We start from the raw sequence: 144,179 nt of genomic DNA on the forward strand, positions 1-144,179 counted from the left end.
CCTTTGATTCCAGCTCCAGGCCTTTGTGAAGATTGCCAACTTCGGTTGTTATTGGTTCAGGTTAGTTCAAGGTAAGGGCCGCCCATTCCGGTAGCCACGGCGCTGCTTATGAAGGAACGTCAAAGTAGACTGTGCCTTCCAGAAGGAGTCCTAAGAGGAAAAAACCCCGAAAAGAAAAACCTCAGTGTAGACTGGAACTCCTGAGAAGAAGAGAGGCCTTGGTTGGAATTTAAGGAGTAACTGAGGGAGAACTGCTAGATGGAGAAGGCAGGAACAGGTCACCTTGAAGACTCAAGAGAATCTCGGAAGAAGAACAAGCCAACAGGAATGTAAATACACCTGCCAGGAGCCAGATGCACCAACGGAGTGAGGACACCTCAACCTGAAGTGAAGAATGTCGCAAGGCAAGGAAAATGAAGAGCTCAGCCCCTTATATTCCCATAGAAAGGAAATGACATACACAGGAAGTAGAAAGTCATCCATGTTGGGTAGGGAAAGAGCAGTAGGACACAAGGAAGTTGCCATGTTGGAAAGGAGATTATGACTATGTTCCCCAGGCATTCTGGGAACAAGAAGGAGGAAGGAACAGAATATGGCCCCAAAAAGGAGGATATGAGAATATGGCCTCAAGAAAAGGGTAAAAAACAAAATGTAAATAAACAAATAAAGGAATTGTGGCTCCATTGCCAATTTAATTTAATATGGGCCACCATATCATCCTGTGGTGTGCCAGACATAGATTTAATACAGGTGGTGTGGAGTCCCTACACAGAACCAAAATAGCTATAGCGGGCTACCGCCTGAACCCAGGACTCTCCCGGGCAGAAGAGGGAAGCACTGTGGGCAGCCCCACGTTCCACAATGGCAAGCCAGATTGCATCATGGCCTGAGTCGGGGCCTGTGGCATGACAAAATATTCCCTCTGACTGACATTAAATAGCATAACTTTATGCTGATGCCACAATTACTTTAAAAAAATACAGTAGAGACAATCGGCCTGTGTGGCCTACTTCTTCAAACAATGGGATTTCCTGTAGGAAGTTTGAGCTGTTGCAGGAAATTGCATCTGTCTTATTGTTCAGAGTAACTGACAACTTGATACTATTAGGATTTGGTTAACAGGCATTCAGTTGTTTGAATGATCTTGCCTTGATGCTGTTGGCCTAAGATTGCATGGTGCTTTGTGCTTCCCAAATTAAGGGGCATTTGGTTTCGAGCTTGACTGCACTTTGACAGATTGCACTAACTTCAAACTATTTTCATTTGGCTAAAAATAAATTACCATTTGCTCTTGTTTTGTAAAATGAATGGAAGCAGTATACGGAAGCCCAGCTGGGTGTTGCAGTTTTGGGACTTTACAAGGCCGACCAGCTGTTATAAAGTAAGAATGCATGAAGTCAGCAATCTGAGGCAGAAAGATGAGCTGAAGAGTGAGATGCGGATGAGAGCAACTCAATAATCCTGTTGACATGAAACACACCAGAAAGTTGCAAACAAGACAGAGAAGCAAGAAGGTGCTGAGGATGTTGCTACAGCAACAAATAAGTGAAGAATAACATAAGAGGCATTAACTCACTGTGGAAGTAGGATCAATTGGAAAAGCATATGGAAGCAAATGTATGCAAATCTGACAATACCCGTGAGAGAAGAATAGGATTTCAGTGTATGGCAAAATCTTTTGAAGGTGATTCATTGAGTACATGTCACAATACGTGTCACATTTCTTCTATTTAGTGAGACCTTAGCACCATGCTTCAAACATAAGATATTGTTCTAGGCCATATGCAGCTCGGCTTCCATTTCTAAGATTTCTATTTGATGATTCCTGGCAGCAGACCTCCCATTAGGAGTCAAGGTAAACCTTACCTTGGATGCCATAACTGATATACTGCTTCTGGCAAAAGATAACTTTATTCAAATTGCTCAGAAAGAGCACACACGTGAGAGAAGCACAAAGATCGCAGTTGGGTGAGGCTACGAAATTGGGTTACTGGTTGAGGGAGTGAAACCCTGTTCAAGCTTGGTCAGGGTGAAGTCACAAGCAAATTTACAAACTGACCTGTGCTTAATCATTGGGGAGCTTAGCACACAGCAGACAGGCTTAACTTAGAGGCAATTTGTATTTATGTAAGACTTGAAACAGTAATAAAGTAAAAACACAACACAAGATAAATCCCAAACAAATTTAAAAAATAGAGTAAAATTTCAGAAATTATTTGACAAAAAAACAATCACTTGAACCAGAAATGTGCAATTTCACACATTCAAGTGAAAATAGCCCCTAAAAGTACAAACTGCCATTTGTGTTTATCTGGTCACATTGGGCTGGGACAAAGTCACAAGTTCAGGCTGACCACAATAGAGTGTGGGTCAGATCAAGAGATCAGGGTAAGCAAGCTGAACAAAGTACCTTAAAAAATCCTAGTTACAAAGCGTTGCAAGATCCCATGTTGAGGAAACAGCTGTGAGGCAACTATTCATAGAAGCTATGAGGAAGTGAGGGGAAGGCCTGCATCATTGTCGAGGATGCTGCCAATGAGTTGCTTGTGATGCAAAGTCTTGTGTAGAAGATTTGTCATGCACTGATGTTTCCAAGGAAGCGCCAGTGCTGCAATGGGAAGTCTTGTGTTGTCATCAAAGACGTGTTAACAAGTTGCTTGTGATGCAAAGGCCTGTGTCAAGGATGCATCACACATCAGCAGTTCCAATAATACTGTGGGCTGAGATGCACAGTCCTGGTTCAGGGATGTGCCACGCATCAGTAATTCCAAAGAGGAGCTGCAAAGAGATACATTGCACTCCATCAGCTCTGCCCACATGACCACAGCTGGGCTGGCAGAGCACCATCAGGGCCACATTCAAGGGTCCAGGACTGGGGTGGCATCACTTGGAGTAACACTCACAGCAGACAGAGTCCAGGTGCTACACTCAAGGGGGGGTGGAGCCTTTTCTGTTCCTGAAGCTCGGATTGGGAGGCCAGCTGACTAGCTGGTGGCCCTAGGTTCAAGGTGCAGATCCAGTCTTCAAGCAGCAGGGCACCGGGCACGAGGACAACAGGGTGGCAGTCCTTCTTGCAGATCATCACAGCAGTCCTTCTGAGTCTTTCACATGTCAGGAGGTGTACTAAAGAGTTGGGTCTGAAGGTTGAATATTTATATCTGGTACCAACTTTGGAGTAGAAGAAGGTTCTGAAGGTTTCTACTTCCAGAGATGCTTGGAATTTCCTGCCTCCCTTCCCTGGCCCCCGCTTGCCTGGGGTCACAATATACTAGTGTCAAACCCTTTGTGTGTGTGCTCAGCCAGAACCTTTGTGATGTGCAAGTGTGGTTGATGACAGCACTTCCACCTCATCAAGTCAGATTTGACTCACCCCGCCAATAACTATGCTCCTTTGCCTCACCATCTTGCAGCAAAATACAAAGACAAACTGCTAGCTACATCTAGTCATGTGCCCCAGGAAACAGGTTGCAGGCACCAAATGGTTATTGTGACTTAAAATCTGATTTTACCATTAAAAAGAGTTTCAAATTACAATTACTTAGATTCAAACTTTCTACCTGCTCCCATTTGAAAGGTATCTCTTAATAAATATAATAAGTTATTGGAGAGGGGAGTCTTGCCTTGCACATGTTCAACTTTTTACATACACTGCACCCTGCCCTATTAAATACTTAGTTCCTCACCTAGGGGCTACCTACATGTATGAAAAAGGAAAGTTTAAGCCTGGCAAAAGGTTTATTTTGCCATTTCAAAATGGCATTTTGAAACTGCACACATTGTTGCAATGACAGGCCTGAGACATGTTTGAAGGGATAATTAAGTGGTTGGCACAACAAGTACTGCGGGTTCACTACTTGTATTTAATTTACATGCTGGGGGTATGTGTAGTACCACTTTACTGGGGACTTAGAAGTAAATTAAATATGACAACTGGGTGGACACCAATGTTAGCATGTTTAAAGAAGAAATCACAAGCGCTTTAGCACTTTAGTCTTAACAATAGTGAAAATAATGCAAGCAAAAACATGATGCTGGAAGGCAAAATGTAGGGGGAAAACCATGCCAAGGATATCAGGTCCAACAGTAAGCATCAGGGAGCTGTAATAAAATCCTTTTTGAACAAGTAACAGATCTGGAGTTCTTCACACTGGCATGTTGTCAAGCATCAGTTGTATGTTTCATGCATAAAATTTAAGGAGACATAATAACCATGGCGGGTAACAGACTACCACAGCAAAACAAATTTCCTTGAGGTCAGATTTTCAGTCAGAGTGAATGCAGGTAGTCTAGGACACCCCTGATACTGATGTCATTTTTTTGAAATGGCTATACCAGGCTCAGTACAGGCAGAATGAGTAGGCATGACATACACCAGCTATGCTAAAAATAAATTTGAATATTATTGGGTAAATCAAGCATTCCTCAGGACCAACAGCTTCTTTTTTGAGTTGTTGTGCAGTAGGCCATCACTGCCCACAGGTTAAAACCACCAAACACCAAAAATGGACTATTTAAAAACAATGACAGCCGTACACACCCAACTATAGCACTTCAAAAGTGGCTTTCGGGTAGCAGATATTAATGTTAGAACTGTGGTGCAGTTCATTAATCATGCCAAAGAGATATCTAGGCAAATGTATCCATTGTACTGATCACATGAGTCTCTGGCTGCCAATTAATATGTGTTATTGTCAAAACTCCTGCAAAACAATTATTATAAATTAGTCAGTTTATAGGAGTGATCAATCTTCATTTAAAAAATTTATTTTGATAACGGTATTAACCAAATATTTGTAAATGTTAAGTAGATTGATGCAGACAAAAGGACAACTTTAATGTACTTTGAATGGTTAGTAAATTATCTAGCAAACTAGCAGTGATGCATTGTGTTGGCAAAATTAAGATTGTCAGTTGATTCAGTGAATACAAATGTATTGCAATTACCTCATACTTTCATTACTGAATGCTTTCTCGTTGTTAATGTCTGAATGATATAACAACAAAATGTCTGATTGATTTTATTCATCATATTCTTCAAAATGGCTGCTCAAGTCAGTGCCATCGCCACCTCATACTCACATTACTTCGAGATTTTAAGAAAAAAAATTAAATGGCTCACAGTCAGCACCTGGAAAACCATAACACATGCCCTGGTCACAAGCAAGGTGGACTATGGCAACATCAAATCCAGGATCAACAAACAACTCATGCTAGATCCCTCTTTTATTGCATATGAGATGCCCATAAAGTAGGCTTTAGGTAATCCACAGGGTAGAGTACATTGTAATTAAAAGTTTGGTCATGTAGTTTTACATTTTACATGTCCTGGTGTTGAAACACCCCTAAATTTGTTTTCACTACTGTGAGGCCTACCTCTCCTATAGAATAACATTGGATTGCATTATTACATTTAATAAGTGCTACTTTCTGATTGTGAATATTAAAACATTTCATGTTTGATGTCTGAGAAATTATAATTACAATTCTTTTTAACGATAAAGTTAGATTTTAAGTTACAATTTGAAAATGTCCTTTTAGAAAGTTGGATTTTTCCTGCTCTAACTATTTTGTGCCTGAAGCCTGTTCCTGGGTCGCATGACTAGGTATAGTTGGCAGTTGGACTTTTTTAATTTCTTCCAGACAGCCACACAATGGAGTGTTTAGATGTGCATGGATGGGCCATCAACTGGCAGGATGGGGGAGGTAACTGTGTTACAACTGAAATAGGTTGTGCTCTACCTTCACACAAAGGACATGTCATCACTGCATGAAATTTCAACAACGTCAAAGGGGTAACCAGGTATAAAAATATGACCCTCAAACTCACTCTGTAGTTCACTTTCTGAACCTGTGGAAGGACTCTCCGAGGTCTGCCTTCTGCTGTGTACTTCACAAGACTGTATGCTGAACCTGAAAGTGCTGCTTTGCTGCCTGGACCCTGCCTTGAACCCTCAGAGGCCTGTCCTACTGCTTGAACCCTGATCCATTGCTTGAACCTGGGACTACATATTGGCTACAAGGGCTAGTTGGCTGGCCACCTGATTAGAGCCTCAGGGATAGAAAAGGTCCCCACCATATTTACCTTGCTCCTGGACACAACCTGAGTGAGTCTTAACCCCCCAAGTCATGAGCCTCCAGTCCTGGACCCTTGGAAGTGGTGATAAAGGTGGAGAGATAGCCAAAATGTGGGACTAAGAACATTTTTGCATAAAAAGTGCACTGAGAACAGAGAGAAGGCCGGAACCAACCTGTTTGTTTATCCACGCAAGGTGCATCACTGATTGGCCTGATTTTGCATCAGCCCTGCTAAGTCCTTTTCTGCAGCAGCGGTCTTCACCAAAGTGGTAGCCAGGTCCTGGAACTCTCATTGGCTACAGCTGCCTGACTCGTCCCTCTTGAGATTTTCAACTTCCAAAAATGAAATCAAGTCAAAACGTAGAATCTGCACTTTGCCTTTGTCCAGTGGCTCCCCGATGATGCCAGACCAGTGGCCTTACCTTGCTGAACTAAACCTTCTCAACACACTTTTTACCAAAATTTCTTTTAAGTCCAAAGTTAAGGGCAGACCAGGCCCAATCTACTTTTTGCATCCTTCTTAGGCTATTCTTGTTTTCTTAAAACCCAAATTCTCACAACTCATCAAAAGGCTGTAGACCATTCATAACTCAGCAGCCAGAATCATTCTCAACCTCCCACACTACACTCACATCAGCTCACACCTGAAGGAGCTCCACTGGCTCCCCATCCACAAGCAAGCACAATTCTAACATCCCACCCACACTTTCAAATCACTCTATAACATTTGGCCAGCATATCTCAACAATAACATCTGTTTTCACAAACCTTCCAGAGAACTTTGCTTGTGGACTCCTACTTGCATACATCCCATGCATACAAAAAAACAGATTCAGAGGTCTGGACTTCCTCTACATCACTTCTAAAACATGGAGCAACAAGCCACTACACATGCAACCCTACTCCTCACTTCTTGAATTCCACAAGAAGCTGAACATCTGGCTTTTTGAGTAGCCCCAGTAGGCCACAAGTGCCAAGATACCTCTTTCAGGTGATAGTGCACTTTACAAATCTGCATAATATAGCAAAACATAAGATAACATTACATAGCATGACATGACATGACATAACATAATAACTGCGTATTTTCTCAATGAGTTGTAATGTAATTAAACTAGTGAGTGTGTATTTCCAGAAAACTAAAGCTGTATTTATACAAGGTTTCAAGTATAAGACGGAGAGCTAATTTAAAGCATACTATTGAAGGAAGAGGCATGAAAGTAAGTATTCTACTGTTACTTAAACCCAACAGTGTACCTAAAATACAAGAATTCTCTGCTGCCTAACTGCAATGGTGAGAAGCACCATAAACTTCTCATTGGCCTGAATCTTTTTTCCACTTTCGTGTGTCCTGTCTTTTCTCATTTACTTGATCTCATTTTTAGTTCTCAAATGCTTGCAAAATGATCTGACAGTCATTTTTTTTAAATTGGAGGAGACTCATTATCAAGAAAAATGTTGAACCCCCCAGAATCAAATATGAGGTACCTGCCTTGCAGCTAACTACGTTTTGGAATGCCACATCATGCTGGAAATTCTAGATTTCTACCATCAGTTGTTTTTGGAGGGCCCGTTCAATTTTTTGCTAGCAATCATTTTCAGGTGTCAAATGACTGTAGCTTACTTATAATTTACTTATAATTTTTGTTATTTTGTATAGAATTGTTTTCTTTATTTACTTGCTTTTTTAAAACGTATTGCTTGTTTTCTCCAGATCATTTCAGAATACTACAACATTGTGACAATACACAATCGACTTTGTGCCATAGTAAGGTGCATGAGAGGCTACTCAGAAAGAACCTTGTCTGATGTTCTACAAATGTGGCACATGCATCCTCTCAATATTTAACCAATAGGTTATTAAATAGTTTTATTGGCACATCAAGCTCACACAAAACACTAACACTGAAATAGTGAACTACCTCACAAGGTGCACTTAATAACAGTTTAAACAATACCCTCCAGTCATGGGCAGACGTGTTCATGAAGGATCTTCTATCACAGTAAGAAAGGCTGCCTAGCTTCACTTTCACTAGCGAGTCAGACCTATGTTTTTCTAAATGCATGATATGTGCTTAATACGCATAGAAAGTCAGGAACACGTGAGTACCAGTTATTTTGACCAACATCTAATCCCACATCCTCATATCTCAAAACGATATGTGAGACTTTGAGCGGACTTTAGATTTTGCTGAGGTCACTCTGCTGTAAATGTAGCTTTAATTAATTTGGGGACAATTTATGATTTGTGCGTTTATGTTTAAAAAGTGCACCAACTTAAACATAATATTCACCTTACAGTGCCTTCCTGGAAACGACTGAACTTTGTAGATGTCCCGAAACCTGAACATGCTTAACGATTAATTACAGAAAATGCTGGTTGTGACTAAATCCAAAGTTGTGTCACCCAGCTCCCAAACATACATTTTGCACCAATATCACCTTTAAATACAGCTCCACAATGATTGTGCTGCTGATATACCAACTGTGCACAAGTTTAGTTTGGCTGAATAGATGTGAGGAACCAGACACTACAGTAGAATTGAGCACCCCTTTAAGGTTGCAGGAAGATTTAACTTCAGCATCATAGCTGAATTCGCTCAGGCCCATTAACCTCAAAAGCCAATGGCAGGTCTCAGTTTTAAAACAGAGTGCCAATCTCTGACGCTGATGTGCCAGCATGCACAAATGAAAGCCTGACACATCACTAGCACCATCTACACGTATAACTGACTTATCCACTGTGCCGACCAGCCTCTTTGACACCGAGTGGAAAGCTGAGGCCCTCTTTTCAAAATGCCTGGGGCTACACAAGAGATGATACATAATGATAAAATAATTTTTTTGCTGAATATTTCTGTTCTTTCATCTTAAAGCTGCGTAGTAACTGGTATGATCTCAGTGTAAATGCATTTATTGAGTCTTTGGACATGTGTTTCTTTAAGTGGAAATTATTTTGAGTCATACAGTTTAGTCACACATCAAATAGCATTTTCTCGTATTTCCCTATGTTGTTTTTTCTAACTGTTTATGGTAAGCGATTATATCAACTTTCATAGAAATGTGATTTGTAGTCCACATTCTGTATTTGCTTAATGGTCTTTTCTGTGAACTGGTGTATCCTTGTGCTCTTTTAAGAAACCATTAAACCTTGGCCCGTGTTACGAGGAGGTGATACATTTGTGTGGGAGTTTCGTAATCAGCACAAACGTTATGTGGCTGCTGTTCGTCTAACCCTGTCTGATGGATGTCGTACTTCCAACATGGTTTCCTTGGTGTGGTTGATGGGCAACTACAATGAAATATGATGAGAGTTTTTATGACTCGCCTAAATGAGCCACACAATTTCCTTTGTCGAGTAATTCTGTACCATTTCACAGAGAACAAATCGGAAAAAGATTTTAAGAAACAGAATAATATTTTATTAGAGGTAATTTTTTCAAACTTCAAATATTAAATATGGTTCGGGGACAAACTTATTACCTATGTCAAATATTTATTCAACCTGAATGAAACCACATTTATTCGGTCAGTCTAGTATTGGTAATTTAGCTGAATCCTGTCTGATGGACGTCATGTCTAGCTGAATAGGCTCTCTCCCAATCACATTCTGATACTGGAGTGCTTTAGAGGTTGGTGAAGAAAGAATCCAGCCTCAATAAAAAATTACTATCTCTGTTTATGTACTCCTCTGTACGTGTGCCTGACCATGGCTGTCAATCCAATCCAGTCATTCATAATTATGCCTGTACATTTAGCCTGCACTCCTGGCTTCCTACCAGTCTCTGTGCTTGCTTATCTGTTTGTCTCTCACTCACTATGCTTTTGCAGGATATTTTACTGTCACAAGTGATCGAAGATATATATTTCACATGATTAACAACATTCTCCACAGGACCCTATTTGCCCTTTTAGGAAACACCTACCATCACTCCATTCTTGTGAGATTGGATGAAATATGTCATAAAGCTCTCCCTTGGTGATAGCTTTTGGATTAATAAAAACATACTCCACGCCATATTCATCCATGAAACCTTTGGCTACTAACTGTTGAAGAGCTCCCGCAAGAACCCTCAATACTGAAGTCTAAAGGTCAGATGTACAAAGCTTTTTTGCTGTGCAAAAACAGCCTGATTCACAGAATCGGGCCCTTTGCGCACACAAAAAATCATTTTGCTATGTACAAATGCTATTTTGAGTTTCAGTAATCTATTTGCCAAATGGCAAAATAGGTGTGCCAGTCGCAATTAGAAAGAGGCATACCAAAAGCTTCCCTTCCTAATTGTGAGTTGCAGAGAAATGTATGATTGTTTTGCGAGCGTGAATGCAGTCACTAAACAATCACAGATACCACCAACTTCAAGCTGGTGGAAACCATTCACAAATGGGAAGAGGTCCCCAAGGAACCCCTTTGTAAATGGGGGTGCAAATATTTCTAAGAGCAGGCAGTGGTTCCACGGACCACTAACTACACTTTAAAAATGAAAAGACAGCTTTTCAGTTTTCTTTTTGTAGTGCGTCCTGTTTTCACTGTGGAAAATGGGTTGCATTACAAAAAAAGGCTTTATTTAAAAAGTAGTCACAGAGATGGTGGTCTGCTGACCCCAGCAGGCCACCATCCCTGTGATAGTAGCCATTCACAGTAGGATGCAAATTGTGACCTGACTCATGAATATTGATGAGGCAGGTCCCTTTGCGAATTCACGAATTGCGAGTCACAATACCAAATGGTTGTACATCTGGCCTTTACTCCCTGGCGGGTTTCCACCCAACATGAAACTACGTTGGACACGTAGCATTCTGTAGATTTATCAGACACAAAAAGTAAAAACAATTTCTAATATTCAAATGAATGCATTTCTAATATACAGTTCTCACCTTGCCATTAAATTTAATTTTCAATGGATCAGCTTTCATAATTTCACAACTAGTGTTGTTTACCAAAAAGGAAATAATGTACTTTTCTTCTGTACAGGTCCTGTGTTTTGTTACGAAAAGAAGTGCTGACAGCATTGTGAAATATGGCAAACTGATGTATCAAAATGTGTTACCCAAGCTGTATTTATGGGGAAATATGTTGATACATAAGGGCAGTAGTTGTCAGTTACTAAGCATGACAATATAACATGTGTAGCACCATTTCATCTTAATTGTTTTGAGACCTAATTGGCTTATAGCACTGTTGTTCCAAAGACCAAAATAGACAGTCGCCTCCCATACTCTGGGGGTCATTACAACCCTGGCGGACGGTGTTAAAGTGGCGGTAAGACCGCCAACAGGCCGGCGGTAAAAAAATTGCAATTACGACCGTGGCGGAAACGGCCAACAAAGACAGCCACTTTAACACTCTGACCGCCACAGCGGTACAAACAAACAGCGCGGCGGTCACTGCCAACAGACAGGCGGGAGACAATGTACCTCCCACACTATTATGACAGGCCAATCCGCCACCTTTTCCGGGGCGGATTCAACGCGGATAAAAAAACATGGCGGAAACAGGAATTCCGAAGGGAAAACGCTCACCTCTACACACCCCACGAGGAACGAGGACACCATGGAACCGGAACTCCAAATTCTACCTGCGATAGTCTTCCTGCTCCTCTACCAGGAGCACGAACACCGGCGGTGAAGACCACGGTGAGTACTGCACCTACGACACAGGGGAGGGGGGAGGCAAAAAACAGGGACACACACACGCAACACCCCCACCCCCACCCTCACCCACTACAACACACACACTAATACATGTTTATACATTACAGTTACACCCCCCAAACCCCCCCGGAAGAATGCAAAGATAAAAGGAAATGAGTGTAACCATTGTAATCTATTAAAATCCAGTACTCAAAAATACATATACACTATAAACAAATATATACACCAATAATACAAGTCCAGGTATTGCACCATTTATAGTCCGTGGACCACTGGGCCCAAAATGCATGGGCGAGGCCCACACTCGATACAGAGAGAACACTGCAGGGGCATCAGATAGAAATACAACAGGCACCTCAGGGGGGAGGGAAGGGGGGGCACCTCAGCCGGATGAGTGCACAACGCCAGATCCACAAGGGGGCTCAATGCCCACTGTTCATCCTGGGGAGTGCAAAGCCACAGTCTCTCAAGTCTCTACAGTGGGTGGGTTGCCCACTGCATTATCCTGGGGAGTGCAAAGCCACAGTCTCTCAAGTCTCTCCAGTGGGTGGTTTGCCAACAGCATTATCCTGGGGAGTGCAATGCCACAGTCTATCAAGTCTCTACAGTGGGTGGGTTGCCCACTGTTCAATCCTGGGGAGTCCAAAGCCACAGTCTCTCAAGTGGATAACATTCTCCACTGGTTCTGGAGGGGGCTTTGTGCCCAGAGTGCTTCATCCTGTGAAGGACAGAGGTAGTGGATGGATGTCTCCACTGGTTCTGGAGGGGGACTGGTGCCCAGAGTGCTTCATCCTGTGAAGATCAGAGGTAGTGGATGGATCTCTCCACTGGTTCTGGAGGGGGACTGGTGCCCAGAGTGCTTCATCCTGTGAAGGACAGAGGTAGTGGATGGATCTCTCCACTGGTTCTGGAGGGGGCTCTGTGCCCAGAGTGCTTCATCCTGTGAAGGACAGAGGTAGTGGATGGAGCTCTCCACTGGTTCTGGAGGGGAACTGGTGCCCAGAGTGCATCACTCACCCCTTGACAGACCCAGTTGCGCCAGTGCCCCTGCCGCTCATGGGCTAGCGGTGCTTGAGTTGGCGGTGCGCTGTTCAGCGGTGCTTGAGTTGGTGGTGCCCTGTTCAGCGGTGCTTAATTTGGCGGTGCCCTGTTCAGCGGTGCTTGAGTTGGCGGTGCCCGGCCCAGCGGTGCTTGAGTTGGCGGTGCCCTGTTCAGCGGTGCTTGAGTTGGCGGTGCCCTGTTCAGCGGTGCTTGAGTTGGCGTGCCCGGCCCAGCGGTGCTTGAGTTGGCGGTGCCCTGTTCAGCGGTGCTTGAGTTGGCAGTGCCCTGTTCAGCGGTGCTTGAGTTGGCGGTGCCCTGCTCAGCGGAGCTTGAGTTGGCGGTGCCCAGCCCAGCGGTGCTTGAGTTGGCGGTGCCCTGTTCAGCGGTGCGTGTGTTGGCGGTGCCCTGTTCAGCGGTGCTTGATTTGGCGGTGCCCTGTTCAGCGGTGCTTGAGCTGGCGGTGCCCGGCCCAGAGGTGTTTGAGTTGGCAGTGCCCTGTTCAGCTGGGCTTGAGTTGGCGGTGCCCGGCCCAGCGGTGCTTGAGCTGGCGGTGCCCAGTTCAGCGGTGCTTGAGTTGGCAGTGCCCTGTTCAGCGGTGCTTGAGTTGGCGGTGCCCGGCCTAGCGGTGCTTGAGTTGGCGGTGCCCTGTTCAGCGGTGCGTGAGTTGGCGGTGTACTGTTCAGCGGTGCTTGATTTGGCGGTGCCCTGTTCAGCGGTGCTTGAGTTGGCGGTGCCCGGACCAGCGGTGCACTGTTCAACGGTGCTTGGCGGTGGCCTGTTCAGCGGTGCTTGATTTGGCGGTGCCCTGTTCAGCGGTGCTTGATTTGGCGGTGCCCTGTTCAGCGGTGCTTGATTTGGCGGTGCCCGGCCCAGCGGTGCCTGTGCTGGCGGTCCTTCATGGCCCAGCGGGGCTTGTGCTGGCGGTGGCCTCCTGGACAGCTGGGCTGGGGCTGGCGGTGGCCTCTGGGGCAGCTGGGCTGGGGCTGGCGGTGGCCTCCTGGGCAGCTGGGCTGGGGCTGCCGGTGGCCTCCTGGGCAGCTGGGCTGGGTCTGGTGGGGCCCTCCTGGGCAGCTGGGCTGGGGCTGGCGGGGCCCTCCTGGGCAGCTGGGCTGGGGCTGGCGGAGGCCTCCTGGGCAGATGGGCTGGTGGTGGCCTCCTAGGCAGCTGGGCTGGGGCTGGCGGGGCCCTCCTGGGCAGCTGGGCTGGGGCTGGCGGTGGCCTCCTGGACAGCGGGGATGATGGCGGTCTTCTCCGCTGTGCAGCTCTTCCCAGACTTGCCGGGTTTCTTGTGGCCCTTCCCCACCTTGGGAGGTGAAACAGCTGACTCCACACTCCCACCGGGACCCCTGGGAGCGGCTTTGGTGGCTGGAGGCTTCCCCCTCTTTCGCCGGGCACTGGCCAACTTCTGATGCTTCACAGGAGGGGGACTGGCTGTGCTGTGGCTCCATGCCACACTGCTGTCCTGGTGGCCGGTGCACTCCGCATACCTGTGACAACAGGCACCACTGGTCCCGTAGATGTTGTGGCTAAGGTGCTACTTCGGGACCTATGAGATGGACGGGGTGGGGGAGGTGTGGGAAAAAGGTCAAGGCTGGACAGGAAAATTCTTTTGGACACACTGGGATGGGTAGCTGGAGGGGGTTTGGGAGTGGAGGAAGAGGTGGTGGTAGTAGGAGGTGTACGTTTGGTGACTTTGGGTGCAGGTGCATGCGCTGGAGGCTTTCGTGAGGTGGATGGCTGTTGGGTGGGTGTGTGCCTGCGTTTGTGTATCTTCGGAGGGGGCGTCACAGACACACTGGGAGAGGACACAGGGAACGTGTGAATGGTAGTGGGGGTGGTGACTGCACGTGAGCGGGGTGTGCTGGTAGGTGTGCTGGTGAGGGATGTAGTGGCTGTAGAGGTAGTGCATGCAGATGTGAGTGTAGACGAGACTGGGAGGGAGGAGGGAGACGACGAGGAGGGGGACACAGTGGAAGCAGTGGATGTTGGTGTGTCTGCATGTGTGTGGTGCTTGCGTGAGTGCCAGTGGGATGTGTGGTGCTTATGTTTGCCTGAGCTTCCCTTGTGTGGTGAGGTGTGTGCAGGCTGGTCTGATGGTGTGCTTGGGATAGGCAGAGGTACAGGGGATTGGGTCTGGGTGGAGGAAGTTGGAGGGGGGAGGCTAGAGACGGGGACAATGGCTGCCATCAGTGCTGAGGCCAGAGTTTGAAAAGCTCGGTGAAGGGCCGCCTGACCAGAATGAATGCCCTCCAGGAATGCATTAGTTTGTTGCAACTGCCTTTCTACACCCTGGATGGCATTCAAAATGGTAGACTGCCCAACAGTGAGTGACCTGAGGAGGTCAATGGCCTCCTCACTGAGGGCAGCAGGGGTGACTGGGGCAGGGCCTGAGGTGCCTGGGGCGAAGGTGATGCCCACCCTCCTGGGTGAGTGGGCACGGGCAAAGGCTGAGGGCCTGCTGGGAGGGCGGTGCTGGTGGGGGGGGTGGCGGCTGTACCTGTAGATTTGGGGGTGCACAGATGTTGCCGCCACCACAAGGGAGCTCCCATCAGATGACGAGTCTGTGTCGCTGGTGTCAGCTCCTGTCCCCGCCGTGGAGCTCCCCTCACCCTCCGTCCCACTGGTGAATTCTGAGTCCGTAGTCTCGCCCTCCAGGGCCATGTGGGATGCAGCTGCTGCTCCTCTGCCTGATGATGCTAATGCACACAAGAACAGGAAGACCAAAAAAAGGGGGGGGAGACAGAAGAAAGACATGTTGAGTTCATGGATTACCGCTACCGTTGGCGGACAAGACAGACACAGAGGCCCCCTGCACTACGCCGCGCTCTTGGGCTCCACAGTACAATTCCTGGAAAATGGCCTACAAGGCTATGGACGACATCTGCACACATAGATGACACAGGGGCATGAATAACTGTACTTGGCACTCTAAAGAGGTGGGGTGGGGGGCCACAGGGCCATGCCTTACGGAGGGGCCTAGCCTACGGAACTCGCCCTGGCCTAGGGAAACCCACAGCCCGCCTCCCCCACCCAGACAACTCCACTGCGCGCAAAGTCAGCTGAATGAGAGTATACTCACCCCCTTGTGTCTGCTGTGATGCCCTCAAGCGCCCAACCAACTCCGGGTAGGCCACCGCCAGGATCCTGAACATCAGAGTGGGCATGGTTCGACGGGCACCCCTCCCACATTGGGAGGCCATCCCCAGCTGAGCCTCCGCCGTCTTCTTGCTCCAGCAGCGAATGTCCTCCCATCTTTTCCGGCAGTGGGTGCTCCGTCTGTTGTAGACCCCCAGGGTCCGGACGTCCTTGGCGATGGCACGCCAAATATCTTTCTTCTGGTGGGTGCTGACCTACATGAAATGTACAGGGGAAGAAGAGAAGTCATTACCAACTGCACCGTCAAAGTGAGTGGTCCCCATCTCTACCCTTGCCATGTGGCACATTCACTCACTGTCTTACATGCACGCAGCACTCTGCCCCCTTCCTTCTTACATCCAGCCCTCTCCACACAGGCGTAGCCCATACAACATGCTCCCTGTGTACTTACCTGTTTGTCTGGTGGACCGTAGAGTAGCGTGTACTAGGGGAGGACCCCATCAATGAGCTTCTCCAACTCCTTCGATGTGAAGGCAGGGGCCCTTTCCCCAGACGCACGAGCCATTGTCTCTTCCAGACTGAGGTCACAGCAGCACTTGCAGTGTAGGTCCTCTCCTGTCGAAGATCAGGTATTGAGTGATTGAAGTGATAGAAAATGGCGGTCACGTCCGCGGCGGTCACGTCCGCGGCGGTGCGTACCATCACTGCCGGCGTACATCGTCATTGGCTCCTGGGACCCATAGGGTCCAATGTTAACCAATGCAGCATTGCGTTGTGGTCTTCGACCGCCTACCGCGACGGTGTACAACGCCAGCGCAGTTACCTCATATCCCATTGTCTCACTTTAGAGGTCAGGCAGCCGCCATTTCAGGGGCCCACATGGCCTCATTTTCAACTGCGGCACACATACCTAGCCCTAGTCTCAACACACATACAGGTCACCTTTTGTGTTTGATTGGTGTTCTGTGTAAACTGTGGGTACGTACCTCTGAGTTGTTTGACTCTGTGCTCGCTGTTGTCCTTCATAGGCACCGTCCGCTGGGACATGTGAGGAGATGGCTGCATCCTCCGGTGTACAGACCGTTGGTGGACCTGTTGACAATGGAGGAGCGACATTTGATAATCACCTACAGGTTTGACTGTGCCACAATCCAGGAACTGTGTACCCAGTTGGAGCCAGACCTGATGTCAGCAATCTGCCATCCCACAGGAATCCCCCCTCAAGGGCAGGTGCTGTCAGTGCTCCATTTCCTTGCAAGTGGGTCATTTCAAACAACTGTGGCCAGGGCATCAGGGATGTCCCAGCCTATGTTTTCCAACGTATTGTCCAGAGTGTTGTCTGCCCTTCTGAAACACATGCAGAGCCACATCGTTTTCCCTCAGGTGGAGGATTTGCCTACAGTGAAAGGTGATTTCTATGCCCTTGGACATATCCCCAACATCATAGGTGCCATTGATGGGACCCATGTGGCTTTGGTCCCCCCGCCACAGGAGTGAACAGGTGTACAGAAACCAGAAGAGTTATCATTCTATGAATGTACAGATGGTATGTTTGGCAGACCAGTACATCTCCCATGTGAATGCCATGTTCCCTGGCTCAGTGCATGACGCCTACATCCTGCGGAATAGCAGCATCCCTTATGTGATAAGTCAACTCCAGAGGCAAAGTGTGTGGCTATTACGTGAGCCCCTGGAAGCAAGACAGTGGGAATGGTTGTCTGGGGTTATCCCTACAGGTTAGTGTGTGTCTAACAGTTGTCTCTCGCCATTTGCAGGTGACTCTGGGTACCCCAACCTGTCATGGCTACTGACCCCAGTGAGGAATCCCAGGACAAGGGCAGAGGAACGCTACAATGAGGCCCATGGGCGAACTAGGAGGGTGATCGAGTGGACCTTCGGGCTCCTGAAGGCCAGGTTCAGGTGCCTCCATATGACAGGTGGATTCCTATTCTACTCACCAAAGAAGGTGTGCCAGATCATCGTGGCCTGCTGTATGCTTCACAACTTGGCTTTGCGACGACAGGTGCCTTTTCTGCAGGAGGATGGTCCAGATGGCGGTGTTGTGGCAGCTGTGGAGCCTGTGAACAGTGGTGAGGATGAAGCAGAGGAAAAAGACATGCAGAACAGGGACTCAGTGATCCAGCAATATTTCCAGTGAAACACAGGTGAGAATACCATCCTGCCTACTACATGTACTTTTACACTACTACCTCTATCCTGTCTGTCGTTTTCACCCAGTGTATGGTCACTGAGTTGTCACTTTCCCTTATGGTTTCACAGATGTGGGTCCCACTGTGTGTTATCTGCTTAAATTCCTCATGGACTAGAGCTGTGTGACATAGGTATGTTGACATTACTATTTCAAAAACATGTTGTCACTGTAATTGCAAATACACTATTTCGAAATCACAGACAGACTCCAGATCATTTTGTGTTTTAGGTGTGTTTTTTTAAATGCAAAATATTGGAGGGGGAAGTTAAATGGTGAGGGGTGAGGGCAGAGGAGTGTCCATGGCAGAGTCCAGTCTATTAGTCTCACAGGTGCATTGCCCATATGGGCCTAGGAAGTGGAGCTGGGGCAGTTTAATTATGGACAGGGTGACGAAGTGGGACAGTAGGATGACAATCAGGGTGGTCTAATTTCTTGGCGGGGTCTTGGCATCGTTCTCTGTCTTGTTCCTGGATCTCAGGGACCGTTTGCGGGGTGGTTCTCCGTCTGCAGGGGGTGGGGCGCTGGTGTGGTGGTCCTGTGTCGGGGCGTCCTGTCCACTAGCGCCGGCGGAGGTGGTGGGCAGTCCATCGTCCATGATAGCGTCAGGGGCCCCTTTTAGTGCCACAGTGTCCCTCCTGGTGTTGAGTACTTCCTTCAGCACCCCTACGATGGTGCCCAGGGTGGAGCTGATGGTTCTGAGTTCCTCCCTGAAGCCCAAATACTGTTCCTTCTGCATGCGCCGGGTCTCCTGAAACTTGGCCAGTACCTTTGCCATCGTCTCCTGAGAGTGGTGGTATGCTCCCATGATGGAGGAGAGGGCCTCGTGGAGAGTGGGTTCCCTTGGCCTGTCCTCCCCCTGTCGCACGGCAGCCCTCCCAGTTCCCCTGTGTTCCTGGGCCTCCATCCCCTGGACCGTGTGCCCACTGCCACTGCCCCCAGGTCCCTGTTGTTGTTGGGGTGGTGGGTTATCCTGGGTTCCCTGTAGTGGTGGACACACAGCTGATTGACGTGTCCTGGGGACGGAGGTATTGGCCCGCTGGGTGGGTGCTGTGCTGGTGTTTCCAGAGGGGGGAAGGTCTGTGGTGGCCTGTGCCTGTGTGAGGGGAACCGACTGTCCCGAGGTCCCCGATGGTCCGGGCTGGTCATCTAGATCCAGTTGGACAGAGCTGCTGTCATCACTGTGGGCCTCTTCTGTGGGTGGAGTGGACATGTCTGGACCCCCCTGCCTGGTGACGTTGGGTAGGGGTTCTGCAGGGGTGGAAAGGCATGATTATTGCATCTGTGTGTGCCATGGTGTGCAATGGGTGGGTGACCGTGTACCCCAGTGCTGGCATTCCTGTGTGGGAGCTTGTGTGATGATGGTTTAGGGGGGTGTATGGCTATGTGCATTGTGCATGCTTTAGTGATGGTAGTCCATGCTTTGTTGTTGCATGCAGGGCTTGGTGTTGGGATGGGTGGTTTGTGATATTGGTACATTTGTGAGAAGTTGGTGTGATGGGGGTGAGGGCGAGGGTGGGGGTATGTGATGGCATGTAGGTAGGGTGGGAGATGTAATAGTAAAGCTTTGACTTACCAGAGTCCATTCCTCCAGCTACTCCTGTGAGGCCCTCAGGATGCAGAATCGCCAATACCTGCTCCTCCCATGTTGTTAGTTGTGGGGGAGGAGGTGGGGGTCCGCCGCCAGTCCGCTGAACCGCCAGGTGGTGTCTTGAGACCACGGAACGCACCTTCCCCGTAGGTCATTCCACCTTTTCCTGATGTCCTCCCGATTTCTTGGGTGTTGCTTCACTGCGTTGACCCTGTCCACTATTCTTCGCCATAGCTCCATCTTCCTTGCAATTGAGGTGTGCTGCACCTGTGATCCGAATAGCTGTGGCTCTACCCGGACGATTTCCTCCACCATGACCCTGAGCTCCTCCTCCGAGAACCTGGGGTGTCTTTGCCATGCCATGGGGTAGTGTAGGTGATGTGTGGGGTGGAGTGTGTGGTGATAAGTGTAGTGATATGTAGTGGTGTGTTGTGGAAGGTGCATGGAAGTTGTGTGGGTAATGGTGTTATGTGCCATGGATGCTGTTGTACTTGCTGGTGGTGTCTCTCTCTGGCCTTCTTTCTGTATTTTTTGTCGTGGGGGTTTGTGGGTGATGTGGGTGTGTGTTTTATATTGTAGTGGGTGTGTGGGAGTGGTGTGTGTATGTGTCTCAGGTGTGTGTATTTTGAATTATCCAATGTGGGGATGTTTTGTAGAAGTGTGTGTATTTTGAGCGCGGCGATGTGTACCGCCAATGGAATACCGTGGTTGAAAGACCGCCGCGTTGATTCGTGTGTCGTGATAGTGTGGGCGTATTTCTGTTGGCGTGACGGTGGAGGTTTTGTTATTGCCAGTTTATCACTGACCTTTGGTGTGGCGGACTAGTGTGGGTGTCTGAATTTTGGCGGATTCCGAGATGTGGGTCATAATAGCTGTGCCGGAATTCCGCTGCAGTGTGTTGCCGGTCTTCTGCACGGCGGTAAGCGGCTTTTACCGCCAATGTTGTAATGAGGGCCTCTGTCAGAGCACGTCGTGAAAAATGATTAAGCAATATTGCCCTCTGATGGAGGTGGTAACAATGGCAAATGCACTGTGTGGATGTTGTTAGCCACTGTTGGCAACCACCCCACAAATGTGGTTTGATAGTGCATAGTGAAGTCAATGTCAGTTAACAGCTGTTACCAGCCTACACGATAATGACATTAAAGCTCTTGGCACCCAACATATAATAACATCCATCCAAAGCAAATAAACACACCTACTGTCCCTCTCCATTCCCTAACATCACCTCCCGAACCTAGAAAGCATACAAAGGAGAGTAGTTAGTTCAAGCATTCTAAACAAAGGGTAACCATTTACTTTTTATATCGAATCCACTAGCCATAGGGATTTCTTGGCTTCCTTCTAATACCACTGAGACACTTGGGGCCTGGGAGGCTGGGCTACATAAGAAGCTTGCATTAACATAATCAATAATTCGCAGGGTGCAAATCATCTTATATTTAGGTCAGTGTGTCAGTCATTAGAGCTAAGAGAACCTTAAATCAGCTCGCTGTTTGTAATGTTGCTGGAACAAGCCTTCTTGAAGCTTGAGGAGAGACCTCTCAGCTCACAGTGACTGCAGTGACTGGCTGTTTGCACTGGTCTGTGCATGAAAATTCCACACAACCCTAGCCTGCCTTAACAAAACAAAACACTCACACTGCAGTCAAAGAGCAGACAAATAGATACCTGAAGAACACTGAGCTTGAGAGAGTGAGAGAGATAGAAACGTTTTTTTCAGAGAGGCAGAGAATTTGGAGTAATAGCAGCGACTAATGCATACATGTAAATGAGATAAGGATATATCAGTGAAACAGCAAGGCATTTTTAAATAATTACATTTCAGTGAAAACATGGAGAACGGAAAGAAAAATGGAAGGAAAAAGGACATGCATTATTGAAGGAGAGTTGCTGGTGAAGGAGCCAAATGAACAGCATTCCAATTTAGGCCAGGCGTAGAGCACACAATACAATACAGAGGTGAAAAGTATTGAAAGATAACAACACTCAGGTAAGATTGCAAGATTTGTTGCAGTAGTACTCTACATAACTGGCAGGAATGGTAAGAGCGGGAAACTGCCTTTCTCTTTCAAAACATCACTCCTTCACACTCCATGGGCATTGTCACAGTTGTCACGGAGGCACTATATATGATTTTAAATTTAAAATCCACACATCTTTTCCATTGTGAACCAACACAATTAACAAAAAAATAAAAGGAACTCCCACACAAAGCAAACACCCAAAAACAAAAGAAACAGAAAAAGAAAAATATGCAAAAATAAACGTACATGCACAGTAGACAAGTGTTGGCCCACTAACTTGTACATAATATGACACTCTCTAAAATCCAACATACTTAATCATAACTAAGCAGCCTTAGTTGTGTGAAAGCACTTTTACTAATTAAAGACTGTCATAATTATCTTGTACGATATGTCATGTAGGCCTAAAATGAATGCTGCTTAAAATTAGGCTTTGCGCACAGTTTTTCTCATGAAGACGAGTATTCAGCTTAAAACAATGAACAGTGCAGTTTTCTATTTCTTTCCTATCTATTTTTTTTTTTGCTTTGACTTTTACCATGGTCATAAGTGTCTATCTTTTAATGACACCAATGCATTCTTGTAACAGCAGGAGGAATGGGGATTGCATTGGGATTTAGCTTGCTTATCCATTTGACCTACATCAATCAATCAATCAATCAATGCATTTATAGAGTGCGCTACTCACCAGAGAGGGTCTCAAGGCGCTGGGGGGTGGGGGGGTGGATTACTGCTGCTCGAAAAGCCATGTCTTGAGGCGCTTCCTGAAGGCGAGATGGTCCTGGGTAGTTCTTAGGTGTGCGGGGAGGGAGTTCCATGCTTTTGCTGCCAGGTAGGTGAAGGATTTTCCTCCTGCGGTGGTTCTGCGGATACGTGGGATGGTGGCGAGGGCAAGGCTGGCTGAGCGAAGCTGACGGGTGGGCGTGTAGAACGAGAGGCGGCTGTTGAGGTATTCGGGGCCCATGTTGTGGAGAGCTTTGTGTGCGTGGGTGAGGAGCCTGAAGGTGATCCTTTTGTTGACAGGGAGCCAGTGCAGGTGTCTCAGGTGGGCAGATATGTGGCTGTGGCGGGGGATGTCGAGGATGAGGCGTGCGGAAGCGTTCTGTATGCGTTGAAGACGTTTCTGTAGCTTTGCGGTGGTCCCTGCGTATAGGGTGTTTCCGTAGTCCAGACGGCTTGTGACGAGGGCATGGGTAACTGTCTTTCTGGTTTCGGCGGGGATCCATCGGAAGATTTTTCGGAGCATGCGTAGGGTGTTGAAGCATGATGACGAGACGGCGTTGACTTGCTTGGTCCTAGTGAGGAGGGGTCCAGGATGAATCCGAGGTTGCGTGCGTGGTCTGAGGGGGTTGGTGCGGTGCCCAGATCCGTGGGCCACCAGGAATCGTCCCAGGCGGAAGGGGATTATCCGAGGATGAGGACCTCCGTATTGTCTGAGTTCAGCTTTAGGCGGCTGAGCTTCATCCATTCCGCGACATCTTTCATTCCTTCCTGTAGGTTGATTTTGGCAGTGGTTGGGTCTTTGGTGAGGGAGAGTATCAGCTGGGTGTGGTCGGCGTAGGAGATGATGTTGATGTTGTGTTTGCGTGCGATGTCGGCGAGGGGGCTCATGTAGATATTGAAGAGGGTTGGGCTGAGTGAGGAACCTTGGGGTACACCGCAGATGATCTCGGTGGGTTCTGAGCGGAAGGGCGGGAGGTAGACTCTTTGGGTTCTGTCGGAGAGGAACGAGATGATCCAGTCAAGGGCCTGTCCTAGGATTCCAGTGGAGCAGAGGTGGGTTATTAGGGTGCGATGGCACACAGTGTCGAAGGCAGCCGAGAGGTCCAGGAGGATGAGGTAGGTTGTTTCTCCGTTGTCCATCAGAGTTCTGATGTCGTTAGTGACTACGATGAGGGCGGTTTCTGTGCTGTGGTTGGCCCGAAATCCTGATTGGGAAGGGTCGAGCAAGTTGTTAGCTTCAAGAAAATTGGTCAGCTGCTTGTTGACGGTCTTCTCGATGACTTTGGCCGGGAAGGGGAGAGGAGAGATGGGGCGGAAGTTCTTCAAGTCATTGGGGTCAGCCCTGGGTTTTTTCAGGAGGGCGTTGACTTCCGCGTGTTTCCAGCTCTCGGGGAAGGTGGCAGATGAGAACGAGATGTTGATGATGCTCCGGAGATAGGGGGCGATGATGGAGTCAGCTTTGTTGAAGATGTGATGGGGGCACGGGTCCGAGGGGGAGCCAGAGTGGATGATGTTCATGGTGATTCTGGTCTCCTCAGAGCTGATGGGGGTCCAGGCGTTGAGTGTAGTGGTTGGGGCTGTTGGTTCGGTGGTGGGCGGCGGGGTCTGGGGTACGAAGCTGTCGTGTAGGTCTGCGATCTTTCGGTGGAAGAACGTAGCGAGGGAGTTGCAGAGTTCTTGTGAGGGCTTGATGACGTTGGAGCTGGCGCTAGGGTTGGAGAGCTCTTTGACGATGTTGAAGAGTTATTTGCTGTTGTGGGTGTTGTTGTCTAGTCGCTCTTTGAATTATGTCCTTTTGGTAGAGCGGATCAGCTGGTGGTGTTCACGGGTGGCGATCTTGAGGGCTGACATGTTTTCTGTGGTGCGTTCTCTGCGCCAGATTTTTTCGAGGGTACGGCAGGATTTCTTGGATTCTTTGAGGGCGTCCGTGAACCACAGGGGTTTCCTGATGCTGGTCCCGCTTGGGTGGCTTTTAAGTGGAGCGAGGTTTTTGGCACAGTTGGTGATCCACTGTGTGAGGCTGAGGGCTGCCTTGTTGGCGTCAGTGGTGATGGCTGGTGGGTTTTGGTTCAGTGTTGAGAGGAGCTGCTCTGTGGAGATTTTGCTCCAGTGTCTGCGGGGAATTTGTTGTGTGCGATGGTGGTGGGTCTCCCGTTGAAGGTGAAGTGGACGCATCTGTGGTCGGTCCAGTGTAGTTCAGAGGAGTGGCTGAAGGATATGTGGTTGCTGGCGGAGAAGATGCGGTCGAGGGTGTGGCCAGCGGTGTGGGTGGGGGTGTTCACCAGTTGCTTGAGTCCGAGGTTGGCGAGGTTGTCGAGCAGGGTGGCGGTGTTGTTGTCGTTGTTTTTCTCCAGGTAGAAGTTCAGGTCCCCAACGAGGATGTAGTCTGGTGAGGCTAGGGCGTGCGGGCTGATGAAATCTGTGATGGTTTCGCTGAATTGGGCACGTGGGCCCAGGGGCCTGTAGACGAGAGTTCCTCTGAGGGTGGTTCTGGGGTCGGTGTGGATCTGGAAGTGTACGTGTTCGGCGGCGAGGGGGGTGTCTACGGTGGTGGTCGTGATGTTGATGGAGTTCCTGTAGATGATGGCGATTCCTCCACCGGTTTGGTTGATGCGGTCCTTCCTGGCGATCTAGTAGCCGTCAGGGATGGCTATGGCGATGTCAGGAGCCGAGGAGGCGTTCATCCATGTTTCTGTGATGAAGGCGACGTCTGGTGCTTTTGTGTCCAGGAGGTCCCATAGTTCGATGGCATGCTTGTGGACGGAGCGTGTGTTGAGGAGGATGCACTTGAGGTGGTTGTTGGTCTGCAGGCTCGGTGGAATGTGTACTTGCAGGCTTGACAGGTGAAGGGTCCATGAGTATGTTTAGGGCTGGCTTGGTAGCAGGTGCCTGTTTGTCCGGGGTTGAGGGCATTGAGGGAGGCGGCGTCGTATCTTAGTCAGGTGTTTTGAGCGCGGTGGGGGCCAGGGGTTCTGGCGCTGGGCGCGGTCCTGGCGCGGACGGGCGCAGACGGGCTCGCCTTTGGCGCGGCGCGTCCGCGGCCACACAGCGGCCGCCATAAGAGGGAGGGGGGGAGGAGGGGTCAGTTGGGAGGCGGTAGGCGGGAGGGAGGACAGCGAATGGGAGCAGGGGCGGGGCCGCACGGGTGGCAGCGGCGGGAAAAGCGGGAAAAAGCAGGAAAGCGCACAGCAAGAGAAAAAGAAACAGTGGAAAGGAAAGAGCAAAAGAGAAATGGCAGGAAACAGTGGAAAGCAAAGAGCAAAAGAGAAATGGCAAGGAACAGTGGAAAGCAAAGAGCAAAAGAGAAATGGCAGGAAACAGTGGATTGCAAAGAGCAAAAGAGAAAAGGCAAGAAACAGTCGAAGGTCAATAGAAGAACCTGAAATACCTGAACACCCTAGCAAGGCGTGGCAGGGGCCTGGACAGGCGGAGCTGCAGCGGCGGGGAAGCGACCTACCCGAGGGTCAAGGGTCATAAAATATGATACTGTAACAAAATGATTAGTTTAATTTATAAAATATTTTTGTTATATATACAGCCCGTCAAAAGAAGCATGAGAACAGAAGTAATCTCATGGAGTTATGTGCTGTAATTACCTTAACTTGTTTTGTCTTATAGAAGGAAGCACTGCAAGCATGAGACTAAGGGCCAGATGTACGAAGCATTATTCAAGTTGCAAAGGGGCTGATTCGCGGAATCAGCCCGTTCGCGACTTGAAAAATGCTTTTTGGGTTTTGAGGATTCGGTATTGGGAAGGGGTGTGCCAAGGGCGTCCCTTCCTAATACCGAATCCAAATGGTATGTATGATTGTTTTGTGACCACAAATGTGGTCGAAAAACACTTGCAGTTAGCACAAGCTTCAAACTGGTGCTAACCCATTCGCAAACGGGAAGGGGTCCCCATGGAACCCCTTCCCCTTTGTGAATGGCAGCGAAAATATTTTTTCAGAGCAGGCAGTGGTCCCACGGGAAAACGGGCTGCATCTAAAAAAAAAAAAGCTTTATTTAAAAGCACTCACAGACATGGTGGTCTACTGTCTCCAGCAGGCCACCATCCCTGTGAGGGCGGCCGTTCCCATTGGGGTCGCAAATTGCCCCATTGCGAATCGCAAACAGTGTTAAGTACACTGTTGTACATCCAGTTTTGAGACTTGCAAACTGCAAGTCACTAAGACTCGCATTTTGCGAGTCACAAAACCAGATCTTTGTACATGTGCTCCCAAATTGCTTATTGTTTTGCGAGTTGTAGTTAAATGTGTCATGTGGTTTAAGGCATTCTTTGTTAAACTTGCTAACTAGACAGAAGCTGACCTGTTCCCATGAAGGCTTTGTCATCAGATTGGTCCAGAGGCACTGCTATATTTGTGAAAGATTACAAATGGTGCATTTTTCAGAAGATTTATTGTTGTATAAATGCGTGTTCTCAGATGAGAGAGGAGACACTTTTCAAGGACCGCTTCAGAGTCCCCTTCACAGACTTACTTGAGAGCACATTCTGCTCAGACTTTTTGCTGATGCTTCTCGGACATTCTTTTAATCCAAGTTTTGAATTTGTGTTACTCTGAGACTCTACTTTATGTGAAGTTCTAATACAGCTTTTATGCTTTTAATTCCGTAGCATTGAACTCTTTATGGTTTCTGCTGATGCTCTATTTCTCTTTATCTAGCTTAGAATAGGGATAATTATATGTACTAGCTTCATGCTTTGTTCTGTAATTGCATTGCAAATCTCATGATATGCTAACAAAGATTATCGCTACTAAAAAGATTTACATAAAAAGTTGAAAACTGTATGAACAATCTTATTATTGACTCCTACCAAACTGAATGATAATTAAAAGTATTGACAGCCTGTTGATTAAATTGCAGCTCTCACCAATCTTCTCACTTCCAAGGTACCGCCTCTTGGGCCCAGTGGGGTGCAGGAACTTTATGTTTCAAGTTACATTAATCCTCTAACTAATTAGAGTCCCTTATAGTCCCCTCATTGTCAAAGGCAGTGGCAGGTAGGTCATTTTACGTGAGGCAAAGAAAGAGAGGAATAAATTCCAAAGTGCTCAACGGTAGGTAAATGCCTATGTCCAATGCCCATCGAGCCCAACCCTGAAGAAGGATGGTGTATGTTTTTCTGAAGCTGTTGCAGATTTGCAGGTGTGAGTATCAATAGGGTGATGCATCAAAACTGACTGTTGATTATTGATCATTGTGGTTATGTTCAGAGGATCTGTATTGTGAGGTATGGGTACTGAAAATGTTATCAAAGCTTATGAAACGGTGCTTATGAATTTATGAATTGCTGATTCTTATATGCCTCAGAAAAAAAAAACAAAGAGGTTATCGGACTAAGAAGTAGTCCAAGATCCAGGGATAGGTAAACATGAGTTGATTTATGGTATTTAAGTCTGCCAATGAGTTGTGGTGTAGGTCATGAGAAGTCGTCGACTGCACCTTTAATGATAGGGACAGTAATATATTGTTGTCAATGTACTAATATTGGTCATAGTGGTGAAACCTGGTGTGCAAAGCTGACTGCATTGATTAGGTGATTTCCCACTGGTAGAGATGTCATTGGTATGTGTGTTAAACTCTTTTTTATCGAAAAGTCAGAAGGTGTGAAAACCTGTAAATTCCAGTTATTGAGACACTTTTTTGTTTCGTTATAAGAGGCAGGCAAATATTGTTATTTTATGTTGCTTTGTTTAGTAGAATCAATGCTTATTTGAATAGGAAGAAATTGTGAAGGAGGGTGAGCCGCTGCAAGGAGCGAGTTAATGTGTCATACTGTGCTGTGCTCATATTGGTCGGTTGATGTTGAACACCACATTGAGATTGGTTGATTTATGTAGTGATTTGTGCACTGTTCATTTGTGCACTGATTCGTTGTTGGTACACTGAGCCACACTGGATTGGAACACCGGCTTACTGAAATTTGACATTACAGAACAGAAACAAAACATTGAAAATTTACATTTTATTTGTTTGCCTTGTTGAATTAAGTTTGAAATCATTACATTTTTCTAAGCTATTAGTAGTTGAATGAGAGGTGATGTAACTATTGCTGTTCTGGGAGGTAAAGAGGCACCTCCTGCAGGTATGCCAGCTTATCATATGATGATTGAAGAAGGGTTATACACATGTGTATGGCTTCGCCAGTGGTGCAAGAACACTGAGTAAGAGGGTCCACTGAGATTTCCAAGATGGGGTTCATTTAATTTGTGAAATATTGACATTTGTGAAATGAAGCCTCCTCTTAGAACAACACAAGTTAAAGCACTAAGGGCCAGATGTAGGAAGCCGTTTGCATGGTGCAAACTGCGAAAATCGCAGTTTGCGCCATGCAAACAGCCTTACGCAATGCTCATTCACAAATTGCGAGTCGGTACCGACTCGCAATTTGTGAATGCGACTCGCAAATAGGAAGGGGTGTTCCCTTCCTATTTGCGACTCGCATCACAATGTAGAATTGCTTTGTGACCGCAAATGCGGTCGCAAAGCAACTCGCAGTTACCACCAGTGTCACACTGGTGGTAACTCATTCGCAAAAGGGAAGGGGTCCCTATGGGTGAATGTGGGCATAAAGGTTTTTTCAGAGCAGGCAGTGGTCATGGGAGATAATGATCCACAGCAGAGATAGAGAAATTATACAGATGTGATTCGGGATAATTAACAACAGAGATGGAGAAAAAATTTGGTAAATAAGCTACACTATATCCTACAGTTAAAAAGAAGAAATGCAAACAATCAGAAAAACATGAAAAACAAAAAGGAAGAAGTTAAAGGGGGGAAAAGAAATAAAATCAGATACTGATTCGGATGATGATATTTTACATGAATTATTGTCTGCATGTCCACAACCTTATGTGGGTCTGGGAATGGATGTAGCTGGGACGAGCACTGATGGGACCACAGCTGTTTATGCAACAGTAGCTACTGCTCTTTTTGTTCTAAACCCAAATCAAATTGAGAGACCATTGCAAATAACATAGCCTGTTGTAGCTCAACCCACTGTCACACAACCTGTTATGACACAGTCTGCTACACAACTGGTTTCCCAAATAATATGACTGTTTGAGTTGACAGGGCGCAAGCAGTAATGCCTGCTAATGTGACTGCATCTATTATGACTGCAACGGCACCTGTTGCTAGGGTTGTGACAGTACAACCAGTAGAGGTGTGCACTTCTGTTGCCACAAATGTAGTACCTCAAGGAGTTGCTGAAAGAGCAACAGTGGCCAGATGTATTCCAACTTCACAGAACTCAAAATTTTTGTCTGGACATCGCCACATACTATTCAGGTACTTGGGGAAGGAGGGAGAATTGTGTATATAATACAACCAATACAAAGCAGGACAAACGTGTTCAAAGGTTGAATTGTGTTCCCTGATCCTAATGAGCCGGCCAGAAAAAATGCCAAAGTTGAAAGAGCAGCAAGCCTAGGCACTAGTCGAGGTGCAGAAAGGGAGAAACCAATAAATATTACAAAATTAAAAGTAGGTTTGGAAAAAATAATGAGAGAATGTTTGATTCTAGAACATGCAAATCAGTATCAAGAAAAATAATTTATTTGTGCAAAGAAATTGCAAGACGGGCTGCAAATATACATAATTGATTATCTGAACTGGTGAATAAACATGATGTTGAAATTTCAAGAAGTATCCCATTGCAGAAAAAGGTAGATTATGAATCAAATGAAAAGATGTGTTCAGGAATGCAATTACATATTATGAAGTTAGTGAAATGTCTGAAGATGGGATGATATGAAACATTTGAAAGTAAGTGCCCATTGAAAATGAAACCAGAAAGGGTGACTGAACTAAAGAGAAAGATACACTCAGAAACCTGAGATGATGAACAAGCTTTGGTTTTTCCATTAAGAGACATATCAGGCGGAGGGTATGCCCATGTACCTTGGAGAAGGAGTGACCTTGCATCATATAAGGACAATTTCCCTAAATTAAGGGAACATACCATGCAGTGTGTTAGAAATGGGGTCTTTGGTTGGCAGTCAGGTTACCCCCTGTCCAAGCAAGGACCCTCACTCTAGTCAGGGTAAGTCACACACAATCCAAATTATCCTGTGCACACCCTCTGGTAGCTTGGCACTAAGCAGTCAGGCTTAACTTAGAAGGCAATGTGTAAAGTATTTGTGCAATAAATCGTGCAAAAACACAGTATAACACCACAGAAATACACCACACAGTGTTTAGAAAAATATATTATATTTATCTAGTTAAATGCAGGTCAAAACGATCAAGATTTGATAAGTACACTTTGAGTTATCACTGTAGGAAATGATAAATGAAGTCTTTAGTCTTCAAAAAGCAACAATTGTCTCTTGCAAGCACAAAGTACCTGCTTTGCATTCAAATTCTCCGCAAGGGGCCGCAGAGGAGGAGATGGGTGGAAAACGGCGAGGTGTGTGTCAATTTTTCTAGCGCACAAAGATGATGCATCATTGAGTTTTCACACAGGGAAGGCTTTGTGTCGATTTCTGGTGCACTGACCTGGATCCTCTCTGGGTTGGGGGCTTTTTGGACGCTTTGGGGACGATGCGCTGAAATCCTGGATGTTTCAGGATGAAGTCGCAGTAGCTGCGTCAATCTGGTGGGTGATGTGTGGAAATTTCTGCTGCAAGGCTGGCGCTTGCGTCGATTCCTCTCAGGAAGTCAGGTTGCGTCATTCCAGCTCGGCTTTGCATCGATTCCGTGGGGTGTGCTCCGAAGTTCCAGTCCCATCACTGGCGCTATGTTGATCTCCACTTCGGCAAGCCGGGCTGTGTCATTCCGGATCAGCGTGCAGTGATTTTCTCACTGCGATGCAGGCTATGTGTTGTTTCTTGCAGGCTGTGCATCGAATTTTCACCGCACAAGGAGTTCTTTTGCAAGATGAAGTCTTTTTGGCCCTGAGACTTCAAGGATCAGGAGGCAAGCTCTATCCAAACCCTTGGAGAGAACTTCTCAGCAGAGCCAGAGGGCAGCAAGGCAGCAGGGCAACAACAGGGCAGCAGTCCTTTGCAGAAAAGCAGTCTACCCTTTGGGTAGCCAGGCAGTTCCTCTTGGCAGGTTGCAGGTTTTGGTTCAGGGATCCAGTGGTATCTTGTCCAGAAGTGTCTAAGTTGGTAGGGTCAGAGACCCTGCTTAAATACCCAAATGTACCTTTGAAGTGGGGGAGACTCCAAAGAGTGGCTTAAAAGTGCACAAGGTCCCCTTTCAGTTCTATCCTGTCTGCCAGGGTCCCAGTAGGGGGTGTGGCAGTCCTTTGTGTGAGGGCAGGCTACTGTCCTTTGACATGTAAGTGTCAGGCCCTCCACCCTCCCAGCCCAGGAAGACCCATTCAATATGCAGATGTGTGCAAGTGTGACTGAGCATCCTGTGTTTGGGGTTGTCTGAGTAAATGCACAAGGGAGCTGTCAACTAAACCTAGACAGACGTGGATTGTAAGGCACAGAAGTATTTAAGTGCAGAGAAATACTCACTTTAAAAAAGTGGCATTTCTTAAACAGTACTATTAAATCCAACTTCACCAGTCTGCAGGATGTTGTATCACCATTCTGGCCATACTAAATATGACCTTGTTACTCCTTTCAGATCAGAATCTACCACTCAAACAATATATGAGGGTAGCACTAATGTGAGCCTATGGAAGGAGCAGGACTCACAGCAGTGTAAAACGAATTTAGGAGTTTTACACTACCAAGACATACATAGGTACATAGGTACATGTTCAGCCTTTTCTTTACATAACACCCTGCCCTGTGGGTTACCTAGGGCCTACTGCAGGGGTGACTTATACGCAGAAAAAGGTGAGTTTAAGGCTTGGCAAGTACTTCTAAATGCCAAGTCGAAGTGGCAGTTATAATGCACACACAGGCCTTGCAATGGCAGGCCTGAGGCATTGTTAAGGGGCTACGTAGGTGGGTGGCACAATCAGTGCTGCAGGCCCACAAGTAGCATTTAATCTCCAGGCCGTGGGCACATGTAGTGCACTCTACTGAGGACTTAGAAGTAGATTAAATGAGCCAATTGGGTATAAACCAATGTCAACATGTTTTAAGGGAGAGAGCATATGCAATTTAGCACTGATTAGCACCTAAAACCAGCACAAACAGTGTCCAAAAAGTGGAGGGAGGCAGGCAAAAAGTTAGGAGTGACCACCCTAAGGCTGTCAGTTCTAACACAGAGGTACACACAAGTTGAAAGTTTTGTTAAAATATCAAAGGTGTTGTGGATTGATTTGAATACCTTATTTGACATTGTGGTCCTGAACGATTTGTGGTACAAGTGTAAAATTGTGGTTCAACCACCAGATAAAGAACCAACAAGAAAGTCATGTACTGGTGCACTATCAGCGATTATGATGGACAAATACAATGAGGTGATTACCTTCCTGAAAGGAAGAGTTCCTTCAAAGGGTTTGGATTATGTGAGGGTGAACAGGATTCAGCAAAGGGTGAAGGAATCTGTACATCAATATCATGAGAGACTGTTGAAAGCATTTCAGCAGCATACTGGTCAAACTCATCTTGAGCGGAACAAAATTGTATTTTTCATTTCACAGTTTGTTTTTGGCCTGAGACCTTATATTAGTCAGCATATACAGCAGAATGTGATTTGTTGGCTGACAAAGTCACTGGATGAGAGCCTGAAGTGTGCGAAATATTGTTGTGATCAGCAGGAACTGAAACAGAGAAAGCTTAAAAAGAAGTTTATGCTGGCACAAATTAAGCTGACACAGAAAGGCTTTCAGAATCAGTTGTTTTCAGGAAATGGTGGTGCAGTGCAAGATTGCGATTTTGAAAATAACATGCAAGGTGTTCAAGGATGTGTGGTTTCACAGAGTAGAGGTCGAGGGGTTCTGGCTGATCACAGTATAGGTATTGATGCTGCAATGTTGAAGAAAATGACTCCTTGTCATCTTTGTAACAAGATGGGCCATTGGAAGCTCAAATATAGGCTCAATCCCGACAGAATAAATACTAATCAAATGCAGATTGATGCAGAGGCAGTGTGCATTTGTGTAGTAGATGCAGGTGCCAGTGCAAAACAAAGTTCAAATGATGCCAATTCCACAAGCTCCTATTGTCCAACAGACTATGGGTTATCTTCAATTAAATCAGGATCAGATGCCACAAGTCAATAAGAATGCATTGCAAGTTTTGAATCAAAATGTGATTCAACAATTTCCTGTGTCAGATAACGAGAGCTTGGACGCAGACACATCACAATGACGGTGCCTGAGATGGGAGGATGATTGCATGCTTGGAGCAGTCTTAGAGGTATACCACAAAAGACCAGTTGTTGAAGGTGAGGTAAATGGCCACCAAGTTCCATTCCTTCTTGACATCAGAGCTACCCATTTCACTGCTAAAACAGCAGAAGTTCCAGACCTATCCATCTCCGTAAAGAAGATCTAAGCGGTAGGAGTCACAAAGAAGCAGATTACCAATTTGGTTTCAAAAGAAGTCCCTTTAAAAATAGGTTCCTTTAAAGAACATTACCAGTTGGTTGTTTGTGACTCAAGTCCTGTAACCCTTTTCAGGACATGATCTGTTGTGCAAGTTAATTTGCACAATTTATTGTAATACAAATGGGATTGAATTTCAGACCCATGATGATGATGTTGAGTTCAAACTAGCTCAGCAAGATGTGGTAAGGCTCTAGTCAATGAAAACAGCAGAGGAACTATCCTCAGATTTTAAAGAGACTGTAAATTCAGAGGTATGGGATTTCCCTGGAAAGAATAACAGACAAATTAAATGTGTAGAACCGGTCTGAATTAGTTAAACCTAATTTACTTAATGTGATCTCCAAGAACACCACCATATCACATGACTCCAGAGATAATAGCAGGAAAAACACCAATAATTGAGTATATGTGACAAATAGGAATACTAAGAGAGATAATCGGGAGTCCATGCAACTCACCGATTATTGGATTAAAAAGCCCAATGTGAAATTTAGGCAAGTGAAGGACTTGTGGAAAGTGAATATTATTGTAATCGCATGTTGTCCTGTGGTATCAAATCCAGATGCCATTCTTTATCGAATTCCATACACAGCAGAATGGTTCACTGTCATGGATCTTTGTCAAGCTTTCTTCTCAATTCCATTACATGAGGATAGGCAATTCCTATTTTTCTTTGAGTGATGAAAGAGGGTCTTATCATGGTGTGGCGTCCTAAAAGGGTATACTGGGAGTCTTTCAATGTTTAATCAGATTCCAAAGAAAATCTGGAGACATTGCCTAGGCCTTGTAATTCAGGCCTCCTTCAGTATATTGAAGCCTATTAGTGGCATCAAGCCCCAAAGAATCTTGTAAATAAGATACCATTACTTTGTTGAACCATCTGGCTGAGAATGGACATAAAGGGCCATATTTATACTTTTTGACGCAAAACTGCGCTAACGCAGTTTTGCGCCAAAAAAATTGCGCCGGCTAACGCCATTCTGAAGCGCCATGCGGGCGCCGTATTTATTGAATGGCGTTAGCCGGCGCTAGCCGACCGGCGCTGCCAGGTGTGCGTGACAAAAAACGACGTACACCAGGCAGCGCCGGCGTAGGGGAAAATGGCGTTTGGGCGTCCCAAAATGGGGCAAGTCAGGTTGAGGCAAAAAAATCGTCTTAACCCGATTTGTGCAATTTTTTTCAGGCGCCCAGACGCCATTAACATGACTCCTGTCTTAGCAAAGACATGAGTCATGGCCCCTTGCCCAATGGCCATGCCCAGGGGACTTCTGTCCCCTGGGCATGGTCATTGGGCATAGTGGCATGTAGGGGGGCACAAATCAGGCCCCCCTATGCCACAAAAAAAAAAAAAAAAAACTTACCACAACTTACCTTTTCTTCCCTGGGATGGGTCCCTCCATCCTTGGGTGTCCTCCTGGGGTGGGCAAGGGTGGCAGGGGGTGTCCCTGGGGGCTTGGGAGGGCACCTCTGGGCTCCTTCAGAGCCCACAGGTCCCTTAACGCCTGCCCTGACCCAGGCGTTAAAATCCGGCGCTAATGCAGGTTTTTTAGTCCCGCCCACTCCCGGGCGTCATTTTTGCCCGGGAGTATAAATACGACGCAATAGCATTGCAGTCATTTTTTTAGACGGGAACGCCTACCTTGCATCTCATTAACGCAAGGAAGGTGTTCACGCAAAAAAATTACGCTAACTCCATAAACTTTGGCGCTAGACGCGTCTAGTAGTATAAATATGGCGTTAGTTTTGCGTCAAATTTGCGTCGAAAAAAACGACGCAGATTCGGCGCAAACGGAGTATAAATATGCCCCAAAGTGCCCCCCAAGCAAATTGTAGTACTGTCAAAAAGAAGTCCAATACTTGGGACATATCACTGAAAAGGGAATGCGAAAAGTGTAATGAGAAAGAGTGGAGGCTGTTTTATGGATGGGTCTTCCAAAAATGCAAAGGAATGATTTTCAGAATCGTTGGCTACTGTAGACAGTGGATACCAAACGTTTCCTTGGTGACGAAGCCTTTACTAAGGCTGACACACATAGATGTCCCTGATCCAATTCCATGGAATTCCAATTCCATGGAATAATGAACGCATGAAAGCATTCCTAGAGCTGAGAGAAAGTCTATGCCATGCCCCGGCACTGGGAATGCCTGATTATTCAAATAGCTTTACAATGTTTTGCAGTGAGAGGGAGGGCTGAGCTCTCTCAATGCTTACTCAGTTACATGGAGATGGAAGAAGACATGTAGCCTTTTTTTTTAATCACCTTAGACCCTGTTGCCACAGGACTGCTTAGCTGTCTAAAATCAGTAGCAGCTGTTAGCATCAGCCTCAAGAGGTGTGAAAGCATAGTGATGGGGCATCCTTTAACTTTTATGGTCACTCACTTGGTAGAGTTTTGCTTCCCAGAACCAAAACCTAATATATAACCAGTTCAAGGCTGACTAAATATGAGCAACAGATTTTGGCATCTGAAAATGTGATGCTTAAAAGATGTCAGGTTTGGAATACAAGAACTTTGCTACCATTGCCTGAAAGTAAGATATTTGACAAATTTGAACATGACTGCATTGATGTCATGGATTTGTGAACCAAGCCAATACCTAATACCTTGATAGGTCCTGATCATGTTCTTTCTGTAGATGGCACATGTTTGCAAACAAATGATGGCTCCCTGAGAGCAGTTTATGTTATTTGCACAATTCAAGAGATTGTAGAAGCTTCATGGCATCAAAGATTTTCTTCCTCACAAGTTGCAGAGTCAATCGCTCTTACTAGAGCTTGCAGCTTGGCAGCAAAATGAGAGGGACTTCTTTTACAGAGTCAATATGGCTTTGGTGTGGTCCATGACTTTGGTCTTTTGTGGTGACAGAGAGGTTTCACTACTTCGTCAGCATCTCCCGTACTTAATGGTGAGCACATGAGAAAGCTCCTGGAGACTTTACAACATCCAACTGAAATTCCTATTATAAAATTTGCAGCACACATGAGCAACAATGGTTATGTTACTGTCGGCAACTGATATGCAGGTAAAGTGGCATGCAATAGTGCAATTGTGGCTTATATATTTAATGGAACACTTACATATGAATCTGAAGAAGACACTATGGCCCTCATTACAACCCTGGCGGTCAAAGACCGCCAGGGCTGTTTTGACGGAAGCACCGCCAACAGGCTGGCGGTGCTTCACATGGGATTACGACCGTGGCAGAAGCGCCGCGGTTGCACCACTGGGACCGGCGGTTTCCCATCACATTGGTCCCGGCGGTTGTAATCCCCCAGGGCAGCGCTGCCCAGGGGATTACGAGTCCCCCCTCCCGCCAGCCTTTTCATGGCGGTATGAACCGCCATGAAAAGGCTGTCAGAAAGGAAAGTCGAAGGACCCCTGTGGGCCCCTGCTACTGCCCCATGGAGCTTTTTACTGTCTGCATAGCAGACAGTGAAAAGTGCGACGGGTGCAACTGCACCCGTCGCCCCGTCGCAACACCGTTGGCTCCATTTGGAGCTGGCTCCTGTGTTGCGGCCCAGCCCGGATCTCCAAATAGACACCGCGGGAGTGCGGCCACATTGGCAGCCACGCGGCGGTTTCAACTTTGCGGGCGGCGCTTGCCGCCCGCCAAAGTTGAAATGAGGGCCTATATTTTCAATTTTGATGTCTATGGTTGACACAAAGAAAGAACTCAAAAGTTTGCAACAAAATGTCACTGAAGCAAAACAACAGGGTTGGATCGGATCAGGATGTGGAAAGAATGCAAATGGCATTTGCGTTTCAGCAGATAGAAGACCAGTATTACCAGATAGACCCCTATCTGATAAGATACAACTTTTCTATTTTCCTGCATATGTAGGCAGGGGTGCGATGATCAGGTCCTTTAGACAGACCTGGTTGGGGTTTTTGCAAAAGATCTTTTGCTATCATTGTGTTACATGCCAGCAGATGAATGTAGGGAAACAAATACCAGTTGAGTCACGTAGGGAGATCAGGAGGTTCCTTTAACAGAATGCAAATGGATTTTATCAAAATACATGTTTGTGACAGGCTGGGATATGTCCTGCGTAGAGTGTGCATTTTCAGGTGGAATCCTACCCAACAAGGATACATGACAGTCTCATTGTAACGAAACAGCAGCTAAGGGAATTGGTACTCAGGTACGACATACAATTTCTTCTAGAGTCAGATTCAGGAACTCACTGTAACAGTAAGATCAACAAGATGTATGCAGCATTGCTAGTGGAACAGAAATTGCATTGCAGCTACAGACCTGAAGCTTCTAGTATTGTGGAACAGATCAATGGTGCACTTAAATCCCAATTGGCAAAGGCCTGCTCATCTACTTCATCAAAATGGCATGATCCTTTGCCCCTGGTGCTGACAAGTCTACTAAGTACACCTGATAGAAAGACTGGATCATCCCTTCATGAGATCCTTTTGGGGGAGAGCCATGAGACTGCCAGCTGTACCTGCAAATGCACATCTGAACATAACAGGTGATATGGGACTTAATTACTGCAAAGGATTGGCTGATGTGGTGTGTTCTGTCTCTCTACAGCTCAAAGCTGTCACTGAAAAACGACATCAAGATCAGTGCCATGGCTTAAACTCAGAGGACTGTGTACTCATTTAGAAGCACGAGGGAAAGTCCTGACTGGAGCCAAGGTGGAAAGGTGTCTACCAGGTGATTTCGATCATAAACACTGCTGTTAAATGTGCTGGATTGCTTCACATACCCAGAGGACATTTTAAAGAAATAGTATTCTATGAGCCAGAACAAAGAACAATGGTGAATATACCATAGTAAGTTGTGCAAGTTACACAGGTTTGAGGTGCACAACAGCAAGAAAAAAGGGGTGAAAATCCACAGACAGTTGAGGAAATCTAATTGTTGTATATCTTACAAAGTGGCATGAGAGCCCTTGGTGTAGAAGCTGGAAACGCAAGAACTCAAGCTGAAGTAACAGTTGGAATGCTTTCAGAGGGACAAAGAAATGCAGAAGGAGCAATCAGTTATTCAAGATCAAAAAGAGATGTCCACAAAGCTAATTGGCCAAAAGCTTACAGTCAAAAGAAATTGAAATTGAGTGTATCAATTGATTGAATACCAGCAATAATTACAGAGGAGACAGAATCAAGCAGTGCTAGTGACAAAGAAGAAGATCAACAAGCACTCAGAAGACACAAAAGAGCTACAGTACCTTGTTGAAGATACTCAGCACCTCAATGGACTTATTACGTGAGCCAAGTGTTAAACATCCCATTATCAGATTTGCTCAAATGGAATATAGAATTACCTGAACCACCTTGAGGTTGTCCTGGTCATAGTTGAGATAGTCACTGAAAATTGATCAAATAAACTGGGCTAATAAACTATATTTGATCACAAGAATTAAGAAGTTTATCTGGGTCCCAGGCAGGAGAAGAAGAGTATGGATAACATTTTGGAAGAACACAAAGTAGAGTTAAGGAAACTTTTTTACTAAGATTGCTGTAAATAAAGCTGCAAGAAACTAAAACAAATCCCAGGGTCCAAAGCAGCAGAAGAAAAGTAAGGATAACATTTTGGAAGAACACAAAGTAGGGTTAAGGAAAACTTTACTAAGATTGCTGTAAATAAAGCTGCAAGAAACTAACATATATCACAGGAAGAAAAGAAGATAATCAAGAATTGTTGCATACTGAAATAAAGACATTGATTTTGCCGTTACACTCATCACCTTTGAAATAACTGACTCTGGATAAACATGTGTATTCTATCCAAAAACAGACAAGAATATTTTAGATCTTATTTTTTACTAATAGTTTTATTAGCTGTACCAATATTGTTGTTGACACACTTTACACCACAGACAGGGAAATCTATATCTACAATCACTAGTACAACATCTAAACCTATAGAGATGAGAATGTGTTAAAAGCCTCATTTGTAGATTACATGAAGAAAGTTACTTAACTAATGTTTACTCTAGTTTGTATTAGAATATACAGAAGCTATTGATGTGAAGGACTGTTATGTGTGTGCACACGTACCTTTTTCGGCTAATGGGGAGAAGGCATACAATCTCATTCCCCTCTCTTATGCTATATCATGCAGTATTTTGATTACCTTAGTATATAGGTAGAGACAGTTTGAATATTATTATTCCAACTTTGACATGATTCTTTCAAAAGTACCATTAACGAAAAGCATTAATTCACACCCACAGGCAAAAGAAATGGAGACAGCTTGCCATTATTTCAGACCTTTTCTTCCTATAGACACTGTTAAGGTTTATGAAAATAACTTGACTTGCTCAAGGAATCCATTAGAGAAACCTTTTACCATGATGTTAGAAGAGCAGAGAACACATTTTGTACATACTGCTAATAAAAAATATGTTTTGTAGAATGTGTGGAGAAAAGAAGATGAGTCTAGAAAGAAAATTTCCATTCCCAGATTAATGCTAGATAAGAGATACAAGGGAAAGTTGTGTGTGTTCTAAAGATGAATTCAAGATAGAAAAAGACCTATAGGAATATGAATTGTGAGTATTGTTTTGAAATATCAGGAGGAACGTGGCCATTTTTTCAAGAAGATGATCCGACTATATCTGGAGCTTCTTTTATTTGTGGAGAGCATGCTTATTTCAGGCTACCTGATGATTGGGAGGGAATTTTGCAATTTAAGTTTGTTTTTCCAAAACTGCATCCCATCCAAAGGGTATTCAGACAAAAACATTTGAGTAAAAAATATTGAGGCATACATATATCGAGTTTTTAATATTGTAGTACTTAATATCATGATGTAGGTATATTGTTGACAAAAACATTGATTCCCTAAGGTAAGTAATATTAATGTTAAAAATATCTCTGTTTTTCAAAAATATTGTGGTACAGAATGTGATTTTTTATTATCTTTATGTATTTTAGTATATGTTTTAATTGTATATATTATAAATTGTTTGTATATTTATTGCTAATGTTTTTAAAATAGCTTGAAGGTTTTTAGTTCTTTTTAAATTTAATTTATTTAATAAATAATTGTAATTTTTAGTGTTGTAGCGGGTTGTGGGGTTTGTAGGGGTACAGGGGTGGAGTAAGTCATTTATACTTCATTATTAATTGTAGAATATTATTAATTCCATAATTGATAATTAAGTAAATTGTGTAATTAATTTCATTTTTAAGTTATGTTTTAGGTGCGGGTTGTGGGATTTTTAAGGGGTAAAGAGTGGGAAGTTAATCATGAAATAATTTATTGATATTTAATTATTAATGCATTATTAATTATTTGTTTTATAATTGTTAATTGTGAAATTATCAACTTTCTTAAGTTATATTTTCTGTATGTGTTGTTTACTTTGTAGGGTGGAAGTTATAAAAAATGAGTTATTCATTCCTTAAAAATGGCTTTTTACTTATGTTAAATGTGCTATACTTTTTTATTATTTATTGCATTATATTAATCAGATTTTGTTAATTGATGTGTATTAAACATTGTAATAATTATGTAATTTGCTTTATTTTTGTTACTGTTGCACTGACTGTAGTGGAAATAGTAACTTCACCCCTTCTGAGTTCACTGTTTTCCCTACTGTTGCACATAATGGAGTGGAAATAGTAAATTTTACCTTTCCTGTGTCCAACGTTTTCCCTACTATTGCACCCACTGGAGTGAGAATAGTACATTTTACCCCCATGGTGTCCAATGCTTTCCCTACTGTTACACACACCAGAGAAGAGATTAGCAAATTTCTGCCCTCTGGTGAGCAACACGTTCCCTAATGTTGCACCAACTGGAGTGGGAATAGTACATTTTACCCCTCTTAAGTCCAACGTTTCCCCTATTGTTTCCCACACTGGAGTGGGAATAGTAAATGTTACCCCTCTTGAGTTCTACACTGTCTCTACTGTTGCAAAGACTGGCGTGGGAATAGTAAATTTTACCTCTTCTGAGTCCAACCCTTTCCCTACCATTGCACACACCGGAGTAGGAATAGTACATTTTTACCCTTTCTGCATCCAATGATTTCCTTACTGTTGCAGATTCTGAAGTGGGAAAAGTATATTTATCATTCCTATAGTTTAATAGTTTTGTTTAAATTATTAATTTTTTTTTTGTGTATTTAATTTTATATTTATATATATATTTATATATATATACTTGAAATAAAATCCAGAATGCGGAAGCTGTAACACAGCAGTCCCAGCCAGGCTCCGGAGCTTCCATACATATATCTAATTTTCCTCTTAGTTAAAGGAAAGCCGGGACACATCCAAGCTGCTGACAATATAAATAAAAGTTTATTTGGAAAAAAGACTCCCCTCCAATGCGTTTCGGCCGTAGAAAGGCTACTTCTACAGGAGGGGTGAGGCAGGGCAGCTGACCAGAGTCATGTTGCAAGCTGCACACTACAATCCATGAACCACACTCTGATGCAGAAGGGCTTTAGGCAGCCCATGTTCCTTGGTGGGGTGGCATGCCATCTGTCGGGTAGCATACATCTGTCAGTGTGCCTAGGTACCACCACCAGTTAGCAGCCAATAAGCATCACCTAGCAAATCAATCTTTACATGGTAGTGCCGCAGGACTGGTTAACATACTCTCTTAGTTGCCCACAATTGCTCACCTCAATAAACTGTCAGAAAACTGCCCTCTCATTTGTTTTAGTGAATACAAGTGTGCTTATGGGATTCACAAAGTGACAGTGTAAATAAAGATCCCGATGGGGAACCACAGCAAGAATGAGGACATACTGCACCATATCTGCCCAATTACAACCTCACCAACAACCCCATAAGCCAACCAAAAGGTAAAAGGACAAGTTACTATACACTAGTAAAGGGGACTTGGGAAAACCCTGACATCACTCACCATTAAAAAATATTACAGCCAAGACTCTTTAAAAGGAGTCCCCCCTCAGGACCAGGATCATAATAAGGATGGTGGCACCCCAGGAGTGCACAAGTATGCAGGAGTGATATTAGAGAATACATAGGTGAAAAGTATGCCACCACTGGCAACGTCACACATAGAGCAAAAAAAACAGATGGGCAAAAAGGCAGGGGTGCCTAGAATGAGTGTAAATCATTGAACACCCGAAACCCTTATGGGCCAAAAAGAGTGCTTCTCGCACAGGCCCCTCTTCCAGCACAATACCAGCCTCTAGGTGGGTGAGCGAAGAGTCCACTGAGGAAACCCACAATCATCCAATCGGCAGAGCAGTACCTCTCTGTCCAAAGATTTTAATAGTAGGAAAGAGATGACACACATAGCCAATGTATCAAAAACCTCCCCGGGTAGACTGGCCCATATCACCATAAATGATGAACAAAGGCTTCACTGCAACATCACCAGTTATCCCAATCAGCCACATCCTCTGCTCAACAACCATGAAAGAAAAATCAAGGAGATGAGAGATGTAGTGGAGGTGAAAGATGGGCTGTGGGGTCAAGATAACCAATCTATGGCTAGCTGGCCACCTCAAGACAGTGAAAGGACTGTAGACTTGGCTCAAGAGGAGCCAAATCCCACCAGTTGCCTTTCCCGGGTCACCGACCCTCATAGAGGCTCTCAAGGAGGTCACTTGCATAGATCAACAGGATGAAAGATGCTCATTGGCTAGTTGGTGCTCAATCTTTTCCAATTCATGATTCATACATCAATAAGAACCAAACCCGAGCCCAGAATTGGCGGAACATTGGCCTGCCATGCTGCTGTAAACAGAGGTGTTAACAAATATCAATAAAACATTGACCACCATGGCTAACGCGCACTGCTCTATGCAGATAAAGTAGAGGTGCACATTTTTAGCGTACAGACTATCACCACCTTATTCACAAGAAATTACGGTAAGCTGTACTGCCTCAGTAATCTAATTGTCAGAGCGCAAGACTCAGTATAAATGGAGCTAAAACAAAATTCATGTACATGCAGACCTTTATTAGGAAAGTTATTAACCATGCCTGAAATGATGACATCCATGATTAAGGACTTGGAAAGGGAAGCCAGGGACCCAGACATTGGAAACACGCCACCCAACGGCAAGGTCATCAAGCCTAACAAATTGTAGACCACCCAGAGACTGTTTTAATTTCAGCAGTAGAGTCAAATCCAAGGTCTCCTCCTCAGGAAACAAGTGGGGCTGCAAACAGACTTCTGGGCCCTAACCCCACAAATCAATCAGACAGCCTGACCACCACAGGCATTTCCCAGCATCAGCAGGGCGCAGAAGAATGCAACTATGCAAAACAGACCCCAAGTTACAGGACATTGCAGGTGCCTCCCCGCTGAGGAAAAATAAGAAAAAATTGAATACATGCAATAATAGAAGCTCAAACCTTCTGCATTGACTCCAACTAGATAAACAAGAGAGCAAGGGAGTAACTAACCCACCCAATGTAGAAATTAACAGGGTCCCTGAATCCAGTCAAAAAGAAACAGCAAGCAACGATGCAGAAGTCAGTGTAATAGATGCACCAACCCAGGAACTTGCCGTAGAACTATACTGCCCCCACAAATGGATCCCCAAACCCTTATAGCACATGGAACTCAATTAAATGATAACAGACCACTAGCCCCAGAAAGAACTTCAGCAAGATCACAAACAACGGCAATGCTCGCAAAATCAGGAAGAGTAGTTGAAAAACACAGCCAAGGCATGGGACAAAAAAAAGAACAACAGAAGCACTTAGTACCGCAACATGGAATATGGACAACTGAATGATACAAACACCACAACGTGGCCCTCCCAAGAGCTCCATCCCAGGATTCTAAGAGGCAAAACAGCTTTGAATGGATACTCAATGAGGGTAACACCAGAAAGATCCCTAGCCCATAAAATAGCAAGGGCAAAGTGCAATGCAATGGTCCAATCAATAAAAAGTGAACCAGACTACAGAAATGTACTCTAACCAGAGTGCGCTTCAAGAGAAAAGTGGGATGTCCTCAACTGAGGGAACATCATGAAACTCTGTGCCAATATACCATGTCTTCCTGCAACATTGATGGTGTGGCATTCCTCCCACTAGAGATTGGAGAGATAAACAAGTGCACCAAAATCAGCTTCACTAGCTCCACGCTAGCAAATGCTCTGAGGAGGAATAAGATGCAGCTCAAAAATGGTGAATAAAAGTAGTAATCCCCAGAGTGCCAAAATACCCTGCCTTTAGTATGGAGACTGATGTAATCAACAACAAAGGAACAGGTCAGAGGATAGGATAGAAGGCCAAAATAAACAAAGGAATACTACAGACTCAGGCTTAAGGGGCATTGAAAAGGGAATCCAACCCCCAGAAATTGCAGAAGGGGAGTTATTAATAACAAAAAAAGGGACAGCCACCCTTGTACAGCATGAGAAATAAAATCCACGGAATAGGCATTTCTACCGAATATTCTTAAATAAAACTACTAGTATACAGACCATTAGTAAAGCTAACCAGACAATAAGAACCTCTCTGAAAATTAGCTGATGGGATATAAAAGGCCTGAAAGAACCTAAAATAAGTAATGAAGCCATTAATGAGCAGAGGAAATATGGCATCATTTAGCTCTGTGGGAAACTTGATCACTTATCCCCTTGGCATGTCTTCACAGCATATGAAGCTTCACTCCAGCAACAGCCTTACAGGTAGGGGCCCATGCCTCTGGAGATGCTTTACTGGGGGAATGGGGGTTATATTATCCAGAAGATATTCTTGGCCAATAGCAGTAGAGCAAGACCAATGCTCTCCCTTATTGTAGGTAGCGTCTACCTTCACCACACCAAGATAAGAAGGGAGGCTACCTTGGCATTGTTGCTCCTAATTTTGAAGAACTTAACAACTCCATACCCAAGTGACATGTGGGTCATTATATGAGACTTCAACGCACACCTAATGTGTGCAGAACCAAACAACAGGCTCATTGACCTTGACAATGAACTCTTGCCATACCAACAAGTGAAATGCAGTTCCAAAAGTGTAATAACCAATGTAAATCATTAGCTACCTCTTTAAACCAGCTAGGTCTGTGCATATTAAACTGTAAACTCACCTCAGATTCTCCAGCCACCTATAGACACTTGTCCTGTTTAGGAAGGCAACCTTAAATTACATGTGGCCCACTTCTAATGTAAAAGCAAATTTGAAGTCACCCCGACCTTGGTCAGTGACCATGCAATCCTCAAATATTAAGCACGGGACCAGTGACCTGACAGTGCTAAAGCAAACTTATTGGCTAATTGGAAGGCAAGAAGACCTTCAAGGGAACAAGATGCATAAGCTGTGAAGAAATTGGCACAAAGCAGCTGGGCTTCATCACTGTATGACCCAGGGGCCCTCCCAGCTTACCTTTCTTTGCCCCTTACACAGGCACGAAACAACAGCTACTGGGCCTGCAATTTGGATTAAGTCCTCTAAAATCCTATTGGTACAGCCAAAGGAATCTGGATGACTCTGACAGAAAATGTTGTTTTGTGTGCAAAAGAAGAGGATTCATTGGTGCATAATCTCTGCATCTGCAGAAAGCTGTTCCTTTGAAGGAACTTTCGGCTCGCTCTGACATACATGGCATACCCTAAATGTAAGGACTTGCCCACCACGGAAGACTGCCTAAGAGGTGAATAGGCCCAGTTAGCAGCCCAATTTGTTAAATGTATTAAATCTGCATCTGCATTAGTTACCTTACATGTTCCTGAACCTCTAACATGCTGCTGAAGTTTAAAACACAATTACACCATATTGTATACACAGCTAGTGACCTACAATGTTCATGGGAGTGCTGGTAACAGTATCTTCTAGGGCAGGCCCGCACCAAACTGTAGTGAATGCTAGTTTGTTTTAATTAGATAACAGGAGTTAGCTTAGCCTTTGGATTGCAGACTCGTGCCCCCGTCACCTAGTGACTTTTAACCTACTTAGCCTGCTTTGTCTTAGTCCATTTAATTATTTAATTCATCTAAGATGGCTGCCTTGTTTATAGTTAGGCCACTTGTTATGCTTTGCATTTTCAGTGTCACTGCGCTAAGGCATCAAGATCAAGCAACAAAGACAAACAAACAGTAGGTGTTCACACTTAGGGATTTTCCCTCTCTATACTTTCGAGGGATTTGTTTATAATAATTGCCGTCCCAAGCTTGTCTGTTATCTATTGTTTGGGAACACACCTACGTCAGGGGTCCTGGTAGATCTGTATAAATACATCACACTTTAGACACATAATCAGAGGGATTCCGACCAGAGGGCATCGCCACCATCGCTGATATCGATGCTGCACGTCGTCTTGATGCTGACCCAGTCTTCGTGTCCCTGCCGAGTATGAGATAGAGACCTCATTCCAAGGTAACAAGGGTTGGGGGCTCCTCTCACGGACATGACATTGGCAGATTAGGTTTAACAATCCCAGCTCTCCTTTAGGTAGGACGTTAGGCCTATCATATTTGGGTATTAGGGAATATTACACCTCTTATGTCTTTACATGCTATTGCAAGATGGTGGGGATCTTTGTAATAATGACTCTCGTCTTCACAATTCTGTTTCTTGCACTGTTCATTATCCTAATCATTGCAGCCCATGTAACATATCGCAAATTGCAGTTGTGTGAAATAAAAACTATCAAAACTTTACTGCATCTTTGTTATTGCCTGTTTGAATGAGACATAATGTATCTGTGAGAAAGGGATAATCTCTGTTTAACCACGACACTCCCTGAGATGTCTTACTTTCGAGTCCATGTGTAAAGGTTGCCACAAATCACCTTTTACTGTTGTGTTTTTGGTGAGGTGCTGCTAGTGAGCCGGTAAGGTTTGGACGACAGTTGCGACTTGTTCAAGGATAGGCATAGGCGTCTACAAACAAAAGTACTGTCATCCTTAAACCAGCAGTCTTGCCTAGAGCAAGAGTCCAAACTATGACATGGCGCCACCAACGATGGTGTTAAGGCACTAATTTACGGATACCCTGACTATCACTGTCTCACAGACAACAGGTACCCTAAGTACAATTATACTGAGACGTAAGTGGTCTTTGGCAAATTCCTCCTCAGCTGAAAAGGTAACACCTGATTAAGCTGTAGGTTGTTCGAGCTCGAACTCATAAAAGGACTTTACTCCCCATTTTGCTGTTCCGTTTTTCTAAACAAATATGGCTAACGCCATTGACATTCCTGAGAATGCTAGACAATCACTAACACAACACTTATTAGCCACATGGCCTTACAGATGAGGGCGGGGATGTTACTCTAATAATAGAAGCTAATGAAGCATACCAAACAGAAACATTTTATTGTTGGATCACCTTTCCCGAGGTGGACCAAAGAACACATACATTCCACACATATGAAATTGCAAACGTGCCTCCACGGTACCGAGCATACCAGTATCATTGAATATCGCTCACATACCAAGAGCACCAGAACTGGTTTGAAGGCGCCCTACCACATGCATTACAAAGAGTGAGGCTAGGTCCCTTAAGTAATGATGGACCAACATGGCCTATGTTTTCCACATACACACCTAACCCAGGCATACAAAATAAGCCCATAGCAGATCTGCAAGATTTATATAATGAATTAGTGACATTATATAGACGACCAGTTCAGTTCGTAATGCAAACTTTGAACACCACACCAGCACATCCAGCACCGCCAGCACCTGGTGGTTACCAATTGGCTACTGGGATTAATCCACAAGCAGTGCATACTAACATGGGTAAAGTACCCACAGAACAAGAAAAAATACCATTCTTGATTGCCCAGGAAACTAATCAGCTGGAAGCTGTGTTTCCCCATATGGGACCATAGGAAAAATATAGACTGCTCACTATGTGCTTGCCCTTTGGGATGGTTCCCTCAGTGGATGGCTGCGCCACGTGGGGTACAGTCTTCGCTGCCATTTATACTACCACACATGGTACCCCGACACTTGCGAATTTACCGGAAGTGTTAAAACAAATACAGAATGAGCACGGGGCTGCACCAGCCTTGGATTTGGGATGAAATTAATGCGTAACTTTGATGCAGTTTTCTCAATAATACTCAATAATATTAAAGGAGAAGCGGTAGCACTGGCAATACGCCAGCATCTCCGGGGAACTCCACACCTCGAACAAGAGAGACAGCTACCAAAAATAATTTCCGACACCTATACCAGTATGGGGCGGGATAGTTTGGGAGCCAAACCAAAGAAATTGGAGATACAAGGTACCACCCTTAAGGAGGGTACAAAGCAGGCACAAGAGGGCTCTAAAAAGCACTGGTAAAAACAAAAAGATTTCAAAGATAGAAGAAATAAGGGAGCTGATTCTCCACCCCCGGAGAACTCCGAAAGGAGATACAATCTCAGAAATAGGGAGATCAAAACTCCTGACAGATATTCTTATTCCCGTCCTTTCAGGACGCACCGGATACACGTAGCGAGAGAGGGGGCCGCCCTGATCGACGTGCTGAATACATGAAACAAAAGAAAGACTCGCCGCAGTTTACCATTAAAAAAAGAAGAAAAGACTCCTCAGAAAAAGCCACAGTTTAAAAAGAAAAAGGTGGCAGCACTGACAGCTAAAAATGGCAGTACACTTGAGAACACTGTTGAGGAACACAACGTGGGCAGTGACTCTGTTAGACAGCGCAGCAGAGGTCACGATATGTCACCAGAGTCTGAAAGATCATCTGGATGCGACAGCAACTAGCGATTTTATTGTAGTTGAGACTTCGGACTGCCGCGTCCTCCCACCCAACAGGGTTTATGATTTAAAAATTCAAATAGAGGGAGACGTGAAGCGTACCATTGTGATATTCTGGGATGAACATACTAGTGACATCCTATTGGCCGAAAGAGACTGGTCACCTGAACATGTCTGTAAGCTCCTACATCGGGAAGATGTCATTTTGCCTTCCTTCTCCGATCTTGTTCCGGAAGCCGAAAAAGAAGCCTATGCTGCTGGATGGGCTTTAGTGCAGGCACCTGCGTTATACTGCAATCATGTAGGTTGTGACAAGGAGTCTCCTTGTCATGTTATTCCCGTTAGGTCCACACCCCAACCACAGCCACAATATCCTGTTAAACATGAAGCGAAAAGCCCCGGTGAGGGAAATCCTCATCCAGCTTGAGTACCAGGGAGTAATTGAGCCCTGTACATCTGCAATGAATAACACGTTATTCCCCGTTGCAAAGCCAGACCATTCATACAGAATAGTCAATGATTATAGGCATTTAAATAGTCATACACGCACATATGCTATACAAAATTCACATAGCACAGTGAGCGGAGAAGAGGTGAGTTCCTCTTCCCGGTGGGTGGGGTGTTTAGGCCAAAGAGGCACCCGGGGAAAGGAAAGGCTTTTCCTTTCCCCCGGTGTCTCTTTGAGCATTCCTGCTGCCCGATCGCATTGCGATCGGGCAGCAGGAATGCCCACTAGACACCAGGGATTTTTTTTTTTTTATTTCCCTACTGTTTCTGGCACGCGGGGAGCGGCCCCTTGGGCAAGGGTCGCTCCCCTTTAGGGGGCAATTATTTACGGCCATTTCTGCCCCCCTTGGGGGCAGATTGTCCTACTTTTTAGGCAGATCTGCCCCCAAGGGGGACAGAAAACACTAGATCACCAGGGATTTGTATTTATTTGTGTAGTTATGTGGGGGGGTGCCCCCTTGGGCAAGGGGCGCCCCCCCAAAGGGGGCATAGAACTGTTGGCCTTTTCTGCCCCCCTTGGGGGCAGATCGGCCTATTTTTTTTAGGTCCATCTGCCCCCAAGAGGGGCAGAAGACACTTAGGCACCAGGGATTGTGTGTGTAGTGGATGGGGGGGCGGCCCCTTGGGCAAGGGTCGCTCCCCTTTGGGGGGCATGTCTTTTAGGGCCATTTCTGCCCCCTTTGGGGGCAGATCAGCCTATTATTTTTAGGCTGATCTGCCCCAAGGGGGGCAGAAACCACTAGAATGCCAGGAATTTTTTTTAATGTGTTTATTTTTGTGGGGGGGCATCCCCTTGGGCACGGGGCGCCCCCCCAAGGGAGGCATTGACCTGTTGGCCATTTCTGCCCCCCCTTGGGGCAGATGGGCCTATTTTGTTAGGCCCACCTGCCCCCAAGGGGGGCAGAAGCCACTTAGACACCAGGGATAGTGTGTGTGTGTGTGTTAGTGGATGGGGGGAGGCCTTGGGGGCCCATGTACCGAGGCCATTTCTGCACCCCTTGGAGACAGATCAGCCTATTATTTTTAGGCTGATCAGCCCCAAGGGGGGCAGAAACCACTAGAACGCCAGGGATTTTTTTTTTTTTTTTTTTGGGGGGGGCATCCCCTTGGTCACGGGGCACCCCCCCAAGGGGGGCATTGACCTGTTGGTCATTTCTGCCCCCCCTGGGGGCAGATGGGCCTATTTTGTTAGTCCCACCTGCCCCCAAGGGGGGCAGAAGCCACTTAGACTCCAGGGATAGTGTGTGTGTGTTAGTGGATGGGGGGGGGCATGGGCAAGGGTCGCCCCCACTTTGGGGGCACATGTACCGAGGCCATTTCTGCACCCCTTGGAGACAGATCAGCTTATTATTTTTAGGCTGATCTGCCCCCAAGGGGGGCAGAAACCACTAGAACACCAGGGATTTTTTTTATTTGTTTATTTTTGTGGGGGGGCGTCCCCTTGGTCACGGGGCGCCCCCCCCAAGGGGGCATTGACCTGTTGGCCATTTCTGCCCCCCCTGGGGGCAGATAGGCCTATTTTATTAGGCCCACCTGCCCCCAAGGGGGGCAGAAGCCACTTAGACACCAGGGATAGTGTGTGTGTGTGTTAGTGGATGGGGGGGGGTTTGGGCAAGGGTCGCCCCCCACTTTGGGGGCACAGGTACTTTGGCCATTTCTGCACCCCTTGGAGACAGATCAGCCTATTATTTTTAGGCTGATCTGCCCCCAAGGGGGGCAGAAGCCACTTAGGCACCAGGGATAGTGTTGTGTGTGTTTTTTTGTTTTTTTTGTTTGAGGGCTGTCCCCTTTGGCAAGGGTCGCTCTCCATGGGGACACACTACTAAAGGTATTTTCTGGCCTCCTTGGGGCAGACAGGCCTATTTTTTTAGTAGGCCCATCTGCCCCTATGGCAGAATCCACTTAGGCACCAATTTCTAAATGTTTGATGGTGGGGTGTTTGTCAACTGATGAAGTATTTGCATTTGTGATAAAAAATGTTTTCCTCGTTTTTGTTCTAGTTCAAAGCTTTTGCTTTATTTGCTGTGGCTCCTTGCGGTTTTGGCAGTGGTTGACCTGCAGTTTGCACAGTTGCATGTTTTAGGTAAGTAAAAACAATTTACTCCAAAGGAGTATTGTTGCCATGCATGAATGACATGTTTGTAGGGGGTGTAGTAAATGCAGGATTGTGTGAAATTGTCCTTAGGTTTGTGCACAATGATATTTGTTTTGTCTTATTTCTAATTTGCCTTTCTTTCTTTCTTTTTAGTGGGATATCATTGGTGATTGCTGTGTCTGTGCAGAGTAGTTGCTGGTGAATCAAGCTTTTTCAGGCAAGTGAGCGGTATAGTTTTTGAGTTTATAACTCTTACTAACAAAGCTACACTTTGTTACTTGTCTTACACAGTGCTGGTTGTTTGTGGTGAATTTGTCCAGTTAATTTTAGCAGGAGAGATCATGGCTTGCCGCAGGATGACCGCTCAGCAGGTGGTTGGTATGCTTTTTGAGTCACAGTCTGATCATGATTATGAGACGGACTCTGCATCTGAGGCAGAGGAGGAAGTCAGAGATTCTGGCAGTGATGTTTCTGTTGGAGGGGAATCTTCTGATGATGAAACACACTCAATGCAGATAAAGGGCCTGTTTAGAGGAGGTCACTGAGGTGCCAATAGTGCAGCAACCTGGGGCTGAAAGGTTTCCCGTTATAAGACCTGATGTCTGGGTTGCCCCAAACATGGAGCAGCCAGAGTTGCCTGCCTTTACTGATTCCCGGGGTGTAACGCCAATACAGAGAACTTTTTGCCTATCAATTTCTTCGAGTTATTCATGGATGATATGTTTTTGGATGAGATTGTTGAGCAGACTAATTTGTATGCGGAGCAGCATTTGAGGGACAACGCTGCTAGACTTAGGCCACACTCTAGAGCTTCCCAGTGGATTCCCTCAAATTTGGAGGAGATAAAAAAGTTTTGGGGTATGACTTTTTTGATGGGGTTGATAAGGAAGCCGTCACTGGCTTCTTATTGGTCTACTAGTCCCTTGATGGCAACAGCTATATTTCCTGCGACCATGAGTCGTAATCGGTATTTGCTTCTTCTTAGGATGCTGCATTTTGTTGACAATGCATGAGCCTTGCCACGAGATCACCCAGATTTTGACCGTCTTTTTAAGATTAGTCCTGTCCTTGATCATTTTGTAGATCGGTTTTCGGAGGTCTATGTTCCAGGCAAAGAGATAAGTGTGGACGAGTCTTTGGTCCTCTTCAAGGGTCATTTGGTTTTTAGGCAGTACATTCCTAGCAAAAGGGCACGATGTGGAATTAAATTGTATATGCTGTCTGAAAGTAGGACAGGATATGTGTATAGTTTCCGTGTGTACACTGGTAGGGATTCCAATATTGACCCCCCTGGTTGTCCTCCCACTTTTGGAGTCACTGAGAAAATTGTGTGGGATCTTGGTAGACGACTGTTCAACAAAGGTCACCATTTGTATGTAGATAACTTCTACACTGGTGTGCAGTTGTTCAAGGAATTGTTTAGAGTGGACACAGTTGCTTGTGGCACAATCCGTTCTAACCGGAAAGGCTATCCAAGGGAGCTTGTCTGTAAAAAACTTGAGAGGGGACAGTGCTGTGCCTTGCGGAACGAGGAGCTGCTAGCTTTGAAATTTTCAGACAAGAGGGATGTCTACATGCTAAGTACCATCCATGATGAGAGTACTTCCCCCGTGACTGTTTGGGGCCAGGTTGCTGAAGTGCGCAAACCTGTGTGCATTTTAGATTATAATAAGCACATGGGAGGTGTAGATAGAGTTGACCAGAGGTTGGAACCTTATACTGCTATTCATAAGTCTTACGTTTGGTATAAGAAGTTAGCACTTCACCTCTTCCACTTAGCAACCTTCAATGCTTTTGTTGTGTTTAGGGATAGGTCTCCAGAGTCAAAGATGACATTTGTGAAATTTCAGGAGTCATTGATAGAGAGCCTTATTGTGGTGGAACAGGCCAGAGTTCCTAGAGAAGCAGTGGTGGAGGATGTGGGTAGATTGAAAGATCGCCACTTTGCTGAGCACATTCCTCCCACACCCAAAAAAGACTTTCCAGCTAAGAAATGTAGAGTGTGTTTTCGAAGAGGTATCCGGAGGGAGACTTGAATGTACTGCCCAGATTGTCCTTCAAAGCCTGGTCTGTGTGTGGGTTGTTGTTTTAAGAATTACCACACCCAGAAGAATTTCTGGGAACAACCATGAGTGTAAACTCATGTCTGTTTTGTATTTTCCTGTGTTCAGTTTCATGGTTAGCATTTCTGTCATGTACTTAGTTAGAGCTTTTGTGTTTGTAGTTTTGTAATTCTTTCTACTTAGTTAGGGGTTCCTCTGTTTAAAAAAAAAAAAAAAATGATGCCATTGTGTGTGGAGTGGGGCTTGGCTGAGAGTGTACATATTGACTTGCTGTTGGCTACTGCAACACACTGCCAGCCAAACACCAGTTCACACACTCCCATCAGCTGGTGTGATTGTTGTATCAGGCATGTGGGCGTATGTAAGTGATGGGACCTTGAGTGGCGCTGTCTGTCGATGTGAGTGTTGTAATGTGCTGGGCCCGTGGCTGGCGGTGTGAATGGTCTTGTGTGTGTCATGTATGAAAGTTGTGTGAATGGACTGTAAAGCGGTTTGTGCCTTGTCGCGGCTTTACAGCTGACGAGCTGTGAGTCATTGGTTCAGTTTTTTGCCTTTCAGTTATTAACAGTGCATTTCATTTTTGTGAAAGCTCTTGTTAGTAAAATTTGATCGACTGAACCATCACTCACCCTCGTGCCAAATCCAACCAGTATGTGTGGTAAAAATGACAAAACCTGCTCTGCTCTAATCAGGCGTCGCAGCACACCTGTGACACGCTAGGTGCCTCAGGTGGGACCCCGATGATGAAGCATGCCACCAACTTGGTTGGTGGGTGAGGGGTCTTTTTCACATAACCTAAGTGCGTTTCTTTTCAAAATTTTTGTGTTTGGCACATCACGGACGTATGTGGACACATCAAAACGATATATTACAAAACTACCTGTGTTTGGGGGGGAGAGAGCACCTATGTTTTTGGTCCTGTGTGCGGCCTTCATCTAGGGAAACCTACCAAACCCAGACATTTATTAAAACTAGACACCCCAAGGAGTCCAGGGAGGTGTGGCTTGCATGGATCCCCCAACATTTTCTTACCCAGACTCCTCTTTAAACCTCAAAATTTGCTTAAAAAAGCATATTTTCCTGACTTTTCTTTGTAGGATCACCACTCCAGCACAAACTTCCTACTCCCCAGTGTTCCCCTCAGTCTCCCAAGTAAAATGACACCTCACTTATGTGGGTCCCCAAAGCAGAGTCAGTCTAAAGATGTATAAAAGAATATGTCCTTATAAACTCGCTGTGCTATCCCCTCTATCTCTACAAGTTTTGGGCCTTATTCTGTTGCAGGCACCTGGCCCACACACACAAGTGAGGTATCATTTTTATCGGGAGACTTGGGGGAACGCTGGGTGGAAGGAAATTTGTGGCTCCTCTCAGATTCCAGAACTTTCTGCCACAGAAATGTGAGGAACATGTGTTTTTTTAGCCAAATTTTGAAGTTTGCAAAGGATTCTGGGTAACAGAACCTGGTCCGAGCCACACAAGTCACCCCATCTTGGATTCCCCTAGGTCTCTAGTTTTCAAAAATGCACAGGTTTGGTAGGTTTCCCTAGGTGCCGGCTGAGCTAGAGGCCAAAATCTACAGGTAAGCACTGTTTTCAATGAAAAAATTTAATGTGTCCACGTTGTGTTTTGGGGCGTCTCCTGTCGCGGCCACTAGGCCTACCCACACAAGTGAGGTATCATTTTTATCGGGAGACTTGGGGGAACGCTGGGTGGAAGGAAATTTGTGGCTCCTCTCAGATTCCAGAACTTTCTGCCACAGAAATGTGAGGAACATGTATTTTTTTATCCAAATTTTGAGGTTTGCAAAGGATTCTGGGTAACAGAACCTGGTCCGAGCCACACAAGTCACCCCATCTTGGATTCCCCTGGGTCTCTAGTTTTCAGAAATGCACAGGTTTGGTAGGTTTCCCTAGGTGCCGGCTGAGCTAGAGGCCAAAATCTACAGGTAGGCACTTTGCAAAAAACACCTCTGTTTTCTTTCAAAAATTTGGATGTGTCCATGTTGCGCTTTGGGGCGTCTCCTGTCGCGGCCACTAGGCCTACCCACACAAGTGAGGTATCATTTTTATCGGGAGACTTGGGGGAACGCTGGGTGGAAGGAAATTTGTGGCTCCTCTCAGATTCCAGAAACTTTCTGCCACAGAAATGTGAGGAACATTGAGGTTTGCAAAGGATTCTGGGTAACAGAACCTGGTCCGAGCCACACAAGTCACCCCATCTTGGATTCCCCTAGGTCTCTAGTTTTCAGAAATGCACAGATTTGGTAGGTTTCCCTAGGTGCTGGCTGAGCTAGAGGCCCAAATCTACAGGTAGGCACTTTGCAAAAAACACCTCTGTTTTCTTTCAAAAATTTGGATGTGTCCATGTTGCGCTTTGGGGCGTTTCCTGTCGCGGGCGCTAGGCCTACCCACACAAGTGAGGTATCATTTTTATCGGGAGACTTGGGGGAACGCAGGGTGGAAGGAACTTTGTGGCTCCTCTCAGATTCCAGAACTTTCTGCCACAGAAATGTGAGGAACATGTGTTTTTTAGCCATATTTTGAGGTTTGCAAAGGATTCTGGGTAACAGAACCTGGTCCGAGCCACACAAGTCACCCCATCTTGGATTCCCCTAGGTCTCTAGTTTTCAGAAATGCACAGGTTTGGTAGGTTTCCCTAGGTGCCGGCTGAGCTAGAGGCCAAAATCTACAGGTAGGCACTGTGCAAAAAACACCTCTGTTTTCTTTCAAAAATTTGGATGTGTCCACGTTGCGCTTTGCGGCGTTTCCTGTCGCGGGCACTAGGCCTACCAACACAAGTGAGGTATCATTTTTATCGCGAGACTTGGGGGAACACTGGGTGGAAGGAAATTTGTGGCTCCTCTCAGATTCCAGAACTTTCTGCCACAGAAATGTGAGGAACATGTGTTTTTTTAGCCAAATTTTGAGGTTTGCAAAGGATTCTGGGTAACAGAACCTGGTCCGAGCCACACAAGTCACCCCATCTTATTCCCGTAGGTCTCTAGTTTTCAGAAATGCACAGGTTTGGTAGGTTTCCCTAGGTGCCGGCTGAGCTAGAGGCCAAAATCTACAGGTAGGCACTGTGCAAAAAACAGCTCTGTTTTCTTTCAAAAAATGGGATGTGTCCACGTTGCGCTTTGGGGCGTTTCCTGTCGCGGGCGCTAGGCCTACCCACACAAGTGAGGTATCATTTTTATCGGGAGACTTGGGAGAACGCTGGGTGGAAGGAAATTTGTGGCTCCTCTCAGATTCCAGAACTTTCTGACACAGAAATGTGAGGAACATGTGTTTTTTTAGCCAAATTTTGAGGTTTGCAAAGGATTCTGGGTAACAGAACCTGGTCCGGGCCACACAAGATACCCCATCTTGGATTTCCCTAGGTCTCTAGTTTTCAGAAATGCACAGGTTTGGTAGGTTTCCCTAGGTGCCGGCTGAGCTAGAGGCCAAAATCTACAGGTAGGCACTTTGCAAAAAACACCTCTGTTTTCTTTCAAAAATTTGGATGTGTCCACGTTGAGCTTTGGGGCGTTTCCTGTCGCGGGCGCTAGGCCTACAGACACAAGTGAGGTATCATTTTTATCGAGAGACTTGGGGGAACGCTGGGTGGAAGGAAATTTGAGGCTCCTCTCAGATTTCAGAACTTTCTGCCACAGAAATGTGAGGAACATTTGTTTTTTTAGTCAAATTGTGAGGTTTGCAAAGGATTCTGGGTAACAGAACCTGGTCCGAGCCACACAAGTCACCCCATCTTGGATTCCCCTAGGTCTCTAGTTTTCAGAAATGCACAGGTTTGGTAGGTTTCCCTAGGTGCCGGCTGAGCTAGAGGCCAAAATCTACAGGTAGGCACTTTGCAAAAAACACCTCTGTTTTCTTTCAAAAATTTGGATGTGTCCACGTTGCGCTTTGGGGCGTCTCCTGTCGCGGCCACTTGGCCTACCCACACAAGTGAGGTATCATTTTTTTATCGGGAGACTTGGGGGAACGCTGGGTGGAAGGAAATTTGTGGCTCCTCTCAGATTCCAGAAACTTTCTGCCACAGAAATGTGAGGAACATTGAGGTTTGCAAAGGATTCTGGGTAACAGAACCTGGTCCGAGCCACACAAGTCACCCCATCTTGGATTCCCCTAGGTCTCTAGTTTTCAGAAATGCACAGATTTGGTAGGTTTCCCTAGGTGCTGGCTGAGCTAGAGGCCAAAATCTACAGGTAGGCACTTTGCAAAAAACACCTCTGTTTTCTTTAAAAAATGTGGATGTGTCAATGTTGCGCTTTGGGGTGTTTCCTGTCGCGGGCGCTAGGCCTACCCACACAAGTGAGGTATCATTTTTATCGGGAGACTTGGGGGAATGCAGGGTGGAAGGAAATTTGTGGCTCCTCTCAGATTCCAGAACTTTCTGCCACAGAAATGTGAGGAACATGTGTTTTTTAGCCAAATTTTGAGGTTTGCAAAGGATTCTGGGTAACAGAACCTGGTCCGAGCCACACAAGTCACCCCATCTTGGATTCCCCAAGGTCTCTAGTTTTCAGAAATGCACAGGTTTCGTAGGTTTCCCAAGGTGCCAGCTGAGCTAGAGGCCAAAATCTACAGGTAGGCACTTTGCAAAAAACACCTCTGTTTTCTTTCAAAAATTTGGATGTGTCCACGTTGCGCTTTGCGGCGTTTCCTGTTGCGGGCGCTAGGCCTACCGACACAAGTGAGGTATAATTTTTATCGCAAGACTTGGGGGAACGCTGGGTGGAAGGATATTTGTGGCTCCTCTCAGATTCCAGAACTTTCTGCCACAGAAATGTGAGGAACATGTGTTTTTTTAGCCAAATTTTGATGTTTGCAAAGGATTCTGGGTAACAGAACCTGGTCCGAGCCACACAAGTCACCCCATCTTGGATTCCCGTAGGTCTCTAGTTTTCAGAAATGCACAGGTTTGGTAGGTTTCCCTAGGTGCCGGCTGAGCTAGAGGCCAAAATCTACAGGTAGGCACTGTGCAAAAAACAGCTCTGTTTTCTTTCAAAAAATGGGATGTGTCCACGTTGCGCTTTGGGGCGTTTCCTGTCGCGGGCGGTAGGCCTACCCACACAAGTGAGGTATCATTTTTATCGGGAGACTTGGGAGAACGCTGGGTGGAAGGAAATTTGTGGCTCCTCTCAGATTCCAGAACTTTCTGCCACAGAAATGTGAGGAACATGTGTTTTTTAGCCATATTTTGAGGTTTGCAAAGGATTCTGGGTAACAGAACCTGGTCCGAGCCACACAAGTCACCCCATCTTGGATTCCCCTAGGTCTCTAGTTTTCAGAAATGCACAGGTTTGGTAGGTTTCCCTAGGTGCCGGCTGAGCTAGAGGCCAAAATCTACAGCTAGGCACTTTGCAAAAAACACCTCTGTTTTCTTTCAAAAATTTGGATGTGTCCACGTTGCGCTTTGCGGCGTTTCCTGTCGCGGGCACTAGGCCTACCAACACAAGTGAGGTATCATTTTTATCGCGAGACTTGGGGGAACACTGGGTGAAAGGAAATTTGTGGCTCCTCTCAGATTCCAGAACTTTCTGCCACAGAAATGTGAGGAACAAGTGTTTTTTTAGCCAAATTTTGAGGTTTGCAAAGGATTCTGGGTAACAGAACCTGGTCCGAGCCACACAAGTCACCCCATCTTATTCCCGTAGGTCTCTAGTTTTCAGAAATGCACAGGTTTGGTAGGTTTCCCTAGGTGCCGGCTGAGCTAGAGGCCAAAATCTACAGGTAGGCACTGTGCAAAAAACAGCTCTGTTTTCTTTCAAAAAATGGGATGTGTCCACGTTGCGCTTTGGGGCGTTTCCTGACGCGGGCGCTAGGCCTACCCACACAAGTGAGGTATCATTTTTATCGGGAGACTTGGGAGAACGCTGGGTGGAAGGAAATTTGTGGCTCCTCTCAGATTCCAGAACTTTCTGCCACAGAAATGTGAGGAACATGTGTTTTTTTAGCCAAATTTTGAGGTTTGCAAAGGATTCTGGGTAACAGAACCTGGTCCGGGCCACACAAGATACCCCATCTTGGATTTCCCTAGGTCTCTAGTTTTCAGAAATGCACAGGTTTGGTAGGTTTCCCTAGGTGCCGGCTGAGCTAGAGGCCAAAATCTACAGGTAGGCACTTTGCAAAAAACACCTCTGTTTTCTTTCAAAAATTTGGATGTGTCCATGTTGAGCTTTGGGGCGCTTCCTGTCGCGGGCGCTAGGCCTACAGACACAAGTGAGGTATCATTTTTATCGAGAGACTTGGGGGAACGCTGGGTGGAAGGAAATTTGTGGCTCCTCTCAGATTCCAGAACTTTCTGCCACAGAAATGTGAGGAACATGTGTTTTTTAGCCAAATTTTGAGGTTTGCAAAGGATTCTGGGTAACAGAACCTGGTCCGAGCCACACAAGTCACCCCATCTTGGATTCCCCAAGGTCTCTAGTTTTCAGAAATGCACAGGTTTGGTAGGTTTCCCAAGGTGCCGGCTGAGCTAGAGGCCAAAATCTACAGGTAGGCACTTTGCAAAAAACACCTCTGTTTTCTTTAAAAAATTTGGATGTGTCCACGTTGCGCTTTGCGGCGTTTCCTGTTGCGGGCGCTAGGCCTACCGACACAAGTGAGGTATAATTTTTATCGCAAGACTTGGGGGAACGCTGGGTGGAAGGAAATTTGTGGCTCCTCTCAGATTCCAGAACTTTCTGCCACAGAAATGTGAGGAACATGTGTTTTTTTAGCCAAATTTTGATGTTTGCAAAGGATTCTGGGTAACAGAACCTGGTCCGAGCCACACAAGTCACCCCATCTTGGATTCCCGTAGGTCTCTAGTTTTCAGAAATGCACAGGTTTGGTAGGTTTCCCTAGGTGCCGGCTGAGCTAGAGGCCAAAATCTACAGGTAGGCACTGTGCAAAAAACAGCTCTGTTTTCTTTCAAAAAATGGGATGTGTCCACGTTGCGCTTTGGGGCGTTTCCTGTCGCGGGCGGTAGGCCTACCCACACAAGTGAGGTATCATTTTTATCGGGAGACTTGGGAGAACGCTGGGTGGAAGGAAATTTGTGGCTCCTCTCAGATTCCAGAACTTTCTGCCACAGAAATGTGAGGAACATGTGTTTTTTAGCCATATTTTGAGGTTTGCAAAGGATTCTGGGTAACAGAACCTGGTCCGAGCCACACAAGTCACCCCATCTTGGATTCCCCTAGGTCTCTAGTTTTCAGAAATGCACAGGTTTGGTAGGTTTCCCTAGGTGCCGGCTGAGCTAGAGGCCAAAATCTACAGCTAGGCACTTTGCAAAAAACACCTCTGTTTTCTTTAAAAAATTTGGATGTGTCCACGTTGCGCTTTGCGGCGTTTCCTGTCGCGGGCACTAGGCCTACCAACACAAGTGAGGTATCATTTTTATCGCGAGACTTGGGGGAACACTGGGTGGAAGGAAATTTGTGGCTCCTCTCAGATTCCAGAACTTTCTGCCACAGAAATGTGAGGAACAAGTGTTTTTTTAGCCAAATTTTGAGGTTTGCAAAGGATTCTGGGTAACAGAACCTGGTCCGAGCCACACAAGTCACCCCATCTTATTCCCGTAGGTCTCTAGTTTTCAGAAATGCACAGGTTTGGTAGGTTTCCCTAGGTGCCGGCTGAGCTAGAGGCCAAAATCTACAGGTAGGCACTGTGCAAAAAACAGCTCTGTTTTCTTTTAAAAAATGGGATGTGTCCACGTTGCGCTTTGGGGCGTTTCCTGACGCGGGCGCTAGGCCTACCCACACAAGTGAGGTATCATTTTTATCGGGAGACTTGGGAGAACGCTGGGTGGAAGGAAATTTGTGGCTCCTCTCAGATTCCAGAACTTTCTGCCACAGAAATGTGAGGAACATGTGTTTTTTTAGCCAAATTTTGAGGTTTGCAAAGGATTCTGGGTAACAGAACCTGGTCCGGGCCACACAAGATACCCCATCTTGGATTTCCCTAGGTCTCTAGTTTTCAGAAATGCACAGGTTTGGTAGGTTTCCCTAGGTGCCGGCTGAGGTAGAGGCCAAAATCTACAGGTAGGCACTTTGCAAAAAACACCTCTGTTTTCTTTCAAAAATTTGGATGTGTCCACGTTGAGCTTTGGGGCGCTTCCTGTCGCGGGCGCTAGGCCTACAGACACAAGTGAGGTATCATTTTTATCAAGAGACTTGGGGGAACGCTGGGTGGAAGGAAATTTGAGGCTCCTCTCAGATTTCAGAACTTTCTGCCACAGAAATGTGAGGAACATTTGTTTTTTTAGCCAAATTTTGAGGTTTGCAAAGGATTCTGGGTAACAGAACCTGGTCCGAGCCACACAAGTCACCCCATCTTGGATTCCACTAGGTCTCTAGTTTTCAGAAATGCACAGGTTTGGTAGGTTTCCCTAGGTGCCGGCTGAGCTAGAGGCCAAAATCTACAGGTAGGCACTTTGCAAAAAACACCTCTGTTTTCTTTCAAAAATTTGGATGTGTCCACGTTGCGCTTTGGGGCGTCTCCTGTCGCGGCCACTTGGCCTACCCACACAAGTGAGGTATCATTTTTTTATCGGGAGACTTGGGGGAACGCTGGGTGGAAGGAAATTTGTGGCTCCTCTCAGATTCCAGAAACTTTCTGACACAGAAATGTGAGGAACATTGAGGTTTGCAAAGGATTCTGGGTAACAGAACCTGGTCCGAGCCACACAAGTCACCCCATCTTGGATTCCCCTAGGTCTCTAGTTTTCAGAAATGCACAGATTTGGTAGGTTTCCCTAGGTGCTGGCTGAGCTAGAGGCCAAAATCTACAGGTAGGCACTTTGCAAAAAACACCTCTGTTTTCTTTAAAAAATGTGGATGTGTCAATGTTGCGCTTTGGGGCGTTTCCTGTCGCGGGCGCTAGGCCTACCCACACAAGTGAGGTATCATTTTTATCGGGAGACTTGGGGGAACGCAGGGTGGAAGGAAATTTGTGGCTCCTCTCAGATTCCAGAACTTTCTGCCACAGAAATGTGAGGAACATGTGTTTTTTAGCCACATTTTGAGGTTTGCAAAGGATTCTGGGTAACAGAACCTGGTCCGAGCCACACAAGTCACCCCATCTTGGATTCCCCAAGGTCTCTAGTTTTCAGAAATGCACAGGTTTGGTAGGTTTCCCAAGGTGCCGGCTGAGCTAGAGGCCAAAATCTACAGGTAGGCACTTTGCAAAAAACACCTCTGTTTTCTTTCAAAAATTTGGATGTGTCCACGTTGCGCTTTGCGGCTTTTCCTGTTGCGGGCGCTAGGCCTACCGACACAAGTGAGGTATAATTTTTATCGCAAGACTTGGGGGAACGCTGGGTGGAAGGAAATTTGTGGCTCCTCTCAGATTCCAGAACTTTCTGCCACAGAAATGTGAGTAACATGTGTTTTTTTAGCCAAATTTTGATGTTTGCAAAGGATTCTGGGTAACAGAACCTGGTCCGAGCCACACAAGTCACCCCATCTTGGATTCCCATAGGTCTCTAGTTTTCAGAAATGCACAGGTTTGGTAGGTTTCCCTAGGTGCCGGCTGAGCTAGAGGCCAAAATCTACAGGTAGGCACTGTGCAAAAAACAGCTCTGTTTTCTTTCCAAAAATGGGATGTGTCCACGTTGCGCTTTGGGGCGTTTCCTGTCGCGGGCGGTAGGCCTACCCACACAAGTGAGGTATCATTTTTATCGGGAGACTTGGGAGAACGCTGGGTGGAAGGAAATTTGTGGCTCCTCTCAGATTCCAGAACTTTCTGCCACAGAAATGTGAGGAACATGTGTTTTTTTTAGCCAAATTTTGAGGTTTGCAAAGGATTCTGGGTAACAGAACCTGGTCCGGGCCACACAAGTCACCCCATCTTGGATTTCCCTAGGTCTCTAGTTTTCAGAAATGCACAGGTTTGGTAGGTTTCCCTAGGTGCCGGCTGAGCTAGAGGCCAAAATCTACAGGTAGGCACTTTGCAAAAAACACCTCTGTTTTCTTTAAAAAATTTAGATATGTTCACGTTGCGCTTTGGGGCGTTTCCTGTCGCGGGCGCTAGACCTACAGACACAAGTGAGGTATCATTTTTATCGAGAGACTTGGGGGAACGCTGGGTAACAGGAAATTTGTGGCTCCTCTCAGATTCCAGAACTTTCTGCCACAGAAATGTGAGGAACATGTGTTTTTTTTAGCCAAATTTTGAGGTTTCTAAAGGATTGTGGGTAACAGAACCTGGTCCGAGCCACACAAGTCACCCCATCTTGGATTCCCCTAGGTCTCTAGTGTTCAGAAATGCACAGATTTGGTAGGTTTCCCTAGGTGCTGGCTGAGCTAGAGGCCAAAATCTACAGGTAGGCACTTTGCAAAAAACACCTCTGTTTTCTTTAAAAAATGTGGATGTGTCCATGTTGCGCTTTGGGGCGTTTCGTGTCGCGGGCGCTAGGCCTACCCACACAAGTGAGGTATCATTTTTATCGGGAGACTTGGGGGAACGCTGGGTGGAAGGAAATTTGTGGCTCCTCTCAGATTCCAGAAACTTTCTGCCACAGAAATGTGAGGAACATTGAGGTTTGCAAAGGATTCTGGGTAACAGAACCTGGTCCGAGCCACACAAGTCACCCCATCTTGGATTCCCCTAGGTCTCTAGTTTTCAGAAATGCACAGATTTGGTAGGTTTCCCTAGGTGCTGGCTGAGCTAGAGGCCCAAATCTACAGGTAGGCACTTTGCAACAAACACCTCTGTTTTCTTTTAAAAATGTGGATGTGTCTATGTTGCGCTTTGGGGCGTTTCCTGTCGCGGGCGCTAGGCCTACCCACACAAGTGAGGTATCATTTTTATCGGGAGACTTGGGGGAACGCAGGGTGGAAGGAAATTTGTGGCTCCTCTCAGATTCCAGAACTTTCTGCCACAGAAATGTGAGGAACATGTGTTTTTTAGCCAAATTTTGAGGTTTGCAAAGGATTCTGGGTAACAGAACCTGGTCCGAGCCACACAAGTCACCCCATCTTGGATTCCCCTAGGTCTCTAGTTTTCAGAAATGCACAGGTTTGGTAGGTTTCCCTAGGTGCCGGCTGAGCTAGAGGCCAAAATCTACAGCTAGGCACTTTGCAAAAAACACCTCTGTTTTCTTTCAAAAATTTGGATGTGTCCACGTTGCGCTTTGCGGCGTTTCCTGTCGCGGGCACTAGGCCTACCAACACAAGTGAGGTATCATTTTTATCGAGAGACTTGGGGGAACACTGGGTGGAAGGAAATTTGTGGCTCCTCTCAGATTCCAGAACTTTCTGCCACAGAAATGTGAGGAACATGTGTTTTTTTAGCCAAATTTTGAGGTTTGCAAAGGATTCTGGGTAACAGAACCTGGTCCGAGCCACACAAGTCACCCCATCTTATTCCCGAAGGTCTGTAGTTTTCAGAAATGCACAGGTTTGGTAGGTTTCCCTAGGTGCCGGCTGAGCTAGAGGCCAAAATCTACAGGTAGGCACTGTGCAAAAAACAGCTCTGTTTTCTTTCAAAAAATGGGATGTGTCCACGTTGCGCTTTGGGGCGTTTCCTGTCGCGGGCGCTAGGCCTACTCACACAAGTGAGGTATCATTTTTATCGGGAGACTTGGGAGAACGCTGGGTGGAAGGAAATTTGTGGCTCCTCTCAGATTCCAGAACTTTCTGCCACAGAAATGTGAGGAACATGTGTTTTTTTAGCCAAATTTTGAGGTTTGCAAAGGATTCTGGGTAACAGAACCTGGTCCGGGCCACACAAGATACCCCATCTTGGATTTCCCTAGGTCTCTAGTTTTCAGAAATGCACAGGTTTGGTAGGTTTCCCTAGGTGCCGGCTGAGCTAGAGGCCAAAATCTACAGGTAGGCACTTTGCAAAAAACACCTTTGTTTTCTTTCAAAAATTTGGATGTGTCCACGTTGCGCTTTGGGGCGTCTCCTGTCGCGGCCACTTGGCCTACCCACACAAGTGAGGTATCATTTTTTTATCGGGAGACTTGGGGGAACGCTGGGTGGAAGGAAATTTGTGGCTCCTCTCAGATTCCAGAAACTTTCTGCCACAGAAATGTGAGGAACATTGAGGTTTGCAAAGGATTCTGGGTAACAGAACCTGGTCCGAGCCACACAAGTCACCCCATCTTGGATTCCCCTAGGTCTCTAGTTTTCAGAAATGCACAGATTTGGTAGGTTTCCCTAGGTGCTGGCTGAGCTAGAGGCCAAAATCTACAGTAGGCACTGTGCAAAAAACACCTCTGTTTTCTTTAAAAAATGTGGATGTGTCAATGTTGCGCTTTGGGGCGTTTCCTGTCGCGGGCGCTAGGCCTACCCACACAAGTGAGGTATCATTTTTATCGGGAGACTTGGGAGAACGCTGGGTGGAAGGAAATTTGTGGCTCCTCTCAGATTCCAGAACTTTCTGCCACAGAAATGTGAGGAACATGTGTTTTTTAGCCAAATTTTGAGGTTTGCAAAGGATTCTGGGTAACAGAACCTGGTCCGAGCCACACAAGTCACCCCATCTTGGATTCCCCAAGGTCTCTAGTTTTCAGAAATGCACAGGTTTGGTAGGTTTCCCTAGGTGCCGGCTGAGCTAGAGGCCAAAATCTACAGGTAGGCACTTTGCAAAAAACACCTCTGTTTTCTTTCAAAAATATGGATGTGTCCACGTTGCGCTTTGGGGCGTTTCCTGTCGCGGGCGCTAGGCCTTCCCACACAAGTGAGGTATCATTTTTATCGGGAGACTTGGGAGAACACTGGGTGGAAGGAAAATTGTGGCTCCTCTCAGATTCCAGAACTTTCTGCCACAGAAATGTGAGGAACATGTGTTTTTTTTTGCCAAATTTTGAGGTTTGCAAAGGATTCTGGGTAACAGAACCTGGTCCGGGCCACACAAGTCACCCCATCTTGGATTTCCCTAGGTCTCTAGTTTTCAGAAATGCACAGGTTTGGTAGGTTTCCCTAGGTGCCGGCTGAGCTAGAGGCCAAAATCTACAGGTAGGCACTTTGCAAAAAACACCTCTGTTTTCTTTAAAAAATTTAGATATGTTCACGTTGCGCTTTGGGGCGTTTCCTGTCGCGGGCGCTAGACCTACAGACAAAAGTGAGGTATCATTTTTATCGAGAGACTTGGGGGAACGCTGGGTAACAGGAAATTTGTGGCTCCTCTCAGATTCCAGAACTTTCTGCCACAGAAATGTGAGGAACATGTGTTTTTTTTAGCCAAATTTTGAGGTTTGCAAAGGATTGTGGGTAACAGAACCTGGTCCGAGCCACACAAGTCACCCCATCTTGGATTCCCCTAGGTGTCTAGTTTTCAGAAATGCACAGATTTGGTAGTTTTCCCTAGGTGCTGGCTGAGCTAGAGGCCTAAATCTACAGGTAGGCACTTTGCAAAAAACACCTCTGTTTTCTTTAAAAAATGTGGATGTGTCCATGTTGCGCTTTGGGGCGTTTCCTGTCGCGGGCGCTAGGCCTACCCACACAAGTGAGGTATCATTTTTATCGGGAGAATTGGGGGAACGCAGGGTGGAAGGAAATTTGTGGCTCCTCTCAGATTCCAGAACTTTCTGCCACAGAAATGTGAGGAACATGTGTTTTTTAGCCAAATTTTGAGGTTTGCAAAGGATTCTGGGTAACAGAACCTGGTCCGAGCCACACAAGTCACCCCATCTTGGATTCCCCTAGGTCTCTAGTTTTCAGAAATGCACAAGTTTGGTAGGTTTCCCTAGGTGCCGGCTGAGCTAGAGGCCAAAATCTACAGGTAGGCACTTTGCAAAAAACACCTCTGTTTTCTTTCAAAAATTTGGATGTGTCCACGTTGCGCTTTGCGGCGTTTCCTGTCGCGGGCGCTAGGCCTACCAACACAAGTGAGGTATAATTTTTATCGCGAGACTTGGGGGAACGCTGGGTGGAAGGAAATTTGTGGCTCCTCTCAGATTCCAGAACTTTCTGCCACAGAAATGTGAGGAACATTTGTTTTTTTAGCCAAATTTGGAGGTTTGCAAAGGATTCTGGGTAACAGAACATGGTCCGAGCCACACAAGTCACCCCATCTTGGATTCCCGTAGGTCTCTAGTTTTCAGAAATGCACAGGTTTGGTGGGTTTCCCTAGGTGCCGGCTGAGCTAGAGGCCAAAAACTACAGGTAGGCACTGTGCAAAAAACAGCTCTGTTTTCTTTAAAAAAATGGGATGTGTCCACGTTGCGCTTTGGGGCGTTTCCTGTCGCGGGCGCCAGGCCTACCCACACAAGTGAGGTATCATTTTTATCGGGAGACTTGGGAGAACGCTGGGTGGAAGGAAATTTGTGGCTCCTCTCAGATTCCAGAACTTTCTGCCACAGAAATGTGAGGAACATGTGTTTTTTTAGCCAAATTTTGAGGTTTGCAAAGGATTCTGGGTAACAGAACCTGGTCCGGGCCACACAAGTCACCCCATCTTGGATTTCCCTAGGTCTCTAGTTTTCAGAAATGCACAGGTTTGGTAGGTTTCCCTAGGTGCCGGCTGAGCTAGAGGCCAAAATCTACAGGTAGGCACTTTGCAAAAAACACCTCTGTTTTCTTTCAAAAATTTGGATGTGTCCACGTTGCGCTTTGGGGCGTTTCCTGTCGTGGGCGGTAGGCTTACAGACACAAGTGAGGTATCATTATTATCGAGATACTTGGGGGAACGCTGGGTGGAAGGAAATTTGAGGCTCCTCTCAGATTTCAGAACTTTCTGCCACAGAAATGTGAGGAACATGTGTTTTTTTAGCCAAATTTTGAGGTTTGCAAAGGATTGTGGGTAACAGAACCTGGTCCGAGCCACACAAGTCACCCCATCTTGGATTCCCCTAGGTGTCTAGTTTTCAGAAATGCACAGATTTGGTAGTTTTCCCTAGGTGCTGGCTGAGCTAGAGGCCAAAATCTACAGGTAGGCACTTTGCAAAAAACACCTCTGTTGTCTTTAAAAAATGTGGATGTGTCCATGTTGCGCTTTGGGGCGTTTCCTGTTGCGGGCGCTAGGCCTACCCACACAAGTGAGGTATCATTTTTATCTGGAGACTTGGGGGAACGCAGGGTGGAAGGAAATTTGTGGCTCCTCTCAGATTCCAGAACTTTCTGCCACAGAAATGTGAGGAACATTTGTTTTTTAGCCAAATTTTGAGGTTTGCAAAGGATTCTAGGTAACAGAACCTGGTCCGAGCCACACAAGTCACCCCATCTTGGATTTCCCTAGGTCTCTAGTTTTCAGAAATGCACAGGTTTGGTAGGTTTCCCTAGGTGCCGGCTGAGCTAGAGGCCAAAATCTACAGCTAGGCACTTTGCAAAAAACACCTCTGTTTTCTTTCAAAAATTTGGATGTGTCCACGTTGCGCTTTGGGGCGTTTCCTGTCGCTGGCGCTAGGCCTACAGACACAAGTGAGGTATCATTTTTATCGAGAGACTTGGGGGAACGCTGGGTGGAAGGAAATTTGAGGCTCCTCTCAGATTTCAGAACTTTCTGCCACAGAAATGTGAGGAACATGTGTTTTTTTAGCCAAATTTTGAGGTTTGCAAAGGATTCTGGGTAACAGAACCTGGTCCGAGCCACACAAGTCACCCCATCTTGGATTCCCGTAGGTCTCTAGCTTTCAGAAATGCACAGGTTTGGTAGGTTTCCCTAGGTGCCGGCTGAGCTAGAGGCCAAAATCTACAGGTAGGCACTTTGCAAAAAACACCTCTGTTTTCTTTCAAAAATTTGGATGTGTCCACGTGTCGCGCCGCACCGCGCGGCGCGGGCCGAGCATTCGGCACAAGCCACGCGTTCGGCTCGGGCCGCGCTTCGCGTCTTTAAGACGCGGCGCGCTCCGAGCCTTTCCTGCACCCTACGAGGCCCCAAGACGTGAGTCGTGACAGATTGCAGCGCCAAACCATTCTAACTCCATGGAAGACACAGTGGTAGCTGCTGCAGATCCGGATCAAGCTCTTCTGATGACAATTCAGCAACAAGCTCAAGAATTACAGCAACTACGTAGTGAGAATGCTGCGTTGCGACAGGCTTTGGCTTTCCGTAGTGGTGATGTTCCGACGCTCTCCGCCTCGACCCATCGTTTTTCTGGTGAGCCAACCAAGCTGCGTGAGTTCCTTGATTCCTAAACAGTGTACTTCGCCTTCCGACCCACCCAATTCTCCCATGACAGAACAAAGGTGGGTTATCTCATCAGTGCCTTATCCGGTCCTGCCTTGGCCTGGGCAACCCCGATGGTATCATCTAACGATCCGGTATTGTCGGATTATTCCGCCTTCGTGAACCACTTCAAGCTGATGTTTAGTCGTCCGGGATTGGAGGCTTCAGCGGAAGAAGCCTTATGCGATATTCATCACGGTTCACAAGATGTCCTTCAATACATTACACGCTTTCGTCAGCTAGCGGCAGAGACCACCTGGGTGGAACGTACTTTGGTGACTTTGTTTCGTAGAGGACTCAAAGAAGAAATAAAAGATGAACTAGTACATTCCACCAGAGTGGAAGATCTTCGTGGCCTGATGGATCAAACCCTCTCCATCGAGTATCGCCTTCAGGAACGGAGAGCAGAGAAGAGAAAGAGCAGAGGGTCTTTTCAACCAAGCACCTCACGAGTTTTTCCGCATCGTTCTGAGGAACCTCGCCCTCCTGTCAGAGACACCGAAGGAGAACCCATGCAGGTGGATACAACTCGAGGCCCTCTCTCCGCTAGCGAGCGAGAAGATAGACGAAAGAAGGGTTTGTGTTTGTACTGCGGTTCTGCCGGCCACATACTGCGTACCTGTCCAGTACGTCCATCAAGGCCATCGGGAAACGCCGCTTCCCGTCCTCTGTAAGAAGGGAGGGGACGGGATTAGCAGCTATACCTTCCATCAGTTCTTTCAATGACAATACCACATCCTTGTTCATTGTACCAGTCATGTCACAATTACCTGATGACCGTCAAGAGAAGACTATGGCACTACTAGATTGTGGAGCTAGTGGTATTTATATGGATAAGAAGTGGGCCACTACTCAACAAGTTCCTACACAACCTAAGGAAATTCCCGAACAAGTACACACGGTGGACGGATCCTTGATATCATCGGGTCCAGTTGATACAACTACCCTGATGCTGAATTTACAGATCGGTAACCATCAGGAACACATCTCTTTTGATCTTATAACTTCCCCCAACCATACCATCATTCTTGGAATCCCGTGGTTCATCAGACATAATCCATATGTGAACTGGGCTACCCAGACGGTTTCCTTGTCTTCACAGTTCTGTCACGAACACTGTTTTGCTTCTGACAAGTATTGGTCACCTAAGAGATCAATAGTCATGGAAGGTACAACCGGTTCGACCATAAATACAGTCCAAGGAGTTCCTGAACACTATTTGGATTTTAAAGATGTATTCCAAAAACCTTCCAAACCTGTGTTACCTCCACATCGAGATTACGATTGTGCTATTCCCTTGGAACCTGGTACTATCGTTCCTTTTGGAAGGATGTATTCCCTCACGGAAACTGAAAAGGAAGTACTAAAGGAGTATTTGGATGAAAATATTCAAAGTGGTCTTATTGTTCCATCGTCTTCTCCGGCCGGGGCTCCTCTCTTTTTCGTACCCAAGAAGACAAAGGATCTTCGCCCTTGCCTGGATTTTCGAGGCCTGAATAAAATAACTATTAAAGATCGTTATCCTTTGCCTCTCATAAGGGACATTTTAGAGGCAGTCAGAGGGGCCCAACGGTTTACCAAACTAGATCTACGGGGAGCCTACCACCTTTTACGCATTAAAGAAGGAGATGAGTGGAAAACGGCCTTTAGGACTCCATTTGGTCACTTTGAATACAGGGTAATGCCTTTCGGTCTTACTAATGCCCCGGCAATCTTTCAGAGATTTATGGACTCAGTATTTTCTGATCTCCTGAATCAGACAGTTGTAATCTACCTTGATGATATTCTTATTTATTCTAGAAATCCCGAACTCCATTCTTCCCATGTGAAACAAGTCCTTCAATGACTCCGGGCACATCAACTATTTTGCAAACCCGAAAAGTGTGAGTTTGACAAGACGGAAGTCAAATATCTGGGTTATCATTTAAGTCCCACAGGTGTAGCTATGGATCAAGAAAAGGTACAAGCTATTCTAGATTGGCCTTCTCCATCTTCTAATAAAGAAACACAATGCTTTCTAGGATTAGCGAACTTCTATCGACAATTCATCGCAGACTTTGCAAAACAAACTAGCCATATAACTCACACTTTAAAGAAGGAAAATCTTATTAAAGGGTTTGTCTGGACTAAAGCTGCCGAAACAGCCTTTCAGGATTTAAAGAAGGCATTTACGCAAGCTCCCATCTTAAGACATCCAGATACCAACAAACAATTTATTGTCGTCACCGATGCTTCTGAAAAGGCCATTGGAGCCGTCCTACTCCAACAACAAGAGGATGATGGTCTTGAACATCCTGTTTTCTATTTGTCTCATATACTCTCTACTGCAGAACAACATTACTCAGTACTGGAAAGAGAATTGTTGGCTCTGAAAACAGCTTGTATTGAATGGAGACAGTTTCTGATGGGTTCCAAGGAGCCTTTTGAAGTAAGAACAGACCATCGAAACTTACAATGTTTACGAAATTTCGTATGCCAGAATAGTCGTCAAGCTTGTTGGGCCTTCTTCTTCAGCCAGTATGATTTCTACATTACACATATTCCTGGCTCCCAAAACATTCTGGCTGATGCTCTGTTGCGTCGTTATCCAGATTGTACTCCTGCCCCAGCTCAACATCTACTGTAACCTAATAAGATCATTGGGGTAGCTCAGTCTTTTCTGGAGGAGGTACAACTGGAATACTCCAATCTATCTGATGACGAAGTAGAGAACTTAAGGCCTCTTTTACATAAGAGACAAGGATACTATTATTATCACGATCTGTTATTCATCCCTACTAACAGAGTTAGAGAAAAGGCATTACAAATGTGTCATGATTCACCGGTTGCTGGTCATAGAGGCATCAAGGCCACACAAGAACTGTTGTCACGATTTTTCTGGTGGCCTACTTGGAAACTGGATATTGAAACATACGTTCAGGCTTGTCCCACATGCGCTCAAGTCAAGATTCCCCGAACCAGACCTGCAGGATTACTCCAGCCCTTGCCGGTTCCGCCAACTCCATGGCACACCATCTCTACTGATTTTATGTGTTCGTTACCACTTTCAGCAGGAAACCGGGTAATCATGGTCACTGTGGACTCCTTTACTAAGATGGCTCACTTCACTGCCTTGAAAAAGCTACCTACATCCCAAGAATTAAGCCAGATATTCATCGACCATATCTTCCGTCTTCATGGACTTCCTCATACCATTATATCTGATAGAGGTCCTCAGTACATTTCCCGGTTTTGGAGGTATTTTTGTAAGACACTAAATATCAATAGAGCTCTGTCATCGGGCTTCCATCCTCAGACCAATGGACAGACCGAGCGTCGGAATCAAGGCTTAGAACAATACCTTCGTTGTTTTTGCAACTCTACTCAAAGCAACTGGAACACTTATCTCCCTATTGCTGAATTCTCTTACAATAATTCAGTCCATAGTGCCTCCAAGACCACTCCTTTTTTCTGTTCTTATGGTTTTCATCCTACCTCTTTTCCTACTTCTTCTCAGTCTCCCACTCCCTTGCCCGCTATTACTTATTTTTCCAAACGTCTTCTACAAATCCATAGACTGATTCGTTCCAATCTCTTACACACCAAGAGATATATGAAGAAAGTAGCAGACAAGAAACGTAGGGCCACTCCGGACTACCATCCACAAGATAAAGTTTGGCTTTCTTCCAAATTCTTACCCTCACGTCTTTCTCAGAACAAGTTCACACCTCGCTACTACGGGCCTTTCCGTATTCTCCAGTTGCTTAATCCTGTCACTGTCCGTCTTCACTTGCCTCACACGTGGAAGATTCATCCAGTCTTCCATGTCTCCCAACTCAAACCTTATGTACCAGATCAGTATTCTCGTCAGTTTTCCTGTCCTCCTCCTGTCTTAGTGGATGATGTTCCTGAATATGAGGTTCAGGAAATTTGTGACTCTCGACTTTTTCACAAACGTCTGCAGTATCTGATTCATTGGAAGGGTTATCCTCTCAGTGAATGTTCTTGGGAAGATGCATCTTCTGTTCACGCTCCTTTTCTGACTCAGCACTTTCACTGTTTATTTCCTTTCAAACCAGGGCCTTCGGGAGGGGGGCCTACTGTCGCGCCGCACCGCGCGGCGCGGGCCGAGCGTTCGGCACAAGCCGCGCGTTCGGCTCGGGCCGTGCTTCGCGTCTTTAAGACGCGGCGCGCTCCGAGCCTTTCCTGCACCCTACGAGGCCCCAAGGCTTACTTGGGGCCTTGCTCTGCTCTCTCCCTCCGTTTTGTTGGGGTCTCCTGACCCCTCTTACCTGTTTGGGCTCCTTTTCTTCTTTCTTCTGTCTTCTTTCTTTTTGGGTCTGTTTTTTGCACTTTCCTTTATGCCTTTTCCCCTTCCCAGGTTACCCTTGTTTTCCCAGCATTCCTCCTTCCCTATTCTCTATGGTTTCTACTCCATTCTATTCTATCTACTTTTCCCTATCTAAGATGGTGTCCTTTTTCTTCCTGTGGGTCACTTCCTGTTTTATGGTATTTAAGGGTGGTGTTTTCTTCTCCTCTTTGCGCTGCAACACTCTCTGTTCAGTTAGTGTCCTCGCTCCTGATTTCCTAGCCTTTGGTTCTGGATTTCGCCATTTCTGTGTATTACGTCAGTTCTTTTTGATTCCTGTTCCTCTGTTCTTGTTTCAGGAATCCTCTGTGAATCTTCTTTGGAGGTTTTTTCCTCTTCTTCTGAAGGTTTTTTTTCCCTCTGGCGCTACTTTCTTACGGTCACGGTCTGTCCTTGGCGTTCCTTTGCCTACAGCACCGTGGCTACCAGAAAGAGTCGCCCCTTTTTGGGCCAAAGTCGAACTCTCAAGATCCACGCCTCAAGATCTGCAAACTCCAAGCGCAAGCAGCACGTGAGTCGTGACACCACGTTGCGCTTTGGGGCGTTTCCTGACGCGGGCGCTAGGCCTACCCACATAAGTGAGGTATCATTTTTATCGGGAGACTTGGGGGAAGGCTGGGTGGAAGGAAATTTGTGGCTTCCCCCAGATTCCAGAACTTTCTGTCACCGGAATGTGAGGAAAATGTGTTTTTTTAGACAAAATTTGAGGTTTGCAAAGGATTCTGGGTAACAGAACCTGGTCAGAGCCCCACAAGTCACCCCATCTTGGATTCCCCTAGGTCTCTAGTTTTTAAAAATGCACAGATTTGGTAGGTTTCCTAGGTGCCGGCTGAGCTAGAGGCCAAAATCTACAGGTAGGCACTTTGCTAAAAACAGCTCTGTTTTCTGTGATGCGTCCACGTTGTGTTTTGGGGCATATCCTGTCGCGGGCGCTAGGCCTATCCACACAAGTGAGGTACCATTTTTATCGGGAGACTTGGGGAGCGCTGGGTGGAAGGAAATTTGTGGCTCCTCTCAGATTCCAGAACTTTCTGCCACAGAAATGTGAGGAACATGTGTTTTTTTTAGCAAAATTTTGAGGTTTGCAAAGGATTATGGGTAACAGAACCTGGTCCGAGCCACACAAGTCACCCCATCTTGGATTCCCCTAGGTCTCTAGTTTTCAGAAATGCACAGGTTTGGTAGGTTTCCCTAGGTGCCGGCTGAGCTAGAGGCCAAAATCTACAGGTAGGCACTTTGCAAAAAACACCTCTGTTTTCTTTCAAAAATGTGGATGTGTCCACGTTGCGCTTTGGGGCGTTTACTGTCGCGGGCGCTAGGCCTACCCACACAAGTGAGGTATCATTTTTATCGGGAGACTTGGGGGAACGCTGGGTGGAAGGAAATTTGAGGCTCCTCTCAGATTCCAGAACTTTCTGCCACAGAAATGTGAGGAACATGTGTTTTTTTAACCAAGTTTTGAGGTTTGCAAAGGATTCTGGGTAACAGAACCTGGTCATAGCCCTACAAGTCACCCCATCTTGGATTCCCCTAGGTCTCTAGTTTTCAAAAATGCACAGGTTTGGTAGGTTTCTATAGGTGCCTGCTGAGCTAGAGGCCAAAATCTACAGGTAGGCACTTTGCAAAAAACACCTCTGTTTTCTTTAAAAAATGTGGATGTGTCCACGTTGCGCTTTGGGGCGTTTTCTGTCGCGGGCGCTAGGCCTACCCACAAAAGTGAGGTATCATTTTTAACGGGAGACTTGGGGGAACGCTGGGTGGAAGGAAATTTGTGGCTCCTCTCAAATTCCAGAACTTTCTGCCACAGAAATGTGAGGAATATGTGTTTTTTTAGCCACATTTTGAGGTTTGCAATGGATTCTGGGTAACAGAATCTGGTCAGAGCCCCACAAGTCACCCCATCTTGGATTCCCCTGGGTCTCTAGTTTTCAGAAATGCACAGGTTTGGTAGGTTTCCCTAGGTGCCGGCTGAGCTAGAGGTCAAAATCTACAGGTAGGCACTTTGCAAAAAACACCTCTGTTTTCTTTCAAAAATTTGGATGTGTCCACGTTGCGCTTTGGGGCGTTTCCTGTCGCGGGCGCTAGGCCTACCCACACAATTGGAGTATCATTTTTATAGGGAAACTTGGGGGAACGCTGGGTGGAAGGAAATTTGTGGCTTCCCCCAGATTCCAGAACTTTCTGTCACCGAAATGTGAGGAAAATGTGTTTTTTAAGCCAAAATTTGAGGTTTGCAAAGGATTCTGGGTAACAGAACCTGGTCATAGCCCTACAAGTCACCCCATCTTGGATTCCCCTAGGTCTCTAGTTTTCAAAAATGCACAGGTTTGGTAGGTTTCCCTAGGTGCCGGCTGAGCTAGAGGCCAAAATCTACAGGAAGGCACTTTGCTAAAAACAGCTCTGTTTTCTGTGATGCGTCCACGTTGTGTTTTGGGGCATATCCTGTCGCAGGCGCCAGGCCTATCCACACAAGTGAGGTACCATTTTTATCGGGAGACTTGGGGGAGCGCTGGGTGGAAGGAAATTTGTGGCTTCCCCCAGATTCCAGAACTTTCTGTCACCGAAATGTGAGGAAAATGTGTTTTTTTAGCCAAAATTTGAGGTTTGTAAAGGATTCTGGGTAACAGAACCTGGTCAGAGCCCCACAGGTCACCCCATCTTGGATTCCCCTAAGTCTCTAGTTTTAAAAAATGCACAGGTTTGGTCGGTTTCCCTAGGTGCCACCTGAGCTAGAGGCCAAAATCTACAGGTAGGCACTTTGTAAAAAAACAGCTCTGTTTTCTGTGATGTGTCCACGTTATGTTTTGGGGCATATCCTGCCGCGGGCGGTAGGCCTACCCACACAAGTGAGGTATCATTTTTATCGGGATTCTTGGGGGAACATAGAATAGTAAAACAAGTGTTATTGCCCCTTGTCTTTCTCTACATTTTTCCCTTCCAAATGTAAGACAGTGTGTAAAAAAGACGTCTATTTGAGAAATGCCCTGTAATTCACATGCTAGTATGGGCACCCCGGAATTCAGAGATGTGCAAATAACCACTGCTTCTCAACACCTTATCTTGTGCCCATTTTGGAAATACAAAGGTTTTCTTGATAGCTATTTTTTACTCTTTATATTTCAGCAAATGAATTGCTGTATACCCGGCATTGAATGAAAACCCACTGCAGGGTGCAGGTCATTTATTGGCTCTGGGTACCTAGAGTTCTTGATGAACCTACAAGCCCTATATATCCCCGCAACCAGAAGAGTCCAGCAGACGTAGCGGTATATTGCTTTTGAAAATCTGACATTGCAGGAAAAAGTTCCAGAGTAAAACGTAGAGAAAAATTGATGTTTTGTTCACCTCAATTTCAATATTTTTCTTTTTCAGTTGTTATTTTCTGTAGGAAACCCTTGTAGGAGCTACACAAATTACTCCTTGCTGAATTCAGAATTTCGTCTACTTTTCAGAAATGTAGCGGTTTCTGGGATCGAGCGTAGGTTTCATGCCCATTTCTGTCACTGACTGGAAGGAGGCTGAAAGCATAAAAAATCGTAAAAAATGGGGTATGTCCCAGTAAAATGCCAAAATTGTGTTGAAAAATTGGGTTTTCTGATTCAAGTCGGCCTGTTCCTGCAAGCTGGGAAGCTGGTGATTTTAGCACCGCAAACCCTTTGTTGATGCCCTTTTCAGGGAAAAAACCACAAGCCTTCTTCTGCAGCCCCTTTTTCCAATTCTTTTGAAAAAAACGAAATTTTCAGTGTATTTTGGCTAATTTCTTGGCCTCCTTCTGGGGAACCCACAAAGTCTGGGTACCTCTAGAATCCCTAGGATGTTGGAAAAAAAGGACGTAAATTTGGCATGGGTAGCTTATGTGAACAAAATGTTATGAGGGCCTAAGCACGAACTGCTCCAAAGACCCAAAAAAAGGCTCGTCACAGGAGAGGGAAAAGGCCTGGCAGCGAAGGGGTTAAAAAAATTAAGAGTGCCTTTCTCAGTGTATTGTTCCTGGGATACGAGCTATCGAACAAGGGGAACAGCCTGGCCCTGCACTTTCTAGAGAAATGTGCTCAACTGCACCCTCCTAACATCCTTAAGAAACTACAGTCATTACTAGGTTTCTTCAACTTTGGCAGAACATACATTCCAGACTATGCACAACGTATCAAGCCACTTTATGACTTGGTTCAGCCCAACTTTTCTAGCAGACACTGGACAGTTGAACACACATGCATCCTTAGGGAAATGCAACAGGACATGCTAGAAGCTAAACACTTGCACACATGTGACAATAAAACAAATTTGGTCATCAGAATAATTGCTGGTGCCATTGAATTTACCTATGTCACCTTCAACGAGGGTGACAGAGTACCCATAGCATATAAATCACATTTATACTCTAATGCAGAACAGTGTTTTGCACCTACAGAAAAGAATCTGACGGCAGTTCAAATGGCCGTCATAAAAGAAAGGCCACTTGCCCAGGGGAAACGTATTATTGTTGTTTCCCCAGTGCCGGCCTTAGAGGCTGTCACCAATGGAAGCGTACCTAATGCTAAAGCATTACATCCACGTTGGATTCAATGGGCAACGTCACTGACCGCCACTGATGTTGATTACATTTTTGATCCAAAACTTCAGACACAAGAGTGTCTCCAGTATGAATAGGAGTACCCCGCTTCTCTAAATATCCTGCCACTAGACAGATATGATACTGTCATTACACTGATGGTTCAGCACAACTGATGGTAGGTACCACACATCAATACTCAGCTGCTTGGGCAGCCGTGAGCAGAGTGATGGAATATGGAGTCTTCCACCCTCACAATACCTACACGCAGACCATAGGGGACTGCACAGCTCAGTTGGCTGATCTTAAAGCTCTTATATTAGCGCTAGAACACACAGAGCCAGGAAGCCTGACTTTAATAGTCTGCGACTCATACTACTGCGTCCAGTCATATAATGATTACCTTAATCTTTGGAAGCTAAACAGGTTTAGAGATTCGAAGGGGAACACCATTAAACACAAAACATGGTGGGGCAGGGTGGCTGATCTTAAGGATAAGCTATTGTGTGTCCATGTAGTAAATACATTGGGCCACCAACATGTAGCAGTACACGTTAGTGGCAATACATTGGCTGATGAAGCGGCCAAAGCAGCAGTAGCTGCGGCATCTGTGGCTGCAGTTACTCGTTCACAAGCAAGATTGGATAATGAAATACTGACTGCTGTGAAAGCTTCAGCTGCAGGCAAGCCCCTTCCAAAGGGATACCCTACAAGCTATTCTTACCATATCAGTTCACAGAATGTTGCCTATGCAATAATTCCTGGGGTTGGAGATCGAGTGATCCCCAATGAAGACCAGAGATTAGATCTAATAAAAGCAGCGCATAAGGGTATCGCTTCTGCTCATGCTGGAATATCGGCCACAATAACACTCTTACAGACACGCTTCTGGTGGCCTGGTCTATGCAGAAAGACAAAGAAATATGTCCTTTGCTGTGACATTTGCCAGCAGATAAAGGGTTCTAATATCAAACGCCCACAGCAGTCATCCCTCTTAGTGTCTAACAGGCCACTACAGTGTGTGTACCTGGACCATTGCGGTCCTCTACAGCCTGATGGTGCATACAAATATATTCTAATCGCTGTAGATTCTTGTTCTAGATTCCTGTGAGTATGGCCGCAGCGGTCTATAAAGACTTGCTGATCTTTATCGGTACATATGCGGTTGCAGCATTCCATTCGGAAAAGGGCCCTGCATTTGCCTCTAAGGCATTCAGGGACACCATGGGGACAATGGGGGTTGAACTCCATTATTCCTCACCATACCATCCCGAGGGAAATTCCGTCGTAGAGAGGCGGAATCGTGATCTAAAGCAGTCCTTAACAGCTCAAGTATTAGGTTCAGGCTGCAATTGGCTACATCACCTATATGGGGTCCATAGAGCACTGAATAATCTGCCAAGACGGTCCTTGGGGGGACGCACTCCTTATGAGGTTCTTTTTGGGATACCTATGTATGCCCCAGAACATGATGCCTCTGGTTTGGTGGCAGCAGAAACACCATTTGACATAAATGAACGTCTCACTGTCTTACAGGAGCTTCAGCAATTTCGTGATGATAATTCATCTACCAATGCTGCCACCTTAGGAATAAGGGATTTAGCAAAAACTTCGACTGGCTGGATTTCTAAATTTGTGGATCTGGTTTGTGAGAAGATCACTGTGAAGAAGGAATTCAGTTCATCATACAGAGAACCTGTACCGGTCTTGGGAATTCAAGGTACAAGGACTGTCATCTTACCACCATTGTCTGGTTCTCGAACAAACAGATTCATTTCCATTGATGACATCAAATTATACCATGCGGCTCATCCTTCACAGTAGACCAAGAGGTCCCTTGGGTGATTCCCGATCCCCTCTCACTACCAAACAGGACCTACATCTACATAGTAGGATGAACAACACTACTACGGACTATGCAACAATGACCAATGCTGTTCCAGAAACCTCCTCGACCATGGGGAGGGCGGAAAATGAACTTTTGCTAGTTCCAGTCACCACTTCAATGACAACTCCTGTCAAAGATTTGGATGTTTTTTACACCAACAAATCACAGAATGATGACACTGTCTACCAAGAGCCTCCACTTGAAGTGGACCGAAGTACAAATAATGCACCGGCTCCCGTGTTTGCAGAGACTGCCCCGGCAATTTCATAGACATTGATGACTTTTCTTCAGACTCATCAGCTCCTGTGATTGACAATGTTTCAACAAGAAGTAAGCTGTATCAATGGCTTAAAAATAACTATTTAATATACCTGTGGAACTACTTATGGTTCTGTCTGACACTTTCAGCATTATTTTTATGGGTCGGTTTTGTGACTGTTTTCTTTCTGCTCATAAATGGTCACTATATTCCTGCACGCTCCTCTGTTGAGCTTGTTGATGAAGTTTTAACTCCATATCATTCCTCGCTTAAGGTCCAAAGAGACTTGTCCCTTGTAAATATTACAGCAATACCAATTTTTGATGCAATTGTGTGGGACAAAGTTCCCTTTGATATATACGGGCCTACAGAGAAAATTCAAATACCATACGTGTTCAAAATATCTATGACAGATGTAATTACACCTGATGTTGTCTCTGATGATTGGGATGCTAACTGAAATGAAGGACTATTTCACTTTTGAAAGTGATGATGTATATAAACATACAATGAATTTATGGGGAAATGTTCTGTTATAACATTTGGGAACATTACTACCTACACCGTGCCACTAGACACAGACCAGTATTAAACTACACACATTGGGAACACTGTTCAACACCACCAGTGGGGAGCCCAAAATACTATATTGATAAGTTTATATATTTTTCTGGGCATGACACAAAAAACGCAGAGTCGTATTATTTTATATTACCTCCAGCACAAATTAGGAAAATTTTGCTAACTGATACAAAACTGATTTATTTAGATCCCTTTGTTTCCTGGCTCGCAGTTGAAGGTTACGAATACTGGAAGAGCACTATTGACATGAAAAGTGTATAGGGAACACAAGATGGCAGATACAGGGTAGGGAGGCTTTATTTTGAGCATGCCTGGTTCCTGTGCAAATGATTTTCTAAAATGACACTATTCAGCAGACATCCTGTCTGGGGTTAGCAAAAATTAAAGACATAAATACGCCCAGTATCCCCACTCCGGCAAGGTGTAAAGATTGGCAATATTTCTTGAATATCCCCGGGGAAAGACTAGATGCTATGGTTAGGGCTGGTACCTATAATTCTTCACTTTCCAGTCCCGGCAGGTGGTTAATATGGCCAACTGACACTAATGAGTGTCAAGCGTGTTTTTCTAACTCTTCAGGTTTTTTTTCAATTAACAGGCCAGACCCTCGCTTTGTATCGGGTCAACATACAGGTATAATTACGACATACTGTGTGGGTAAACCGTGCCAACAATGGGTACAGACTAACATGTTAGCCTCAGTTAAGAAACATCTGAACACTCTTTCTGAAGATGTAGACTTACAGGATTTTCTGCTGGGTCCTAGAAAACAGCGCTCAAAAAGGTTCCTATGTGCAATGTATAATAAAATCTGGAAACTTTCACAGATTGAGGCTGCTGCACGTTTAAGGCAATTGGATAAGGAAAACTTAGAGAAGGCGTTAGCAGTTGTTGACAATGGCATGAACACTCTGTCCAACAGGATTTATTCACTATCAAATATAGTGTTGTCTGCTACTGATATCACTCATACAGACTTGTCCTGGTTATATCATAGGCAGATTTCCATCATGCAGCTGGGCTGGACATTACAGACACTGAAAAATTGGCACATTCCATGGAAATATATTAATGAGAGTGAATTATTCACTACTTTTAACTTTTCTGGGGAACAACAGACAATGGCTAAAAGAGAAGCTAGTTTCACCATGCTTCACGAAGAAAAGTTAGATAAGTTGCCCTTCACGGTAGCAGAGAGTCCTTCAACTATTTGGCTCTTACATGGCATAATTAATTTACCCATTTCGGCCTTTCGTTTCTCAAGCTGCTCGTAACATCTTGCAGTGGGAAGGTACGAGCAACTAGGCGATAGCTTTATTAAGGAAGAGTGGGAGCTGCCCTTTGATTATAAATGTCTGAATGGCAAAACAGAGGTCATTCTTAGCGGAAGCGATTGTGAGACTACTGTTAGTCATTCAATGATATGTAAGCAGGTGTCCCTTCACTGCCTTTGCAATGTGGGGGTCGAATGTTGGCCTGTTTTCTGAAGGGTACTCCCGTCCCTTTGATTCGCCCGGTATTTCATGTACTTTCCAATGGAAGTTATGTGGTACTGAACAAATCAAAGTTGTTGCGGCATGCGACCAGGAATTGCCTACGCAATCTCGGTCTCGAAGGTCGTTACGTGTTGTGGACATGTTTTATTCCCCGCCCACACAAGAGATTCAGGTATCTGACCTGTGGCCCCACATAGATACTATTAATGTGAACTATGACAAGCTGAGCAGGCTAAATGCGCTATTGTTTCAAAAATAGGTCACCTTGACATCCGCCAGAGATACAATTCCTATTAAATACCAACTTCCCCAGGCACTTTGGAGAACTGGTATCCAGAATATTCAATGCTTCAAGCACTACTGGGATTGTCCACTTCTTTAAAGCTGTAGGGTCTGGTTTCGTGTCCATCTTCCAGACTGTCTTTGGAGTCAAGCCGTCCGCCATCCAATTGCTCTTCTCATGTGTGCTTGGTGGCTTTCCAATTATTTTGGCTTTGATTGGCAGACTACTACTGCCATTTCTTCTGATTCGCAGTGGTTGTTTCTTTCCGGCTACGCAGAGCAATGGAGCCGCTCCCACCAACTCCGCTGTGCCGTGAACGCATGGTTCGGATCTTCAGTGCACCCTTGCTGGTGGAATTGGAGCATGATTGGTCGTTGTCATTTCGGCCCATTCTCTGGTGCGTACAACCAGTTTTCCGCTGCGTGTGGTGCCTCTTTGAACATCTGCCTGTGGTCTGTCTTGCTGTTGCACCAACATCTCATGTGGACCACGAACTGCTGATGTCCCCGATGAGGGTTCATACACGTTCATGCCCCTTGAGACTGAGGTTGCTCCGCGAGGCCACCTACGAGCCTTCCGTTTTAAGGTCCACTATGGACGACGGCACTGCAGTGGATGACTTTACACTAGAGACTACTGCTCACTACTGCTCTGTGGATCTGTTTGTCTGCCCAGCACTCGAATTAACATCAGATGATGTGGACTCATTTTTTAGGTCCTTGGTTGGTGACTTCGATGACACTCTTCAAGATCATGCTTACAGCAAATAATATGATGAATTGGCTTGCCATTTCCCGATTAAAATTATGCATTTAAATTGACTTTGCTTTGGCACGCTGTGCTTGTCATGGTTGACATTAACATCTCTGTATGTATTTTAGCTGAACTGTTTTTATTCCTTTTTTTAACACATTTTAAAGTGTTTTTTATCAAGTTTTTATGCTTTTCGCTTTTTAGTTAAGAGCAACTTTAGCATTTGGGTTCCTGTACCTTCGTCGTCCCTGTTACGGCAATGGGGAGGGTGTAGTGAATCCTAGTTTGTTTTAATGGGATAACAGGAGTTAGCTTAGCCTTTGGCTTGCAGACTCGTGCCCCCGTCACCTACTGACTTTTAACCTACTTAGCTTGCTCTGCCTTAGCCCATTTAATTATTTAACTCATCTAAGATGGCTGCCTTATTTATAGTTAGGTCACTTGTTATGCTTTGCCTTATCAGTGCCACCGCGCTAAGGCATCAAGATCAAGCGACAAAGACAAACAAACAGTAGGTGTTCACACTTCGGGATTTTCCCTCTCTATACTTTTGAGGGATTTGTTTATAATAATTGCCGTCCCAAGCATGTCTGTTATCTATTGTTTGGGAACACACCTACTTCAGGGGTCCTGGTAGATCTGTACAAATACATCACACTTTGGACAGATAATCAGAGGGATTCCGACCAGAGGACATTGCCACCATTGCTGATATCGATGCTGCACGTCGTCTTGATGCTGACCCAGTCTTCGTGTCCCTGTGGAGTCTGAGATAGAGACCTCATTCCAAGGTAACGAGGGTTGGGGGTTCCTCTTATAGACATGTCATTGGCAGATTAGGTTTAACAAACCCAGCTCTCCTTTAGGTAGGAGGTTAGGTCTATCATGTTAGGGTATTTGGGCATATTACACCTCTTATGTCTTTGCCTGCTGTTGCAAGATGGTGGGGGTCTTTGTAATAATGACTCTCGTCTTCACAATTCTGTTTCTTGCACCGTTCATTATCCTAATCATTGCATCCCATGTAATATATCACGAATTGCAGTTGTGTTCAATAAAAACGATTGAAACTTTACTGCATCTTTGTTATTGCCTGTGTTTGAATGAGACATAATGTATCTGTAAGAAAGGGGTAATCTCCGTTTAACCACAACACTCCTTGAAACGTCTTACTCTCGAGTCCATGTGTGAAGGCTGCCACAAATCACCTTATACTATTGTGTTTTTGGTGAGGTGCTGCTAGTGAGCCGGTAAGGTTGGGATGGCTGTTGCGACTTGTTGTAGGATAGGCATAGTCGCCTACAAACAAAAGTACTGTCATCCTTAAACCAGCAGTCTTGCCTAGAGCAAGAGTCCAAACTACGACAAAAAAAAGAGCCAGTGAAAAAAACACTTTCCTCAAAAGCCCACCCTTGCTGTGAGCTTATTTGAGAGGAAATTGCACCTTGAAAGCGTAACTAAATGCTCTTTGCGTGGAGTAGGATTAAGGGATGAGCCTTCAACCACACAAATGTGCCCTAGGTGAAGCTTAGAAATACACCCCTAAAATTTGCAATTTACCTTAACTCCTTAACTTGATTGAGACTGAGTGGCTGAAGGGAGACAAAGGAATCGTCCTAGACTGTCTTGGGAAAGGGCTAAATCTTTATCTCTTTTTAGAATGCCGCTATTAACTGCTATCTTGTTGTCTGCTCCAACAGCTCTCATCTCTCCACAGCCAACGTTCTTTCCTTTTAAACACATTTTAAATGCCATCCTCATAAGTATGGATTTTAGTATTTTATCTGCCTGAAGTTCATTGTGTACTGTGCTTCCAGGCATTGGGACCTCTAATGATGATTTAAATTAATTGCAAATAAATAATTTATCTATCTATCCATCTATCTATCTCTCTGGAACTGAAATTCTTGCAGCCTATAATGTTGTTTGGCAATACTAGGCATGGCATGGCTGGCCTCCATAGTAGTAAACAAACTGACTAACGGTTTGTGGTCCATCCGAATGGTAAACTCTGCTCCCCACAAATTCTTTCTAAAATGGTTCACTCCACACCAGCAAGCCACAGCCTCACGCCCAATTCCTGTGTATGTTGGTTCTGGACAACAGAGAGTCCATAAGGTAAGTGCTATAACCTCTTCTCTACTTTCCCTTTTCTGCAACTAGACAATACATTAGCCATGCTGACTGGCATTGGTAACTACTACTGCTGAATTACATGTGTCAAATGGTTGACTCTGAATAGCACTTACCAGTTCACATTTGATAGCATCAAAGTTTGAACTCAAATCTTCACTTTACACAAACATTTGATTTTTTTTTATGATAGACCTCGTAAGATGAGTCTTTCCACTGCAGTTGGGAATGAAACATGCATAGAACTCTAGCATACCAAAAACAATTGTAATTGATCTTTGTTTTCTGGCACAAGGAATTATTTGATTGCCCTAACAAGATTTTCCTTCAGCTCCACATCTCGGGCAGACAACTTATAGCCAAGAAAATCCACCATTTACTTGCCTTCAGTGGAACACCTCTCTCTCTCAAGATAGCCACAAAACATCCTAGCATTTTTTTCATGAGTCTCCACATCTTTGCCATATACCAAAATATTGTCTTGGAAGCACTTCGCATTGGGAATATCTTTAAACATGGCCTCCACCACCCTCTGGAAAACTCACAATGCCGATGCCATACTGAAAGGCGTTCTTTGAAATCTATATGCTCCACCATGGGTGACAAAGGATGTTAAATGAAGACTCTTCTTCTGTAAGGCGATCTGGTAATCGGCAGACAGCATATCTAACATTCTGAAAACACTAGCCTCCTTCAAAGAACTCAAGGTTGCCTTGATGTTGGACAAAGTATGTCCATCTACCCATATCCTTTCATTCAAATCCCTTAGATCTATGCACATCCTTAAAGATCCATTGCCTTTCCTGAACTAGTGACAACCTTTTCAAGACTTCTATGGGCTCGATAATACTTTGTTGACACAACAACTCCAACTCATGTTCCAATTCCTTTGGGAGTCACTTGTCTAGGTTTATGGACAACAGGACATTCTCCAGTCTTCAAAATTATACGGTGATAACAACCATTGACTCTTCCACATATTTTACAAAACATTTTAGGGAAAGCAGTTACCCACCCTCCTTTTGTGAACATTCCATACACTCATCCTTTCATAACTTGCTCAGGGCTGTTTAGGGCTAAGATAATGCCCAAACTCCTTTGCTTCAACCAACCCAATAGGCAAGATCCACCTTTAGCTGCATTAGCCGTGGCTGTGATACTGTCCCATTAAAAACACAGGGTGCTGTCAAATTCACTCAAAACCTCAACTGTTTTGCCACCATATGCCATGGGTTTGACATGAGATTTCCTCAAAATGACAATGTCAAATTTCTTCCACTGATCTGGACCAACTAGAGATAAAAATGGGCCCGAATCTGCCATCATAGGAACCAGAATTCTATAAATTCCAATTAGAAAGAATAGTCTTTTGACAGCACTTGTGTCCACTTTCAACACATCCCTATGAACTTGGTCTCCTTTTGTCCGGCATTTAGCAACAGAATTGCCGAACATCATTACAGCATTCCCCTCATCAGAATCAGAATCTGCATTCACTTCAGGGTTGCTGTCAACTGACATAATTTTCTAGGGTTGGGGTCTAGTGCTAGTCATTTATGAATTGCATACTCTGGCAAAATGTCCCTTTCTTTTGCATTTGGTGCAATGTTTATCTACTGCTACACAAGAGAAATCATTGCTAAATAACTTGTGCTGCCACATCTGCAACACTCTAATTTCTTCAGTTGTGCATCTTCTTTCTTTTCTCCTGTCTTCAATATGTTCTCAGACATCATAGTGTGCACTTGCGTCTCTAAAACTATTTCCATCTATACTGCCATGGCTACCACATTCCTGGCTATTTCAGCCGCTTTCTCCAAAGTTAAGTTCTTTGTCATTAAAAACTTCTCCTGGATTTCCTTGCCATTAGTCTTTTCTACTAGTTGATCCCTCATCATCTCATTCTCAAAAGTTTTATAATCACGTTACTGCCAGCTCTCTGAGATCACTCACAAACCTCTCTACCGGTTCACCCAGACATTGTTTCCTCATGTGAAATGTATGCCTTTCCATAAAGATGATTTTTTTTTTTCTTAAATTGTATATCCCACATTTTAATGGCAGACGCGTAATCATTCACAGCACTACCCTCTCCCATAGCAATGAATGTTTTTCGCCATATAATGTCTGTAACACATTAGTTTCTTATATTTTTATATTCAAATTCCTGATTTAGCTAGTTCATCTGCACCATAAACATTTTGTACTGAAGGGGACACAAAATCAAGTACTGAAAGTGGTTAAGTAGTCCCTGTATTTTAAGTTACATATATGTTAGTATACATAAAAGGACTATTTTAAGTTACCTTGGGGTTTGGTGAAATATTAAAGGAATATTTCATGTCATATGCTGCTTGATGTACAAAGTCATATGGCAGTCTCAAACCCTGCGATTCACAAAATCAAAGGGTTGAAACCTCAAAAACCTCTCACAAAGTAAAAAAGCCCTTTTAGGACTACTACTTTTGAAATACTTTCTGAATTGAAAATAGGAAGAGACATGAGTGGTCTATCACTCTCATTACAAGTCACAAAGGTATGTATCAATGGTTTGTGAATGCATTTGTGGTCACAAGCAATTGATCAGTTTCCAATCTGAGTTGGGGTGGCAACTGATTTCCAAAGGCAAAGCTGTCCCTTCAGGACAGCTTAGATTTTTGAAATCCTTTCAAGTGGCTCTAGAGCAGGTAAAGTGCTTCTCTGATGCCTTGCCAAATGGTAAAACTTTTTAAAGCAGAACTAGTCCCTTTAACGGGCAATATTGTTTTCCTCTTTGCCTCTCTCCCAGTCCAGATCTCCATTTTTTATATTTTTCTTTTTTTCTTTTTCAGTGGCAGCTGCAAAGTGCTATTGGGCCAATCACTTCTTGTTTTCATGCTGCTGCGCACTTTCTTTTTAAGTTGCAAGATACCATTCTAAAATGTCAATCAACTATGTTGAAACAGTAACTTATACATTCAAAATGCCGGACGGAGCATCATAACATACTCAGATGTAAGTTACGATACATGCTAATGCATTTTCGCCCATCCTGGAATGCTTTCCAAAGATGACCTCATGTGTATGCATGCATGGTGAGGCTTGCTCGTCATACACTGTGATGCAACAGTGCCTATTTAGTCATTAGCAAATGTCAATGCAAACAAACATTGACAAAGCCAATTGCCCAGCCCTTTAAAGCAGGGATCTTATTGACTTTGCCACTGCTTGTTATTATGTGTTATTGTATGTTTATGTTTTCATAATAATTTAGTATTTTTAACAGAAAATAGAGATGATGGTACCATTTAGACATACAGAAATCAAACATCATAGTTATGAATACTCTTCACCTAAAAAGGTGGCTAATTAAATTATAAATTCTTGGTGAAACATGGGAATCCCTTCAGATTACAACTGGTTAACGAATGAATGCAGCCATTGGATGTTTGAATGGAACGAGAAACTGCAGAGGTCCATTGATGACCAGTGGTTAAATTTGTGCATTATTTTCTACCACAATGAGATAAATCTTTAACTCCAGATTTAAAAAATGTGATCAAAGGTTCCTAACTTGTTTTATCTTCATGAAGAACCAAGGGACCAGCTGCAGATCTATTCTCTGTGTGATTTCCCTGATGCACACCTTCTAGTTGCCATGGTCTGGAGCAGGTAAGACAACCTCCCGGGAAGAGATCTGAAATGATGCTATTGAAAGGAAGAATGTCGAGGGACAAGAACTGAAAATGGAAAATACAAATTAGAATAGACAGCATTTAAACTCCTGTCTCCCCAGACCGCCAGTTTACGGTCAACCATCCAAACTCGAACAGATATTACTTCTTAGAAAAATGAAACTGTGCAGATACATCCGAGGTATTAAAGAAACACAGGAGAGATTTAACTTTCACAGAGCACATAGTATTACAAGTATATAATTAAACAGTACCAGGGATCCCTGCACTGACGACCACATGTCACCAGGCTGTTTAACAGTAAAATGAAATGTTTGCTAACAGTTGATTATGATCTCAGTAGCGCCAGATAGATATATGCCATGCAATATCTTGCTAAGCAGAAGAAATCTATTGCCACCTCCAGGGAAAAGTCAATGAGTTTATCCGATAGAGGTACTCTGCTGCCTTTTTATATTGAACACCATGCTTTATTAAAATAGACAACAGCATAGCATTATAATAGTTATTTATAAGTAATTGAAAAGAGGGATTTTTCATTCAATGTTTTATTCAAAATCAAAAAATAATTTGGCACAATGATATTTAAATAAGCAAAGGCAAACAGTACAGAGTGAACAACAGAGGATGCTTTTTTACAGGATTTGAAAATAAATGATTACCTTAATGAATGAGGAAATTAGGCTCGAGCATGTCACAGGATTGTTATTTGCTAGTAAAGTAGGCCCTGGCCTGAATTGTATATATTAGCCATGGTATCCACGCATAAAGGTGAACTAAGGCTAATATCTTCACAAAGCATGCAACACATGGATTAAGCAAGTAGTAAAAACCAGTAAGCAATTTTCTTAATGTATTAAACCCTAAGAACTTTTATTTTATATCGGATAGCATTTCACAATTGTTTTATGCATCACAAGTATTTTTCCAGAAGAAATTAGCTAATGGTGAACCCAGTATTATGGAATCATCATTGCATTTATAGCCTCTGCAAGAAATGATTAGATTGATAGATACCTTTGGCAAATTGACATCATTAATTTATGGCAGCATCAACACTTCTTCCTTCTCAAAGGGAAACAACTTTCTGATTCCCAGCAGCAGTTAACACCGATTTCACTGCTCTCACACCATAATCATAGTGATGGTGAAAAGACAGCTAACACTGGTTAAAATAACAACGAATGTTTGATCTCTTAGAAGTTTGATCTCTTAGAAGTTTCACTAGTGAGGACATAGCACAGAATTACTTGCAGGAATAATGAGAATTTTCTTGACTTATTTGTGTGCACATTGGTTCTATTTTAACCAACCCTGCATGTTTCTGGTTAGCACGTTTTTAGATTTTGTTGCTTAAGGAAGCATTCCAGATACATAAATGGTTTATATAAATGCAACGATAAATACAAATTTTGTAAAATATACGCGCATGGTATTTTTTTTTTATTTTTTTATTTTTTTAATATGTTTATTGAGTTTTAAATGTTTACACACTTAGGATTACAAAGTTACAATGTTGCACCGCCCCTCCTGTACTTCCAGATAGGGGCATTCACGGCAGGATACTCTTTATTAGAATAAACAATACTCGTACAACTACATTAACACACTGAAATCCCACCACCTTACATATAGCAGCGCTGGGTCTATTCTTACTGCGATCTGCCCTGTTGGTTGCCACGTAACTTGGGTGAGCGTATTTATTGGCGCTAGTGGGTCTATCTCTGATAATACTTGTTGATTGTGATGAGGGGAGGGGGGACCGGGTCTGTTTTGGGACTTGTGTGTGGCTCGGTGGTGTGCTTTATTTGCCTGAGGCTGGTGCATGTATACATTCCTCTACGGGCCCCTGTTGTTGCTTGTGTTGGCTTCACTGATAGGGGGCAGGGGGGAGTTCCCTCTTTGCCTTGTCTTGTGTTCCGGGTTTGGTTACTTGGTCTGGCGTTTCAACATTGTCTGGTAGTTCTGTGCCTACCTGGCTTCTCTGTCTATGTCATGGCGGTCTTTCATCATTTTTAGCAACTAGCCGAATGATTAGTGTTTCCCAGGTTCCCTCCCCTGTGTGATTTTGTCCCGCATGTGCAAGTTTACTAAGTGCCAGGACCTCCGTCCTGGACCAGCACAGCAGTAAGGAGCGCCAAGCCTTCAGGTCGGGTGCCCTGGGGGCCTTCCAGTTTAATGCTATCAGTCTTTTGTATAACACAAATGCGAGGTCTGCAAACTTATGTAGGTGTCAGTGTTTCTTTTCTCTGGCTCTCAGCCCTAGCAAACAGGATTTGGGGTCTGCTGCTAATGTCAGACCTGTTATTTCCGCTACCTGTCAAGACCCTCCATTCCCTGAGGATGTGGGCGCATTCCCACACCATGTGATAGAAATGCGCTCCTGAGGCGCCACACCGCGGGCAGTTCGATGTCGACCAAGGAAACATGCGGCTGATCCTGGCTGGGGATAGGTATGTTTGATGCGCATAATTGAATTGTGTATAGCGGAACCTGAAGTTTCTGGACACCCCCCTTACGTGGTTGAGGGCTATCAACCACTCCTCTTGTGTTATCTGGTCGGTGAGGACTGCGTTCCACCTATCCCTTGGCCTCGCCTGGTTGAGCTCGGAGGACTTGTTCAGAGTTTTGCACATATTCAATACTATTTTTGTTTGACTATCGAAATTCAGCATGTGATGAAGTGTAGGAGAGCACTTAGGTTCCGCGTCCCCCATGTCCCACGTCCTTTGGATCAGGTGGGTAATTGCGTGGTAAGACAGGAATTGTCCAGGTTTCACTGCCGTTAGAGCCTGGATAGCCTCAAATGTCATCAGTTTCCCGTCTTCAAAGCAATCCCCAACCGTCGTAATGCCGGCCTCTGTCCAAGTCTTAAGTGTATGTGAGCCCACCGTTTCCACGCAGCCTGGGAACAATTCTAATGTTAGGAGTGGTGAGTGTGGGAGTGCTTTATGGTCTTTTTGTATGTATTTTTGCCAGCATAGTTGCGCTACCTCTGTAAGCGGATTACCAGGGGTCCTCTTGGGTGTCCTGCTCATTAACCATGTGGTAAGCGGGGACCCCTCCAGCCTCGCTAGAAGCCACTTGGACTCCGCTTGTGTTGGCCTGTGCAACCAGTTCAATATCCATTGCAATTGTGCAGCTGCATAGTACAGTTCGAAGTTAGGGGCGCCCAGTCCGCCTGCCGCTAGCGGGCACTGTAGGGTGGCGAGTGCAACCCTTGCCCTGCCACCTCCCCATATTAGTTGCAGTAATACTGTGTTCAGACCTTTAAAAAAACTCCTGGGGACCCAGATGGGCAGCGCCGCGAAGTAGTATAATAACCTAGGCAGCAGCAGCATGTTTGCCACCGCCACCCTGCCCAGGGGTGACAGTGGGAGTTTAGTCCAGAAACTTAGTGACCCCCTCATGGAGGTCAGTGCCCTCCCTAAGTTCCCGTCTCTGAGGTCTTCTTTTTTGTGGTATATATGTACCCCCAAGTATTTGAATGTGTCGAAGCACCATTTCAGATGGCCGGTCGTGACATTCTCTTGTCTTGCCGGGGACCATGTGGTTAGCGGAAATTTGCATGATTTGTCCCAATTTACCACCAACCCCGAGAGGTCCCCGTACTCAGTCAACAGAGACATTACCCGAGGGATCGTCTCAGGCCCTTTTCGCACATATATTAACGCATCATCCGCATACAACGATATGCCATGATACAGACCGCTCCTGACTACCCCCCAGCTCCTCTGTGTAGCCCGTATGCGGATGGCCAGCGGCTCCATTGCCATGGCGAACAGCAGGGGGGACAGTGGTGCAATCCTGTCTTGTGCCCCTTGTGATTGGGAAACTATCTGATATAACCCTGCCTGTTTTCACCCTGGCGTATGGTTTGGTGTACAGTGTCTGCAGCCACGGTATGAAATTCGGCCCTATTCCCATCCATTGCATTGTGGCGAATAGGAAGTCCCACTCCAGAGTGTCAAATGCTTTCTCAATGTCTAGCGATAGTACCACCTCATCATGAGCCTCTGGGGGGGGTATCTCCTATTACTCCCAGGAGTCTACTGATATTTAAGAAAGTGTTGCGCTTTGGGATAAAGCTGTTTTGGTCTTCATGTATCACTGTATGCATTAGCGGGGCGAGCCTATTAGCAAGAATCTTGCCTAAGATTTTGCAGTCTATGTTCAGGAGTGATAATGGTCTGTAGGATTTAACATCAGTGGGGTCTCGACCTTCTTTAGGGAGGACCACCACCATAGCCTCTCTCATTGTGGGTGGTAGGGTTTTGCTGACCCATGCCTCTTCAAACACCTTCATCAAGTGTGTTTTCAGGTGCAGCGAGCATGTGGAATAGTATTCTATGGGGAGTCCGTCTGTGCCTGGGGCTTTATTCCTGGGCATCTGCGTCACTGCCCTGTCAATTTCCTCCATTGTGAATGAGGCATCTAGTTACTGCCTGTCTGCTAGCGATATTTGTGTCATTGGGGAGTCCTCCAAAAAGGACCTCAGTTGCTGGAGAGTGCACGTGGTTCGTTTGGTGTATAACTTAGTATAGTACTCCCTGAAAACCCCATTAATTTCGTCCTGCGAAGTAAGCATTTTACCTGCGTGCCCTTTTATAGACCTGATCGGGGAGTGTTGCCGATTCTCACGGAGAAGCCACGCTAGCATCCTGCCTGCCCTGTCTCCCTCCGCATGTAGTCGCATTAAGCGATACTTGTGATCATGTTTTTGGAGGCGGTCGTCTGCTTCGTTGTATTTTGTGCGAGCCTCTTTCAGTGTTGAGTAGGGAATCGCTTTGTTTGCCACCGCTTTTTCCAAGTCCCCCATTTCCTTCTCTAGTTTATTTATTTCCGAATGTAGCGTGCGCCTGACTCCCCAGCTAGTTGAGATACAGTACCCTCTTACTACGACCTTGTGTGCCTCCCATTCTAGTGCTCTGGAAGTGGTTGATTCCTTGTTTATTTCCCAGTATTGTTTCACCGCAGCATTTAATCCCTCTCTAAACACTTGGTCCTGTAGGGACTCCCCCTGCATCCGCCAGGTAGGGATCTGCGAACGTCTCCTGCCCCAGTTCAGCGTTATTCGTAGTGGGGAATGGTCGGATAGTGTTTTGGCCAAATATTCTGCCTTATCTGTCAGGGCGCAGATATCCCGGGTCCCCCACATAGTGTCTATTCTTGTGTGTACCTTATGTGGTATTGAATAAAATGAATATTCTCTCCGCTGGGGGTGTTTCATGCGCCATAAATCAAATATTATCATTTCCGCCGCCCATCCAAGCAGGGGGCTTCTGGCTGTTCTATTTGGGTTTGTTTTTGGGGCATTGATGGACCTATCTAGTTCTGTGTTTGGGATGCTGTTGAAATCGCCTCCCCATATGGCTGGGGGTTCAGGGTTCTCCAATAAAACTGGGGTGAGCGTGCCTAGGAATTCGGCTGTGGCACTGTTAGGGGCATAAACTCCAACTATTGTTAACTGTCTGCCATCCAGGGTCCCCTCTAGTGCCACATATCTGCCACCTTTATCAATCGTCTGGTGTGTTATGACAAAGGGGACTCCCCTTTCTATCCAAATCAGCACTCCCCTGGCGTATGCCGAGAATGTTGTGCCCACCAGTTGTCCGCCCCATCTTCCTCGCAGCGCGCAGAGGTCTGCTTCCAAGCAGTGTGTCTCCTGCAGAATGGCTATATGTGCGCCCTGTCTTCTAAGGCGGTCGTGTACCCTGTTTCTTTTACTTATGGCCCCCAGCCCTCTTACATTCCACGTGATTATATCATATTGGTGCGTGGTTGGGTTTGCTCTTAGTGCCATTTTACATTTTGTATGATTGCCTCCCATCCCACCAACCCAGCTGTGTCCACATGGGTCCCCTCCTGTGCATTCACTTTTGCCCAGCTACGTGTCTGCGCTAACAATATTCCACGTGTCCTGAGTTGACCTTTTGAAAGCAGTTTAACTACTGACCCCGCTGCACACCCTCCTCTCACACTCATTTTAAAACTTTTAACTAACAACAAATTACTAATCTCACAAACAAACAACAAACTTGGTGTCTATTCGAACTCCCATGGGGCGGCCATATAAGCAACCAGATGCGGCCAGCACACATGGCCCACACCCTTCCGCAGCCATCGGCTGCCTGTATTGCTGAGCCCTCCCAGGTCCCCCCCCGGACCCCCCCCCAACGTCCCCCCGGCCGCTGCGGCCAAACAATACCGTCCATGACGCAGTTGGGGCCGTTAAGGGCCCGCGGCAGCATTAACCGATACGTATAGAGGCGCAGATTCAGCACGGGCACCTCGACCAGGTTGTCGCCCCACACCGCCGGGGGGGAGAGAGGAGTGGGGGGTGAGGGGGGGAAAGAGACGGGGCGGGCGAGGGGGCCATAGAGAAAAGAGCAAGGGCGGAGTAGAGGGGGGGGAAAGAAAAGAGAAAGAAGAAGAAAAAAAACTGGAGGCTGGCTATGTTTACAATTCGTCCGCCGCTCAGGGAGTGAGCTTCGGTCCCGCTGGCGACTCCGTGAGGCCGGATGTCGAGCTGAGCGAGTCAGAGTCCGGGCTATCCGCTGAGATCTCCCTTAAGGCCGCAAAAGTGTTCTGCGTGTGCAGTGGGGTGGCCTTAAAGACTTTTGCCCGTTCTTCTGCCGCCTGCTCTTCTGTGGGCTGGCCTCTCGGTCTCCTTTTGAAGCGCTTTCGCTGTGGGGCAGTCAGCCATTCCTCTCTGTTCTCCGTTCCGGACTAGGGTCGCGCCAGGCCCTTCGCATGCAGCCACGTCCAGGCATCCTCAGGGGATGTAAATATGTGAATACGCTCATCCGTTATGACTCTTAGTTTAGCAGGGAATAGTAGTGCATATTTAATATTATGCTCTCGAAGGCGTTGTTTGACCCTCACAAATGAATTGCGCGGCTTTTGTACTTCCTGTGTGAAGTCTGGGTAAGCGTTTATTTCAGAGTCCTCGTGTCTGAATGGACCTTTTCTGCAGAATTGTTGCAAGATTAAGTCGCGGTCTCTGTAATTTAAAAATCTTGCTATCAGGGGTCTCGGTGGCTGGCCCGGGGCCGGAGGTCTCCCCGGTATCCTGTGCGCTCTTTCTACCGAAAAGAATTTTGACGGAGAGTCGTTCAGCACTTCCTTAATCAACCATTGCTCCAGGATTATTTCTGTGCTCTGTTCAGCTAATTTTTCAGGAAAGCCTATGAAGCGTACGTTGTTCCTACGTGATCTGCCTTCCGCCTCTTCGGCTCGGCGCCAGAGAGTTTTTACCTCTGCGTCCAATCGCTGTATCTGTTTTTGGTTGTCCAAGACCGAGGGGTTGATCTCCTTTATCTCCGCTTCCGCCGACTTTACCCTTTCCGCTAGGTTACGGTGATCAACTCTTAGCAGATTTAGATCTTGTGACACTGAATCGATCCTGGTCTCCAGAGAAACTTTAGCGTCCATAATTGCTTGCAGTACTTTCTCAAACTGGGTGGAGTGGGATTGCAGAGTAGATTCCAGGGCCTGCAAGGTTGGGGCCAACTGTTGATCGCCCGTTGATTGCCCTTGTGTGTGCCGGTCCTGGTTTTTCGTGGATTTGTTTCTAGCAGCCATAGTTTGTGGCTGGCGGGCGGCTCAGCACGAGCGGAGCCGGATGTTTTAATGCAGGGCTCCGGCGTGGCCCTTGATTTCAGCTGGACGATGCTCCCTCTGTGGTTCCGCCCGCAGAGTCTCCTTCGCTGTTCCATCGCGGGGCCACAGGTGGCCGCCCCTCCAGATGATTCACTTTCTCCCCACGCTCGCTGCATGCACGAGAAGGGGGGGGACCTCGTCCTTTCCCCCCCGGAGATTAGGCCCCGCCTGCTCCCCTTCTGTCAGGCACAGCGGTATAGCGTGTTGCTCGAGTCTTTTATTAGGTGCCCTGCTACTCCTCCGATTGATCGCTGCTATTTGCTCCCAGGGGGCTGAGCGTTCCGTGCTCCATTGGGTCCTGGTTTGTCATCTGTTGATAGCTCGCCAGGGTGACCCCTCTGTTCCACTCAGGGGGGGTCCCGGGTCTCCCCCCCCCTCTCCCCCGGTCGCCGCGCTCCACGCCCCCGCCCCCAATGTGCTCAGGGAGCGGGGGGGTCAGGGGAGACGCAATAAACCAATTCAGTCAACGCTAGGGGGGAGGGGGGTGACGGTAACCCCCCCCAGTTCAATGCCGGACGCGCCCGCGAGGCGTACTTCACCTCCAGCAGGCTGTCTTCGCCTGTGCCCCCAACTCCACCCAGCCGGGGGGGGGGGGTCCACAGGCCGGTGGTTTACACTGCAGACTCTCCTAAGGTCTCCCCTCCTCAGCCGCCCTCGCCGCTGCACCCGCTGGTCCCAGGCAGCCAGTTGGGTGTCCCCCTCTCCACAGCCGATCCCTCTACTGTGGGGTAGGGGCAGCCCCCACGAAGGTCAATGTCCGCTCCTCTCCTCTCGTGTGGGGGGGCAGCACCCCCTCGTTCAGTCCCCCCACACCAAACTGTGTTGTGGCTGGGGGGACCCTCCGCCTCAGCGCCAACGGCCTCCCGGCGCTCCAGTCCCCTGCCGGGAGTGCCGCGCGGCCGTCCGCCCGTCCCGGCCCGGACCAGCTCTCAGTCCTGGCGAGGCGAGGGGGCCGCCCGGAAGCCCCTGGGGGGAGCCGGGCGCCCAAGATGTTGTCCTCCCCAATCGCGCTCCGCTCGGAGACCCGGGGGGGGCCCACAGGATGTTTTTTACGGGGCACGGGCCAGAGCTCCTAGACTACGCTCCCGTCCCAGCCGCCATCTTGCGCCGCCCCCAATATACGCGCATGGTATGTTGCGTTTAATATATAACAATACGAAATGTTTCTAAAGATAAAAATTAGGACATTTGTATGTTTCTAAAATATGAGAAATAAGATAAAGCACCTAATTTACAAAGGGTTTTCCCGTACCTAAGTAGATTTATGATGGGAAAAGAATCGTCCCACATGCATAACTTAATCTATAAAGGTTTATGTTCTGGTATAATTTTCTAAAATATGAATGTGTGTGTTACCCTGTTGCTTGAAAATAACAGAGCCTATTGTCCCCGTACTTCGAAAAAAATTGAAGTCGGAACTGCACGTTTTCGAATATGAAGCAGTGCATATGTGTAACAGTAGGAATGTTTTGAATTCATAAAAAAAAAAATCACGTGATATTTTTTTCAATCCTCATGAAAAAATAGAGCAAGTGCAAACACAATTTCAAAACTTTTTATTTCTATTTGCTAAGGGAAAAATATGATTCCGAATGCAAAATCATCGTCTCATCGCCTCCACTTGACCATTTGCAGAAGTAGTTGTGTGGGAGTCTTAAAATGCAAATTAATGCTGATCACCTTCAACCTACAGGACATTCCTGACATGCAATTCCAGCTCCCTAGCTGAAGGATGACATTTATTCATAAATGTGTAAGTAAATACTTACTGAGCATCAAATTTGTTTCTGTAAATTACAAAAGCCATTCTGCAAGTGTAAAAAATACTATTTGCACAGGCAAACACACCCACATAACTAAGTGAATGAAGCTCATTTTTTTCAGCACAAGCTACAGCATTGGGAGCCCTCAGGGGTGTTTTTCAGATGAATGAGAATGGAAATCCAATGGACACCTTAACACCATGTCTGGAGGAACTTAATAGCTATTCACAACTATCTATGTTTATACAGCAGCAACTGAAATTAAAACAGCATTTATAATAGCACTACATACAAGGTGAAAGAAATTAGGGTCTTGGTTGGGTTGAGAGGACAGAAGCCCCTCTCATGCACCAACCACAATCCTTGTCAGGGTGAACATGAAAAGTCATTAAATTAACTTGTGCTCAACCCTTTGGTAGCTTGGCACAAAAACAGTTAGGCTTAACTTAGAGGCAATGTGTTACATGTATGCATCCCATGAACAGTAATAAAGTAAAACCACAACACAAGGAAAGTCCCAAACCCATTTAGAAAAATAGAGTAAATTTTACTGAATAAAATTACACCAAAATAAATTAAAGTTAATCAGTAGAACAGTAGTTTTGAATTAAAAAAAGGTTTTTAGTGAAATCCAGCACCTAAAAATCCAAAGTGCCAACAGCAGGCATCTGGTTGCACCACGCATGGACACAGTCAAAAGTTAAGGCCAACTGTGATAGAGCACGGGTCAGATACATGAGATGGACTGGGACCAGTCGTGACTTCCCTTTGCACTAAGATGCATTTCTGAAGCGAGTTCCAGGAGAAGGTAAAATTCACCAAGACAAGGTAGGAGGGAGCCACAAGTCAGTGACAATGGTGGGAAAAGGCTGGATTTCAGGATGAGGAGATTGTCATCGTTGATAGGGAGCCAATCACGGCCGAGCCCGGTGCAGAGTTTTACCTTCAGACTTAAACAACTTTTTGAAAGTCCAAAGGGACAAAGCCGAAGATGGCTCCAAAATGAAGGATACCATTGCTGAGAGGACCAGGTGAAAGGCATTTGCTGCTGGGGATAAAAAAGAAGCAGAAGCTACCCTGAAGTCAGGCTGACAGGTGATGCACTTGGGTGGACTGGCTGGCAGATAGCTTCTGGTCTTCTGTTGGTTTTGGACTAGCAAGACATGTAAAACTTAAACTCATATGTTCTAGTTCTTACATACCATACACCATGCAATATCATTTTTTAGGGCCTATCTTTGGGGTGACTTGAAGGTATTATACAGGAAGGTTTAGGACCTGGAAAAAGGCTTATTTTGCCAGGTCTAAATGGCACTTTAAAACTGCACTACAGCTTGCAATGGCAGGCCTGAGACATGTTTTAAGAACTACTTGAGTGGCAGGCTCAATCAGTACTTCTGGCCCGCTTGTACTATTTAATTTAGAGGCCTTTGGTATGTATGGTACCATATAGTAGGGAGTTTAAGTAAGTGAATTAAATGTGACAATCAGGTGCAGGCTAATTCTATCATGTTTTAGGGAGAGAGTACAAGCACATTAGCACTGGTTAGCAGTGTTAAAGTGCACAGAGTCCTAATGCCAAATAAATTCAGAAAAAACAGGAGTGGTTAAGGCAAAAAGTTTCAGGACTACTACCCAAGTGTGTTAGTTCTAACACAACGTATGAAAAAATCCATGGAAAATAAACCAGAATTAAATAAAAAAATAACAATCAACATCTCTGAACTTGTGGAAGAAGCCTGAAAACTAAGAACTGTTGTTGAATGTAAGCCTTTGACATAGTAAGCAACTGCACTTCACAAACGTGTTGCCTGTTGATCTGTTTGAATAGTTGCAGGATTGAGATGCCCATGACTGGAAATTGTATCAGCTCAGGAAGAAGTACTTGTAAATTGACTGATATCTGTCCACAACCATACACTGCTAACGCAAGCCTGTTGAAGAGAACTATCAAAAGATGTGACATGCAATACGTACGACTATTTGCTTTAGACCACAGGAGCTGTATCGGTCTCTTGGCGTGCAAGGATCAACTGGGAAATTAAAAATCAGAAAACACAAACAAGTATTACTGATACCAGCAGTAAGACCTAAAAAACAATCCCAGCATAAAATGGGAATACATTGTTGTAATGCTATCTGTATTTAACCACCGACTTCATCTTGGCCACTGACTCCATTTTGTGCTTGACTTAACTTTAAATACCGTCACATTGGAGGAGTAGGTATTTTTCAGCACACAGATTGTTAACATGTTTTTGCTTTTCTCACCAGGGGAGGGAACATGAAGTGGGGGATGAAACATTGATAAGACTGTACAAGGCTGAGAATGTTTATGGTAGAGAAGGGTGCAGCTCGGTCTCGAAAACACACCTTGGGATCTGGCCAGTCTCTTGCGTGTTTTTTCAACAGTGACCCAGTATGGCCAGTGCTTGAATTTCACAACCTAGTTGTTGGGAGTGGTGTTTCTAGAACCTTCCTCTTAAGTTTGTTTCAGGAGTATATGGTGGGAAAGCTTGACACTGAGGGAGAAGGAACTGATCTCTGAGAGTGGACATATTGCTCAGAGTAATCCTGTTGGGGTGGTCTCTCCTGTGTCAACTGTCACGGGTTCCAAAGCTTGACGTTGGCAGACAAGGATGATGTTGAATTCGATCCCCATGGTGGTGCATTTTAATTCTTAGTATCTAGCTTTAGTATGTGCATGCATAAATATACGTAGTCACTGTATATATATACATTGTTGATGTATTGCATTTTCTTTGATTATTATTATTCCACTGCTGTGATTATTTTAAGATTTGTACATATGTTGCTGCATTCATATTAAGTGCTCTTGTTATTCTCTTTGTGTATTAAAAACCTGCAAAGTGCCTAAATAAATACATTACTCAGACTAGAAGTACTGCATTATTTGCATTCATTTAGCTTTGTTCCCTCTCAGTCTGAAACAAAGCAGAACAAATTGGCGTAGTTGACAGGATTGGGTGGAAGGTTGAAAACTGAAAGATATACAAGTGAAAAATGTTTGGCAAGAAATCAAAGGTGGTTTCCAAGGTTTCACATGAGATTCCAGGGTGGGAGAATGAACCTCATAATGTCCTTGTGAAAGAATGGTCTTGTGTGCAGGTTTATGCAAGAGCTGCAATGCATGTCTTAGTAATGCTGAGCCAAAACATGTTTTACTCTGTTTACAGAAAGTACCTCTGGAACGGTGATGTGATTTATCTATTTTAGGCAGAAGGGATTGGTTCTTGTTATCTGCTTATAGAAAAATGGAAGAAAAATTTAAGCAGCTGGAACAGAAAAAACAGCAATTAGAGAGGCAGCTAGTTGAAGCTAAAAATAATGTAACCATGCTATCTTGTCAAAATAAGTTATTACACGATAAAGCAGATACTTATCAATCTGTCGCTGAGATGTTAGCTGTTAGAGTTGCTCAATACCAGTATTGGAAACGGAGAGGTAAAATCAATCAAAACAAAGTTCATTTAGCTATTGCTACAGCAGGGTTAAACTGGAATCCCATCATCTGGGACTCAAATATCTGGGAATCCACTGATGTTTCAGATTCTAGTGATGAAGCAGTTAAAAAAGGTGGGGGCCAATTTGAGCTGGACAAACTGAAAGTGGTTCACGCCAAGCCAATTTTTAGACGGAAGGTACAGGGCATTCCACAGAACCTGAGAGGAATTGAGATGCACTCCCTGGAGGATTACACACAGCAAGAAGTTAATGATATTATAGACAGATTCAAGCAGAGATCTGGGGAAGCATTGCTTACGTGAATGGTGCGGTTGTTTGACACAGGTGTTTCTGGGGTGCCATTGGATAAAGGAGGTACAAGGAAGTTTTGTACTGTTAGCACATTACCCCATAATACAAGAAAGGTTTTGGGGTAACGGAATCAAGGATTGACTAACTTGCTGCAATTGGCAGTTGTAGAATGTATCCAGAAATATCGTATTGAATCAGACTGGCTGCCAAATGTTAAACCTTGGTACACGCTGAGAGATGCTATGCAAAGAATTTAAGAAGAAAATATGAAAACTGCTATTCTCTTGGATGAAGCTTGCAATTTATTAGATACTCCACTGACAATTTCAGTACAAAATAAAATTATTCGCCTTGCTCCCATAGCTTACACGCAAGTAATAATGACTCTCCTAATTAATCAGACAGGCAGGCAGGCATTGAAAGACAAGCTGGAGGCAGTTCACGAATTAGGAGAGCGTGGAAACTGGACAAAACCTGAGAGAGCCTCGAGGTCTGACGGTCACGCAGATAATAACAGACTATCTTGGAGAGACATGTTTGTGGTATTACTGAAGGATGGGGCCAACAAGGAGCAGATTGATGGGATAGATACCAAAGAACTGTGGGAGACGTACTGTAAGAGCAGGCTGGAAAGAAAGGAGGGTAGTAGAAAAGTTAAAAAGCAAGAAAATAAATGAGTGAATCAAGGCCAGCCACAGATGCAGGAGGTCAGAAAAGAGAGGGAGAAAAATGTTTCTTCACTAGGGAAAGAGGAAGAAGACTTGCACAGCGGGTAGCTAACTGCTGGGAACACGGAAGGAGGGGAATCTGCTTGCAGATATGATAATATATATCCAGACCTGACTGGTGCAAAAGTTGACAGGTTTAAATCAGATTAGGAAACAGTCTGTGCTCCGGTACGGGGATGGGCTCGTAAAGATAACAGACGTCATCTTGATTTAGAAATACACTGGAAGCACACAAATGTTCAAAGGGTCTTGGTATTAGTTGACACCGGAGAGGAGGCCTCTTTAATTTATGAAAATTCAGAACAGTTTATTAGTCAGCACTACACCATCACAGGGTTGGGTGGAAAACAAACCCCTGCCGTGTAGACTACTGATCAAATGAAAATAGGAAGAACAACAAAAGGATAATATACTGTTCTGATTGTGCCCCTCCTAGAAAACATATTGAGAAATGCCTTTATAGTTGGATGATGGTTGTTATCAATTAAGATCAAAGAGATAGATTTCAGTGACAGCAATGAGGGTGGGTCATCTGAAGATACCCCCTGTGAAGGTGCCCCCAGCAACCAAGGTAGTCTGTTTGAAACAATATTGAATTCCAGAAGGGCATGAGGAAATAAGTGAGACTATACAGGAGTTGATTGAGGCTGGTGTGGTGTCTCCAGTCACCACTGAATGAAATACTCCTATGTGGCCCATGCACAAACCAGATGGGCTCTATAGAATGACTGTTTACAGTGAATTGCATAAATGTACACCCCCTTTGACTGCTGCGGTCCCTGACACCATCCCTTTGATTGAAAAAATACAAAAACATAAAGGGACCTGGTATGCAACCATTGATAATGCTAATGCTTTCTTTTCTATAACATAGCCCCTGAGAATCAAGAGCAATTCAGCTGTTTGCATGGTGGCAGACAATTTAAGATGTTATCATTGCCTAAGGGGTATGTACATTGCCCCACCAGCTGTCACCGGCTGTTGGCAGAACACCTGGATGAAGTATCTGTCATTCCAGGGGTACAACTGACCCAATATATTGATGATGTGATGAATCAGGGAGAGACACAAGAACAGGTGCAGACTCAGTTGGATCGAGTTGTAGAACTCTTGCAGAGCAAGGGTTAGATGATTAATCCAGATAAAACATAGGGGCCCTCTCAAATGTGAAGGTTCAAGGAGTTCAGTGGAATCAGGGACATAGAGAGGCGTTGCCATAGGCAAAACAAAAGATCTTAGAATTTGCCCCTCTCCACAATAACCTGGGGACTGAGCGATTCATTGGATTTTTTGGTTCTTAGATACAGCATATCCCTCACTTGAGTCAGATTTTGGCCCTTTTGTACAAAGTGACAAGAAAGAAACATGAGTTTGAATGGGGAGAGCAGATGCAGTGTGGGTTTGACTTGACAAAGGAGGCGCTTCAACAGGCTTTAGACTTATGGCCAGTACAGGAAGGAGACTTTGAGTTGCCTGGAACCATTCAGGGGCAATATGTAAATTGGAGCATGTGGCAAAAACAGGGAAGAATGAGGGTGCCCCTGGGTTTCGAGATTAAAAAGTTACCTTATCCTGGAAAGCTATATACTCCATTCGAGAAACAGTTACTTGCTTGTTACTGGGCTCTAGTGGATACTGAGCAAATGACGCTAGGTCATAATGTGATTCTAAGACCAGAGATTAAAAAAATTCAGTGAGTGATCAGTTCATCTAAAATTACAGCAGAGGACATACACAGGAGGCAAGTATTATCAGGTGGAAATGGTACATAGAGGACAGTGCCTGAGTGGGACCAGCATGGATAACAGCTCTACATGAACAGTGTCACAAAGCCCCTGTGCAGGGTAATGAGATGGTGCAGGAAGTAACACAGATAAAAGGGTCACCAGAGATGGGGTGAGCCATTTGAATCCTTGTACCCTGGGGATAGGAAGCATGAATGGTTTACAGATAGTTCAGCCAAGTATGTGGGGGCCAAAAGACATTGAAAGCAGTGTCATATAACCCAGTCACCAAGAAGTTATCTAATACAGGAGAAGGGAAGAGTAGACAATATGCAGAATTGTACTCTGTGTATCAGGCCCTGAAACAATAATTGCCTGGGACTTGGCACATTTATACTGATTCTTGGTCTATCATCAATGAGTTAGCCATCTGGCTTACCATATGCTTGCACATAACTGGCAAATACATTCTAGGGAGGTGTGGGGTAAAGAGTTGTGGCAAGTAATTTGGGAAATGCTGGAGCAAAGTACCATTACTGTGTATCACGTAGATGTCCACTGTCCCAATGATTCACTAGAAAGATGGTTCAATTCCCTTACAGAGGACAATGACAAAATATCAGAGGCAGAAGTGGCGACACAGGATTCTGACTCGGTGAGGATGGCTAAGTGGGCGCACCAAAATTGTGAACACCTGGGAGAGAGGGCCATTTACAGGTGGGCAGAGTTTAGTGGTATGCATATTCCCTTAGACTTGATAAGAACTGTGATCATGCAGTGTCCTATTTGTCAACACACAGAACAGATATCTGTCCTGCAAACCGTCAAAGGTCAGTTGGGGAGAGGGGAGTTGCCAGGGCAGATTTGGCAAATTGATTACATTGGGCCACTACCGACTAGTCGTGGGTGTCAATACGCTTGCACAGTAGTGGGCAATTATTCTGGTTACCTGATTGCCGTCCCTTGCAAACGTACCACCCAGTACAACACCAGCAAGACTCTGGACTTGTTAATGTTATAATACGGAGTCCCACTCCAAGTCCAGAGAGACAACGGGACACATTTCAAAGGACAATTGGTACAAGATTATTGTTCACAACACAATATTGAGTGGATTTATTGCATTCCATATTATCCACAAGCTGCAAGACCGATTGAGATAATAAAGAGCTTGCTGAAAGCCCAATTAAGAAAGCTATCAGATGGAACTTTGAAAAACTGGAGAGAGCACTTAAATGAAGCCCTCTAAAGTTTGAATAACAGACCATTGACAAATACAGAGACTCCTTTAATGCAAATGTTACACCCAGCATTACTGATACAACCCTGTGTAGCGACTGACACCATCATGTAGTGGGAAATAAAACCAGGAGCCTTAGCTCCTTACTGAGCCACACCTGCATCTGCAGGTCTTGATCTACATGCCTTAAAAGCTTACACATTAAAACCAAGAGCCATGGCACTCTTTGAAACATGTTTCGGAATACAGATTCCCCTGGAGCATCCCAGATTTGGGTTGGCACTCAAAGGTATTGAGGTCTTGCCCGGAGTGATGGATGCAGAATACCAAGGAGAAATCAAAAACATTCTCCTGAACAGTGGAGACACTGACTTGATAATACAACCTGGAGACAGAATTGAACAGATTGTAATTATCCCAGTGTATGTAGCAATAGTGAAAAAGGGGACTGCCCCAGCCCTTCTTACAGTGCATGGGGAGGGAGGTTTTGGCTCAACTGATTAAAACCCTGGTATTAAGGTGTGGGTAGAATCTCCAAATCATCCTCCAGAACCAGCAGAAATTATAGCAAAGGACAATTACAACATCCTGTTAATCATGAAACCAGGGAAGGAGAAATGGGAATATGTACCAGATGCTAAATGTTATTTGCAGGAATGATCATACTTGTCTCTTTTACAGATCATACTACGAGGTGTCTGTGTGCTAGCTGTGCTGCGTGGTCTCCATTCGACCACACCGATTGACACCTTTACTGCACTTAACCAAAAATGTTTGGACTCATCTGGCACAAGTTCTACTCAACAGGTCGTATCTTCTATATCACTCAGATGCAAAGCACAGTGGATGTCATCTCCACCTGTTTGGTGGCAATCAGACTTCTGTCAAGGTTTTACTGCAAATATTTAATTCCACCAACAAAGATGGAGCAGTTCAAGAAAGTGACGTGTTATCTCATTTTAATCCCTACAAATATTGTAGGTTTTGCCAAGAGGTTACGGATGAAAAATGGGACAATTTGACCCAGGTGATTACTTACAATATTACCACCAATGATGTCTGTTATGACCTAACTTGTGATTCTCACAAAATCAGAAAATGTGCTCAAATGTGCCTAAAGGCAACAACAGGGTCTCCTCAAGAGATACCGTGGGAACAGCGAACACTGTGCCAGCACAGAAATGATAAACATTGTAAGAATATGGATAACAACATGTCTTGCCTCCAAATTGTGACTGCTAATAGTCATATCAAGCATGTCAAGCTACCAGTGGGATGGTTGTTCTCTTGTTGAAATACCCTTTTACATACATTCCCGCTAATATAACTGGTGGACCGTGTACCTTCACGCGATCAGGACTCGTGATGTTTCCATTTCACTCTGTACATACTCGCTATCCAAGGGAAACAGTTCAATTAAGCGAAGACTGTGACTTTGAAATTCAATTATTATCTAAATCAGAATATATGAGTTTAAGCATTTCTATGGTTAGAGTTCAGGATTAGCTGTTTATAATACTCAACTTGTTAACAAGTTTAATGGTTAAAAACATCAATCATAACTTCATCGCTTTAACTGAGTTCTTACTACATTGTCAGAGAGACCAGATCTTCGGGGTCTGCGCATGTTTCCAACATGTCCACCACAAGACAGCTCCAAAACTCTGATAGAAATATCACAGAGCCTAAGAGAGTCCAAGTGGGGAAAAGGGGATTAGGTAGGGACCAGCTGGGAAAGAGACCTGTAGGAAGCAAAAGGTTAATGAACACAATATCAGAATATATTCACATTGACTTTCACTAGACTATGGTTCTAAGCATTGCCTTACTGTAACCATGGATAATCTAAGAAGTGACTTAAACTAGACATCTAGAACTCTGGGTACCTGGAACAAATCAAGAATGATTAATACAATGTTTCATATGAGCTGTTCATAAAATGTCACATAGGGGGTCATTCCAACCCTGGCGGTCGGTGATAAAGCGGCGGCCAACCCGCCAACAGGCAGGCGGTAAAAAAAATTGAATTCTGACCCTGGCGGGAACCGCCAACCCAGACCGCCACCTTAACACTCCGACCGCCACGGCAGGACAAACAAACAGCGCGGCGGTCACCGCCAACAGGCAGGCGGCAGACAATGTACCGCCCACCCTATCACAACTCACCAATCCGCCACCTTTTCCGGGGCGGGAGCCCCGCCGATAAAAACACGGCGGAAACAGACTACAAACGGGAAAACGCTCACCTCTATACACTCCACAAGGACGGAGGACAGCATGGAACCCGAATTGAACATCCTACCTGCACTCGTCTCCCTGCTCATCTACCACGAGTACGAACTCCGGCGCAGATGACAACGGTGAGTACCGCACCTACGACACAGGGGAGGGGGGAGGAGGAAGGGTTACGGGCACACACATACGCAATACACCCACCCCCCAACTATCTACACACCAATGCAGAGCACCAAGTCAAAGTGACACCACCCAAACCCCCCGGAATAATGAAAAGATATCATTAAAGTGAGAAACTAAATTTATATATAAAATAGGTTCATTGAAGTCATGGTAAAATAGGAAAATGAATTAAAAAATATCAAGTTAAAACATTGCGTAACCGATAAATAGAGGCAATAAGTCCTGCACAGTCACTGAAATTTCAACCGTCCGTGGGCCAAAGTGTATCAACACATGGGCAAAGCCCACACAGGAGACCTGAGTCCGTTGGAGAGAACACTGCAGGGGCATCAGATGATAAAACTACAGGCACCTCAGTGGGAAGGGAAGGGGGGGCACCACAGCCACATGAGTCCACGACGCCAGATCCACGAAGGGGCCACCATGCCCGCTGTGCCATCCTGGGGAGTGCAAAGCCACAGTCTCTCAAGTCTCTACAGTGGGTGGCTTGCCCAATGTTCAATCCTGGGGAATGCAAAGCCACAGTCTATCAAGTGGATAACAGTCTCCACAGGCAATGGAGGAGGCAGGGTGGCCCGAGTGCAGCGTGAACAGTAGCTCGACACAGAACCGGCACTGTCATTCGACCAGCGGTGCTTGAGACGGCGGGGCCCAGCGGAGCGGTGCTTGAGATGAAGGGCCCAGCGGAGCGGTGCTTGAGATGAAGGGCCCAGCGGAGCGTTGCTTGAGATGAAGGGCCCAGTGGAGCGGTGCTTGAGACGGCGGGGCCCAGCGGAGCAGTGCTTGAGATGAAGGGCCCAGCGGAGCGGTGCTTGAGATGAAGGGCCCAGCGGAGCGGTGCTTGAGATGAAGGGCCCAGCGGAGCGGTGATTGAGACGGCGGGGCCCAGCGGAGCGGTGCTTGACAGGAAGGGCCCAGCGGAGCGGTGCTTGAGATGAAGGGCCCAGCGGAGCGGTGCTTGAGACGGCGGGGCCCAGCGGAGCGGTGCTTGACAGGAAGGGCCCAGCGGAGCGGTGCTTGACAGGAAGGGCCCAGCGGAGCGGTGCTTTACAGGAAGGGCCCAGCGGAGCGGTGCTTGAGATGAAGGGCCCAGCGGAGCGGAGCTTGAGACGGCGGTGCCCAGCGGAGCAGTGCTTCAGATGAAGGGCCCAGCGGAGCGGTGCTTGACAGGAAGGGCCCAGCGGAGCGGTGCTTGACAGGAAGGGCCCAGTGGAGCGGTGCTTGACAGGAAGGGCCCAGCGGAGCGGTGCTTGAGATGAAGGGCCCAGCGGAGCGGTGCTTGAGACGGCGGGGCCCAGCGGAGCGGTGCTTGGCAGGAAGGGCCCAGCGGAGCGGTGCTTGACAGGAAGGGCCCGGCGGAGCGGTGCCTGTCTTGGCGGGGCCCTGTTCAGCGGTGCCTTTCTGGACAGCGGGCCCTGTTCAGCGGTGCCTTTCTGCACGGCGGGGCCCTGTTCAGCGGTGCCTTTCTGCACGGCGGGGCCCTGTTCAGCGGTGCCTTTCTGCACGGCGGGGCCCTGTTCAGCGGTTCCTTTCTGGACGGCGGGGCCCTGTTCAGCGGTGCCTTTCTGCACGGCGGGGCCCTGTTCAGCGGTGCCTTTCTGCACGGTGGGGCCCTGTTCAGCGGTGCCTTTCTGGACGGCGGGGCCCTGTTCAGCGGTGCCTTTCTGCACGGCGGGGCCCTGTTCAGCGGTGCCTTTCTGCACGGCGGGGCCCTGATCAGCGGTGCCTTTCTGCACGGCGGGGCCCTGTTCAGCGGTGCCTTTCTGGACGGCGGGGCCCTGTTCAGCGGTGCCTTTCTGGACGGCGGGGCCCTGTTCAGCGGTGCCTTTCTGCACGGCGGGCCCTGTTCAGCGGTGCCTTTCGGCACGACGGGGCCCTGTTCAGCGGTGCCTTTCTGCACGGCGGGGCCCTGTTCAGCGGTGCCTTTCTGGACGGCGGGGCCCTGTTCAGCGGTGACTTTCTGGACGGCGGGCCCTGTTCAGCGGTGCCTTTCTGCACAGCGGGGCCCTGTTCAGCGGTGCCTTTCTGGACAGTGGGGCCCTCTTCAGCGGTGCTTGTTCTGTAAGTCAAGGGAGTCAGACCTGGCCAGGAGTCCCTGCTCAGTCGCCGTCCGACCGTGCAGTTGCTGGACCCTTCGGAGACGGTGTCCTGGGCCCTTGGGTGTCCTCACTCACACCCGGGATGGGGCTTGTGGGGCCCTCCTGGTCCGCGCTCCTGCTGGCTAACTTCTCCGCCCTGCTGCCCTTGCCCTCCTTCGATGTGGCTCTGTGGGCCTTGCCTCCCCTGGATGTTGTGGCAGGTGAAGTGGCAGAACTTTGGTCCTTGGGGGCAGCCGTGTCAGGCTTCTCGCGGCGGCCCCTTACTTTACGGGTCCTCTTTCCAGGAGGGGGGCTGGCTGTCCCCTTGCTGCTGACCGATGTATCACTGCTGGCAAAGGGGGGACTCCAAAATCCATGCACTACGGTGACCCTTGAAGCCGGGCTGGTGGTGGCTGAGGCGCTCTTGGGACTCTTAGCAGATGGAGGGGGTGGGTCAGGTGAGGGAAAGAGGTCAAGAGTGGAGAGGTAAACTTTTTTAGGACCAAGGTAAAGGGTAGGTGTAGTGGTTATGGGAGTGGAGGAAGAGGAGGTGGTTGTAGGAGAGTCAGGTGTGCTGTCCTTGGGTGAAGGTGCATGGGCTGGAGGCTGTGGTGAGGTGGTTGGCTGTTGGGTGGGTGGCTGCCTGCGTTTGTGTGTCTTGGAAGAGGGGGTGACAGACACAGTGGGAGAGGACACAGGGGACGTGTAAATGGCAGTGGGGGTGGTGACTGCACGTGTGCGGACTGTACTGGAGGGTGTGCTGGTGATGGAAGCACTGGCTGTTGGTGGTGTTCATGCAGGTGTGAGTGGAGACGTCACAGGGAGGGAGGAGGGAGACGAGGAGGAGGGGGACACAGAGGTGGTAGTGGCTGTTGGCATGTCTGCATCTGGGTGTTGCTTGGGTGAATGTTTTTTGTGATCTGTGGTGCTTATGTCTGGATGAGCTGCCCTTGGGTGTTGAGGTGTGTGCAGGCTGGTCTGATGGTGTGGATGGGATAGGCTGAGGAACAGGAGACAGAGACAGGGTGGAGGCAGTTAGAAGAGGGAGGCTGGAAACAGGGACAATGGCTGCCGTCAGTGCTGAGGCCAGAGAATTGAATGATCGTTGATGGGCAGCCTGACCCGCATGAATGCCCTCCAGGTATGCATTGCTACGATGCACCTCCCTCTCTACCCCCTGGATGGCATTCAAAAGGGTAGACTGCCTAACAATGATGGTCTGTAGGAGGTCAATGACCTCCTCACTGAGGGCAGCAGGGGTAACAGGGGCAGGGCCTGAGGTGCCTGGGGCGAAGGAGATGCCCGCCTTCTTGGGCGAGCGGGCACGGAGCGAAGGCTGAGGGGCTGCTGGGAGGGCGGAGCTGGTGCGCTGGGTGGCGGCTGTACCTGTAGAGGCGGGGGGCACGGATGTTGCCGCCACCGCTAGGGAGCTCCCATCCGAGGACGTGTTGGTGTCGCTGGTGTCACCACGGGTCCCCGTTGTGAAGCTCCCCTAGCCCTCCGTATCACTAGTGGCCTCGGTGTCTGTGCCATGGTCCACCGGGGCCTTGTGAGTTGCAGCTCTCTCGTGCTCCGGTGCCCATTCTCCTCCGCCTGATGATGCTAATGCACACATGCACAAGAAGAGAAAGAAAAAGGGTGGGGGGAGAAATAAAAACAGGTTGAGTGCATGCATTTTCAACACCGTTGGCGGAGAGGACAGACACAGGAGCCTCATGCACTGAGCCGCGCAATCGGGGTACACTACTCAGTACTTGTGACTAGGCCAACAGGTCTAGGGACAACAAACGCGCACATGGGTGATGCAGGACCATGGATAGCTGTACTTGTCACCCTACAGAGGTGGGGGGCGGGGGCACAGGGACATGGCTAAAGGAGAGGACTACACTACAGGAAGCGCCCTGGCCTAATGTCACCCACAGCCCTCCTCCCCCACCCAGGCACCTCCACTGCGCGTAAAGATAGCTGAATGTGCTGGTACTCACCCCCTTGTGTCTGCTGTGATGTCCTCACGCGCCCATCCAAATCGGGGTAGGCCACCGCCAGGATCCGGGACATCAGGGGGGTCAGGGTACGACTGGCACCCCTCCTAGGTTGGGAGGTCATCCCCAGCAGTGACTCGGCGGTCTTCCTGGTCCCGCGGCGGATGTCCTCCCACCTCTTGCGGCAGTGGGTGCCCCGTCTGTTGTGGACCCCCAGGGTCCGGACTTCCTTGGCGATGGCACGCCAAATGTCGACTTTCTGATGGGCGCTGACCTATTTGACATGTACAGGGTGGAAAAGTAAATATCATTAATTCTCTGCATGTTAGATGTGATTCCCTCCCCTCCCCAACCTTGCCATGTGGCACATGCTCTCATCTGTCGTGCCTTGCACTCGTCATTCTCTCCCCACCCCACCATCTTATATCCACCCCACTCAACACAGGCATAGCCCATTCAACGTGCAAACAGTGTACTTACCTGTTGGTCTGGAGGACCGTAGAGTAGCGCATACTGGGGCAGGACCCCATCCACAAGTTTCTCCAACTCTTCTGTAGTGAAGGCAGGGGGGCCCTTTCCCCAGTCGCAGCAGCCATTGTCTCTTCCAGACCGAGTTCACAGCAGCACTTGCAGTATAGGTCCTCTCCTGTAGATGATCAGGTCTCAAGTGATTAATCAGATAGAAAATGGCGGTCACGCCCGCGGCGGTGCGTACCGCCGCGGTGCGTACCGCAACCGCCGGCGCACCTAGTCATTGGCTCGTGAAACCCATAGGGTTCAATGTTAACCAATGCGGCTTTGCGCCACGGTCTTCGACCGCCTACCGCCACGGTGTGCCACCCCAGCGCATTGACCTCACATCCCACTGTCACACTTCTCAGGTCAGGCAGCCGCCATTTCAAGGGCCCACATGGCTTAATTTCTACTGCGTCACACAGGCCTAGGCCTTGCATTGCCACTCATACAAGCCATTCAATGCATAGCGATTCGTGTACTGTGCAAGCTGTGTGTACGAACCTGTGGGTTTCTTGACTCTGTACTCCATGTTCTCCTTCCTAGGCACCGTCCGCTGGGACTTGCGAGGAGAAGGAGGAATCCTCCCGTGTACCGACCGCTGGTGGACCTGTCGACAATGGAGGAACGTCATATAATACTTCGATACCGACTTGACCGAGCCACTATACATGAACTGTGTGCCCAGCTGGAGCCGGCACTGATGTCCCCCATCCGCCAACCCACAGGACTTCCCTCTCTGGTGCAGGTTCTGTCAGTCCTCCATTTTTTGGCAAGTGGGTCTTTTCAGACAACAGTGGCCATGTCATCAGGGATGTCTCAGCCTATGTTTTCTAAGATTTTGTCCAGAGTGTTGTCTGCCCTGACGAAATACATGCGGAGCTACATTGTTTTCCCTGAGGAGGGTGATTTGGCCACTGTGAAGGGTGACTTCTATGCCCTTGGACATATCCCCAACATCATTGGTGCCATTGATGGGACCCATGTGGCCTTAGTACCCCCAAAAGACGATGAGCAGGTGTACAGAAACAGGAAAAATTACCATTCTATGAATGTGCAGGTGGTCTGTTTGGCTGACCAGTACATATCCCATGTAAATGCCAAGTTCCCTGGGTCAGTGCATGACGCGTATGTAATGCGAAATAGCAGCATCCCCTATGTGATGGAACAGCTACAGAGACAACGTGTGTGGCTAATAGGTGACTCTGGTTACCCCAACCTGCCGTGGCTACTGACCCCAGTGAGGAATCCCCGGAACAGGGCAGAGGAACGGTACAATGAGGCCCATGGGCGATCTAGGAGGATCATAGAAAGGACCTTCGGGGTCCTGAAGGCCAGGTTTAGGTGCCTGCATATGACAGGTGGATCCCTAATGTACTCACCAAAGAAGGTGTGCCAGATCATCGTGGCCTGCTGTATGCTTCACAATCTTGCATTGCGACGCCAGGTGCCTTTCCTGCGGGAGGATGGTCCAGATGGTGGTGTTGTAGCAGCTGTGGAGCCTCTGGAGAGTGAAGAGGAGGAAGACGACGGGGACGACACGGACAACAGGGACACAGTTATACAACAGTATTTTCAGTAGCACACAGGTAAGAATCCCCCACGCCATTTTACATTTACTTCAGGCCTCCTGCATCTCTACTTTCTGTGTTTCCCCCCAGTTCCTTTCAACTGAAATGTGACTTTCCCTTCCCTTTTCAGAGCTGTATGACCCACTGCGTGACTTCTGCTTTGTTTGCCCATGGAGTAAAGCACATTGACATTGGTATGTTGTCATCACAATGTAACTGAACATTTTTTAACCGTTATGTGTAATACATTTGTTAAGAATACAAGCAGACTCCTGATTTTTTAAGTGCAATTAGTGATTTATTTAAAGTGCTACATATAGGTCCATGATAGTAAAACGGTGATGGGTGGGGGTGGAGTAATGTCCATGGCAGAGTCCAGTTCTCAGTCGGACAGGTGCATTGTCCATATGCCTGTGGAAGGATGGAGCAGGGGCAGTTCAAGGTTGGACAGGGTGACAATGTGGGACAGTGGAATGACATCAGGGGGTATTTTATGCTGGCGGGGGTCTTGGCATCCTACTCTGTCTTCCTTTGAGATCTCAGGTTCCTCTTGCGGGGTGGTTGATCTTCAGCAGGAGGTGGGGTTCTGGTGGCCTGTCGTTGTGTGGGGGCCTCCTGTCCACTAGCGCCGGCAGAGGTGGTAGGCTGTTCCTGGTCCAGGCTGGTGACAGGGGCCCTTTGGGGTGCCACATGGTCCCGCAATGTGGTGACTATTTGGTTGAGGGCCAGGACGATGTTCCTAAGCTCCTCTCTGTACCCCATGTACCGTTCCTTCTGCTGTGCCTGGATCTCCTGGAACCTGGCCAGTACCGTCGCCATCGTCTCCTGGGAGTGGTGATATGCTCCCATGATGGCGGTGAGGGCCTCTTGGAGAGTCGGTTCCCTGGGCCTGTCCTCCCCCCCCCTGTCGCACTGCAGCCCTCCCAGTTGCCCTGTTTCCCCGGGCCTCTGTCCCCTGGACGTGTGCCCACTACCACTGTCCCCAGGTCCCTGTTGTTGTTGGGGTGTTGGGTCAGCCTGGGTGCCCTGTAGTGGCGGACACACCACTGATTGACCTGTCCTGGAGACAGAGGCATGGGCCCGCTGGGTGGGAGCTGTGCTGATATTCCCAGAGGGGGTTAGGTCTGCTGTGGCCTGTGTCTGTGTGTGGGGAACCGACTGTCCAGAGGTCCCTGACGGTCCGGGCTGGTCATCAGGTTCTAGGTCGACAGAGCTGCTGTCCTCACTGGGGGCCTGTTCTGGGGGTGGGATGGACAACTCTGGACCCTCCTGGCCGGTGTGTTGGCGTTCGGGCCCTGCAGGGGTAAAAGAGTATGGTTATTGCTTCTGTGTGTTCCATGGCGTGCGATTTGTGGGTGCCCTTGTCCCCCACTGCTGGCATTCCCTTGTGGGAGGAGTTGTGAGGGTGGTGTGTGGGGGGGGATGGGTATGTGCAGTGGTCATGCATAGGTGAGGGGTGTCCATGGTTTGTGTTGCCATTCAGGGTTTGGTTTTGGGTTGGGTGGGTTGTGCTGGTGAGACATTGGCAGGGAGGATGTGTGCTGGTAGGTTGGGGGTGAGGGTGGGGGTGTGGGTTGGCATGCTGGTGGTTGGGGGGGGAGTAGTTGAGATGAGACTTACCAGAGTCCATTCCTCCACCTACTCCAGCGAGGCCCGCAGGATGCAGGATGTTCAAGACCTCTTGCTCCCATGCAGTGAATTCGGGAGGAGTGGGTGGTGGTCCGCCGCCAGTCTTTTGCACAGCGATGTTGTGTCTTGAGACCATCGACTGTACCTTCCCCCGTAGGTCGTTCCAGCGCTTTCGGATGTCTTCCCGGTTTCTGGGATGCTGTCCCACAGCGTTGACCCTGTCGACGATCCTTTGCCATAGCTCCGCCTTCCTGGCTATTGTGGTGTGTTGTACCTGTGTGCCGAAGAGCTGGGGCTCTACCCTTATTATTTCCTCCACCATGACCCTGAGTTCTTGGTCCGAAAACCTGGGGTGTCTTTGGGGTGCCATGGGGTGGTGTGGATGAGGTGTGGGGTGGTGTTTGTGGTGATGTGAGTGGTGGTGTGTGGTGATGTGTGCGTAGATGTGGTGTGGTTGATGATGTTGGGTTCCTGTGTGTGTTGGGTTTTTCGATAGCTGTGCTCTCTCTCTCTCTCTCTCTCTTGCCTTCTCTCCGAATTTCTAGTAGTGGGGGTTTGTGGGTGATGTGGGTGTGTGTTTTATAGTTGCTTGGATGTGTGGGAGTGGTGCATGTATGTGTATCAGGTGTGTGTATTTCAAAATGTCCATTGTGGCTGTGTTTTGGAGCTGGGTGTGTATTTTGACCGCGACGGTGTGTACCGCTAATGGAATACCGCGGTTGAATGACCGCCACGTGGATTTGTGGGTCGTAATGGCATGGGCGTGTTTGTGTTGGCGTGGCGGTGGAGGTTTGGTCATCTCCAGTTTTCCGCTGCCCGCTGATGAGGCGGCCTTCCGTGGATGTCAGGTTTTCGGCGGTTTGGCAGTTGGAGGTCAGAATGACCGTGGCGGTTTACCGCGGCCGCGGCGGTATGATGGCGGACTTCTGACCGGCGGTAAGGGCCTTTTACCGCCGAGGTCAGAATGACCCCCATAATGTCTAGAAATACAAGAACCTTCTCTAATACTGTTTCCGAACAAACACTGCATTTTTAACATGAGGACAAAACAATCTGAAACATTCCTTGGAAAACAATTGGAATTGTACTAGGGACTTAATATGCACAAAGAACGTCACATTTTGAATTTATCATCTTCACAGGAAATCCATAGGCTCAGGATAAATGTGTGTACTTCAACAAACATTTTTACTTGCCATGAGATGATCACGCACACTGTTGCCGATCTGAACACCAAGTTTTACATGCAGGAAATGAATGGCGCACACTGCAGATTCTAACAAGAATATGTAAATGCCATGAAATGATCGCGCAAGCCTTTGCCGATCTGAACACCAAGCTTTACATGCGGTAAATGAATCGCGCACACTGACGATTCTAACAAGAATATGTAAATGCCATGAAATGATCGCGCATGCCTTTGCCGATCTGAACACCAAGTTTTACTTGCGGGAAATGAATCGCGCACACTGCCGATTCTAACAAGAATATGCAAATGCCATGAAATGATTGCGCAAGCTGTTGCCGATCTGAAGCCGATTCTAACAAGAATATGCAAATGCCATGAAATGATCGAGCAAGCTGTTGCCGATCTGAACACCAAGATTCACATGCGGTGAATGAATCGCATTCACTGCCAATTCTAACAAGAATATGCAAATGCCATGAAATGATCGCGCAAGCTGTTGCCGATCTGAACACCAAGATTTACATCAGAGCAATGACTCGCGAGTAGGCCCAAAACTCAAGAGTCTTTTAGAACAGGGTCGGGGGCCCAGCCCGACCTCCGTCTTACCACCCTGCTCAAGGATCACCAAGATAATGCGGGACAGGCCTGGAACGTCAAGGTAGGCCTCCGGAACAGAAGCTCAGGAAATTGCTGCTGCTCTACACCGGGAACTCTGAATAGTGAGCACGTGGAGCTGGGCTGGCTCCCTTATATAGAGTCTGGCCCAGCCCATAATCCACACCCAGTCATGCTGCAGAGAAAGCTTCTAGAAGGTCCTAGAAAGGGACCACACCCTAACACACTCAGACAGTCTGCAGCAATACCTTACAAATGAACAGTTATTGCAAACATCATTAATAGTGTTTTTCAAGGTTAAAGTCTGCAATGCAAAAGGTTAGCATACTGCATATAAACACAATGCATGAATTATGCTCTTGCATAAAGGCTGGGTTTTTGCATTTTTGTCGCCCGTAGAGCACCCACTGTCCTGATGTTGACATACATATAAGAGGTACTAGAAAAAATGCATTTCAAAACAGGGTCACCATTGGCTAATTACTGTTAAAGCATGATCATGGTTGCTCAGAATTAAAGTATGTGTGTTTTAACCTATCAGACCACTCTAAATCCATTCAGTCTCATATTGATACCTTACATGAATTGGTAAAAGGAGTAAAACAAGATGTGGACCAAGGGTGGTGGGACTGGTTATTCAAATGGATACCGGAATTTGAGCAATTACAAATTATTTTAGGTGGTATACTTGTAGTGATTTTTATTCTAATCATGCTATGTTGCTGTGTACAATGCATACCTAATCTATTAACAATGTTTAAACCACAAAGGGTTGCTTTTAAACCAGCATGTTAAAAAAGTCTCATGTCAAAGGGTGGGGTGTAATGCTATCTGTATTGAACCACCGACTCCATCTTGACGACTGACTCCATTTTGTGCTAAGCTTAGCTTCAAGGCCGTCACATTGGCGGTGCAGGTATTTTTCCACGTACAGCTTGTTAAAGTTTTTTCACTTTTCTCACCAGGGAAGGTAACATAATGTGAGGGATGAAACATTGATAAGACTGTACACGGCTGAAAACGTTTATGGTCGAGAAGGGTACCGCTCGGTCTTGAAAATACACTTTGAGATCTGGCCAGTCTCTTGCATGTTTTTTCAACACTGACCCAGTATGGCCAGTGCTTAAATTTTACATCTTAGTTGTTGGTAGTAGGGTTTCTAGAACCTTCCTCTTAAGTTTGTTTCAGGAATATAAGGTGGGGAAGCTTGACACTGAGGGAGAAGGAACTCATCTCTGAGAGTGGACGCATTGCTCAGAGTAGGGTGGTATCTCCTTTCTCAGCCATCACAGGTTCTACAGCTTGACGTTGGCAGACAAAGATGATGCTGGAGTCGATCTCTATGGTGATGCATTTTTAATTGCTAATATCTACCTTTACTGTGTGCATGCATAAATATATGTAGTCACTGCATATATATTCATTGATGATGTATTGCGTTTTGTTTAATTATTATTATTTCACTACTGTGATTAATTTAAGAGTTCCATGTGTGCTGCTGCATTCACATTAAGGGCTCACATTATTCTCTTTGTATATGAAACCTGGGAAGTGCCTTAATAAGTTCATTACTCAGACTAAGAGTGTTGCATTCTTTGCGTTCCTTTAGCTTTATTCCCTCTCAGTCTGAAGCAAAGCATAACATTTTTTAAGTGAATTTCATAGATATAAGATGGTTTCTCATGAAAGTCGTAACTTACACCTGTTTGGGCAGTAAAGCATTGTTAATATCCCAAAATGTACAACTAGCATAATTTAGGCCTGGCTTTGCAAATCAGGCCCAATGTGCTATCATACCAGAGGTAGTCTAAATATTTCCACAATGCATACAGCCCGATTTAATCCTAGCGGAAGGAGTATTCTCCCTTGGCCTGACAGAGGACTTTATATTGACAGGCTGGGACTACTCCCCCCACCAGATTCATAAATGACCACCTAGCTGGCAGTCATTTATAAAGGCATTGACAGGAGCAGCTGGCACTGCCGTTCTTGTCAATGCATTTTACTATTAGCTACAGGGCTGGGTCGAAAGGACGCAGCCCTGCAACAAACAGTATTCTTTGTTGTATGTGTTTTTAAAAGAAAATCCCAAAACAGGATTTTTCTTTCCCCCCCTCACCATGGGAATCTTCTCCCATGGCAGTAGGGGTGGGGGATTATAATTGTTCTACTGTTCCTTACCACCAGGTAGTAAGAAACGGGAAAAAATGACAACAACCTAAATTGGGTGGGTGGACATGTATCCATTTCTCCAATGGGCCTGACTCCTCAAGGCCATCGGAAGGGATTATTCACAGTGGAGACAAAGTAGTCTCCGCCATGATTAACCCAAAGGTCCACACGCATGTTACTGCAGTGGGCAGACCGTATTCTTGGGGGAAGGATACTCCATCGCTGTTGCGAGAATATATGACACATTTATGTAGTATATGCCATTGTTGTCCTATTTCAAACATCCTCCTCATATGTTCCCTAATATTTTGCTAAAAATCCCACGTTTTATTAGTGATCGCACTGTGCCTGCAAAATATGTATTTTCCCAACATTTAAACATGTTATTTTAGAAATTAGTTTTTTTCTGTGTAGGATTTGCCAAGGACAATGATAAAGGACCATGTTTTCATATTTTGATACAGATCTTCAAACATACTGAGACAACTATAGCCAAGGTCAACAAAGATTAGGCGCCCATTCAAGTTTCACAACGTGTACAAAAAGATAAAAGAGATAAGGAGAAAAACAATACAATCATTTACTGTATGTGAAAAATAAGTAACAGTGGAGTCATGGCTCTGTTGGAGCACACACAACAGACAATCCTGTAGTAAAGCTACACGTATTGTGCCACACGATCAGACATGTGCAGGAAATTCCACACAGATCTTATATATGCTGCATCACATGCATAATTATGTTCTATTAAGTCGCTGATTTGGAAATTATTATACCAAGGCTCATGATAAAATATCAATTAAACCTCTCATTCATCACTGGGACACTCAATTAACCATTTGGACAACACCTAATCAATCAGCAGGACAAAATAACTAATGCCGTGAACGAAGGAAAGGAAAGATACCCTGGAGTCTTTGGCTATTAAAAGTGAAGTGTGTCCTGATGGAAGGTGAAAAGGCTTTGAAAAAAGCTCTGAAAACGTAAAAAGAGAAGATAAAAGAAAGAGAGTTCGAGGTGTACCTTTTTAGAAACTGAGAAGGAAGTAAAATTGAATACGTGGGATCCAAGGACCCGACATTGTTAAAGTGCGATATGAGAGTAGAAAAGTGCTTACACTTTCAATGTGTGACCTTCAAATTCACTTGAAGTAAGGGAGCTGTACTCCCACGTGTGCAGTCGTGCTATATCTACATTATTTTAGCTAAAATTTAACCAAATGATATTGACTCCTGTTTTACTTATTCAAAATACTATTCAAGGATTATTTTCATGATCAATATGATGCTCTGTTAATTTATGTGATGTAAGCATTGTCTTCGTTTACCCTACTTCTTTTTTCTACTATAATTGGCTTGGAGTACTCCGGATAAAAGGCTCTGAAATTAAATAACAAATAAAATACCTCACATGCGGTTCAAGAAACCGTCATGAGACACTCGAAGCTGTCCAGGATGCAGCAGCATTCGTAATCTTTGAGACACTTCTTTCATCTTGATAGCAGCCTGAACAACCTACAAAGCTTCACCCCTTAACGGACTAAACTACATGATAAATATCTAAGTTAAGGTAAGGTTACTGACGATCTGTGTAGCAAAGACTCGTGCATCTCGTGCCAAATGAAACTTACGTGTGTCAATTGGCTTCCTCAGATCTTATAAGTCTCCTCAGACACAGTCCGACATTTTCCCTTTGCAAAATAGACAGCTAATTGTTTCAATTGGCTTTACATTTCTGCTGCAACATCTCTGGGATCCAAGGTGGTTCTTAAGTAGCAGGGGAGTGAAATGGAGTTACTATCTTAAACTGAATAGAAGAAAAAAATGATGGTATGGGGCCACATTCACCAACCCCGTTTGGCCTATCTTGATCTTGCAGTTCTGTCGGTCTTTCTGTTAGTAAAAAAACCTAAAATACCAATGCTGAATTTGAGCATAATTCAAGTATGCGGTCCAAGAGTAAAGCTATACTTCAGAGTTCTTTTTTAAGATCAGTCAGTAATGAATGATGCCCTGCATCATCATGGAATAAATGAGGGTCAAGCCTTTAAGGAACTTGAAGTAGGACCAAGCTGCAGGCAGAACTTTCAGTTTATCAGATTCAGTGGATACATCTTGTTCAGAGTGTTACTTTACACCTAACCCATGGGACAAGACACACAGACTCAATTTGAGAAATTCCTTCTGCTGGTTTACTGTGGAGTGAAGAATTGTGAATCTGATGTTCTTTCGTTTGTTACTCAGTGCGCTTTTAAGTAAGTGCCTTAATGATCAGACATATATTGAAACAAAGATCAAGCCTGATTCTCTAAGTATGCATTGGGAAAATTTCTAATTATACCCGTGTAATCAGAGTAAAATCAGTAATTTTGCCTTGCTAATGTGACGTGATACTAGTTTAAATTATGTGATTATGCCTGTTTGCAAAATTCAGAGTAATTTGGAGCAAATGCCTACAACAAGAGAATAGCACTTTGGCAGCTGCACTCCGTGTTCTATTATACATAGAGATACTTATATTGTTCAAAGTGCATTCTTGGGTCCAATTTGCACTAAGAAAAGATAGCTAAATGCTGGGTTATGCTCCTTGCATAATTCTGTGTAATCTTGCGTAATTATGCTATAATTTCAAGTAACTACGCTACAACAAATTGCACGAGTTATTACCACCTCTAGTCCTGACCCACACTCAATATTTACAAAGGAAATGGCTTTGATATTTTCAAGAAGATATACTTGGGTATTTTTTCATCCATGTTCCTTGTGTATATTAATATAATGTTTTGCATTGAAGATGCAGTTTTAAGTAGTCAATTGCAAGTATTTACCTGCAATAACCAGTGAGAAGTCCAGCAAGTAGAACACTATGGAAACCTAGATATTCTCTGAGAATATGTAGGCTGTGTCCCAATATACGTATTTGAACAGCCTTCATTTCGTCTTCAGCAACTGTGAAACACCTTCTTCCTCCAAAGTGCTTGCATCAGTGACAATGAAAGCAGAGTGTTGAGGAGAGGAATAGAAGAGGCCCCCTACTCCTCAGAGCGGTCTATGAAGAACACTGCCATGTACCAAAACTGCTAAATGTGCATGTTTGACTGGAGGAATAAGGAGTGCAGGGCAATGAAGAACATTGGAAAATATAACCATTGTTAAGGTTATCCTGATCATCTGCTTTGTAGATGCAGCAAAAGAGCCAGGTGTCAAGAAATCACATTCAGCTGATACATACAAAGAAGTTAACACAGGGACTTGTGTACTATAGTGAGCATTTGAACAGGAAAAAAAATATTTTAACTTGTTATCCAATTGTGAGGGTCCGTCACTCAGACAATGCTTCCAGACCGTTGCAGGTGCTTGCACTGTTTTGTGTCCTGAGTGCACCGTCAGCTTCAGCTATGTTTTGGAATGGGTTTCAACCAATCGAAAATTGGCTGCCCTTGCCTGCATGTGAATGTGAATGCCCATGTGGCCATCTTTGAATGGGTTTTTAACACATTCTAAAACGGCCACATGTTAGTATACACGACCTCTCTGTTTGGTTGTTTCCTACCACTTGCTTTCAATCTATGCTTAGATGTGGTCGTTCATGTGGGGGTCACATTGCACATATTCGGGGGATACAACTTTTGCACAAAACTAAGTATGCCTGCTCTCTCCTGCCTGGCATTGTGTTGCTGGGCTCAAGAGAGCAGACACAGGCTCCCAGTCTGCCTGGGAGCGCTGTAGCAGGGCGCTCCCAGCCAATCCTAATGCTGCTCTGAGCAGCATCAGTATTGGCCGCAGGGCAGGCTGGGAGCCTGTATCTGCAGTGACGAGGGAAAGAGAAGCGGCATGGTGCAGCAGCGGCGGAGCAGGTAAGTTTATGTATGTACTTTTTTTAAATTAAATGTTCCCCCCACGCACTGCACCCGCCCCACCCCACCCCTTCGGGGCGCAGCAAGCCGACTGCCTGTCACATGGCAAAATAGCCATTTTTGACATACTTAAAAGCATATTTTTAACTCTATAAATGTGTTTTGGAGTTTACAAAGACTCTCAGAATAATGTGTACAAGAGATACTTGCTTAGTAGACAATTTGCAGTGTCCTTGCATCACCAAATTCTGAAACAATGTTACTTACTGTACAGACTAAATCAAGCGTGCAATTTTCAAAATATCTGCTTTATATGAAAAAATCCGTAAATGCCTATCTTGGTAGATGGCTTGCCTAAAAATACATTGGTGTAGGATGTTGCTCATTAAAAATCTGATTTATTTATTTATTTCACAACATTTGCGAAACACCCTCCTGGCTGAGCTTGTTTGTTTTCAAGGACTCAAAATCATCTCTTATGCCGATGACACCCAATTAATACTCTCCCTCACTGAAGACCATGCCACCCCCTCGAGACAACTTCAGCAACGCCATGACACACGTCGCCGACTGGATGAAATCCAACTGCCTGAAACTGAACATGGATAAGATGGAAGTGATCATCTTCGGAAGCATCCTCGCCCTCAAGGACGATTCATGGTGGCCCTCCACAATTGGGCAACCCCTGTCACCGGTGGACCATATCCGCAACCTCTGCATCATCATTGACAGAAAACTCACATTCTAACAACAGATAAATGCAGTAGCCTCTTCCAACTTCCACAACTTCCACATGCCACAGAAGATCTTCAAATGGATCCCCCTCAAAACCATAAAGATGGTCACTCAAGCCATCATCACCAGCAGACTTGACTACAGAAATGCTTTCTACGTCAGACTTTCCACCCAGCTTATTCACTGCCTCCAGACCATCCAGGGCACAGCAGTGAGACTCGTCCTTTACCTTCCCAGAAGAACCCACATCACCCCCACCTCAGAGATCTACACGGGCTGCCGGTGCACAAGAAATGCAAATTCAAAGATCTCAACATCGCCTACAAAGCCCTCCACAACATCGGACCCAAGCTAATCAACCACAGACACTCTCCTTCCAACAGCTAACCAGGGAGCTCTACTCCAAAAGGTTCCCACGTGTCTCAAGAATCCATCGGAGCTGCTGCGGAGGGTGATCCTTCTCCTATCTAGCTGCCAAGAACTAGAACGCCCCCCCATTTCTGCACCACACACACCCTCATCAAAAAAAAAAAAAACTCAAGGCATGGTTCTTCGAGGAGTAGCTCAGACACACACCGACAGCCTGAAGCGTCCGAACAACCCCCAGGGTGATAAGCCACGCTTTACAAATACCATGATTGATTGATGACTTCTTAATAAAAATGTCAGGAAAAATATTTCTAGTAAAGTTGTTTATCTCTGCCTGATCTGTGCAGCTCCTTAAACTGATTCTGCAAGGATCTTCCATCATGTACTAAATATAAGTGGATTTCCACCATCAACTGAGGCCCATGAGTAGGTGTCATTATTGCTCATTAGGTTCTTAAGTGAGAACAAAGTTGGGTTGGAGCACCTGCTATGCTAGAAGATTTGGAGTCAGTGGATGGTTATTACAGGAATAGGAATTTATGCTTATCTGAGGAAAGAGAGGGGAAGGATCTGTTCAAGTTTAGGTATGGAGACTGCATTAGTCACCACGGTCAATAACACCAGAATCATGTTGTACTCTGGAACTGAAGCTGCTCTCATTCTGATAGACATTTCAACTGCATTTGACAGAGCATCACATGACATCCTTCTACACCAACTCAGGGACATTGGTGTCAATGACACTATCCACAAATAATTCTCTTAGTTTCTCCAGTACCATGCTTCTGCCATGGTTCTTGAACCTTTTCACTCTACATTCAATGACAAGGCAGGTGGGACTATGTAGGACTCCTTCCTCAGGCCCACGGTATTCAATAAATATGGTGTGCAATTAGCAGACGATATTGTGATAAATAACCTGGAAATTTTCACCAATGCAGGCAATATCAGATCATCTTCAGACATGTTGCTAATCTAATTAGGCTACAAGACACTTTAAAACATGCCTTTGATCAGTGGCCATCTGGGTGAATTTCACTTTGTTCTGGCTGAGCACAGAGAAGATGGAGGTCACTGTCTTTGAAAACTCCTCATCTTGAACTTCTTATTGGGGACATACTCAGCCCTCTCCCTATTTCCATCCCCACAGCACATAAACTCATAATCTAAGTATTATTTTCGATCAACACCTACATTTTGATCCACAAATTTATAAACTTACATCTACATGTTTTTCTATCATAAAAGTGATCACCTAAATGTTATTGTTGCTCCCTAGATCATGCAGAAAAACCCTGGTTAAGGAACTCATCATCTCTGAGCTAGACTACTGAAAATCACTTTTTGTGGGACTGCCTAGCTACTTGCATAATAAGTTACAACTTGTCCAAAATATGCTGCTTGCCTTAGATTCTGCCTTAACAGGAGAGCCCACTCCTCATCTAATTTGACTTGCTTTCACTGGTTACAGATTCACAAATGCTGCCAGTTTCCCTTTGCTTGGTCATATAGTCCTCTATAGTTGTCCTTCCAGTAACTATTATTTCTCTTTTCACTGTTTATACCCCTATCAGTATTCTTCTTTCCAGTTCCTCACACTCATTCCAAAAATTAGGAAGACTTGAATTGGAGGTCGCTCCTTTACTGTGATCACATCCAAGGCCTGAAATGCATTTCCTCCAAGTCTTAAAAATCTGCTCAAATTCTGCAAAGTCTTCAAAATGTACATTTTCTCTGTCTAATAGATCTGACCACTCTTCTCATCTGATTGGCATTTTCTCCTGTCTTTTATTGTCAGTGCTAGGACACCTTTTCCAAGGGTAATTGGGTGATTCATAAAAATCAAATTGAAGGGGAGGGAGAGAAGTTGACGCTAAATGGGTTCCTAAACTACAGGCAGGAACTCTGAAAGTTTTTTTTTGTGGAAGTAGAGAAATAGTGTGCATTTGCATTTGAAGCCGGCCTTTCCTCTACCAGGCTGGCTCCTCTCACTCAGAGGGCAGCAAGGGAACAGGACTAGATTGAGTATGTTTTCTATGTGCAAGGAAAGAGAGACACCTCACTTTATTTGAAAGCCCTTGGATGTCCTTGGTATCTCCAGAAGCTCAGATAGTGTTCTTTAATTTTAGAAAACTCCTAGAATAGGGTTGCCAGGGCCCTTTTTAGTTTTAAAATAAAAACTGCTGTAAAAGTGGGACAGCCCAGTAACTGAACATTGTGGGGAAATAAGTAGGGCCCTCCAAAAACAACTGCTGATTTGCCAGTAGATCATGGAGTTCCCATCACCTGAAAATCAGAATGTTGCCTTGGAACTGGAGAAATTCAGTCCATCCATCAAACTCATGGTTCCTCCACTCTGTTGAAAGTTGGGAAAAAGGCATGTTTCTGCATTTGGAGTTCCCACTGATGCCCCCACTGAAAACATTTGACAAACATCCATTCTGACGATGGACCATTGTTTACTGTGCATCAGACCATCTACCATATTTAGGGGGGATTTTACGATACACATTCTTCTGTTCAAAACCTAAATGTGAATAGGAAACTAAAGAAATTCACTCTAATGCTGGCAGAAAGCTCCCATTGTGTCAGAGACTGAAGTTATGTTTCTCTATTAAGAAATCTGGTTTTGTGTTTTGTTTTAAAAAGCAAATAACTTTGCAGCCCAAGCACATTAACAGGGGCATCTAACCGTCAAAGGTTTAGAGCCTTCAACAGAGCCACTGTTGTGGTGGGTGAAGGCACATACAACTCTGACCGAGATATTGGACTGACAACCACAATATAATCCAGACTACAGTGACTATGCTGACTCAGACACAAGTATGATGGCAAATTTCTCCACTGGGCAATTTTTGGTTGAACTTAATACCTAAGAGGACCTCAGTACTGACTACATACCACCGTCTACTGTCAGGACTCCTATAACTTGGGTAACCTTGAAAAAGCCATAGGTCTGCAAGCCGTTTAAAGAGTGAAGCACATGTTGGCTGGCAAAAATCATTCACAGGCAGAAATTGGCCAAGTAAACCAGTGCACCTAAAATGTGAACTATGGGTTCAACTGTATCATTGAATGTTGGATATTTATCTGATGTGACATAAAAATAATGTCATATATGGCGTACCATCTGAACCATTTTTCTTAAACAGAAATCTCTGACTGCCTGGTTGAAATCTCTAAGTATGTTTTTTGGGGGCGGGGTGGGAAATCTTGCCTGGTGAATTGACAACATACTACCACTGACCTGTTGGACAATTAGGCCTTAAGATATAAGTTGCTTGATGTTATAAAGAACAATGAAACAGACATCTCATTTGCTTTGTCAAGTTAAAAGATGTTGTGTATGCTTTTGAAAATATGTATGCAGCCCAGTGCAGCTCATGGTTCATTACTATGATCAATTTATTCCAGAATATATTGGATTTATCTGCTGCCAAACCTACTATACAGAGAGATTTTAATAGGGTTGATGATGTCCTGCAAAATAAATGAACTTGCTTCACCAAAGTTGGTAGAAAGGAAAGGGGAATCAATTAAATGATTTCAATGGTTTAAGATTTACAGACTATCCAATAGATGTTTCACAAGTGCTTAGCACCTCTTCTAGAATTTTTCATTGTAAAGTGACAAATCTGGGAGCAGATCTTGCTTAACATTTTGAAATTGGTTTTACCATTGTTTGAGATTTCATCTGGGTTTTCTTCTTAATAAAGATAGTGTACAAAAGGGGGGCAACGCCAGACAGGCAGGCAAAGGTGGCGGACATGCAATAGCAGCACTCTGTGCCATCCACCCTGCATTGGAAAGAATCTGTGCTTTGTGTCTGCCATCTCCACCTCATTTAACACCCAAGGGGACATCTGGGGCTCTGAAAGTCTACCACCAGCTTTTTAGGTGATTTTACATAACCAGCCGCACAGATCTATCACACAGCAGATTCGCCCTAAATGGGAGAAAACGGCACCCAGCATCGGATCCTGAAGCACAACTGGGTGGACTGACGCCCCATGTGGCCCATGCACCCATCCTCAGCAACAATGGGGGGATGATCCTTCAAGGTGGCCCCTGCTTCCTCCATCAGGCCACGGAGAGCTGCTGGACCAGGATGAGGAGGACAGACCTGCCCTTACATCCCCAGGCAGTAAAGAGGACTGCACCATTCACTGACCCACACCAAAGCCCGGTGACCCCCTTCAAATTTCTGACACCACCATTGATAGGGAAGGGCAATATGTCCTCTTGGAGAGGCGACTTGACAGCACTTCGGAATTCCTCAGCAGTATCTACACCCCAAATTCCAAACAAGACGCATTCTGGTCTGGGCTTTCTGGAGTCATGGCCCAGAATACACATGTACCATGAATCTTAGGGGGCAATTACAATTGTGTTCTATATTTGCGTATTGATCATTCCCACCCAGCTCTGCTTTGTGCCCCGGTTGTGCTCAGGCTGAATGCTTTGCCAGCTGGGTAATACAATGGGCTCTGAGAGACACCTGGAGAGCCAAACATTGTAACTCCTGGGTCCACTCCTCCTATTCAGAGGCACACAACCTATATGTGGGCCTCAGTCAAAATGTATGTTCCCTCAATCTACTGTCCTTGGTTTGTGCCATGGACTCTCTGGCCCAAGTTTTCTGGGACCACGATGCTCACACACTGGACTTGCAACAGGCAGCCTCCGACCTCCACATGGCATCTATCCCGGGACTGCTTGGAAGACCCTGTATTTCAGGATACCCAAGACACTCATATATACCACTACCTTTTGGAGAATAAAGGCACTATGTCTATCAAGATGTTGCAGTGGGATGACTTCAAGTAGTCACCTGTGGGGTGTGTATCCAGGAGAATATAATTGTCTGCAGAAACGTGGATATTGAACTCATGGAAGCAGAGCAATGCTTGCCACTACTGGAGCATCGGGCGGAACGTGCCTCAACTGGCCGGACTCCATCAGAGAAGGTGAAGAACGGACATGTGGCTTTCCTAGAGCGCCTTAGATGCTATAACTTTACCACCTAGAAGCCACCCAAGAGCCACAGAGCAGGTGTTAAATCTATCCTCCTCCTCACCTGGCTTATCTATCAGCATGAAAGGGAGATGCTGATATTAGAACTCAAATCTTCTGCAGGCATAACCTTGAATACTCAACATAACATACTCTGGGAATACCACTGGTATTACTCGGCCAAGTATCCGACACTGATACATGCACCTCTTAGGGGCAAAGACTAATTTCTCATGAACCTGCCTTAAGTGCAGATCTCTGTGGTGCAACAGGAAGCCCTAGATTCAGTCATTACCACTGCCGATGTCAACAGGTGATACAGGACCTAGCTGTGAACAAGAACCCCAGGCCTCAACGGCCTACTCTTAAAATACTACAACACTTCTGCGAGTAGCCTAGCTCCTTGTCTGGCCATGCTATATAATGATGCACTACACCTGGGAGAACTGCCACCATCCCTTCGAGAATCGTTGTTAATTTATATCCACAAGCCTAATAGGGACCTCACCAACACCTTCTCATACCACCCCAATGTCATACTTGGGGTGGATTGCAAAATCTTGGGTAACATCCTGTCAACATGACATACACAAATTCACCCAGCACTTCTGCATCAGGACAAAAATAAATGTATCCCGGTCGTAGTACATCAAACAATCTTCAACCTCTTTTTTACATACTGGATCAGGTTCAGGAATGCTTCCCTCGCACTGCCTGCCTGGTCCTGGACTTGGAAAAGTCATTGGACTTGCTTAACTGGGACTACCTGTTTCAGGTCCTCACCCTGGTGGGCATAGGCAAATGGCTCACAACGCACACTTGGCTATTGTACAGTGTAGTGGTCATTATGACATTAGCGGTGAGTGCTAAAGTGGTCGAAATACCACCAACAGTCTGGCGGTAAATACCGCCTAATTATGACCATGGCTGTGATAACTCCCATAGACAGCCAATGTACCTCACCAACTGCCAGGGCTTTAACACCACTGACCACGGTGGTAGCCATCAACAGCCAGGTGGACAACAAAGTACCACCCACCATATTATGATACAGCGAACCACCAGGATTTTCAGGGCAGTACCAACGCCATCAAAAACCTGACAGAAACACTGCACACAAGACAAAAGACTCACATTCAGGGACACAAAGGAGTCCGCCGCTGCCATGGAACCAGAACTTCAAGTTTTCCTGATGCTCTTCTACACCATGGCCCTCCTGGAACACCAACGCTGATGAAGACAACAACAGTGAGTACATCTGCCTAGCACACGAGGGAGGGAGGGAGGAAAAAGAGAGTGACACACACGCACAACACACACCATTCACACACACACCATACACAGAAACAGCTGCAGAGTAAAACCAATGTCACAGGACCCACGTCTAAATAAGAACAAGGACCACATTGAGAATCAAGGAGCACTGTAATTTGATGCCAGCAGCCACCATATTGTCGATTCAAAAGCAATTGCAGGTGTCAATGTCCAGAATGGGCCAATGGCCAGTCCAACGTACAAAAGGGCCAAGTGGCCACAGGTCACAGTCCAAGGCCCAACTTGACTCCTGACACAATCGAGAATCCACTGTGCAGGGGCATCATGGGCTGGCATCTCAGAGAGAATGGAGGTGGGGTCACCTCAGCTGAAGTGGAGCACATGCCCACTGGTTCTGGAGGGGGGCTCCTTGCCCAATTGTCTCTGGTGGGGAGTGTAAGGCCACAGTCTCTGAAGTGGGGAACATGCGTCAGTGGACTCTTCCTCCTAGGTCCTGTGGGATGCAACTTCCTCAGTCTCCAGTGCCCCTGCTCCTCTGCCAGATGATGCTAATGCACACACGGACAGGATGACAGAAGAAAAGGAGGGGGAGGGAGAAAGGGAGCACTGGGTCAATTACAGCACCAAAACCACAAATGGCATACACATTACCATCACAGACATGGAACAGGATTGAGCACTAAGCATTGCAGTGGCAATCGATTGGCTAGGTACCACAGCAAGATGTGAGCCATCCACTGCCAACTGCAACCCTCCTGGGACCCACTAAGCCCTGTCTGACATGGAATGCCACCTAGCTAAGTTACAAGATTTTGCTATACACCCATTTACCTTGAGCTGGACCATGCAGCAATGTCTGAGCTCGCATTAAGGGGCACCCACTAACTGAAACCCACCACCAGGATCCCATGCCAGGCAACAAAAATGGTTGTCACGCTCACTGTACTCATCCCCTTGCGGCTGTGCTGAACTCAAGCGCACATCAAGCTCTGGGTAGGCCACCACCAGTATGCGAGCCATCAGGGGGGTCAGGTTCTGACAGACACCCCCCTGTTGTTGGGAGGCCATCCCCAGCGGGGACTCTGCGGTCTCAGGTCCACCCACTGTTTCCTGCAGTGGGTGCTCCGCCTGCCATAGACCCCCACGGTCTGCACCTCCTTGGCGATGGCACGCCACAATCCCTTCTTCTGATGAGCGCTGACCTGCAGAAGTATTACAGACAGGAGGACACCACTAATCATACAATCCAGCCTGTCACACATATAGCCCACAAATTACATTTCCATCTTCATTGGCACACACATCACCTGGCGCCTTGCATGTACACTACCACCAGACATACCCCAGCATCCAAATGCCACACGGCCAGCACATACAACTCCATGCAACCTTGTTGCATGCTTCATCCCCATGGTGTACTCACCTGTTGGTCTGGAGGACCATGCAGCTGTCCATAAAGGTGTAGGACCCTATCCACCAGGTGCTCTAACTCCTCTGAAGTAAAGGCAGGGGCCCTCTCCCCTCTCACACAGGCCATGGAAAGATCCAGACACAGGTCACAGCAGCACATCCCACTGGGATCCCCCCTCTTGTGCAAGTTCTATCGGTGCTCCATTTCCTGGCAACTGGTTCTTTCCAAGTGACAGTGGGGTTAGCAGCAGTTATGTCACAGCCAATGTTCTCAATAATGCTGGCAAGGGTTTTGTCTGTGCTCAAACAAATGTTCAGCTACATAGTTTTCCCCCAAGTGGAAGAATTGGCCACTGTGAATGCTGGATTCTATGGAATGGGGCATATTCCTAATATTATTGGGGCCATTGATGGAACATATATTGCATTTGTCCCCCTCCCCCCTGCCATAATGAACAAGTGTTCAGGAATCGGAAGAGTTTCCACTCACTCAATGTGCAGATGGTGTGCCTTGTGGACCAGTACATCTCCCACATCGCTGCCAAGTATCCTGGGTCGGTGCATGACGCCTTCGTCCTGAGGAATAGCAGCATCCCAAGTGTGATGGCACAATTACAGAGGCACATGGTGTGGCTAATAGGTGAGCCTGAGCCTCCACCCAATATATATCAGTGTTTGCCTTCTGGAGTCATCCCCCATACCATTGTGTTAGGCTAATGTTTGTCCCTCTACTCTTGCAGGTGCTCTGGCTACGCAAACTTGGCGTGGCTCCTGACCCCTGTGAGGAATGCCAGGACAGGGGCTAAGAATCGGTATAATGATGCACATGGGTGAACCAGGCGTATCATGGAACATACCTTTGGCCTCCTGAAGGCCAGGTTCAGATGCCTCCATCTGACAGGTGGATCCCTGTGCTACTTCCCTGAGAAGGTGTGTGTCAGAGTCACCAGATCCTTGGGGTCTGTGCACGTTCCCAACACGTCCACCACGAACATGAACAGCTCCAAGACTCTGATAGATAAATCACAGAGACTAAGAGAGTTCAAGAGGGGAAGAGGGGATTAGGAAGGGAAACAGCTGGGAAGCAGACTTGTAGTAAGAAAAAGGTTAGAACACACAATATGAAAATTATATCTCCTGAAATCAATACTAGACTATGATTCTAAGCACAGTCATTCTGAAAACATGAACAATCTAAGAATTAAGTTTAAAATGACTAAGTTTCAAGATGGCGGGATACCTGTAAGGGAATCAAGATGGATTAAATGAAAACTTTCTTATTCAAGTACTTTCCTTTACATGAGAATCAGAAAAACGTTCTGACTAAATTTTAAACCAGTCATATAAATCCTTTTTTGAGAATGCATACTAGGACCATATAATATTTCATCTAGACACTCTGATCTTCTGTGTACTCTTAAAATGTTTCAACACAAATTGCGCATATTGTAGATTTATATATATATATATATATATATATATATATAGTAAACACCATAAAAGGATTGTATACCATGAATAACACAATATGGATTCAGGAAAAACAAATCACATACCTTGTCAACTCGAATATTACATGATAAACATCTTAGAATAGTGGCATACAATAAACAACATGAATTAAACTTGAGTAGAGAATCGTACGTCTTGCTGATTCGTAAACCACGATGTAAATGCCAAGAAATAACAGCTCACAATGAATAACAAGATCAAAGTACAATGAAACGAATCGCGCGTCTTTTGCCGATTCTTAAGCCACCATGTAAATGTCAAGAAATGGTAGCGCGCAATGAACAACAAAGTTAAAACACCATAAAGCGAATCGTGCGTCTTGCTGATTCTTAAGCCACCTTGTAAATGTCAAGAAATGGTAGCGCGCAATGAACAACAAAGTTAAAACACCTTAAAACGAATCGCACGTCTTGCCGATTCTTAAGCCACCATGTAAATGTCAAGAAATGGTAGTGCGCAATAATTAACATGATTAAATTATCATGAAGCGAATCGCGCGTCTTGCCGATTCACAAGTCACCCTGCAAATGTCACAAACACTCAAGCACATATTTCACACGCACAAAGTACTCTGTCAAATCATAAAAGAATTAGGCCCAAGAACATGATAGTTCTCGATAACGGCGTCGGGAGGCCAGCCCAACCACCGTCTTACCAGCCAGAACAAGGATCTCCAAATGAAGAATGAAAGTCAGATGTCTGGAAGATCAAATAGGCCACCAGGACAGGAGCTCAGGAAGTAGCTGCTGCTCTGCACCGGGACCTCTGAATAGTGAGCACTTTTTATAGAGTCTTGGCCCAGCCCCGTCCACACCCAGGCATGTTGCAGGGAAAGTCTCTAGAAGGCCCTGGAAAGGGACCGCACCCTAACACACTCTGAAAGCCTGCAGCAATACATTGCAGATGAACAGTATTTGTAAGCACATTAAAAATAAGTCTTCAGGATTGAACTCTGCAATGCAAAAGGTTAAACAACAACATATCAGCACAATGCATAAATTATATTGTTTTGAGAGTGCTGGGTTTTTGCATTCTAGTCGCCAATAGAGCGTGCACTGCCCTGGTGTTGACAGTGTGCCATATAGTTGTAGGATGCTGCATGTTGCAAAACCTGACCCTCAGACGACACGTGCCTTATCTGTAGAAGGAGGAGCTTGGAAATGCCCCTGTGGCAGCAGTGGACACTGAGAACAGTGAGGATGAGGAGGCCGAGGATGAGGATGTGGACAACAGAACATCAGTAATACTGCAGTACTTCCAATGACACACAGGTAAGACAGTAGAACTGACCATTCCTCTAATTATGTAAGTTTTTTGTGTGGATGTAGCAGGATGGCGGTCACTTCCTTTGCATCTCAACTGACTGTCACCTATGCCTTCTCAATTTGCAGATGTTGGTATTATTACAACTGTGTACTGATGTGATGACTACAGACAGCTACAGGTCATTATTTGTATACTATAACAAAGTTCATGTCAATTGCACAATATATAACTGTTAATATAATTGCACATTTTCATCACATAAAGCACTATCACTCAAGTTGTGTTCAAGGGTGTTTACTGTAGTGAAATTCATAGAAGAAATAGCGCAATGGAATGGGGTGATGTTAGAGGTAAGTCCAAGGTATTGTTCCAGTCTATTTGTAGCGCAGGTCCAGTGTCCAAGGGGCCATAGGAATGGGAGCAATGCCAGTTCAAAGTGGACAAGGTGAGACAGTGGAACACAAGAGGGACATTCAAGAGGGTCTAATTTCCTAGCAGTGGTCTTGGTCTTGGCAAGTGTCTCTGGCATCTGTCTGGGTCACAGGGACAGTTTGTGGGGTGGTTCACCTTTGGCAGAGGGAGGGGTGCTGGTGGACTGTGGGTCCTGTGGCAGGGCCTCCTGTCCATTAGCTGCAGCAGATGTGGTGGGCTATTCAGTTGACTGGCTAGTGGAAGGGGCCACTGGTATGCTGTATATTCCCTCATGATGTTGGCCATGTCAGCAAGCATCACTGCTATGGATACCATGGTGGTGTTGAGGACCTGCAAATCTTTCCTGATCTCCTGATGGTGTACCTCCTGCAGCCGCTGGTTCTCCTGCATGTCGTTAATAATCTGCCCCATCTTGTCCAGTGATTGTTGGTAAGCCCCCAGGATATTAGTGAGTGCCTCTTGAACAGTCGGTTCCCTGGGCCTGTCCTTGGCGCACAGCTGTCCTCTGAGTGCAAAGCTCCTACTATACCACTTATATCACTTAGCACTATATCATAAGAAACACAATACTCAGAGTTACTAAAAATAAAGGTACTTTATTTTAGTGACAATATGCCAAAAGTATCTCAGAGGATATACTCCCTTAGGAGGTAAGTAAAATACACAAAATATACACACAGACCAAAATCAGGTAAGTAAACAGTTAGCAAAGTAGTGCAAATACTGTAGAACACAATAGAATGCAATAGGAGACAATAGGCCTAGGGGCAACACAAACCATATACTCCAAGAGTGAAATGCGAACCACGAATGGACCCCAGGCCTAGTGTAGTGTGTAGAGGGTCGCTGTGAGTGTAAGAAAACACTAAGGGTGTCCAAGATACCCCACCCCAAGACCCTGAAAAGTAGCAGTAAAGTTACCCTACCACCCCAGAAAGGCAGTAAAGTCAAGATAGGGGTTTCTGCAAAGACAGCAACTGACTGCAAAGCACTCAAGACGGATTCCTGGACCTGAGGACTTGTAAAGGAAGGGGACCAAGTCCAAGAGTCACGTAAGTGAAACCCCAGATGAAGGTGCAAAAGGGCTGCCTCTGGGTGGAAGAAGCCAAATATTCTGCAACAACAGAAGGTGCCAGGAACTTCTCCTTTGGTCTGAAGATGTCCCACGGTGTGCTGGAGGATGCAGAGTTGTTTCCACGCAGAAATACCGCAGACAAGCCTTGCTAGCTGCAAGAGTAGCGGTTGAAGGTTTTGGGTGCTGCCAGGGCCCAGGAAGGACCAGGAGGTCGCCCCTTGGAGGAGGAGACAGAGGGGGGCACTCAGCAACACAGAGAGCCCATGCAGAAGCAGGCAGCATCCACAGAAGCACCTGAACAGGTGTTTAGAAGATCTGAGCACGGCGGTCATCTCAGCACAACAAAAGAGGGTCCCACGAAGTCTGAGTCCAACTCAGCAAGTTGGGCAATGCAGGACGGAGTGCTGGGGACCTGGGCTAGGCTGTGCACAAAGGAAGTCTTGCAAAAGTGCACAGAAGCCCTAGCAGCCGCAGTTCACGCGGTGCACAGGATTACTGTAAGGAGTGGGGAGGCAAGGACTTAACTCCACCAAATTTGGACAGAAGGGCCACTGGACGGACTGGCAGAGACTCTTGGATCCAGCTCCTGTGTTCCAGGGACCACGCTCATCAAGATGAGAGGGGACCCAGAGGACCAGTGATGCAGAAGTTTGGTGCCTGCGTTGGCAGTGGGAAGATTCCGTTGACCCACTGGAGATTTCTTCTTGGCTTCCAGTGCAGGATGAATGCAGACAGCCCTCAGAGCATGCACCACCAGGAAAAAGTAGAGAAAGCCGTCAGGATGAGGCGCTACAATGTTGCTGGTAGTCTTCTTGCTACTTTGTTGCAGTTTTGCAGGCGTCCTGGAGCAGTCAGCGGTCGATCCTTGGCAGAAGTCAAAGAGGGAAGTGCAGAGGAACTCTGGTGAGCTCTTGCATTTGTTATCTGATGAGAAACCCACAGGAGAGACCCTAAATAGCCCTCAGAGGAGGATTGGCTACAGAGAGAGGTAAGCACCTATCAAGATGGGTATCTGACATCACCTGCTGACACTGGCCACTCAGAGGTCTCCATTGTGCCCTCACACCTCTGCATTCAAGATGGCAGAGGTCTGGGACACACTGGAAGAGCTCTGGGCACCTCCCTGGGGAGGTGCTGGTCAGGGAGTGGTCACTCCCCTTTCCTTTGTCCAGTTTCGAGCCAGAGCAGGGCTGGGGGGATCCCTGAACCGGTGTAGACTGGCTTATGCAAGGAGGGCACCATCTGTGCCCTTCAAGGCATTTCCAGAGGCCAGGAGAGGCTACTCCTCTCATGCCCTAAACACCTATTTCCAAAGGGACAGGGTGTAACACCCTCTCTCAGAGGAAAGCCCTTGTTCTGCCTTCCTGGGACTGGGCTGCCCAGGCTCCAGGGGGGCAGAAACCTGTCTGAGGGTTGACAGCAGCAGTAGCTGCAGAGAAAACCCCAGTGAGCTTGTTTGGCAGTACCCAGGCTGTATGCTGGAGCCCCGGGGATGCATGAAATGGTATCGGGGTGACAATTCCATGATCCTAGACATGTTACATGGCCATATTCGGAGTTACTATTGTGAAGCTGCACATAGGTATTAACCTATATGTAGTTTGCGTGTCTAATGGTGTCCTCGCACTCACAAAGTCCAGGGGATATTGCCCTGAACAATGTGGGGGCACCTTGGCTAGTGCCAGGGTGCCCTTACACTTAGTGACTTTGCACCTAACCTTCACTAGGTGAAGGTTAGACATATAGGTGACTTATAAGTTATTTAAGTGCAGTGTACAATGGCTGTGAAATTACATGGACATTATTTCACTCAGGCTGTAGTGGCAGTCCTGTGTAAGAATTGTCTGAGCTCCCTATGGGTGGCAGAAGAAATGCTGCAGCTCATAGGGATCTCCTGGAACCCCAATACCCTGGGTATTTAGGTACCATATACCAGAGAACTATAAGGGTGTTCCAAAGTGCCAATCAGAATTGGTAAAATTAGTCACTAGCCTGCAGTGACAATTTAAAAATCAGAGAGAGCATACACACTGTGGTTCTGGTTAGCAGAGCCTCAGTGATACAGTTAGGCACCACACAGGGAACACATTTAGGCCACAAACGTATGAGCACTGGGGTCCTGACTAGCAGGATCCCAGTGACACATATCAAACACACTGACAACATATGGTTTCCACTATGAGCACTGGGTCCCTGGCTAGCAGGATCCCAGTGAGACAGTGAAAACACCCTGACATATACTCACAAACAGGCCAAAAGTGGGGGTAAGAAGGCTAGAAAGAGGCTACCTTCCTACAGGTGTGGACTGGAGTCCCTGTACAGGGGGGCACACTGGTGAGTGACATGTCCTGGGGAAAGAGGTGTGAGGATGTTGGATGGGTGCTGTGGTGTTAGATACTGAGGGGGGAGGCTCTGTAGTGGACTAGGCTGGGGTGGCCGACTGACCAGTGGTCCCTGATGGGCCAGGTGGTTCATCCAGATGTCCAGAGTTACTGTCATCACTGGGGGCATCTTCTGTTGGGGGACTGGATAGTTGTGCACCTCCTCTCTGCTGGGAATGGCTGGGCCACCTGTAGGGATGTAAGTTATGTATTATGCTTCATGTATGTGACATACTCTACATCACTAGCTTCCTCTATATCATTGCTATTGTACTACCCCCTTTGTTTGTGTATGGTGATGCATTGTGGGATTGTTAATTCTCCATGCTGTGCATACATTGGTGGTGGGAGTACATGCAGGGCTCGGTGGGCTGTATATACATTGGTATGGCATGCAGGGCTTGGCATTGGGGTTACTCAAATGTGTAGGTGCACTGTGTGGGGTGGAGTGGAGTGATGGGAGTCAGGGTGACGGGGTGAAATGGCATGCAGGAATGGGGGCGATAGGTGTAAAATATTGACTCACCAGTGTCCAGTCCTCCGTCAACTCCAGTGAGTCCCTCAGGATGCAGTATTACCAAGACTTGCTCCTCCCATGCTATCAGCTGTGTGGGAGGAGGTAGAGGTCCACCGCCTGTCCCCTGGATGGCGAGCTGGTGCCTTGCTACCATGGAACGTACCTTCCCCGTAGGTCATTCCACCTCTTCTTGAAGTCGTCCCCTGTTCTTGGCTGCTGTCCCAGGATGTTCACCCTGTCCACGATTCTCCAATATAGCTCAATTTTCCTGGCAATAGAGATTTGCTGTACCTGTGCTCCAAAGAGCTGTGGCTCTACCCTGACTATTTCCTCCACCATGACCTGCAACTCCTCATCTGTGAAACAGGGGTGCCTTTGTGGGGACATGGGTGTTATGTAATGTGTGTTGTGCAGTGGGTGTTGAATAATGTGTTGGGGTGTGGGGTGCGTAATGGATGAATGGGTGTTAGTGGTGTGTGTAGTTGTTGTGATTTGTGTGGCTATCTTGCGGCTATTTTTCGTGTTTGTAAAGGGTAGTGGGTAATGTGTGTGTGTGTGTGTGTGTTTTATAGTGCTGTGGGTGGGTGTGTGTGGTGTGTGTATCAGTGTCAGGTGTGTGATATTAGTTTTGGCCAATGTTGTGTTGTTTTGTGTTTGGGTGGCCATTTTGAATGCGCCGGTGTGTGCCGCCAATGGTTTACCACTGTTGAATGTCTGCTGTGGTGATTCGTGGGTCATAATGTGGTAGGCGTTGTTTTGTTGGTGTAACGGTATTGGTGTTCGTACCGACGCTTTACCACTAACCTTTGGTCTTGCAGATATGTGTTTGTGGCAGTATTCTGTCGGTTTAGTGTGTGTATGTCATAATATGGAAAACGGATGTTCGCCTCCGCAATGGCAAGTTGGCGGTCGTCACCGCAGCATTAAGCAGCATTTATCACCATTGTCATAGCGATGGGCCCAAGGCTTTCCACAGGTCCGGGCTGGTGTGATAAATCTTGGCACCATTCCTGGCCGAACAAGGCACTTGGCAGGGGTGACCTCTTTCCCCCATTGCTTTTCATGATTTCCATGAAACCATTGACCATTCACCTGCACCATGGAATCAGGTGGACCTCTGAACACGTGGCTCTACCTAGCAATGTGTACTCATACCAGGAGTTCCCTTGATCCCCTGTGTGCAAAGTGTTAAGAGAACTTGAGGAGAGTGCTGCCTGATATGGAGTGGGACCAAGTGCTGACCTGTCCACAAAGTGTCTAAAAGAATTCCAGATTCAAAAACATACAATTCTATGTTCTTTATTGGGCATATCTCACCCGCACAGCTCAATTGTTATTTTCCTGTGGCCGATCCCAGCTGCCAGGCTCCCGATTCAGACCTTCACCACATGCTGCCATCCTGTCCTGACCTGGCCACGTAATGGAGTGGTGTCCACACTGCATTGCACAAAGTTACTGAACTTACAGACATTCACTTAGGAGTCCTGCGCCCTAGCCATATTCAAACATAGAAAAAAACACTCAGTGCACATGCGTTTTTCCTGTGTTGGCACTCCTGCTTGCCATGCTGACACTTACATTACAATGAAATACCTTGACCACACCCCCGTTGTGAGCTTGGTAGAACACAGTACACAAATGGGGGATAGCCAAAGGGACGGACCTCCATTACGAAGAAATGCAACACCTTCGCAAACGCCCTATATCCCGCTATGGGACACACTTCTCAAACAATTAATTCACCTTATGTCCTTAGATGACCCTACTCCCTGAGACTGGTGCCAACATATGCAGACCCCCATATTCACACCCAATCCTTGATATGATAATGCTTGTTACTGCCTTGGACCCCCTCTGTTTTTCCCTCCTCTTTACTACTGTGGATCTCATGGAAGTAATGAATAGTGACCGCCACCCCTACCTGCCAACATTGTCCTATAACTAGGCCCTGTTGGTAAACTCCACTCCACTTGCTGAGTTTTCAGAATTCACAAAATAATGTGACCAATTCTGCCATCCGGTGCAAAGCTGAATTCTTTTTTTCCTTTCACACCTGCAAGAGCTGTTTTTGGTGCTCTCTCGCGAGCACCACATTATTCTCAGGCCTGTAGGTACTGGGTGCCCAAGATTTTGCAGCTATGATGGAGCCATTAAAGTGCCTCTCACAAGAGCACTTTGAGTAGATTGTCTACTCGTGAAGCAGATAAATCTACTTTAAAAGATGTTTTGTGTGAATTTTCCTCTCCAAAAGGCTGTTCAAGTTATTTTTTAGTGCGAGGACCTTTTTTTTAAAAACTTTTTTTCTCAACAGGAAGGAAGTGCCCCAGAAACTCCAACTTCCTGCTCTTGTCCAGCAGGATCCTCCCAGTGCTTTGTCCATCTCCTGGTCACTTTTCACTTCAATCTTTTTGTCTGCTGGATGTATACCTGGGCTGGTCTCTATGTTGTGCAGCCAGCCAGTGGGATTTTGTCATAGGCTTACATGTGTTTTTTTTTCCCATGTCTCCTTGTTCGCTGTTGTTGTTTAGCTATGTGCCTGGTGGCCATTTGGTGCAGCCAGCCAGTATGCCTTTGCCATAGGCTTCTATATGTTCTTTGTTCCTCATGCCTCCTTGCTTGCTGTTGTTGTTTGACCATGTGGTTGGAGGCCATTTTGTGTACTCAGCTAGTGTGCCTTTGCCACAGACTTGCATGTGTCTTTGTTCCTGCAGGCTCCCTGCTCGCTGTTGTTGTTTGACCTCGTAGCTGGTCACCATTGTGTGCATGCAGCAAGTGCGCTTTTGCCATACTCTTGCAGTTGTTCTTTGTTCTCCATGCCTCCTTGCTCGCTGTTTTTGTTTGTCCATGTGGCCAGAGGCCATTTTGTGTACTCAGCCAGTGCACCTTTGCCATAGGCTTGCATGTGTTTTTATTCTTCATGCCTCCTTGCTTGATGTTGTTGTTTTACCACGTGGCTGGCAGCCATTTTGTGCATCCAATGAGTGTGCTTTTGCAATAGGCTTGCATGTGTTCTTTGATTTCTATGCCTCAT

The sequence above is a fragment of the Pleurodeles waltl genome, chromosome 4_1 (genome assembly GCF_031143425.1).
Source record: "Pleurodeles waltl isolate 20211129_DDA chromosome 4_1, aPleWal1.hap1.20221129, whole genome shotgun sequence".
In the NCBI taxonomy this organism is placed as follows: Eukaryota; Metazoa; Chordata; class Amphibia; order Caudata; family Salamandridae; genus Pleurodeles; species Pleurodeles waltl.